General features: G+C 41.8%; 4 protein-coding genes across 14 annotated transcripts; 3 read left to right on the forward strand and 1 right to left on the reverse strand.

The window, feature by feature from the left end:
• The first annotated feature begins 8,964 nt into the window (after nucleotides 1-8,964).
• Nucleotides 8,965-21,919, forward strand: CIBAR1 (CBY1 interacting BAR domain containing 1). The gene is made up of 8 exons (XM_083623503.1): nucleotides 8,965-9,118; nucleotides 10,637-10,871; nucleotides 12,462-12,530; nucleotides 14,132-14,233; nucleotides 17,270-17,374; nucleotides 19,187-19,300; nucleotides 20,839-20,958; nucleotides 21,706-21,919. Exons 1-8 carry the CDS (start codon nucleotides 9,087-9,089, stop codon nucleotides 21,778-21,780), a joined length of 852 nt encoding a protein of 283 aa, XP_083479629.1. The 5' UTR covers nucleotides 8,965-9,086; the 3' UTR covers nucleotides 21,781-21,919.
• On the reverse strand, nucleotides 20,808-32,068 carry RBM12B (RNA binding motif protein 12B). 4 transcript variants are annotated; one of them, XM_083623278.1, is made up of 4 exons: nucleotides 31,657-32,068; nucleotides 28,948-28,997; nucleotides 27,479-28,429; nucleotides 25,794-27,439 (listed from the first exon to the last, which is right to left on the reverse strand). In XM_083623278.1, exons 3-4 carry the CDS (start codon nucleotides 28,399-28,401, stop codon nucleotides 26,113-26,115), a joined length of 2,250 nt encoding a protein of 749 aa, XP_083479404.1. In that variant the 5' UTR covers nucleotides 28,402-28,429; nucleotides 28,948-28,997; nucleotides 31,657-32,068; the 3' UTR covers nucleotides 25,794-26,112. The 4 variants fall into 4 exon arrangements, 3 of the variants coding, with proteins under 3 accessions (XP_083479404.1, XP_083479403.1, XP_083479402.1); XM_083623277.1 differs by having other exon boundaries at nucleotides 25,794-28,429; nucleotides 31,657-31,987; XR_014550390.1 differs by lacking the exons at nucleotides 25,794-27,439; nucleotides 27,479-28,429 and adding an exon at nucleotides 20,808-20,944 and having other exon boundaries at nucleotides 28,948-32,001.
• On the forward strand, nucleotides 31,950-64,027 carry TMEM67 (transmembrane protein 67; the record flags this gene model as incomplete). Of its 4 annotated transcripts, none has more annotated exons than XR_014550383.1 (28): nucleotides 31,950-32,169; nucleotides 34,284-34,372; nucleotides 34,489-34,582; nucleotides 35,711-35,810; nucleotides 37,693-37,762; nucleotides 38,461-38,535; nucleotides 39,634-39,696; nucleotides 40,006-40,160; nucleotides 40,278-40,386; nucleotides 41,773-41,859; nucleotides 42,659-42,724; nucleotides 43,872-44,031; nucleotides 45,009-45,132; nucleotides 45,609-45,714; nucleotides 47,626-47,682; nucleotides 47,792-47,890; nucleotides 49,932-50,030; nucleotides 50,415-50,501; nucleotides 52,132-52,231; nucleotides 53,288-53,427; nucleotides 54,471-54,611; nucleotides 55,712-55,792; nucleotides 56,409-56,525; nucleotides 57,131-57,247; nucleotides 58,900-59,004; nucleotides 59,538-59,640; nucleotides 61,179-61,340; nucleotides 63,793-64,027. XR_014550383.1 is itself a non-coding variant. In XM_083623242.1 (28 exons), the coding sequence occupies 28 exons, from the start codon at nucleotides 31,950-31,952 to the stop codon at nucleotides 63,871-63,873; spliced, it is 2,988 nt and encodes a 995-aa protein (XP_083479368.1). In that variant the 3' UTR covers nucleotides 63,874-64,027. The 4 variants fall into 4 exon arrangements, 2 of the variants coding, with proteins under 2 accessions (XP_083479368.1, XP_083479369.1); XM_083623242.1 differs by having other exon boundaries at nucleotides 61,198-61,340; XM_083623243.1 differs by lacking the exon at nucleotides 31,950-32,169 and adding an exon at nucleotides 33,004-33,224 and having other exon boundaries at nucleotides 61,198-61,340.
• Nucleotides 64,028-75,922: 11,895 nt separating this feature from the next.
• PDP1 (pyruvate dehydrogenase phosphatase catalytic subunit 1) lies at nucleotides 75,923-84,622 on the forward strand. 5 transcript variants are annotated; one of them, XM_083624208.1, is made up of 3 exons: nucleotides 75,959-76,117; nucleotides 79,105-79,139; nucleotides 80,690-84,622. In XM_083624208.1, exons 2-3 carry the CDS (start codon nucleotides 79,109-79,111, stop codon nucleotides 82,342-82,344), a joined length of 1,686 nt encoding a protein of 561 aa, XP_083480334.1. In that variant the 5' UTR covers nucleotides 75,959-76,117; nucleotides 79,105-79,108; the 3' UTR covers nucleotides 82,345-84,622. The 5 variants fall into 5 exon arrangements, with proteins under 5 accessions (XP_083480335.1, XP_083480334.1, XP_083480336.1 ...); XM_083624207.1 differs by lacking the exon at nucleotides 75,959-76,117 and adding an exon at nucleotides 76,336-76,627; XM_083624209.1 differs by lacking the exon at nucleotides 79,105-79,139 and having other exon boundaries at nucleotides 75,923-76,117.
• Nucleotides 84,623-124,788: the final 40,166 nt, after the last annotated feature.

Below are 124,788 nucleotides of genomic sequence, written 5' to 3' on the forward strand. Positions count from 1 at the left end.
GAAGGAAATGGTAGAGTTCCTTACATCATGCATTGATTTACTGTACTTGGGTGGATAGGATAGGAACCTCCACACTTACAGTTATGCATAGGCAGTGTTTATACTGCTGAAATGCAGTCTTCTGCTGCCCTCTAGAAGTTGATTGATGAACACATCCTACACCAACAGGACATCTTTAACAAGTTGGTCACGGAGGAAAAAGGCATGCTTAGGCCAAAAAAAAAATTGAATTAGGCTTCAGGGCATTTCAACACTGTGTTGAATTGTGATTATTGGGTTTAGGTGAAATTTGCAGTGCTGAGTTTAAGTGAGCTAAAGCACTGGTCTTCAAATGGTGGGTTAGGTTCCACTACCTGGCTGCATCGGATACAAGGTAGGTCGCAACATAAGCACTACTACCATGCAAATATATATATATGTATAGGGGTGCATGGAGTGTTAGGGGAGGGGGTAGTACCTCTGGTGGGGGGCACATCATGCTCCTTCTGGGATAGTTTGTCCACCTTTAGTCCCCACCCTGCACTCAGCTCTCACCTGTGGCTCCTAGAAGCTGCCAGCATGTGACAGCAGCCACATCCTGGGAACAGCTTTGGCTGGCCAGCTAAACCAGGTGAGGGTCACTGATGGGTCTCAAACCCTTGGTGAATTACAGACTTCTCCTGCATGCAATGACAGGCTCCAGTGGATTGAGTGGATGAGACCAATAGTGGGTCCAATGGTGAAGAAGGTGATCTCTACACATGCTGTAGATGGAAGTGAGGGGCAGATGGGGCTCGTCAATCTGGGAAGGTAGCCTATCTAGAAGATGGTAAACTCTGATCCTAAACCTCCACTACATTGCAGGACATCTTTGGGAGAAGACAATGCTAAGGAGTAAACTCTAAGGAGTACCTAAGATGGTTGGATGGTGCCTTGTGCGCCTCCTTCCAGCAACTCCTACAGCCAAGCTGGTGTCAAACATATTGCTGTTTTCCTTTGGACGACATCAGTCCAAGATGAGGTTCTTGACATCTGGACAGCCCAGGACCTCCATACACACTGCTCAGGCTTGTGTCCTGGAGAGGTCGTTTCAATGCTGCTAAAGCAGCGGTTTGACTTCATGCCCAGAGGCACGCTCCATTGTTATCTCAACATGCAACATTTATAAAAAATATTGATATGCCACTATTTCATTAAAAAAATCAAAGTAGCTTACAACAAAAATACATTCAACCATTTAGTAAAAAAATAATATTTTTAAACAGACATCAACTAACTATTGTAGAAAGATGTATTCTTAATTACCTGCATAGGCCTGGGTTTATAGAAAAGTTTTCAGTAGGTGTTTGAATAGTTGAAACAGAAGGTTGCTGTTGAATCTGTTGACTGAGTATTCCACAGGAATATTAGATGGTAAACTCTGATCCTAAACCTTCACTACCTTATGGGGCATCTTTAGGAGAAGACAAGGCTAAGGAGCAAACTCTAAGGAGTCCCTAAGATGGTAAAAGATTATTACTGTATTTTTCCATGTATAAGACTATATTTTCCCCCAGATTTTTAAAGTTTAAAATTGGGGGTTGTCTTATACACGGAATGTTGCAATGATTTATTTCTTAATTTTGGGCTCAAAAAATAGGGGTCATCTTATACATGGGGGTGTCTTATACACAGCAAAATACAGTATATGGGTCCCCAAATGTTTGGGTTAAGTGGGTCCTGAAAATTTTTAAGATACCTGTCCTAAAGGATGCAATTCTGTATATTGATAGACAATATCCACTGATTTCAAAGGGATGTGTGTGTATGTAACTGTTTCTAGGGCTGCAGCCTGGTTTCTGTGTTCTGAATATTTGTCCTGGCATATCTGCTTGTAATGCCAATAGCACAATAGCAAGGGTTTTGAAAGTGAACTAGCACAGCAGTATATTCACCCTTTGTAAATATGAATTGCGAGTCCGACTGGCCTCGTTGGCAGATCATAATGCTACCATTTATGCTAACCTTGCATTCATTTTGCACTGTTGCATTCAGTAAAAGAATGAAAGAAATGGGGGGGAAACAAGCATGTGGGCTAGAATCAAAGAATTGAAGAGCTGGATGTGTTTTGTCTGCATTGACTCACCTTTGCAGATGTTCCATACAGTTTGTTCCAGCTACACTGTGAATCAATATGCAAGGCCCTGTGTTCTATATATTCACAGAAGGGTGTTTCCATTAATGGTCTTACTGACTCAGGATCATTTTTCATATTGACATTTTATACTAACAGAAAATGAGGCAAAGGTCAGATAGAGGGGGACACCCAACATTACAGATATCACATCCAAGACCATGGGACTTCCATTTTATGTTCTGCACTAGTAGCAGGTGTTCTAGGTTAGGTTTATACTTGGTTTATTAAGTGTATATAACAGTTCACATTACAAAAACCTTGCAGTGATTTACAGAGAGAGTATGTACAAGAATAAAAATACATAGATATATTAAAAACATAGAATAAAATCATCCAGTCATTGGTGAAGCTCAAATACTCAGTGATGGGGATGAGGACATCTTTGCCCAGCACCAAATAGGTGACAGAGTTGAGACCAGGTGGACCTTCTGGTGAGAACACTCCATAGATGGAGACTACTGCCGGAAAGGCCTGTTCTTTCATCACCACCCTTCAGACCTTCCTGGAGATGGCACAAAGAGGAGGGCTTCAGACAATAATATTGCGGTCTGGCCAGGTTTATATGGGGAAAGATGGTACTTTCTAGGTCTTGGAGCTCTTCCACTTAACAGAAGATACCATTGTGGTGTTGAGAGTGGCATACATATTGCAGGTGTAACAGATACAGCTGGTTAGAGTGTTGGACTAGGACCCAGAAAACCAGGGTTCAAAGACTCACTCCACCATGGGGAGAAGATGAGCTAAATTTGCCAGCTTGAACTCCTTGGTGGAAAGTTGGGATATAAATGCAATCACAAATAAATGAAATAAAAGGACAAGAGTCACAACTCAGAAGAGTATAACAAAGAGCATTCAGGCAGTCTTCTTTCAGGAAACTCAGCTCGGCAGCAATACTTGTGTGCAAATGCTGCTCAAAGTTTACTCTGATCAGGAGCCAAGACAAGCTCTCAGACTTTTCCCAAGACCTCCCACCCAGCACTCTCTTCAACTTTGGACAAACAATGCTGGCTATTTGCTCAGCTAATAAGGAGCTGTTGGAAGACCTTATCCAACAGCACCATCTAGTGACACCTGCTATCAGTTAATTGAACAGAAAGTTGATGTTGAACAATTTCACCCCTTAAATTAACACACATTTTTAAGGAGTATAAATCGTGAGAGCATGCTAAGAATAGGAACTGTATTTTCAAAAGTTTCCATGTAAGCTAACATACTTCTATTGATGCATCTTGGATAAGAATTGGAAGCAGCAGGTCATCATTTTTCAGCATTGGCCCTGCTAGCTGGGGCAGATGTTGTTGTTGGAGACCAGTGTCTGGAGAGCCACAGATCCCTAACCTCCGATGCAGGAAGAATGTAAGAAATGCCTGGCTGAATCACCCAGAAAATTTGATGGGAATGCAGGATAACCATTTCTATACACTCACACACAAAGGATATTCACATGCATAAACCAAAAAAATACAGACAGATGAGCCTTCTTGAGCTTCTAAAACTTGATAAAACTGCAGTTTTCCTTACAAGTGAACAATAGATTGTGGGACAAGTTTCTACATACATGCATAGCTACACGACTCCTGCTGTTTCTAAAGGTTTTGTACATACTTTAAAAGTAGGCTGTGTACATACCATGCATTTAAAGCCCATTCTTTCTCTCAATCATTCTGGGCACTGTATTTACCCCTCAAAATACATGGCAAACCTTAACAAACTATGGTACCCATAATTATTTGGGGGAAAGAATGTGCTTTGAATGTGCTGGAAAGGTAAAATGTGTACACGGCCTCAGATTTGATCTGAGGGTTCAAAAAAACTCACAAAACTCACTACTTCTAGAAAAATTAAATAATGTTTCGTCATGGCCTGACAATAATCTATTCACCTAGATTTGAAATTGAACCTTAGTGATAAAGTTTGAGGTTCTAATATAAAAAAGCCAATTCCCAAAACATCATATCTGCCCAACATTGATGTAAAAGACTCGAGCAATACCAGACTGTGGAAAGATATATTATTTATTGACTGACCAGGGTAAATCCATCACCTTCAAGACAACTCTGTTTACTAGGACCAAAATGGTCCAATCAATAATATTTTCCTGTCATGGAGACCCATCAGATAGAACACTGTTAAACAAAATTGAAATTGTTATCTAATTGCTTATCTGGTGCTGTGTCAAATATTGTAGCATAATATACCCTAGCCTGGCAACTGTCTACATTTTGTGGAAATAAAAGCTTCTCCTGTTGCTCTTTGACTTTGGTACTGTTCCTGTGATTTAAAAAGTGATATGAAATTAAGAGCTAGCATTTGTGTAGCACATTTCAGATGTTCAAAACTGCTGCTCATATATTATGTCAGTAATCCTTAGGGCATCTTATAGTCAAGATAGACCAGAGTTACCATTCTCATTTTGCACATACAGGGGTAAGACTAAGATTAGTGGCCATCCTTGTGAATTTGTACATTTCAGAGTGGGTAAGTGAAAGGAAAACCTACACTGCCCAGAACGCTCATTTGAATTACAATGCCCACCCTCAAATTTTTTTCCAATTGTTCCAATTGCTCTTGGACTACACCTCCCATTATCCCTTACTACTGATCAGGCTGGTTGAGGCTGATGGGACTTACTGTCTAAGAACATCTAGAGGGTTCCCCATCCCATCTAGCGCAAGGGAAGTTTCAGTGTAATTTAAGTCTCATATATGAAAATGTGCAATGCTACCATGCAACATTACCACTGTCCTCCAGCATTCTTCCTCCAACTGTGGCAAGCCATATTTTAGGAAAGGGAGGCTTGAAACTTTTGGCCAATCACAATATTCCTTTGCAGTACAACTGCCAAAGAAGGCAAATGCCATTTTTGGATTCAGTAGGCATAGCTTTTCCAGGATGGGCAGGGGTGTACTGCGGTAATAGTGCAAACTCAAAAGTATTGTTAATAAACTATGGCTTGGTAGATCTCAACTCAGTGCATGCCAATTATTGCTACAGAGAATGACCAGTTTCAACCACCAAAATAAAACCATCAGGTTTTGTCCCTTGGCCTTACCAAGGGACAATAGTAGCAAGTTCATCTGCTGCTGCAAACCTCTCAAGTGTCCCAGATTTTATAGGATGCAATTATGCAGTGTCAAGGAGGATTTGGAGGAGCAATGGACAGAAGAGGCGGAACAGGGGCTCAGGGATGTTGAAGAGCCCCGCAACCACACAGAGACAGAGGAAGTGGAAGAGGGGGCAGAGAGTAGCCAGGGAGCATAGGGGCTCAGGGATGCTGAAGAGCCCTGAAGAACCACCCAGAGGCTCGGGAAGGAAGCTCGGACTGCAGCCTGTCATCTTAAGCAAGGACTCACTGATGAAACTCTTGCTGTGAAGCCTTGCCTTTTCAGAAGGCAGGTGAGATAACAGTAACCATGATTCAAGACATCAGCACTGCCAGAACCACATGGATGTATGATAGCAAAATGGAATTCCTGTACAGAATACCTGGAATACATACACACACACACCCTAAAATGTGAGTTATCATTTAATGGTTCCAATTTATTCACAACTTTCAAATTGAGTCACTTTCTAAAAGCTAACATTTTCATCTCTACAATTTTAGATACTGAAATGATATATTCTGATAATTAAGAATAAAATTAAGACTATATTTTTTTAGCTAATATGCATTTTGGAAAAAGAAAATGCTCGGGTCAGTAAATTAAAAGCAATATCTCAAGAATTTGTGAGCAAAGCACTTGCCATCTGGGCTTGGGACTAGGCACTGAAAACTCTTGGGTCTGATTCCCATTTGAGTTTAGAGCGGGCAGAAAGTGATGTAATTTCTCTTACCATGATTTCTGCTCATTTATTCCCCCGTGTAGATTTTATGCTCACTCAGCCCCAAGCAATCAAGATTATTAAAAACATCATAAAACAAATTAAAGTTATTGTAAAGAAAGCCATACTGTAAAAATGCAAATTCTACCAAATTAAAAACCACCTACTGTTTGCTTATCCATAGCAATAAGCAACTAATCCAAACAAAACTGCCTTCCAAGACTTCAAGAAAATGTTCAGGTTCAACTTTTGGCAGGTTTTTAGAGGAAGAGCGTTCTATTACTGTAGGGCCCACAGTAGCCCGATTCATACAAGCACTGGGAATCTGGAACAGCAGGAAAAGAGATTACAAATCCTGTGTATGGTGGCTCCCAACCCATGTGAGTTGGACATGCATGTTTGCCACCATTCAAGGTTTGACTGCTGCCACAAATGCTCAAAATGCAAGATTTGTAGTGCTTTGTTGCAAACTGCGTCCTGTGTCTGGTAACAGGTGTGCACTGTCCAAATTTCAGTTCAAGGACACTAAGAACCAAAGTACATATTCTTTGGGAGATCTGTGATGACTTCATCTCCCAATGTTTTCTGAAAAGCAGCTTTGGGGAGCAGACTGTTTCTTTGGAGCAGTGGTCCAGAAGGGTTATTCTCCCAATCAAGACCTCTGTTTGTCCCACGGGAAGGGAGACACAGAGCAAATAGGGAGAGGGCACTTTTTATCAGGAAAGGATTGTGAGGGGAAAGGTTAAATGTTCCCTCTTCCACTACTGCTCCAAAAAAAATGGCAGCCTCCATAGACTGAACTTCACTAACAAAAAAAAACATTAGTTTGCTTTGATATCCTTGTATCTGTCAATTCTCTTGTTGTTGTTGTTTAGTCATCTTAGTCGTGTTCGACTTTCCGTGACCCCATGAACCAGAGCATGCCTTGGAAACTCTCACTTTCTTCTCAAAGCTTCTCCCTTTTTTTATGTCCATGGAGTTTTCTTGGCAAAATACTGGAGTGGTTTGCCAGTTCCTTCTCCAGGTGGATCACATTTAGTCTAAACTCTCGGCTATGACTTGTCCGTCTTGGGTGGCCCTGCACAGCATAGCTCATAGCTTCTCTGAGTTATTCAAGCCCCTTCGCCACGACAAGGCAGTGATCCATGAAGGGGGTCAATTCTCTTACTGCCTCCCTAAGAAGCTTGTTGCCACAGACTAAAGGTCCATCTACTTCTGCATCCTGTTTCCTCACAGTGCCCAACCAAATGCTCTAAGAAAGTCCACAGTAAGGGATGAAGGCAATAGTCTTCTGCTGTTGCTCTCCAACAAATAGTATTCAGCAACACATCACCTCTGAATAGGGAGGTCCCACTCAGCTAATATGGGCAAATAACCATCTTCTTCATTGTCTTATCTCCTTTTAAAGCCTTTCTAGGGTCCCCCTGAAAGTCACTGCACATGAAAAACGATCAAAAGAGTGAGAAGGATTCAAGTGTTGGAAGTATTTTGCATGAAGGGGCTTTCTGCTTATGTGAAGACACACTTGAATTCTGAAGTTTCAGAGTACAATGAAGACTGCACCATGCACTTTTCTTGACGTTCAGATCAGATTTGTGCTGATTAACTTTGAGGTTTGACTGCATAGCTAAGCCGCTTAGAGATTTTTCTCACAATCAAGCAGTGTATATGAATTTTGTTAAAATAATAATAGGTAACAGAAATAAGATCACATTGGAAAATACAGTGGTTTCTGCTCTGTTTAACCCCCCCCCTTCTGTCTGTCATGCCATTAGGATGGGGAGGAGGGCAGGGTGAGCAAGTGAGAGGAATCAGTGGCTATAGCAGTAAAAAACCGTTCACACCACCACTAGTTGTCTTGCGCTGCTATCACTCTCTCTAGCCACCCAAAGACCATCTAAAGTTCCAGGCATCCCCAGACTTGGCCCTCCAGATGTTTTGGGGACTACAACTCCCATCATCCCTCGCTAACAGGACCAGTGATCAGGGATGATGGGAACTGTAGTCCCAAAATATCTGGAGGGCCAAGTTTGGGGTGCCTGAAACACTACACCAGGCATCCCCAGACTTGGCCCTCCAGATGTTTGGGGACTACAACTCCCATCATCCCTAGCTAACAGGACCAGTGATCAGGGATGATGGGAATTGTAGTCTCAAAACATCTGGAGGGCGAAGTTTGCCTATGCCTGCACTACACCAGCCCAGATGAAAAAATGAGAGCCACAACAACCTCCACTCCCTGGGTCACCTGCCTTCTCGCTCCAGGTGGCAAAATAATTGAGGATGGCTCTGCACTATCCAAAGACACAGCAGATGCTGCAGAGATTTCAAAGAGCCCCCTTCCCTCCTTCATCGTCCTCTTGTCTGTCTTGTGCGAGGTGAGGGGCTCATGTAGCTGGCTGTGGAGTGCTTGTGGGTCGCTTTGGATTGCCATGGGCGACATAAACAGTGACAAATAAACAACTGCGTTCAGGACAGCTCAGTTGGTTATGCAGCGCGCGGTGCTGACAATGCCAAGGTTGCAGGTTTGTTCCCTGCAGGGGCAGCTGCATATTCCTGCATTGCAGGGGGTTGGACTAAATGATCCTCAGGGTCCTTTTTAACTCTACAGTTCTATGATTCTATGACGGAAGAATGAGGGCTCACTGAGGTCTGTGGTACTCCAGGAGCTGTTGGGACTACAGCTCCCATCATTCCTCACATCTCGCCACCTTATTCGGGGCTGATGGGAGTTGGAGTCCAGCATCATCTTGGAAATGCTCTCCCCACAACCGCTGCTCTAAAAGTACTGCCGGAAAGGGCTCCCTTTTAAAATAACGGCGGTCATTTCCCCCCGAACTGACTCTGAAGGGAAGAGACGCGAGCCCTGCCCTCCCGAGGAGCGAAAGGGAGGCGAGCTCCTTGAGCCGCCTCTCTCCCCTCAGGCCGGCTTTTTCGGGTGGGCGAGGCTAGGCCGCGCAGCCGGCTGGGTGGGTGGGCGGTCCTCGGTTTCCAAGGGAACCGGCTGGAAGCCGCGAGCGAGCGCGCGCGCCCGGGGCTCCTTCCGCTAACTGCCGCTGTTGTCGTCGCTGCGGCTCCTGCCGCCGCCGCCGCCGCCGCCGCCGCCATGTTGATGCTGGGCCGCGGGCTGGACGCCAGGTAACGGGGTCGGGGGGAACAAGGATGCTCGCCTTGGGCTGGACGGGGGGACGCGCGATGGCCGCGCCCTCCCCCTAATTGGGGGTTTCGGGGAGGGGGTAGGTTTGACTGACGGGGGTCCCCCCCACCACACCCATCCAATGGGTCCCCGGGTTTGCATCCTAAGACGCAAGTAGCCCACCCCCTTCTCTTCATCGCCTGGCGTGGCTCGGCCGCGGGGGGGGGAGGCACTCTGCACGCGCTCAGGAACCCTACGCGTATTTTACAGCTCGGCACTGAAATCCTTGGGGGCGCGTATTTGCGAGGTCCCGCTGAGCCTAAGGGGCCGAGGAGCTAGATTCAAAGCTCCGCAGCAAGTTCTCCTTGCGCAAATCCGAGCGCAATGGAAAGCTTGGAGAGGAAACGAAGCCCGGCCCCAGTGTCAGGCGCCCGGTCGCTAGAAACACCCACCCCAACTTCGCTGTCGTTGCGCCCGCTTCGAAATCGCCCTCGGGAGATGTAATGAATGACTTATTCTTTTCTCCATTCCCCACACACGTTCTAGATACTATGGAATATGTAATCCTTCTGGGTTTTAGAAAATGAGCTATAATATTTTTGCAATGCAGCTCTAATATGTATTGGAAAGGTTTGTGCCTATAGCCAAGGGGGCGCAGGGGGGCAGCTCCCCCTCCCCATCAAGTAGAACAATAGATATACTGTACTTAACTAACTTGGTTCTGCCCCCTCCCCAAATCCTGGCTACGCCCATGGAAAGGTTTTTAACCCATCTTTCAGGGCACACAGCCCTCATATGGTACCACCTGAAGATACATTTGCAAAGTACACACACACACACCAGCAGCATGGTTTAGCAAATGTAGACTTGAATAAATGTGTTTTTATATATTAATAGCCAGCATTGAAAAGGGCATACACCACTTGGTGGGATGCGGGGAGGCAGTTCCAAAGGTGTGGGGCCACCACTGAGAAAACTGCCCCTAGTATTCACCAGCGTAACAGCTCTTGCTGGCATTTAGGTTTTTGAACCCTGTAATACTTGGGCATGTTCATACAGGTAACTGAAGACTTGCCCTAAATATATTGTTCATCACTGAGCTCCCAGGAACGTTTTTATTACTTCCAGCAGATAATCAGATGTGGCATTTGGGGGATCACAGGAGCTAGAGAACCTTGGAACACTTATATTCCTATATGCTGTTCAAACTTGATGGAGGGGGCAGTGTACTTGAGAAAGCTACAGAAGATTAGCAGCAGCAATAGCTCAGTTATGAGCCCCACGTTGGGGAAAAAGATTCCTTCATTGCAGGCGGCTGAACTAGATGACCCTTATGGTCACTTCCAACTCTAGAATTCTATGAATCAATGATATTCACCCTAAACACTTACCAATAGAGTGGATTGTTGTTTTCTTCTCTTCAAATGAACTGAGATCAAAATAATTGTTGTAGTATTACCAGAGTTGTTTAGGCTGTTGTTAATGTTGCCTGACCATAATGCTTTAACTTCTTTGTCTAGGGACAACCAGACTCGTCAAGTACGAGAATCTGTGTCAAAAGTGGAAAAACACTTTGGTGAATTGTGCCAAATATTTGCAGCATATGTACGAAAAACTGCCAGACTGCGAGACAAAGCAGATCTTCTAGTAAATGAGATTCATGCTTATGCAGCCACAGAAACACCAAGTTTAAGGAATGGATTGAAAAACTTTGCAAATGAGTTTTCCAAACTTCAAGATTATCGCCACGCAGAGGTATGCAATATACTTCATGGTGGAAAGTTTGTATTTTAAATTATAAGCTATTACTTTTATTTGCACATATGACTATGCACTTAAGAGGTTGGATCCGGAGCATGTTAGTTGTGCTAAGGTCCTATGAGACAAATTAGTCTTAACTTTTTCACATTGATTTCAGGGGGGGTTCAAGTGCATCTTTTCTTGCTCTGACGCAGCCCAAGGAAACCACAGAATCCACTGATCAGCTAACAATATAAATACTGCGGAATTAGCAGCAGTACTACCTCTTGCAATTGACCGTGGCTATTTTTGAAACTGTAGGTACAATGTACTCATTGACCACCTTGAATCAATTTTCATGAGTGCACATAAGTGTTTTAAATAAAATAAACTCCTGCCATGCTGGTAAAAAACTTTTGAAAAAAGGGCATTGTCAGGTGTAGGTTCAAAAACAGGTTCTGTATACTAAGCTGAAACTGCTCCTATTTTTCCGTTGCCACTTCCTCCCCGTTACACCACTGCTCTTCCATCTTGCCATTTTAAAATGATTATTCTGTTCTTATGTGCTCTTTTCTGAACTCTGACCTGTGTTCAACACTGTTGAGATGAGTGCACACCCTGCACATTTTCCCCTTAAAGAATGATACAGTTGCTAGTTGGGTTCTTAGGCTTGGAAAGGCAAAGACAGGTTGCAAAGCTGATATGACTTGGAAATGTTTCCAGTAATCAAAATAATAAATGTTAGTATCTTGCATAGATCTAATGCTACTCTCATGACAGCCGTTTCTTCCTGTTTTATTTTTGATCATTGTAATTTATAAGGTGCTTAAAATACTCCTAAGCAAAAGAGCAAAAAAAGCACCTGCCTTATTGACTTCAAATCTAATAAACACAAAAAGAAGAGACAAGCGTTCAGATAGCATGTGTCACATCATGATTTCACTTAATAGCCACTGTGGTACAAGATCCAAATTGCAGCTAGTCTATGAAGGTGCATGGAGACATCCTTGCTGTCTTGCATTTCTCAAAATGGTCATGTTTTATAGTTACACAAATTGCCATGCCATTTTCTGCTTTTCCCCCTCGTATCATCCAGCAAACTTTTCCTTGCAGAAATACCCCGTGTTTGAAAAAAACTCATTTAGAAACTTTAATCAAATTGAATAACTAAATCTTCAGATGATGAGGGCAAATTTTACCAGATGGTACTGAAAGTTAATGACACATTTATTTACCTGTGTTTACTTTGGTCCTGCTTTATTACTGTAAATGGGAATGAGGGGGACAGTATTAAATGTTTTCTTTCCTACTATGCTTATTTTCTTCAATATTTTGAAAAGACAACTGTAAGTGTTTTGAAAGATGTCATTTGTATTTCAATTTATTCTTTCAGCTAAAAGGCATATAATTAATCAACTGTATTTTAAAGTAAAAATGCAGGTGTAATTTGTGAGATACTAAAACCAAAACTGAATTTTCTTACTGCCGAACTGTAGTATGTTTTCCCTCTTCCTTAGTTGTGTGTTTGAATTTTCTCAAAACCAGTTTTAAGACTGATTGCCAAAATTTAAAGTTAAAATAATACTTCATTGCTCCTCTTTACAGGTAGAAAGACTTGAAGCAAAAGTTGTTGAACCTCTGAAATGTTATGGGACCATCATAAAACTTAAGAGAGTAGGTGATGGATTTTGTTTTCCATTGCATGTTTATTTTATTTTCGAGGAAGGTAAATAACTAAGCAAGTTCAACTGATGCTTCTGATCTCATAAATTAGTATTTCAGTAATCAATTGTTGGTAAATTCAGCAACAAAATGTCATATCAATAATTAAACTTTACATACCTGAACATAACACTAAAACCTAAGGTCATCCAATGAAGTAGAGTTAGACAGCTTCATGGAGGATATGGTTGTCAGTGGCTATGCTACCCAAATGATCAAACAAAGTATGCCTCTTAATATTGACTGGAAACCACAGCAGGAAAAGGCCGTTCTGTTGACATCGTGTCATGCTTTTAGGACAGCACAAGAATGATGTGAATCAGTTAGTAATCTAGCAACCACATTCTGAACTAATGCAGTTTCAGAATTCAGAATCCTATTCAAAATGCAGCACCAGAGGCAGCTCTTGCGTTTATGAGACTGAAATTCAGAATACACACAGGTCCCGCTATCTGCATGCTCTTTATACCAAAATTCACTTATCCACAATTAAAGAAATATGCCCAAACCTTGCTATATGCTTGGCAGATTCACGTATCTGAACAGCAGCTTACTTCCTTGTATTTGGGAGTTTGCTACTCAGCAGTTCCCATTTTCTGGCAGAAACCATGGAGAGAGGGAGGGGGAATGAGATCAGATGAATCAAAGAGCAAGAAAAAGCAGATAAATTAGGGAGCAAGAGAGATCATACAAATCAGTTTTTTGCTTTGTATCTCTTTTTCTAATTGGCTGCAGCAATTTCAGGAAGAAACCATGGAGACATGGGAAAGAGCACACAAATACCTCATTAGAAGTGTATCCATGGGAAATATTGAAAAGCTATAGGCCTGGAAGTAGGAAATTACCACCGATTTAGGATTGCCTCCCATGCATTTAAGATGATATTTTATGGAAAGATAGTGCAAATATTGCCATTAAGAATGGGGGGAAATGGGAGTTCTGTTTTCAACCTTTCATTGCCAGTTATAAGAAGAATCAAGTTTTTTTTCTTGTTTTCTTTTACTTTATTATCTTTTATTTGGCAATTGCATATATTCTGTGTATATTGAACTTTGTCATGTGATATCTGATTAAGATTGTCTTGTATTAATCCTAGTATTATATGGATACCCACAGCATTTCTTGAAGATTAGAGAACCTTTTCTTTAGAAAATCCCATCTCTGATTATTTTTATTATATATTCATTTGTATCCTGCTTTACTACCCAACAGTGGCACAAGACGGCTTATAGATAAAATAGGAATTTCTAAGGACAGAAAAAAATCATTTAAAAAACTAACATTAATAGAATCAAAACTATATCTGTAATCTAGTAGCATACAGATAATTTCAATAAAAGCACAGCACCAGCCCTGTCATTAAAAGCAGTTTCCAGTTCATAATCCCGTCTCAATTAGTAGTCTTAACTTCCAAGACCTGGTATTGCACAAAATGAATGGTTAGTGTAGTAAAACTGCTTTGCCTTGAAGGCTAGTTATTAGGAACTTAAATGAACAGAAATCTTTTCTGTAAAATATTTAGACTTTGAGTGTGTCCATATATATGATTTCAGGAGGATCTCAAAGCAACTTTATCAGCAAAGAATCGAGAAGCGAAACAGCTCTCTCAGCTTGAAAAGACGCGTCAACGAAATCCATCAGACCGGCACATTATTGTATCCTTTGCAAACAAGTGTTCAGCAGCTTTCAAATATGCGCTTTACTAGATGACTGTTGCAAAATTTGTATGTGTGAGATATGCCTCTCCAGTGCAATTTCTTCCACCTAGTGTGTCCCTAAAGCAGTGGTTTTCAACCAGTGTATCTTGAATGATGGTCAGGGGTGCGGCAGGCCACGCTGTCCTGTCCCTCTTTCCTTCCCTCCTTCTTCTGATGCCCTCTCACATCTCTGCTTCCTAAAGGCTTGCACAGCTGTTTGTTGCAGTGGCCCTGGCTACAAGCTCCCCAAGTGAATAGTGTATCTGGGGCTGGCCAGGGATGCTGGTTGCCAGGAGCTGAGGCAGCCTTGGAGTAAGCAAGGGAGCTGAGCCAGCCAGTCCGTCAGTCCTTGCTGTTGGGAATGGGCAGACAAGTGGAAGACTGGGCAGACTGGCACTGGCCTTTGTTATGCTTGCTGTGTGCATGGCCTGCCTGGGAGCTGAGTGACCGGTGCTGAAGGGGAGCCCTTCCGCCATGCAGGCCCAGCAGCGTCTACTTCTGCCTCCTAAGGTAATGTGCTGGCCTCATGTTCATCTTTGACCAGTCTCCGTTGGGCCACTAAGATTGGGGGCATCCTTTTCCCAGGCCCCTGTGAGGCAGTGTGAGGAAGCAGCTGTCTTTGGGGCAGGGGAGTACAGCTTAAGAGACCAGGGGTGGCAGCACTGACTGCCCAGAGGGCTTCCAATAAGAGAGGAGAGGAGGCAGAGGGAACACCCCGTAAGGGAGGGTGTTTGAAAAAGGGCGAGAGGCTGCCAGCTCTGCAGGCAAGGGGTAACATAACTGGGCTCCTGGGCCCCATAGGGGAGCCGCAGAAAGAATGTAGTTGGTCAAGGGAGCCATGGACTTAAAAAGGTTGAAATCCTCTGCCCTAAAGTATTCTAGCTGATTGATAGCAACATCAGCAGATAACATTATTAAAAAGGAATTGGCTACCAATGAAGCTCCTGAGAGGAAAATAATCTTCTTTCTTAGCTCCCTCTTTTGTTATAGGTTCTAGATTTTCTTTTTTAAAATCCATCAGAAATTCATTTGAATGCCTAAGAGACACTGGGAGCCAACTGAGTTATTTGTATATAAATATGCTTTTATGTCTGTAGAATACCAGTGTGTTAGCACTTTCCATAACTTAAAATATTTCATTTACTGCAAACTTCAGTCACAGGTAGGTCTTCTTTTTTGGATGAAATATCAAATTCTACTATTGTTAATTATGTTTCATCAGTTATTTGTATATCAGCATCCCAGCTGTACAAGTTACTGTATCTTTTTTACAATCATTATGGTGAAGCCAATAAACACCAGATGTCATCAGCTGCTCCAAGGCTCTCAGTTTAACAAATCATGTTCTTTTCTGGCAGCTTGGAAAAGTAGATGAAGAAGTATAATGTAATATTTCTTACATTATTCTGTTGCTTAAAAAAATACACACATGTGGTGGTCAGCTTGTTTTGGCTTCAAAAAAATTCTTAGGGAGAAAAGCAAAAATGCTAGAAATTCAATTATAAGAGACTTTAACTTCCTTTCTGGTGTAGGAGACAGTAGTGTAGCAAAGGTCTTTGAGACAGTACCAGGTTAAAGTGCCCTGAAATTTAGCTCTGACTTGGTTAGGTGCTTTTTAAAGTTGTTCATTCACTCAACAGAAACCTTTACCATTACTTTGATCGCTACAGCATTTCCCACACTATTGCCTTACATAGAGGGCGGACTTCAGTTGGTCTTATTCCACTGATGAAAGACATCCATCAGAAGGGGAGGAAATCAATTTCCGGAGATTCCTCCTCCCCCTTTTGTCCCACAAAATCTCCTTCAGACTCCTCTGGAGATTTGCAGGGGCTGTAAAGAAAAATTATTTCAAACTGCTTAACTCTTCCAATTGTTGGATGCCTTCCATCAGCACAGTAACCCCAAATTGCATTCCCCCCAGAGTTTATGATAATCTTAAAGCAATTTTTTAAAAAATCCTTTATAGGTATTAGCGGCATTTTTGCATGTGAGCCATTAGACCAGTTATTTTCCAAACCGTGGAAATGGTAGCTGTGATGCAGTGTAATGCATTATCTGCTTTGGAGGTCTGAACTGGCAGTTACTGACCAATAAAGAGATCTTCGATAACTCAGAACTGTGAAAAGGGCGAGTTTCCTGTTACGGATCATTAGGAAAGGGTTTGAAAATAAAACTGCTAATATCAGAATGACATTAAACAAATATCTGGTGCAACTTCACTTGGGGAACATGTATACAGTTCTGATCACCTCCTCTCAATTAGGGTATTTTAGAGCCTTAAAGGTTCAGAAAAGGTACGTCAAATAGACATTGGGCTGAAATAACTCCCTATGAGGAAAGGTTGCAAATGTGCGTCTTTAGAATGAAGAAAATTAAGGCAGTGAATTGGCATGACCAATGTCTATACAGTCATGCATGAGGTATATAAATAGAGATGATGATGATGATGATGTGGAAAAAGTAGATGGAGATGGTTTTCTCCTCTCAGTACTAGAACCCAGGGTCATCCAATAAAACTGAATGGAGGAAGATTGAAGACAAACAATGGGAAGTATTTCTTCATACAGCACATAATTAAACCATGGAATTTGCTATCACAAGCTGTTGCAACAGCCACCAACCCAGTTAGCTTTACAAGGGGTTTACACAAATTCATGGAGGATAAGGCTAGCTGTGATGTCCAGTATCAGAGGTAATGTTTCTCTGAATACCAGTTGCTAGGGAGCCCAAGTACAAAGAGTGCTGTCGTGCTCACATCCTCTTTGCAGGCTTTCAATGGGCAATTGATTGGTCACTGAGAGAACAGGAGACCGGACTAGATGGGCTTTGGTCTGATCCAAGGAGCTCTTCTTATGAAATACAATGGTGCAAAGATTAATAGCTTTGTTCTGAGAGCTACCACGACAGTGGTTCATATTTCCAGGGCATTCTAATTAATAGTGTCTGTTCAAAATTATAGGAATAACATCTATTTATCATTTATATTTAAAGGCTGAAAGTGAATTACAAAGAGCTTCATTGGATGCCACGCGGACAAGTCGGTACTTGGAAGAAACCATTGACAACTTTGAAAAACAAAAAATAAGAGATATAAAGGTGTGTGTGTAAGTGAGTGTGTATACTCTAATATAATAATCAACAACCTAAAAAATGACTCAGGGAAAGAGCCATTTAGATTGTCCATTTAATATTCCTTCACCATTTATTTTAACAAACATTAATCTGCTATTGGGGACCAACAGGTCCCCTTGTCCTAGCTAGAAATAAATACAATTATAATTTCAAAATGACTTCAGTTTCACATAATAAAATTTACTTTATATTTCCTTTTAAAGTTTTCACTGGTATATCAATAAAGCACAAAAACTATTGGGGTACATTGGACCCCATGTTGTTCCCTTAAAAAAATGTACAGAGAGGATTATTTCTTTTGTGACGCAACTGGAGCAAAGCTATAAACCACCAAGTAGACAATCCTCCTTGTGCTATCAGGAAGCACTAGAGAAGAAAGCAGTACAAAAAAGAAGCCCCAAAATGCCTAGATGAAATGTTTGGTCATAGTATATAACAGAAGGAATATAGCATATCCTCAGGAGCAGGTTTGGGGGCGGCGGGGGGGGGAGAGAGAAGGGTAAATCTCGTTCCACAAGTCTGCTTGCACAATGTTGAAGACAACCCATTACAAATAAGAAACTAGTGTTGCAAGTTTGCACTTATAAGAGTGTTTACTCCTGTGTCAAGATAATGCCAATCTGAAGCAGAATTAACTCCCTAGGGTAAAATTTACTCCAGGGTTCAATAGACTGCTCTGGTGCTTTTTAAGGGTTTTGTGTGTGCTTGCACACAGAGGAATGTACAGACAAAATAAACTAAACAGAAAATCCACTCCACTGCTCTTGAAGTGGTATACTTACAAAAAATGGAATTACAGTACAAGCAAAATGCTAACTTTTTCAACTACCCAATTTTGAGACATTGCTGAGGATAGAATGGACTCGTTTAGCTTAGGCCTTTGGCAGATTTACTTTCCCATTCATTTCAATACGGATAAATTGAGACCTCTGATTGTTTAGTTTCAGAAATGGAAATGATGATGAAGCATCACAGGATGACTGACCCCATAACTGTGGAGAACTATGAAGTAGCTCATATTGGCTAATTTTTAACTTAAGAAATATTTCAAGTAGCTGCTGGAATTCACAGGAACCCCAGTGGGGTACCAGTTTGCCCCAGTTTGTGGGTAAAATGAGGTGTCAGCTTGTACTAGAATGCTAAAGGAAAGTGTAAAAACTGTAATTGTATTTTTAGATAATACATGTTGCAATGTAGTATCACAGCCCACTCACAGCTAGTTTCTACTTGTTATAAAAATAGGTAAAGCTGTTCCAGTCTTGTGCAGAACTTAAAAAATCGAGGGGCCAGAGCCGTGGACTTCTTGTTTAGTTAAGAATTTGGTCAGGTTCCTAGCACTAACATGCTGCTTTTTAATTGTAAGGAACAAGTAACTTTGTAGGTGATTAAACAGGAAAGTAATTCTTACCATGCAGCAGCTCCCTGAACAACAGAAGGGAAAGTGCAGTTAGGTTCAGGTAGGAAATGCTAAAACAGTGGAAGGCTTCTAGCCAGAATGGCAAGGGGTGGGGTGAAGTAAAAGTATCTAGAGAAAGACCAAGTACTTGGCTGTATGCAGAAGTGAGCTGGGGCTTCATTGACCTCATATAGGCCAATACAAGAAAAGCCTCAGCCTATGAGAAACTGCCAGTAAGGGCTGCTATGTAATGATCTATATTCTTTTTATATAGAGTTTATCAAGCTACCAGTCTTCATACAGTGACAGCCCAGTTAGTCTGCCTTTATTATAAATACAGAGCAGTAACTGTAACACTTTCTCCCTTCATTTGTTTTTAGAATATCTTTTCAGAATTTGTAACAATTGAAATGCTATTCCATGGGAAAGCCTTAGAAATTTACACTGCTGCCTACCAAACTATACAAAATATTGATGAGAATGAAGACCTAGAGGTAAGAAACATGATGAACTTCTAATGTACTGCTGTGCAGGGTTGCTGGTTTTTGTTTTGCCTACACAATTTACACAATATTTAATGTTATTGAGGCATATCTTTGGACCACTTTAACTGAGCACCTTACCCAATATGCACCCGTTTGACCCCTTAGATCAGTAGAATTGGGACATCGTGTGGCAACACCCACACTTTGGAACTCCCTGTCTATTGAGATCAAGCAAGCGCCTTCACTGTACTCTTTTCGGCACCTGATAAAAACATTCCTGTTTATACAAGCTTGCCCAGAGGCTTAAATTTTTTTAATGTGCTTTAGTATTTTAACTTATGTTTTAAAGTAGGGTAATTTTTTCTTGATTTCATGATTTTATCTTTTGTAAATCGCTTGGAGGTTTTTTTCTAGTCAAGCAGTGTATAACTTTCATTAAAAAAATAAAATATCTAGTCCTTGTGCCATTGGCAACGCTTCAGTGAACTTCAGATAACTGAAAATCCTTAACAATGTGTTCAGCCATAATGAACAAAATGAAGCCTGTGCTAGTGACAAGATTTAAGAGCAATTTTAGATCTTAACTTATTAAGGTGGGATATTTCTAAAAATTTCTTAAGGGAAATCTCACATGCCAGCCCCTGTAGTGATCAGCTGCGAGGCTTGGTCTGTTCTCCCTTAGGCTACCTTTTCACTTCATGGTAAGGCATAGTTTTTTAAAAAAAGAAAATTAAGACAAGTTTGGAGCCGTAGAGGCAAACAACATTTAGCTGTATTTTTATCCCCGCAACCTCGCCTCAGACATCCACTCCAGCAAGTTAAGTAGAACCACTACAATTTATGCCAGTATTTGTTAGCCATAAGGCAGTAGCACACCTGTTTTCTAGTTTGAATGTATGCTAGAAAAATCCTGTGGGCTCTATGCAGCAGGGCAAGCTAACCATTTTTTTGCTCCAAGCTGCAGTCATCCTTCGCCAACCCTCTGGAAGCTGCATGTGAGTTTGGCCCCATCACACTCTTGCAGATACACACAGCCACTAATTCATGCAGATGAGGTGAGGAAAGGGCTTATTAGCCCCTTTGCTCGTCAAATGATAGATCAGATGACTGAGGAGTAATCTGCATCCCCATTAGGGCACTAGGCACCTTCCACCGCCTCCCACATGCTGAATCTTTTTCTTTTAAAAAAATAAATAAATAAAATTTGCTGCCGCCACAATCAGTATCTTGCGGAGGGCAGAAAAATTTTCTTGTCTGCCGGATCAGGCCTCTGCTCTAGGCACCCGTGCTGCACCTTACCTAGTTCTTGAGGAGCTTTATAATTGGACAAACTGTGAAGCTTAACAGGACTGGCCAGTGTCCCATATGAACAATGTACTCTCTTAGACAACACACTTCAGAATCATTTGCAAGGTGCTGAGGCTGTGGGGCAGACATGCACAGAGTGTTTCCTTGGGTAACAAACTGATATAGAAAAGGTTCACAGCAGGTAGATTTGAAAACCCCTGGTCTCCTGTGTATTCTGAACACCAACGTTTATTTAACAGATGTTTCGGAGTTCGCTTTATCAAACAGAACATCAGTCTCGTTTGGATATTGTCCGTGCAAATTCAGAGTCTCCCCTCCAGAGGACTGCTTCATCCAAATCTTGTCCTGGAATAGTTCAGGTTGGTTAGAAAGCTTGAATGCTTTCCTTAGCTACATTCCATGAAATATTATTAATGAATTAAATTTCCTCACTTTTTGATTTCCATCAACATCTTCTCTGACCCTTTCTCCTCAGAGTAGGCAGACCTACCTTCCTTCCTTCCTTCCTTCCTTCCTTCCTTCCTTCCCTCCCTCCTGAATTTTTGTCACTGCTACTTTTATTCACTATGCAAGCAATTCCTGGTGCTGACATTTGTTCAACCAAAGGTCTATGGTACTGCAAAAAGCAGGGCAGGCAAGGGAGGAGCAGCTGGTTAGACCAGCAACTTTTGACACCACCCACCCACCTCTCACACCACCTTCCCAAAGGCCAGTGTCTCACTTACCTGGCTTTGGGAAAGCAGCACGGAAGCTGGCAGGGGAGTCAAATATGAAGCTCGCTCCCACCCCGCACATGCGTGCCAAGGCAGTGTGCGGCCTGCAGGGTCTGTATCAAATTACTCTTGCTGTCCACTTGGTATGAAAGTTGGCCTGCCCTCAGTTAGACTTTTACAGGAAAGCTCACCTGCATGTTACTCCACACGTACTGGATCCTGTTTGAGCCTTATATGATCACCTGCCAACCATACACCCATACTGTATACAAAAATATTTTTTTAAAAAAACAAGATACTGAATATATTTTTAAATGCAGATTGACTTCATTCAAGGCTAATGCTTTTTTTGGTTGCAATTAAAAAAATTCTGATTTGTCATATTCTGTGTAGCAGATTTCCAGAAATCCATTGAAAAAGGAGGAGGAAGATGAAGAGTATGACAATGAGGATGAATATGAAGATTAGCATTAAAACCACCAAGGAAGAGAGCACCTTTGAGACTAGAAAGCGTTTCCCCTGCAAATTGTTATTTTTCATTGTGTTGATGCTCGGTGATGGACACAATTAAGACTTTAAACTACAGTAAAGAAAGAACTGAACACTGTTACCTGACAATTATTTTTTAATGGTATGAAATTTAATGGTCCACTAAAAGGAGATTCAGCAATATTAAAGTTGTGTCAGTGAGTTTAGTTGTGTTTCAAGGGATTCAGAGTTCCATAATTATGAAAGACCTGGATAGCTCAATTGGTTAGAGCATGGTGCTCATAACGCCGAAGTTGCAGGTTCTATCCCCATATGGGAAAGCTGCATATTCCTGTACTGCCGGGGGTTGGACTAGATGATCCTCAGGGTTCCTTTCAATTCTATGATTCTATTTCAGAATACATTTTGACTTTTCATAAACTACCTTCATAGACAAGATAGCCCCAATCCCTAGCAACCAAGTTACTCTTCCGTTTCCTGATGTATGCTAAAGCATGGAAGCAAATTAAGCAGCTGGTGAAAATAGACAGCACTGCTTTGTTCAGTTCACTTTATAATCTAGTGTTCTCATAAAGGTGTCACAAAACATTCCAAAATTTTCATTCTCTGACTTACCATATTCATGGAGTGTTAAATTGGGTGGCTAGCATACAGGTTTATGTGCCTATTCTTACTTGAGGTTTTTCCTAACATCCTGCCCCATAATCTTTAACTTAGTTATAGCTGCATCAATGCAGATGACGGCATAAAATCTGCATCAATGCAGCAGTTAAGCTGCTTCAGTATTCTTCGTGAAAGTGCCTTCAGTATTACAGAACTTCTAATTTACATTTAATTTTATTTTCCTTGTAATTCCTATAGGGATACAAAATGCAAGGCAGCTGATTATTTGGGGTGATTTATTTTCTTTTTATATCAGATGTGAGGAACCTTGGCCTTCCAAATGTTGCTTCTACTGGCTATGCTTGCTAGTGCTGGTGGGAACTGCAGTTCAGCAATGTCTCAAAGGCCAAAATTTCCCCACACCTGCCGATTTTTCTTCATACCAGCATTTCTACATTCATTTTTTATTATCAGTATTATAAAGTCTAGTCTTTCTGCATGAATTTCAGTTCTGTCATTGACTTTAAATACAACTATATTATGGCATTATCTAAGCCACTGGGAATAATTACAATAAATAAATACTTGTATTTTTCACAAAATAGCATTTTTCCTCTGTCAGTAATTCTTAACTGTGGCCCGCAGAACAGAGATGGACTTGGAATGATACAATTAAGAGGGTAAAGCTGGAAGACTTTTCTGAAGGTGCCAAATGTAAAACTCGCCTGTAAAGGAACCATAGTGAACATTACAACCATCTCAGTCATACACAGGACAACCAAGCAGCAATACTCACCTCTCACTCATTCGTAGCGTCCTATGGTTATGTAGTGTACTACAGTGGAGTGTAGGGACGATTGTTAACCCTCCAAAACCACTGGGGTTGCTGTACACCCTTAACAACCATTAGAAATATTTTTTGAACAAACGAAGCAATTTATACTCCATCCTCAACAATTAATGTGTTCACTAGTCTTGAAGTGATCCATCTTCCCCCTACCCCTTTCAATTTAAAAGAAAAACCCCACACTAAGTAAGTTATCAAGTCTATTTTGCACTTACTGAATGGATAAGTAAAAATAATTAGGTTCCATTCTTTTCCAACTTAATGAAACATAAGAGAGAAAAGTTCAACTTTTACTTATACACACACCTACAAAGCACTGCAGGGGTCAGTTGGACCCCAAGAGTAAGGCTTTTGCTCCAAATTGTCCTTGGCCTGATGGAAAGGCTAACACTCTCATAGTTCAAACTTCCAAACACTGCTTTCTTAGATGTAATGTAATCAATCCTAATAAATGCATGAAATCGGAATCTGCACATTAGAACTATGAGATTATAGATTATACCTGTTCCATTAGTAGCAGCCCAGTGTTACACCTAGGCATTTTGGGGGTACTGTTCCTGATAGCCCAAGGGGAATTTAGATTAACATAGCCAGAACCAATATACTTTAATAGTTTGTGTGTTAGACTAGTTTAAAAAAAATCTCTTACTAGGTAAAAATTTAAAGGTGTCCTCTGGCCCCCAAATGTTGAATACTGTCAAAATTTGTATGTGATGGGTAATTCAACAGCTTTTCAAGCATCCATTCCCATAGTGGCTTCAATGTGAAATAAGATGGGTTGTCTGAAGAAAATGGTTGTCAAAAGAAAAACAAACCAAAACAATGCCATGCAATATAAAAAAAGCAAAGAAGGGAAATCTGGCCTTCTAGATGATGTTGAACTACAACCAACCCTGAACTTTAGCCATACAGGCTGAGGCTGATAGGAGTTAAGAGTCCAACCGGTTTTACAAAGTACATGGGGATTTGCTACCGGCTAGTCAATACAACATCACAAATAGTGCTTAAATTGGCAAATATCCAAGGAGAGGAATAAACCATCACAATAGCAATTTGCCAGAAGTTTGCCAAGCTTTTCATACCAGTGAGCACATTTTGAATTTTGAGAGTGTGCTGTGGGAACCAGTCGCAAAACAGCTGCCATTGGGGACATGGCATAACACAAAATTAGCCTAGAAACCCCATCAACCTTAGGCTTACCACAAGAAGTCAGCTATGCCCTGCTGGTCCTGATTGTGAAGATCACCACAATACTGAATATACAGATGCTGTTGCTGTCTAGTAACAGGGAGCACAGCTCGATACCAAGAAAACTATACAAGGTGGCCACACCATGCTCACTCTCATCTCACAGAAATCACTTATTTATTTCATAAAATTTATACACTGCTTGATTAAAAAACAAATCTCAAAGTGGTTTACAAAAATATAAAATGAGGAAATCAAGGAAAATTCACAACCATACTTTAAAACATAAAAAGTTTAAATATTAAAACAGAGGTAAATTACCTTGAGGTAATACTAAAATTATCTCAAGGTAATTTAGAAGGTACTGTACATTCTGCCACATAACTTTCTTTCTGGGAGGGCTAGAGACCTGCTTTTTTTCTGAAAATGAAAGCTAAGACTCTGGGACACTTGCCTGGAGACACAAACAAAATCCTTTGCAAATGGCAGATTGATGAACCCTGCATTTTAATATTGAAAATGCATTATAACCTTGAAAAACTCCATCTAGTAGTGCTTCCTCAATTTTCATTGTAGGTGTGCAGTTGAAAGTAGTCTGCACTAAATATCAAAAAAGACTGCAGTTTGAAGAAGACCCAAACAAAAGTGTTGTGCAGGGAGATATGGAATAGAAAATGGCTACATTTCCTTTTTTCAAAAAGATCAATCAGGAAGCTCGCTGATACCAACATCATGGGAGTTGAAGTTTGGGGATAATACAACTTCCCTTTAAACTCTCGCTTTTACATATTCATCCAAGCAGCCTTTTCATTCAACGGACCGTTTCTTCTTCCCTGGATTTTCTTTTTTAAAAAACTCCGTAAATCAGTAGTATGAGGACACCCAATTACAGTGGTACCTCAGTTTAAGAACTTAATTCGTTCCGGAGGTCCGTTCTGAACCTGAAACTGTTCTTAACCTGAAGCACCACTTTAGCTAATGGGGCCTCCCGCTGCCACCGGAGCACGATTTCTGTTCTCATCCTGAAGCAAAGTTCTTAACCCGAGGTAATATTTCTGGGTTAGCGGAGTCTGCAACCTGAAGCGTATGTAACCCGAGGTACCACTGTACCATTATTCAAAAATTTGGGAAGCCAAGTGGACATGAAAATATGCATCTTGGGTTGCTTAACCAACAGCCCTAGAACTTCAAGAGATTCAACTATCTTCTAGTAGTACCAATATATTTCCTGTATAGCATGTAATTTGTACAATTTATAGAGGAAGACACTGCCAAACTACAAGACTGGTTCTTATTAGGGCTGTCATACGCTAATGGGTGTAAAAAAGCAATATACAAATTAACCATCCACATATTTCATTTAAGTACATTTATTTTAAAAGAAATGCTAAGCTGAAATTAATAAAAAAACATTCAATATGCCATTGAATGTTACAGACAAGAATCCAAAACTTGCATTCAACTTATTATTTATATTCAAAAGTAACTAACAACCTATGCTTTCTAACAGATGCAACTGCACTGCATCAAACAGCTTTCATTTTAAAGCATTTAACTATTTACAAATAGATGGATGTTTTGTCATCACTTTCCAAATAACAAAAAACACAAATCTAGTTTTATTCTATTAATACTGCAAACATCTTCACTTTGCCTCCTAGGCATTTTCACATCTACCCAAAAGTTAAACTAACTTTGCGGTTGCCAATTGGCCTGTCATTTAATTCATTAATAGCAGCCACTGCCTCATTATAATTCATCATGGCAAGAATAGCTTCACCAGAAGACATTCCATATTCATTGCGCAGAATAGAAAGAGATTCTGGTATGATTTTATAACCGTGGAAGAAATCCAGAATTTCATTAGGAGAAGCTTGAAACGGTAAATTCTTTAATTTAATCAATGTGACACGATCTGAGGCACCACTAGAATTATAGTCAGGCCTAAAGTTCCCTTCTTGAAAACTACCAGGAATGCCGTCACCAGGAGGCCCTCTAAAAAGATCAGATGAGCAGATAAAATCATCAGATGGGTGTCTATAATTAGACAGGTGCTTTAAGTTCCCATGCAAAGAGGATCCTTGTGAACCACTGGGGTAAAAATGTTCACTTCTTTCATATGCATGGAGATTACCCTGTATCTTTTCATTTGATGTTGATGGAATATTAATACCAAACTCTTGCATTTGTTCCTCAGAAATGCATCTTAGGAGTACCTCTGTTCCCAAAAACCGCCGGCGATTTAAGCTTTCAGCTTTGCGGGCTTGTTCTTCAGTTCTGAAGTTGACCAATGCTTCCCCAAGTCCAATTCCTTTGTCATCATAAAGCAAATAAATGTCACTGTTATCAATATTAAATCCTGCAAAGAACTTCTGTACTTCAACATTTGTCACATCAAATGGAAAGTTTCTCACATATACGCAGGTCTTTAAGCCAGAATATTCATCTCTATCACTTCTTTCATTTGCATGGTGCTGTCTTTCTGGTGGTATTTTTGCTTCAGAAGATCCAGTTAAGAACAACAGCTTTTCTTTTGAAATGGGAAAGATGAAAATCGGCTGGCCAAGCAGTTTATCCTTGTGAAAGGTCAATACAAACTCATACACCTTCAATGAGTCACACAGCAGAATTGCATCTTTCGTCTTTGCTTCACCTTCTGGCTTTAAAAATATAATAGGACTGGCAGTCACACCTGGATGCCCAAAGAACTTTATCAAATCTTTCTTCTCAACAGTAGGTTGTAGATTTTTAATGAGTATATAATATTCTCTTTGTTGAGAACGAGACTGTGTCGTAAACCTCTGTTGTGGAGACCTTGACTGGGTGCATGCCACAATCCTCCGTGGTGGTGACCTTGACCGGGTGCGTGCCATAACCCTCCGTGGTGGTGACCTTGACCGGGTGTGTGTCCTTACCCTCCGTGGTGACCTTGACCGGGTGCGTGTCCTTACCCTCCGTGGTGACCTTGACCGATGGTGTGCCTTAACCCTCCCTGGAGACCTTGAATGGGCACGTGACAAACCCCTCCCCACAGGAGACCTTGAATGGGCACGTGATGTAATCCTCCCTGCAGGAGACCTTGAACGAGTGCGTGCCATAACCCTCTCTGGAGACCTTGAACAGGTCCGTTTTCTTGGGGACAAATAGTCTGGCTCTCTTCGTGAATGCTCTCTGCTTGAAGAAAATGTTTCCTTATTCAAATGATGACTGAAATGTTTGGTATTGACAGGACTGCCAATCTTTCCACCAAACTTAATCCATGTTCCTTTACCAGAGGTTCGTACGATAATAAATCTTGAACCCATATACTCTCGATCACGTTGAAGCCCTTCCGTGGCATCGCTTAATGTTGCAAATTTTACCACGGCGTCTCCATTATTTTTACCATTAATTTTTCTCATGGCTATTCCCTCCACTTGCAATCCAGAGAAGAAATTGCGTACATCATCTTCTGTTGCAGAATAAGGCATACCACGTATAAATAGGTACACACTTGGAAATGGCTCTTTCTTAGGCTGATTATAGTATGGTTCCAACATATCTGTATCACTGTTTCGAGATCCATTTGAACAGAACTCATTCCCCAACGGATCCATGGAACTACAGCTAGATTGATGCATTCCTTTATTAATGGCTGCAACTAAATTTGAAAGATTGCCAATTCCAGATGCGCCTGAGTTAATGGAACCTGCCCGTCTTCTCCTACTAATTTCTATTATAGTCTGCATTTCTGTCTTGCTGCTAAGAAAGAACTCTATACGTGAATCCTTGATAAATCCTCCAGAATAGCTCATTGCTTGTCGTGCATCTTCATCTGTTGCAAATATAATGAAAGCTTCCCCCTTTTCTCCTCCAATGATATGTACACCTCCATCAGGAATATTCAATCCTGAGAAGAAGCGGCGAATATCTGCAGAACCCGCAACAACAGGAAGCCCCTGTAAACGGATGACTACCGCCATTCTGAGCTCAGCCCACAGCAATAATCACCTGTGGACAAAAAGGTATATGTGATAGCAAGCCTTTAGTACACTGGGGAAGTTAAGCGCTACAAAATAAAAAATAATTCCTTCATCTGGAATAACAAACCTATTTTAGTGTGAAAGTTTATACACTATTCAATCTGAAATTCCGCACTGTTCCAACAGCATTCCCCATTTTAAAAGCAACAATATCAAACTCTTCTTACAATCTATAATAAGACATAGCAAACCTTTCACAGAATATATTCTAGACAACTGTGGTCCCATGTTCTTGCCATCCAACAGCAAAAGCCAAGAAAGATCTGTGATCAAAAATGTCTCACAACTCTCTAGCAACTTACACAGAAATCTTAGATTTTCAGACATTTATGTTCTATCAGTAGAACTGCCCACCTCATAATGAATCAAATTTCAGTCATCCTTGCCCCATGATCAGGATATTGAATTGTACATCTTCTCCAGTCACAAGCCTGGGAGAAAAAACCATCATCTCAGACAAAGGAAGCATTAAGCTTTGAAGCTTACCTTTTTTTTTCCCTTTAGAAGACTTGATAAAGTCTGTGAAATCAATTTAACTGTGGAAAGAAAATGAAACATTATTAATGGTCAAGAAGCAGGTTTACATACTATGCTGTGTTACTGTGGTATATTCATAATCATGGTCAACATTAGTAAGAAATCAAGATTGGTATTCTTGTGTTAAAATTATTTCCCAGTCCAGAGAGGCACAAAAATCAAAAATAACCAATCTCAAGTGAACAATGTTTATGCCAGTGTATCCATTTAAAACAGATTGCAACAAGTGAAGAAAATAGTTTGAAATCAGTCTTCAAAAGATCCACGGACAGTTGGGTGGAAGAACCCAAACATTTCACTGCCTGTAGTTATAGAAAACTGAAGTCCCACACAAAAATAGGAGTCGGCAGGTGTTCTTAAATTCTTTTCAGAAGAGGGTGGCAAGATGTTCGCCTGTAGTTTAATTCGTTGTTGTAAAGATGACCATATTGGAAGAAAAATCCAAAAATCAAGTAAATTCAGGAAAATATACTGCTTATACCCATTCCAATTTCACCACGAATGCTTGTCATTCAACCACAAATCCAGAATACAATATATTCTATGATATCTCTTTAGAGCACTAAAACATCACAAAAGTTAAGGCACTCAAATATACTGACTACATTCATAAAACATTTTCATGGCGCTTTCCAAGCCAATATTTTCACAAATTCCATAAAATACATAAATATGAAGCAACAGAAACTGGGCAGCCCAAAACCGGAGGTTCAACTGAGTTCAATGAAACCTACTCAAAAATAAATGTCCGAATTATCTAGCATATATAGGAACGGTGCAAGAACCCAGTTCATCTATAACTGATCCACACGACCAAGAAAGCAAACTATGAAATCTTATTTACTTTAAACTTGATTTCAGTAAAGTACATAGAAAAGGCCTACTTTCTTTCACCCCCTCGGCAAAGATCATAGACCACCAATCTGGAAGTTTCTAACAAGGGCTTTTTGAGAAGTCTGAATAGTTCTCTAAAAGCACTATCAATATCATACTGAAATCAATGGCAGTATTCTAATCCATAGGGATTAGTAACATCTCGTTACTCAAAAGGCTAATATCAAACATTCTTCTTAAACGTTGTTATTGTTGGGAAGCAAGAACAAGAACATAAGAATAGCCTACTGAATCAGGCCAGTGGCCCATCTAGTCAAGCATCCTGTTCTCACAGTGGCCAACCAGATGTCCTTGCACGCAGGGCATCAGTGTAATAGCACTCTAACAATGCTAGAAAACCAGGTAAAACTGTTCTAAATACTCCTAGGTAACTCAAGATCTTACACTAACACCATGGATAAAATCCACCATGTTTTTATGGTTTTTTAAAAAAGACAACTATAAATTCTTTTTCAGTCCCAGCAGAGACCTCCAAAGCAAGTAGACAAGTCTTCACCGCAAGGCAAGCTTTTACTTCTAGAGCCCCATCCCCCAACAATAACAAAAAATGAAACAAATATTAACAATTTACTGTAGCAACTCTTGGTTATCAGGTGTGGACAAGGCATATAAAGATTTAGATGAGTAAATAGAATTTAGATCAAAAAACAACTAGGGAAAATGGAGAAGTTGCAAAGTGTTTTGTATATCCACAAAATAGTTATTCCCAATTAAAAAAACCCGTAAGTGTATTTTACTCCTATGCAGTCCTTGCTGAGAAAGAAGCTAACACAAAACAAGAATATAGATTCCTACTAAAACAGGCACTTCTAACTCCTATCCTTAACTGTTCATGATAATGATGTTACTGGAGTACTGTAGTGTCTACGCTATTTCTTCCCAGGGATTGGTGCATGATAGAACTCAGGGATATCCTGACAGAGCAAAAATATACTTTGTACAGAGTATGTGAAGTGCAGAGAAGGCACGTCATCCTGAGCAACTAGCATTCTTCCTTTTTCTCCACATAAATGCTGGCTAGGAGAAATCACACCACCACAGAACATTTCTTGGGCAGCCATCAAGAACCATTTGTTAAAACAAGCTGTGAATGCGGTCGGCATCTCCTTAGTCCTCCGTGGTTCTCCCATACCAATTCATGTACATTCCAATGCACTCCCAGGGATGCCAGCGGCAGAAAGGTCCAGTGGGTTCCAAGGGATTGCTATTAACCAACCATCCGAGTACGCGTGGGAGAACAATAAATTCTGTGGCTAGGAGGACAAAAAAGAAAAAGAAAAACCAAAAGCCATGATGACCGTCACCCGACATGAACTGGAATCACCAACCGGATCAGCCACTCCTAAGTCAGAACTGTAATTGGTCCCCACGCCGGAATGATTTCCGTCCACACAAAAGAACTGTGTTCGTTTGAAGGCAGCATTATTCTATCACCGCACCTACTACGCCGGAGTGGGGAAGACACAGGCGCGGCCTCCCCCTACAAGCAGCCACCAGGCTCGCCCCGTCACCGGCTGCCCGCGCACCACTGAATACCTTTAAGTTATCACCCACCGGGGTATCGCTCGGCCCCTTTTACCACAAGGGAGAGAAGTACAGTACGGGGCCGGAGGTGTTTCTGCAGCTTAAGAGACTCACTACCGAGAGCAGCCAGGCAGCTTACCCGCGTGCCAACAAACACGCGTGTACACATACACACGTGCACGCGCACGCGTGTATACACATATACACACACACACACGACCACCCTTTAGCGCTACTAACCAGGCCCGTGTGGGGCGAATGGACCCGGAGAGCGCCCAGGCTCCGCGACTTCCCTCAACGGACGGAAGGAAACAGCGCAACCGCTTTGCTTTTGCTACTGCGGGAAAACTCGCCAGACCCAACGGCGCGGCCTCTTCCGTACGGCCTCGCCACGTCCGCAAGCGCGCCTCGTCGCGGCCCGCCCGGCTACACCAGCTGAAACACGCGCGGTACTCGCTCGCCTCCAGTAGCAACAGCGCTACTCTCCCCTCGCTCTGCCTCACAGAGGGAGAGGCCCAACTGCAACGGACAAAATGGCAGCCGCCCTCGTCTCCGTCTCCCTCAGAGAACCGCCAGGACGTGCGCAGCGAGGGGACGGAAATGGTTCTGCTGCGCACGCGCACAAAGAGTCCCCCGGAAGCCGCCCGGCAACCAGTACGCATGCGTCTGCTGTTGTACGGGAAAGTCGAGGCTTCACCAATCATTTTGCCTTGTCGTATCTCTTCCTGTTAGTATGGCACATGCGCAGAAGAAGTAAGTGGGGAAATCCAAGTTCTTGCGCACAGTGTTGTTTCGATGAAAGGGAATTCGAGTGTGGAAATACAGCAGCTGATTTTTTACGTGTCTTCATTTCCACCTCTAGTTCAGAAATCAATCTGTGTGCCCTTTTTGTCTCCTGCCAATTTTCGTTTAACTGCAGCTAAGATATAAACTTTGCGCAGTTTTTTCCTGTCTGAAATCGAATGGAAAATAGGAGTTGGGGTTGGCTATTCCGGTTTCTTAGTGTTTGTCCAAAAAAAATTGGTGCTTGTCTAAATTTTTGGGGTTCTATCATCACCATTGGCAGTAGCTCCTAACAGCAGTCTTATAATTAATCTGTGCTTTATGTGGCACCTACACAGTAATCTCAAAGCAACTTCACTACCAAATAAATGCACTTATTCCCTAGTATGAACGAAACACCCATCTTCCTTGATCTGAAATTTGCAATCCTGCGCTTTAACTGAGAAAAAAACCCTACTCAATTTGGGGCGGATTTCTTCTGCGTAGACATGCTTAGTCTTTCCCCGTAGAAAAACCGTTTATTGACTTGATGTAAGGGTGACCGCAAAACAGGAAAAAACTGACTTGCGAAAGGCCAATTTCCCCCCTTTATATTTGTCGAGAAAATTTTAGACAGATCCGAGTATTCGGTCAACTAAGGCTGTAATCCTAATCCCAATTACTGTACCTTGGGAGCAAACCCCGTTGAATTCAATAGGGCACCTACTGGGGAATGGTTATGATTTGCGCACTCTGATATTTTTGGTCTGCCTGGCGTCCCGTAGCGGCCGCTCCAAGACGCGGGAGCCTATTGGCTGCGCCGCTGAGGCAGGCAGCCCCGGCCGAGGCCTCGGTAGCCATGGCGACGGCGAGGCGCTGGGTTTGCGCGGCCTTCTTCTTGCTCCCGTTCGGCGCGGGACTGTCGGGAGGCCAGGGCTTCTTCCTCCCGCTGCACCGGCCCCAGGGCTGCGGTGGGACGCAGTACTTTGACATCGCCAGCCTGAGTTGCGGGCAGTGCGGGGCCTCGCAGAGGAAAAGCTCTCGGGGTGAGGCGAGCTGGGCGAGCGCGGCTTACAGGCGAAATCCCTAGGAAGGGCCGCCTGGCGAGGAGCCAGCGCCTCGGGAGGGCTCCTTCCCCCGCTTGTATCAAAGCCTCATTTCTTCCCACTTCAGTCATACTCCCGAGTACATCAGCCGACCCATTGAAATCCATGGCGTTCCCATTGATTTGAATGGGCCTTCTGCGGGTATGGCTAACGTTGCGTATTGCCCTATGTCTCCCTCCCTCTAATGTTTCAGTTCAAATGCAGCTACAACGAAGAAATCGTTAAAGGCCAAGCGAAATAAACAGCTAGGGTCCAACCCCCAAAATATCCAAACATCTTATGTAGTTACAACAGAATGCAACTGTGTATGAAGTGGGTCTGTGGGGGTTTTCCTCGACGGGTGAAGTGATGGGATTTATTCCAGGGCAGTTGATAAAGCATTTTAGAGAAGTGATGCCTCTCTACAGAGAAGGCTTTTTCATGAATGCCTATTGGTCTTGGTTTTGAACATGTAAGGAGGGCCTTTCCTGCCATCTTCGCAAGAGCTAAAGAACTCTGAGCTCAAGAATTTGTTTTGAGAATCACGGCTGATTTTGCTATCCTTTGACAGAAAAATCCACGCATCATGACCCCAATCTTTATTCATTTCATCAGTCCCATTAGGATGGGGGGAGAAAAAGTTTGTTGTTGCCATTGTAAAACTGTTGGGAGTACAAAAAAACCCAAGTGATCTACTAGTAGACCCTGATATGACACCATGCTGTAAGGTGTGACTGCTTCTGTCACTCCCTGGTGTATTGTTATTTATATAGCATTGTCAGTGTGCATTATTAGGTTGAAAGAGTGACTGGTCCAGGGTCAGTCAGTAAGTTTCACAGCTGACAATAGGCTTTGAATGCAAGTTTCCCCAAGCATAGTCCATTACTAGCTATCAAACCACACAAAAGTGCCAATGGAGATGCGGGCTTTTAGGATATATTTCAGAGAGGTAACCTTGATAGAGCAAATTGGATTTCAGTTTGTAGCAACTGAAATAACAAGTTATTGTGTTTGTTTCAGGTACATCATGCGCTTGTCTACCAGGATTCAAGTTAGTTTCTGATAATGGTGGATCTTCTATAACTTGTGAAAAATGTCCAGAAAGCACGGTAAATGTTATACTTGCAATAAAATCTAAACAGTTTTTACTGCAAACAATGTATAGATGTACTATATAGTTATAATGCAGTGAGATTTAAAATATTTTAATATGTGTTTTTTTTAGAGTGGAGTTACTCAAGATGGATGGGACTGCATTACTTGTCCTAAAGGCTTAACTAGTGAAGGAAAATGTAAATGCCCTGTTAATGAGATATTGGGTAAGAATTCTATGAAGTTGTTCATTGTGTTAAAATATTTGATTTCTCCAGCAGAGGAAGCAGTACTGAATATTTTTGTGGGTTGGACCTAATATTTTAAGTCCATGAATGGAAAGAGCTTCAATACATGGAAAGAGAGTTGCACACCAAGGCTGTGTATACACCATACATTTAAAGTACATTATGTCCCCAAAAGAATCATGGGAACTGTAGTTTACCCATCACCAAGTTACAGTTCTCAGCACCCTTAACAAACTATAGTTCTCAAGATTCAGGATGCGGAAAGTCATATGCTTAAAATGTATGATTCATACACAGGCTCAGAAAGGGTCTTTCTATTCATGGGATGAAAAGATTGGATATAATACTATATGTTTGATTTCTGTCTTAAGAAAGTAATAAAAATATATTAGTCTTTTCACCCACCCAATATCAAATACTATGCTGCATTTGAGGAAGGTAGTTTTTGCAGCTATTCTACTATGGGCTTCTTAACTAACATCAAGAGGTCAATAAGACAGTAACAGAATGATAATAACAGAGACAAAAAATGAACATATAAACTTATTAACTTGCTTTATATTGTCAGATGATTTGTCTGTCTAACTTGGCATTGTCTCCTCTGACTAGCTTTACAAGACTTGAGTTGAGGTCTTTCCCTGCTACCTTAGATGCTTTAATTCAGGAGTGAGGAACAGGATCCAGTCAGTAGGCTAGATCCTGACCTCTCCCCCGCCCGTGGGTCATTTTGACAGGTTTCTATAGCATTAAGAGACCCATCCATGTGTAAAAAGCACTTCCAAGTAGCTGGTTTTCTAATTGCATCAATCCCTTATGTCACATGGAGTTTCACTCCAGAGAGTTCCAAAAGAGTTTGGAATGATTTTTCAGTATCCGCCAGAGCCTATGGAAGGAAGAGCAGTCCTAGAAGGCCCCAGCATATGTGCAGAACACTGCAAAGCCCTTTGGATCACAGTAAAGTTTTAAATTTGTGGCGTGTGCATTAGGCAACTGAATGTTCTAACTTTTTTCTGAAACATTGCATTTGTACACGGTTAAGCACATATAGATATTATATGAACCTATATGCCATGTTACTATATGTGTTCATATTCTCTTTTTATTTAGTGGAAAGAGACACCAATGGTGCATTGTTGGCAGATGCATTATGTGTTCAATGTGATGGGAAAGGGAAGTCATTTGCTACTTCAAATGCATTAAATAACATGTAAGTATTCTTTTTGTTGAAGACTTGCTTTGGAAGAAGGGGTTGTTGATTTATTCTTTTATTCATGCACAAATATACAAAACTGGAAATGCAATTGATACAAATTTGCAAAAAGTTGCAGGATTACGGTTGTATGCAGTGCTTTTTTTCTAAAAAAATGTTTAGGGGTACTCTCATTTTCCTACTCATATTGAAATACTGCCCCTCAATGATGCCAAACTTAGATTCACAAAATGTTTAGGGGAATGCATTCCCCCAGAAAAAAAAGGCTGGTTGTATGCAATATTACCTAAGTAACATTCCATGCGTGCAGTCTTACCCTCATCTCCCCATGCACCACAAAATCCATTTCACAGAGCCCACCAACCCTTTCGGAGCAGACTTTGAAGGGGGCTGCAGGGGAGAGGAGGAGGAAGTTCCGTTGTGCAAGTAGAACGCTGCTCTGTGAGCTGAACAGCATTGCATACAACCTATAATTTCAAACTTTCTGAAGCGGTCCCAGGTTTAAAAGAAAAATGGAATCAGATCAGATACATTTTCAGCTTTATAAGTCATAGTTTAACTAAATGTCAAGTCTGTGTGGTTTGTCCTTCTTCCTCCTTCTAACATATGTTAGCTTTGGTGCTCCAGTCTTTATCTCCTTATAGCAGTTTCCTGCAATATTTTTAGATTTAGGACCCGCCTTTAACACAAGCAGCTTCTTAGTTTTTTAACCATATATTTCCGTGCTAGTGTTACCCACTTTAGGCTGGGTTGCAATCCAGTAGTGGGTTCCTATTCATTGGTTGAAGACCAATGCTTTAAAGCACAGTTCCCCATTACAGCTGAAATGGGGAACCTCAGCTTTATGTCAGGTTTCTAAAAAGGATTTAAACTTGGTTAGTGAGCTGATAGAATTGAGTGCTGTGCTATGACAAATGTTCTAGCTGCACAAGCATTTTACCTGTACACTATTTCAGGGGTTCTCTTGAGGGACCCCCAACCAGCCAATTTCAGAGGGCACAGTGGGAGGAGAGGGGGGAAAGTCCCATAATGGGGAACTGGCTTGAAGATACCAGAACTGAAGCACTAGAGGAAACCAACGCAAAACTGAAGCAAGGAGGCTCAAACCCAACACTTGTTCTTAGCTTTCTATATTGTAGTTTAGGAAGCTGGCAGTGATATGTCCAAAAAGATCCATTTTCAAGAAATTACTGATAGCATGCAAAAGGAAGCTGATTCTGGAATATAAGGGCAGTAGTTTTTCTGTATAGGTGGAAGAGAAAGTTCAACTCAACGTCCTCCTAAACATGTACATCATTGAAAAAACCTCAGTATGTTTTTGCTACTTTTTCAGTGCTGAAAAATATGTGTAAACCTATAGCTGCCACTTGAAGATATTTCTATGAGGAGAACAAGACATTATAGAAAATGCTAGGTATCAGTCAAAAATAGCATTCCCACATCTATGCCACATCTCATCTGTAGCATCAGGTGAAACTCACTGAGGGAAATCAATACATCATTCTGCTAGTTTACCCAGCAGCAGCCTCCAATGCTTATGAAGCTAGCATGAGAAAATCTATAGTGTGATCACATTACATCACATAGTGAGTTTCATAAGATATAATGGGAGGAACAAGACACAGTGATATCATTTTTTGCAGCATTTTTGTCTTCCATAACTCTACTTATCTCTCACAAGCATATCTGAGTTGGATACTCTGAACTGTTAGATATGTGCACCTGATAGAACAAATGGTACAGTCTGCTTTTCACAAATGCGGCAAGTCTGTTCTCTGGTGTTGCCTGTGTGATGTTATTTCATTATAAAGGATTACTAAACTATAAGGTATGAAATGCCTTCAAGAAATGCCTTCACATTCTATTTTTATCTTTTTAGGTGTATAAGATGTGAACCAACATTCATCAGTGTAAACAAGTCATGTAGCTGTTCTGAGCCCAATATTTTAGTAAGTATAATAGGACATCTTTGGGAGAAGGAAAGGCTAAGGAAATAACCCCTACACAAATCTGGAGTGGAGTCCCTAAGACAGTTGGATGGTGTCTTGTATGCCTCCTTCCTGCAACTCCTGCAGCCAGGTTGGTGCCACATGCATTGCTCTGCTTTCCTTTGGACCACATAAACGAGGTCAAGCGGGGGTCTTGTTTTCTGGGCAGCCCAGGACCTCACTGCTCAGGCGTGCACCCCAGGTGAGGTCACTGGTGCTGCTAACACAGCAAAAACAATGCAAGAGGCAGCAGTTAAGAGTTACCAGTCTCTGCAGCTACAGTGGACAGTTTGATTCTGCAGTGATTTGACTTTGCTCTCAGAGGTGTGCTGCCTTGTTCCTTGAGACAGATGCCAACAAAATAATAGGACAGTATGTAGGAGAAGCAGTATGAGTTATATCCCACAGTGGAAGGTTTGCTCATGTAAGCTACCTTCCCTGTCATCACATCCCAGGTCCCCTGACCCTCAAAAGGTGCTATGTCACGGTACTGCAGTAAGGGAAGGACACAGAAAAGGCCCATTGTGCAAGTGGGATTCTGCTCGCCTAACTGGATTCATGCCTCTTTCCATTTGTGACAAAGCTATTCTAATTCTAAGCCTCTGTCTTTAAAAGTAGATATTTACATAATTTGATTTTTTTAAAAAATATCTTTTCAGACAGGAGGTTTATGCTTCAGGAGTACTGGGAATTACCCCCCAAAGGGAATTGCAACAGTACGCTTTGGAAAGCTAGTAAGTCAATAATAATAATCATTTTGTTTGCATGCTGCCACAGAGTGTTTGCAGACATTCAAGGTGACACATTTACACTTAAAACGAGCACACACACACGTCCAGCAACAATAGAAATAAATCAATCAATGCAAAAATATAAGTACATCATAGATATAAGAGCATAAGACTAAACCTTCATGGAGGAGTCGCGCACAAGAGCATTCTCCCTCCTGTGGTTTCCAGCAGCTGATTTTCAGAAGCATTACTGCATTCCAGATGTATCCACACTATGTTAGTATGAAGAACAATTCAATAAAACAATTTATATCAAAACAGCAATATGAAATGCAATAAATAAATAATCAAGTTTATATATTATTCCAAAAATTGGTTAATCTAACAATATAATTCATTGCATTAAGCAAACAATTGTTTTTTATTCATCATTTATCCCCCTTTTATTGTGCTCCTTATCTAATAGATACCTGTTTTGTGTTGTAAAACATATATGAGAGCCAGTGTGGTGTAGTGGTTAGAATGTCAGACTAGGACCGGCAAGACCAGGGTTTAAATGCACACATTATCTCTAAAGCTCACTGGGTGACATTGGGCCAGTCACTGCCTCTCAGCCTAACCTACCACACAGGGTTACTGTGGGATTAAGTGAGGAGGGGGAGAACCAGTGCTTTTTTTCAGGGGGTACTCAAGGGTACGCTGTACCAGCACCTGGTGGGTATGTTGGGGGAGTGTTAAAAATGTGGCACTTACTGTAACAACTTCATGGTGAGTACCGGCACTAGGGGAAAAGGCACTGGGGAGAAGCATGTACAACACTGAGCTCCTTTGATATAAATGCAATAAAATAAATTGGATATAAATGCAATAAAATAAATAATACAACTCCTAGAAATATTTACAGAAGTACCTACCACCCACTAGCAGCATATTACTCCAAAAGCAGAATAAAGTTTCTGGTATCTACAACAGTTCAATCCTCCCACAACAACAGTAGCATTAAAAAGAGAGCACAAGCCTCTATGAGGTGAGGGCCTGCTCTTCTACCTTGAACCAAAACAATTTGCTGTAACCAGTTTGACTTTCTGGTCTTATTTATAGGGCATCACCTTGATATCAGCATGGTTTTCAAAAAACCTACAAGCGTCAGCAGCGGCTTGCTGGGTAAGCTTTGAAGGTTTTTCCTCTTTCAACAGGATTATTGATAAGTATTACTAATACACATAGTTTATTATTTTGGGATTCCATGGATAATCTGTGTATTGAAACCTGGCTGCAGTTTTCCCTGGTGCTTTGAAACAGTGTAAAAGTGTAAAATGTGCTGCAGAATGCCTCTTTCCAGTGTTACTTAAAACTTCTCAAAGCATTAAAAAAAATACCTTAGAGCCAGAAATGGTATTCTAAGATGATATTTTCAGTGTTAAAATATCTTTACAATCTTGTAATCATTGTCATTGGCTTATCTCTTTGCAGCTGTACTCCAACCTTACATCTTGCCAAACACTTGGAAATATGTGTGTGATGAACATGAATAGTTTGAGCTCTGCCAGCACAGATGCATGTGGTCTTTTTCAGTATGTTTTTGCAAATACTGCTGGACTTGGTACTGTTCATTCCATATCATTTTGGTATGTGGCATTTGCTATTCATTTATAGATAGATAGATAGATAGATAGATAGATAGATAGATAGATAGATATTCTAGAAATTAATAGTTGTAACAAACATCATATAACTGTTTGCAGGAGACAGAACCTTCCATGGCTATACTATGGTGACCAGCCAGGATTAGCATCACAGGTTCTTGACACAACCCAGTTTCCTGCTAGTTTCACTTTTAAAGGAACAAACAAAGTAAGTTACCATTTCTTTTATAAAAATACTTTGAGTCAGGTTTATTCTTCGTGTGATTCAGTAATGATGGGATTGCACAGGTTGCCAGTTTTCCTCCGAATTTTAATGCGTTCCTTGTAATTGAGGCTGCAGCCCTCTACTCCAGGAGTAGGGAACGTGCAGACGAAACAGAGAAAGAAAGATCTGGGCCTCTGGCCAGAAAATATTCCCCACCTCTGCTCTACTCCAGGGGTGATTAACTACATTGGTCTAGATGACTGGATCATTCCTTAGCAAAAGGACTTGCATTTGGCACGATATACATTTGGTGCCAAATGCAAGCCCCACAGAGATTGGTTCTGCTCCACTGAGGCTAGCGTTCAGCACTAAATTTGAACAGTGGCAAATGCAAGTCCAGTTGCTAAGCAACAGTAAAAAGCACATGTGTATGCTTCTGATTGTTCCTTGGCAGCCACAACTTTACCTACTCGCACATGGCATCAGGTGAGCAATAGGTGGTCATGGATGGCTCCAAATGACTGGCCTAGTGGTCCCAATTTGGCTCATGGGTGAGACATTCCCCACCCGTGCTACACTCATCTGGCAGTAAGTACAATTTAGTTCAGTGAGGCTTAATTCTGAGCAGACATGTAAATGATTGCACTTTTGCAATATAAACTACTTTAAGTATCAGTCATAAAATCAGAAAGATGGTGGGGCAATATACATGAAGTGACCAAAATGTTTGTAATTTCAGCTCTAATGTTTTAGAGAGTTTGATTCTACGTTACACTGGCATACCTGCTAGGTTTGATTTCCTTGACTGTTTTCCCAGCCAAACCGATCTTTTACTTTAACCAAATAAGTTGAATTCTCTTCAAGCCCTTTATTACTGAGTTTATGCACAGCAGCTCAGCTGGTAGTTGACAGGAAGCAGGGCTTGCAGACAAGTTGATAACCAACTGATGGTTATATGTTGTATATAACTGTAATGTAACTCTGAAATGATGGTTAATTTCTAGACCAAACAAGTAGCATGTACTCCATATTATTTGTTTTGCTGAAGCAGTTTTATTATACACTTTAGGAACATCTTGGGGTCTGGTTTATTATACAAAATTCAGCTTTCATTTCATTGATAAGTTTTTGTTAAAATATGGACTTTGTTCCCCACAATAGTTTGAGAACAACAAACTAACTTTTCACACTTGCATGGTATTGTGCGTATTATATAATGCAGCTACCTGGTAAAGCAGGAGATTTAAATTTGATATCTAAATTTCTTTGGCAAAATTATAGAGGAAGAAGTGAAATGCTAATGATATTTTAGTTTTGTTTCATGTGTGCTGTAAGAAATGTCTAAAATATAAAACCTGTTTTTAAAGGCACTTTTATCTTCATTTACAGAATATAAAATTGCAGTTTATTGCTGCTTCATATGATGCAGGGGGAAATTTTCTTAAATGGCAGTATTTAGAAGGTGGTGTTTTGCAGGTAAGCTTGTGTTTGTTATTTATGATACATCATGGATTAAATTTAGAGCCGTGAACCAAATGAGGGAAAGAATGAACACATCAGTTTAGAGCATCTAGTATTTAGTATATCTCTTTTTTTCTATGGCCTCACAGTTTGTAAATATGTTGGTCAGCAAAGAGGGGGGAAATGGCTCAGTCCAATGTGTGCATGGTTCTAATGAACATGCAGAGATCCAACTAAGCTGGATCTGGCTTGTTACTTCAATGTCAGGAGAAACTTTGTGTACATAGACTCTGCTATTGAAGTGAATTTGACAGTTCATGCTCATACAGAGTTTTGAATATGCATTGGAGCCCCATGTGCTGCCCAGAGCCACTGAATAGAGGGCACTTTGATTATTAATCATCATTTTTTTCATTCTCTGCAAGTGTTCTGTTCACGTTTTACACATCCTGGTTGACTTTTATTCATCAGTTACATATTAAGTTAGCAGAGGGAGCTGAGGTGACTAAGGCTATTTCTTTTTTCCCATCCACATATGGCATAGTTCCACCTGCCTGTCCTGAGAGATTATTTCTGAAATGTTTGAAAGCTTAATTTGCTTTGGTGGAATGTGAAAGAAGCAAAGTTGGCTTTTAAAGGACCAGCTACTGTCACAATATTTATTATGTTACTTTTAAAGCTTATGTTTACCTTTTATTTAAAAGTGATAAATGCAGCAGTTTGTGTTTTGTGTTTTTTTGAGGGGGTAGTAGGTATGTGAAGAATGCACTAAAATATGCCAAATGTTTGATTATTATATTATTTTAAACTGCAGCTTTGCCCAGATACGCTAACTAAACTGAATGCTGCTTACATTTTTGGGACAACTTATCAACAAAAAGTAAGAGTAATTTAAAACAATATTAAATACAGTGGTACCTTGGGTTACATACGCTTCAGGTTACATATGCTTCAGGTTACATACGCTTCAGATTACACTCTGCTAACCCAGAAATAGTGCTTCAGGTTAAGAACTTTGCTTCAGGATAAGAACAGAAATCGGGCTCCGGCGGCGCGGCAGCAGCAGGAAGCCCCATTAGCTAAAGTGGTGCTTCAGGTTAAGAACAGTTTCAGGTTAAGAACGGACCTCCGGAACGAATTAAGTACTTAACCTGAGGTACCACTGTATGTTCATGCAAACTGGAGAAGGTGCAGAAAAGGACAACCAAAAAGATTGGGGGCGGGTGCCATTCCCCTGCAAGGAAAAGTTACAGTACTAGAGCTTTAAATGAAAAACAATGCAGGTAGGGGTAGGAGGAACATGATCAAGGCTCATGAAAGAATGCACTGTATCGAGAAAGTAGATAGAAGTTTTTTCTCTTTCTCTCATATACTAGAATCATGGGTCACCTAATGAAGTTGAATGTTGGGAAATTCCAGACAGGTAAAAAGAAAGTACTTCACAGAGCCCAGAGTGAAACTATTAAATGCGTTACTGCGAGATATAGTGATGGCTCCCAACCTGGAAAACTTTAAAAGGGGATTAGGCAAATTCATTGAGAAGGCGGCTTTTAGTGATTACTAGTTAGGATGGCTATATCATACCTCCAGGCTCAGAGGCAGTTTTTCTGTGAATACTGGTTGCTGGGGAATAAAAGCAACAGAGGGCTATTTACCCTCAAGCCCAGCTTGTGGGCACCTCATGGAAATCTGGTTGGCCACTGTGGGAAACAATATACTGCCCTAGTTAAATCATCGGTTTAACCCAGCAGCGCTGCTCTTGCATTCTCAAGAGGAGAAATGCAGCTACTTTTCAAGTCTGATACTCTGCTCTGCAACATAAATTTTGATGCAGATTGAATCGTTTCTCTGTACGGTCACTAGAAAGTAATTGCACGTCTATACTTTTCATTCTGTGAAAGGGTAGAATTTATTAAGAATTCCAGGGGACCAATTTGCAGCTTCTGAGTTTTTCAGGGATTTTATTGGAACAGTGAAGATACATATTTTATTCTAGTTCATTTTACCTTTGTGCTCTTTTTCTACAGTGTACAATATCGGTTTCCAAAATTTTAAAGGATTATTCTAATCCTATATTTTATGATGTGTTCCTTGAATATTATGATGAAGAAGATGGACAACAGTACCTTTGGGCAGTGCCAGTGTTAAACTTAAATCTTCAGTATAATGAAATGTTTGTGAACCGAGGTAAGAACATTCAGGCTCTAGTTTCAGTGAGTTTAGATTATATACATTCTGTTACATGCAATAATTCTAGTTTTTTGGCAACGTATTGTTTCACTGTGTCTATAATTATATTTGTGATGTAATATCACACAAGTCTTTTGTAAAGCGTCACCTTGTTTGAACATAATGTGGCAAAGTCACAAACTTTTTTTCTCCCGAGGACTGCTGTTCATTGTAATGCATGTTGACAATTGGTGGTACCAGAGCCAAGCGACATTCTTTGTTGCTCCCCATAATCTTACAAAAGGAAGTGTGGTGGTGGTGATCTAACGAGAGAGAGAGTGAGTGCTGGGTGGCAATAATCTTAACTTTAGTATTACATGAAGAAGCCTCAGGTTGCCCTCTCTTCCAGTGCAGCACTGAAAATAAGCTTTCACTTATGATTTCAGTTAATTGCAATTTACTGTTGCACGTGACTCTCAACTATTTTTTTAAAGAAGCCAGCTTCATGAACCACTGCTTTAGATTGATAGTTTCAGTAAAGCTTAGTTAAAACTAACCACAGTTTGTCCAATTTTCTCATGGCCTCAGCAGAAGAGGGATGGGGGGGAGGCACACAATTCTGAGGCTCATTCACGTAACACTACACCATAGTTTAGTGTTATGTCCAAACAAGTTCATTGACTTCAAGGAGAATTTGAAATGTAGTTTATATGAGGAGGCTGTTGATTTTGAAATGAGAGTCAGAATTTTGATAGATCATTCTTATTATAGCTTTCCCTGTTGAATTAGAAGCATGACATAGTAAACCTGCATCTGAAAACAAGGAAATGTTCATTTCTCTCTGAATATTTACTTGCCCTAGTTTATTTACTACTTATCATTTTCACATGTTAATTTTTTAAAAGCATATTTCATTATTTCTTCATTACACCGCTACTGTTCTATATTTAAGTTTTTTGCTTTGAAAATTAATTTTACATTTTTTTTAAAAAAAGGTAGCAATATGAACAATTGGCTTTTGACGCGTCGAATGTTTTTGGTGGATACTTTAAGTGGACAAGAAAATGACTTAGGAAACCAGCCAAGAATAATCAGAATTGCTAGTGAAATAACAATAAGGTGAGATCACATGACAAGATACTACCAGCTATAGCTTCCCAATTATAAATTTGACATTACCATGATTCACTTATAATTTACTTGTTATCATTATTTACCTTATTTGTTGTGAGAAAACATTTAATAAATTTTGCAAGGCACTTAGCATACTAACAGTACAATCCTGATTGTGTTGGCTCAGAACTAATGTGCTTTTAAAATTTAATGGGATCTTGCCTCTTTGGGAATGGAAGACAATTTAAAAGGAAAACCTATTCTGTATATATGGTTCGCTGCAGAAAATTAACAGTTCTTTTACTGTAAGGCAGACTAAAATTAATTTAATTTTTGACCTTGCGTATGCACATCGCAGTTGATTATTATAACCATTGTTAAAATAAAGTTTTATTGATCAGAGAGCTCGGTTTTTGTTTAGTGTCTAACTTCTTATCACCTTTTATTTCCTTGTTAACATTGTGTTGTGTATATTTCTGCAGTATTCGTCTTGTGCCTAACACTCAGAGAGGAGCCATTTATCCCCCTCTGATTACAATTGCGTACAGTGATGTTCTGGTTCAGAACCCCAGTGCTGAGAATGTGGTGGTGAGTTCCTATGTAGCTCCAGCAATTACTTGAATTTCCCTGACATCATTCAACAGTAACTCAGTCAATCAATGAAAAATGGTATAGGTGAGGTACGTAATGCCAAGGAATCGAATAATGAACACTATTTACAAATTAGCAAAAATAATAGGGCCTTAACGGTACAGATTTCACATTTTAAATTAACAGCAAAATCGGGCATGTTTTTAAAAGTGTCAGAATATACTGAATAAAAATAAGTCCTTCCTTCTTGTACCCTGCCTGCCTGATGACTGTCCAAAAGGCAGAAAATCCATCTATGAAGATTCTTCAGCTTTGTTCAGACTTATTGGGGAAGAAATGGTTCTGATGAACAAGTAATAGTTTCTGCTTTCCCCATGTGTGTAGCTGTGTTGGAGACAACATTTCTCTGAATACCACTTGCTGGGAACCACAGGTGAAGAGAGTGCTGTTATGCTCAGGTCCTGTATTTGGGCTTCCCATGAGCATCTGATTAGCCTGTGAGGACCAGTTGCATGACTACATTTGGCCTGATTCAGGAGGTTTTTCTTACATTCTCATGTGTATGGTCCTGGTCCTCTCCTCCTCTTACTTCTTGGTTCCTAAATAGGGCTGCATCTGGAATTTCCCGGACATAGCTGGGATTCATCCTTCAAAAATGGCGTCTGGGTGGAATTTTCAAAAATCGCTTGAAATGTCCAGGGAAACCCAGTTGTATGGCAGCCCATATTGTGTGTATTTTTGGTTTTTTTATTTCCCCCCAAATAGCTTAAAAACTTAACTTTGCCAAAAAAGTAATAAAAGCTCAGCCTTATAATTGCAACCAGCAGTTACTCATTGCAGGAGCAGTGGTTGCTAGATAGGCTTGAGCAGTGGTGTCGCATGTCTCCAGCTACACCCTGGTTCACTGCTACCTGTGGCTGCCTCTACCAAACAGCCCAAAGCTTTCCTGGGTCTTGACGACATCATCTTTAGGTATCGTGGCGTCATAAACACACAGAGACCACAAGGCTTTATGAACCAAATTTAAAAGCTTACTTAACAAGGAGGTTATTCTTAGGTAAAAGATTTATCTCCTGAATGGTTGCAAGCACACAAATCAATCCCGAAAGAGCAAAAGGATAATTAAAACAGGATGAACACATCTAGCTAATTTTATCTAAAAGGCTTCCTGCTGGCTAAAATTCTGATAGGGAGCTTGAAATTCTTCAGATCTTCCTGGGAGCCACCTCTCTATCTCTCCAGGCTACCCTGTTTCTTATATCCCAATCCACAAACAAACCAAACATCAAGAAAGTACACTTTAGTCTTAATTCCCTCTGCAAGTCAGACTGCCTGAAATCCATACTTTTAATGCCTCCTGAAGTGAATACCTGCCAGTCAATGTTGGCATTAGGAAGCAAATTAACTCCATAATTCCCAAACCAAACTATCTACAAGTTTTGCAAAGTTCACTTACTGAGTATTGGCATAAGTGATCTGTTGTAGTCTCTTCCAGATCCCAGATAAAATTCTGTATGTAGACCATAGATATTGGCAGGCATTTCCAACACTATATTCATTCCTTGGTTAAAAAGAATTTCATACAATTGCAGGCAATTTTCATGCAAAGCTAGTATTTCTATTGTCGATGACTGTGTTACTCATTTCTTTCAGCAAAATTCATGGTTTCTGCTGGAAAAGCTATGCAACCACAGCTTTTCTTAATGTAATTCTCCCTCTTTTCGTGCTTTCATGCCATCTTGTGCCAAAAGTTTTAAAAGTGCTCAGCACATTGAATTAGCAACCCTTAACTTAACATTCTGTTTTACTTATTTATTTTTTATGTATTGTAATTTAATGCAGCATGAAATGTGGCATTCAGGATAGAATGATTTATTGGAGTGTTAATGGAATTGTTTCACTGTTCAGGTTTCCTTCTCAGTCAACTATGAAATGAACCAGTCGGAGGCTCGCATTCAGACTGATGTAAGTTTTCTCTCCTCATCAAATGTTAATTCCTTTACTGTATGCTTGCTGATTTCTGTACAAAATGCAGCAGAAGCATAACTCTTGATTTATTTATCTTTTCCTGCAGATAGCTCTAGGTGTTTTGGGTGGCCTGGCAGTTCTATGGTCCCTTCTCAAGACAGCTGGCTGGAAGAGACGTATAGGGAGCCCCATGATTGACCTCCAGGTATGAACGATCAGGAATCCTAGCAGATAATACTTTTTACACATAATATTTACAGTTTTATATCAGTTTGAGGTATCCAAAGTTCTTCATGTACATAACCCCAGTAATCGTTACAATTTTTGTAAATTGGCCATTATTATTATTCCTATACAGTTGTACCTCTGGTTACGTACTTAATTCGTTCCGGAGGTCCGTTCTTAACCTGAAACTGTTCTTAACCTGAAGCACCACTTTAGCTAATGGGGCCGCCCGCTGCTGCCGTGCCACCGCCGCCGCACGATTTCTGTTCTCATCCTGAAGCAAAGTTCTTAACCCAAGGTACTATTTCTGGGTTAGCAGAGTCTGTAACCTGAAGCGTATGTAACCCGAGGTACCACTGTATAGTGGATGGGGAGGGCAAAGGTTAATTAAATCCTAGCATGTTAATGACTGAGGACTTAAGTAGTACACACGCTTAACCACTATACTACACCATACCAACTGTTGCTGGATATGTTTCCAATCGTAGGTCTTCTTCTGTGCCTTTCATGTCTCATGTTGAGGAAAGCATCAGAGTAGATACTGGGGTTTAACTTGGGTAAATAGATCTAGGGAGATGTTGGGAGAATATAGCTGTTGTACGGCCCAAGTATTTGGTTTGAACTTCTGAGAATCTTTACAGATCATGGAGGATTTCGGTGAAATGTGGAAGGAGACCCACTAGGAAACAGTTTATTGCCAGAAAAAGTCAGGATTGTGAACCAGAAAGATGGTTGCATCATAGTAAGTTGTATGAAGGAGAGCCAGAGATCAATGAAGCCAAAGTTGCAGATAGTCTAAGGCAGCAGAGACTGACAAGTGGGGAGTAATGGACCACAGAAATCTGGCTTTTGCCAAGTCAGTCCCTCTTGGTCAATATTGTTACTTTAAATGGCAGCAGCTTCCCAGGGTTTGAGACCAGAGTGTTTCCCAGTCTTATCCGGAGGTGCTGGGGCTTTCTGCATGCAGTTTGTTCTCTGCCTTCTCTGTTCTTCTGGCCCTCCCCCAGGCTAGATGTAGGCTAGGAGGAAAGAAAAGCTAAGAAGCACAAAATGGGAGCCTGAGCCAAAAACACTGAACCCGACCTTCAAGCTTTTATCTTCTAGTCTTTTTGTGATTATAAGCTGTTCTAAACTGTTTTAAATGTTGTATTTTAAATTGTTGTAATCTGCCCGGGATCTGTAGGGTGAAGTGCAGGCAATACATTAAAATAATAATAGTAATAGTAGAAGGGTTCAGTCAGGGATAACCAAGTAGGTCTGGTGGGTCAGGGAAGGCTGAGTCTACTGCTAATGAAGATCTGCTGTATTGGTGGCTTATGGAAATAAATAGTTGGGCACTGGATCCATAGTACTTGTTCATGATGCTTACACATATCAGGATGACAGGGAAAATCCTGATTTTCTTTGTCTTACTGTTATAACTATGAAGTGATGGCTGCCGATCATCCTTGGAATTCAAAACAAATGAAGAATAATTATATTATTCTTTAGCTGCTCTTTTTATTTGATAATGATTGCCTTTATAAAAAGAGACTACACAGAGTCTTTTCATTTCAGGAGGTGATTTATTTTTTTTACGGCTATAGCTAACAACATTTTCCAATTAAAGATTAATTATCAGCTGATAGAGTACAGCAACTTTAAGTTAGCTCTTCTGTTTGGACATCTTTTTTTGAAGTGTTTGGACATCTTTTTTTTAAGCAGCACCTCTGCCTATCCCTGCAAGTTGCCAGTGTGACTCAGTTCACTGAAGGATTACTGCAGGTGATGAAATCCACATGGCCAGTGTAGCAGTATATAACTGTGCATCACATTGGCTCATTTCACAAAAGCTCCAGTAAAAAGTATGGGTAACTGTTGTCTAAACACAGTTCCAAAATCAGGTACCTCCCCATTTTCTGAATCACTGCATAAAGTTACTAGATACGAGTGTAGAGACGCTGTGTAAGAATAGCATTTCTGTCTCTGTTGGGACACCTTTCTGTCATTTCACCTAACACATTTGTACTCTGATGTTGTAGACAGTTCTGAAGTTCTTGCTATTCTACTCTGGTGACCTTGCAAATGTTTTCTTCATCATCTCAGTGGGAACAGGGATATATTGGCTTATATTTTTCAAAGTAAGTTTCATCATATTGTGTTTCTTTAAAGATGAATAAACAATTGTGCACATATAAATGTTATATATGACATCTAAATGTTTGTGTGTTTTGTTTTCCCTATTTGCTTTTCTCACCAGACCATTGAGGCAAGTTGTACCTGTAAAATATTCTCTGTATTTGTCCTTTATACTTTACCTCTTCCTCTAACTTTAAATGTGCATGCAGTAGTAAATAGAGATAGTTTTTAAAAAAAAATGCTCCAAATCCTAATTTTCCTCAAGCTCTGGTAACTTCAGCAAAAGCAACCATTATTTTAAATTCAGTTGTAGAAATTGTATGATATGATTTGACATACATGTAGTTACAGCTTGTTTGATTTAATGAAGACCCTTCACTCCACAGGCACAGCAGTATGTCTCTGTTCTCTTACCATTACCAAGTCAAGAAGACAATTTTGTTTCTTACATTGGATGTGCTTTTGCTCTTAAGGTAAGCAGTAGGGCCATGCTCTGGATTTGTCTAAGCCCTGAGCAGAAACTGGCTTGTTCAGAGGGACTCAGGCATCAGATGAGTCGGATACAGAGAAGCCTCTTGCTGTTAAGCAGAGGCACCAATACTTCCTGACGCAGGGCACTCTTTTGCAAGTGAATTCTCTGCAGACCCCACCCCCAGTCAGTTGGGAGAGGAATGTTTTATTAGGTTTTTTTTTAACTAATTAAACATAAGCCTTGCCCCCCAAACTATGTTGGAACTGGACCCATGGTGGGGTGAGTGTCTCCCAGGTTAGCCCTGGGTGGGTCACTCAAATCTCAAGGGTAGGGTGGGCCTTGTGCAGAGCCCTAATAATTAAATATACTGTGGTTAATTGTGTCTTCTAAATGAAAAATCGTATCAGGGTTAGCATTTTTAGCGCAAGCTCCAGTTCTGCTGTTTTCTGGAAAAAGAAAAATGGTCTCAGTGGTAAGGTATCACTTCTTTCTTTGTCTTCCAATAGCAAAAGATTTAAAAAAGAGAGACCTAACAGCAGATACAGGCAAATTAAGTAGACTAGCCTTTGCTAGAACCTGAGAGGGGACTTGTATGCAGAATTTTGACTAGAAGTCCAAGCCAGACTCAGCCCCACCTCTAAACTGTAGTATTAACAATGGACTACATTGGAGGACTGTTGCAAGCCACACTCTCCCATTCATACCCCCACCCCAGCTGCTGCCTTGCAATATAGAAATAATGGGTTATTGACACTGCCAGGGCACATTTGTCTTTCAGTGTTTTAAAGCTAAACAAAAATATTTTTTTCAAATGAAATAAAACTTGAGTTGGAATACAATGTTTCGTATCCAACATTGCTGTTCCCACTAATGCAGCAGATTTCCACTTGGGCAACAAAGGGCTCCTTTCCTCTTCCCTTCAGCACCCCATGCTCTCTCAAAATTTGCTCCAGATGTTTTAAGGGCACAGGAAGAGTAGAGGAAGAGCATTGGATGCAACCCAATATCCAGTCTGTATTTGCAGAGGGAGAACTGCCACTGTCCAACCACAGCTATGCTACAAACTATGGGCATCAGGTTAGCCCCTTGGAGATCAGTATGTTGAACTAGAGAGGCCTTTGGTCTGATCCAGCAGTGGTCTTCTAATGTTCTTATCTCCCATTGAACTCAGTGGAACTTGCATCTCCATGTGAGGTGGATTTGCACAGTGACAGTCCCATAGATTTCGGTGGGACAGGTGTAAGCACATGTTCTTTCACAGCAATCTTTGGAAGTTAAACGTTCCTAATTTTTAACTGACCCTGTTTACAAATTTGTAATAGTTTCAGAGCAGGGATGAGTTAAATTGCCAAACTAGCAGCAGGTTTTTCAAGTGGAATTACACTTTAATATACTACCCATGATCTTGAGTTGCCCCCACCAACCCTAATACAGCCAGCTCCTGTTGATGGATATAAGAAGTGGAAATATTAATCAGGAATGAATTTTTATCCTATTTCTGCAGCCAGGTTTTCTGGATTGCAACAGAAATTGTACAATTCTGAATGATGACTTCCTGTTTTTAATTAGTTGTCTTCCTGTCCTAAATGCTAATTTAGGTTTATTTTTGTTTCATTAAATGGTTTCCTTAGGCACTGCAGTTTTTGCATCTGCTTGTTTCCCAACTTACAATAGATATCTTTTTCATCGACTGGGAGCGTCCTAAAGGAAAAGTTCTTAAAGCAGTTGAAGGTATGTGTTCCTACAACTTCTGTCAGCCCTAGCCAGCATTGTTAGTGGCCAGGGGTGATGGGAGTTGCAATATCCAGATAGCCACAGGCTTACCATCCCTTTTCTACGTGAATGTGTGGAATAGCCCCAAGAAATCAGGAATCTTTCCATGTCCCAGCTGTAGTCAGTTAAGATACTGTTTTACTTGAATGTTGGCAATATCTAACGAAGTAGCATTGTTGACGCAAGGATTTCCACCTGTGCAGCAGAACTCCCCCCCCCCCACCTCCTCTCCCAGTGTGCCCCTGGCATCCTCTGCAGAAGACATTTAGGGGGTGTATGGAGAGAATAGAGAGTTTCCTTGCAGAGTCTGAAGTCCTTGTGCTAGAAGAACTTTTGCATTGGATACCACCCCTTGTGCTGCCACTAATAACTGGCCATGTTCCTGTGCTTATGGCTCCCCTTTACAGCACTAAATGATTTGCGACCTAGATAAACTGGCTGGGGCCCTCAGATTGGCTCCAGAAGCCCTGCTCACAGACACACTCTTGTGTCCCCCTCCCATGGGATGTATGTTTGGCCTTCAATTTTTAATTAATTTCAAACAGGCATTAAATGCCTTTTTATTCCTATCTGCTTTTAATTACTGATAACGGTTTGAAGTTTTGTTTACAGTTTATTTCTTGGTCTTATTTGGATTGGGATATTTTTAATTCTTCTGTCTTAACTTTTCCTGTCTTAATGTATTTTATATTTTTTTATATTATAGCTTGTTTTTTGAGATTACTGTTTATTATATTGTGTTAAAATGTATTTTAATAGATGCAAGCTGCTTTGTGGAAGCAATTTAAGCTGGAAAAGCAGGATATAAAGAAATAACATCAGTATCAGGAGTATATATGATGATAATTATATTAACCTTCTTGTATCTTATAGTGTGGTGGTTTGTTTGATTTTTCTGTTGTTTGTTTGTTTGTTTACTTGTATGTACGTCTGTTTTCAAATAAATGTATTTATTTTAAATTAATAAAGATAAACATTTAAGAGCTTTACAGTTTGAACTATGTTTCTCCACAGGAGAAAATGGCGTAAGAAGTATTTCTGCACCTGTCAGCATATGGAGAACGTATTTCATAGCAAATGAGTGGAATGAAATTCAAACCATCAGGAAAATAAATCCTCTCTTCCAAGTGCTTGCTATTCTCTTCTTCTTAGAGGTGACTTTCAGATTTCATTATCATTCATTTGATTTTTGATCTTTCTAAAGCAGTTGGGTAAGCTGATGGGATGTAACCAATGAAGTCATCCCATTCGTGCAGGGACTTCTGTCTGCACAACAGGATTTCCCCTCTGCTCCTTCTGTACAATTCCCCAACTGTTCTGGGGGTTCCCCAACCTTTCCCAAGCAGATTTGTAGGAAGTATGTGCGTTAACAGGGCAACTTGGTTGGATACAACCCAATGGTTATATTATGTGCTGTTGTGCTGTTTCTTTTTTTATTATGAGCTCCCAGTTCAGTTTAATTCAGTTTTAGTTCAGAAGTTGTATCTTAAAAACAAATAGCATGACACAACTAGACATCAGTTTTAATCTATTTCTCCTGCACACATAATGAAAAGGCAAGTGAGGACTAATTGTCTTGTGAATATATTATTAGTGAACAGGACAAGAGCTCTGTTAATGCTGTTTCTGTGTGACCTGCAGAGCTATTACTAGTATTGCCTTCATTTTAGACTTGCTTTTCCATAACAATACTTTGCAGATTCGATTCTTGGCTGCCAAGTGATATTTATGGTGCAGGAAGTGAAGCAAGCTGCTCAGCTAAATACTTGACATCATAAAGCAGAATTACAATCAATGTTGATTCATCGGAATGGTCAAATCTTTAAGTTCCGGAGCTAAAATTATCCTGTTCTAGTGTTAATTTTTGCTAAGTCTTAACTAAAAATGGCTCAGCTGTCTTTGGAAGGGAGCTGAAAGTACAGCTCATGAAACTGTTATATTTTGATTTTATAGAATCCTCTTCTGGTTTTATCTAGCATAATCCACTACATCTGCATCATAATTGCAAGTCTTTCCATACCATGTGTAGAATTATTATTTTTATTTGAATAAAAGTAGAGATCAATAGAATATTACCTCATGGTCAAAGATAACCACTAAAATAACAGAACACAATAAGTCCAGCAATTTAGAAGATCTTTGTTAATTCAGATTACTAATGAGATACCTTTTGGTATTTTCAAAATTATGCTTTCAGGTTGTAGGGTTTTCAAATCTGGCCTTAATGGATTCTTCTTCCAGTCTTAAAAGGAGCCCAGAAAGTTACATAGCTCCCTGGAGTCGTATTCTGAGATTTGGCGTGTCTGCTGTCCTTTGGCTAGTGATTGCCATAATACAGGTAGACCTTTCCATTGCCACTATATATTTAACTGTCTTCACTTCAAGTTATACAGATTTGCCTTTGTTGATTTTGTTGTTGTTAAAAGATTATAATTCTGGTTGTACTGAATGTCCTTGGAAAGGCACAAACTAAGTATTTGTGTGTTTCTATATTTTTCTTTAGAGGTGATTATTTAGAGATCTATTTTCTTTGGGAAGAACGTAGAAGTTGACATCCATCAATTATTAGCATAAAAGGTCTCAATTGGTGTTAGTGATCTGCTCTAACAAAACTTGTTTGTACACGTGTGTGTACAAAGAGCATACATCCTGTGTGACATACCTATGAACATACAGTGGAAAATCAACTTTCCGCTGGAATTCTGTTGGTGGGTTTGAACTTTGGAAAATTCAAAAGGTACTTGAAAAAAGTGGTTTAAAATATCTAATTGCAATTTGAAATACATGTGCTATTGGAAATAGTTCATACAGAATCTGCAGATAAGGGAAGATTATTGAAGACAAAACAAAGAATGGGCCTCTCCTTGCAGTCTTCACACATAGTTGAAAGAGAATAAAAACAAAGGAGGCGAGGAGCAGCAGCAGGAATGCTCAACTGAGAGTGCAGTTTCCAGATTTCTCAAGAAAGGAAAAAACAGCAAAAAAACCACCAGAATTGCTAAGTCACCTCTAGGTCATTAGTCAACAACAGGCATAGGCAAACTCTGCCCTCCAAATGTTTTGAGACTACAATTCCCATCATCCCTGACCACTGACCCTGTTAGCTAGGGATGATGGGAGTTGTAGTCCCAAAACATCTGGAGGGCCGAGTTTGCCTATGCCTGGTCAACAACATAGGGGCAGACAAAACATATACAACTGCCCATCATCCCAGGCTGAAGTAATTTGAGATCAACACACTACATCCCAGCTTTTGCTTCTTTTCTAAATTACCGCCATCTTCTTTGGAGGAGGCAGAATGCCTTGGACTTTATAAAACAGTGGCATAACAGGCAGCTCGTGGCTTATACTCTTATGACTCTGTTTAAAACTGGCTCCTAAAGCAGAAAAATTGAAGTTGCATGTCCTTAACTCATTAGTAAATCTGATTTATTACAGGTGATATACTTTTCTGTCTTCTATGAAAGATTTATAGAAGATAAGATAAGGCAGTTTGTTGACTTGTGCTGTATGAGCAATGTAAGTATTCGATCATTTTATGCTTCCAATTAGTGCCTTTCTCTGTGAAGTATGTTAACGCTTTAGAATGCTATAAAGATGTAGTTAGTTTTGCTCTAACAGTTAGCATAGTATAGCAATAAATAAACCAGAGTTGCTGCTCTTTATTCCACCAGTTCTTTGCCGAAATCTCAACAGGGTTTGATGTTTTCCTCACTTGTATAACAAGGAGAAGACAATACTATATATAGTTTAGTAGACTCAGGGCCCTCAACAGATTCTCAACAGTTATTTGAGAATCAACCCAGACCTCTCATCCTCACTCCACCAGTCAAGTGGGGAAGGGGGGAGGTGAACGATCTACAAGCACATCCTCTTTCTCACAGATGTACACACACGGGTTTATAGATGCCTAGAAGAAAGATATGCCCAGTTTCAAAATATATTGTATCTCACTAACCGCATCATGGTGGAACGTAACTCATAAACAATAACTGCAAAATAGATTAGTTGTCCAGAATTTTGCTTTCTTGTGCAAAGAATCTTCATATCCATTGAAAGGAAACACTGTAAAGTTATATTACTATTTGAATCTGTATCTTTTAAGATGCTGAATTTTATTTTTCTTACCTTGTAGATTTCAGTCTTTCTGTTGTCACACAGATGCTTTGGGTATTATATTCACGGTCGGTCTGTGCATGGGCATTCAGATACCAATATGGAAGAGATGAATATGAACCTAAAGAGGGAAGCGGTATGTAAAACAGCTAGGAAGGGGAATCCCAAAACTCACTTATATATCAAGAATCCATGCACAAGAACTTTAGTTATTTTGTATTTCATTGTACAGTACTTCAATATGTGCTTAACTGTTGCCACTCTTGGGGGGCGGGGATGAGAGAGATTTAAAAGTAGGTCAAGCAATAAAATTGGTTGCATTTTCTAGAATCCTTTTTACACCCTCATATTTTTTCTTGCTTATAATTTTGAACTGACTCCCATGCTTTATCAACAACTGCATCTGAAACTCTTCTTCATTTTATAAACAATCTATCACACCAGAATGGGGTATTGATGTTTCAGAGAAACAAATAGAAACCACCCTTTTACACACCCAACTTATTTGTCCTTTGTATCCTTGCCCTAATTTTTTTGTCTTTTTTCACTTTTTTCTTCTCTTTTTTCTCTGGCTTGTAATTAGCATTTCTAGTGCAGAACAGCAGTAATAATTATTATTATAACTTAACTATCAGTACAAAAGGGTAAAAGCAGATGTTGCTCAGGTTCAGCGAGTTCATTCCTTGAGTTCATTCCTTGTTCAAGTTGTTCCAGCAATTCTGCTTTATGTCATCTCCTTAGGAAAATCTCTGTAGTCAAAGAGGCTTGTTACCAAACACAGATGGTCAGACTTTTCAGATTTCCATTTCAAGCAAGATGAGGCAGCAGTATGACAGGATCCACGAAACATTAACAAGGGTATGAATTGCTGTGCTGTCCTCTGTGTTTAAAATGTCCTTGTCCAGATGGATTCTAGTTCAAGAAGACATAGAATCTTCCACATCTATTTTTCTTAATCTTATATATCCTTTACAGCCAGTGCATCTTCATTCTTCTGACCATGCATTGTGCATATGGATCATTCACACACAGACAAAAATAGACGATATGAGTGAAGTTTACATTGTGCATCTGTGTGTGGAATGCTTGCATGTGAACTGTGGCCTCCCAGGACAGCAGAGCCTTTTATCTATGAGTATCGTTTTGTGTCTGGGTCCTTTAAGTATCCGTGTGGCAGAACCTTGATGTCCAAAAACTGAAATTGAAGATATGATACATGGTGTAGAATGCTGTTCTAGTGCTAGTACATACCTTTAAAGCCTTTCTTGACTTGTGCCCAAACTACCTTAGGGGTCATCTCTTCATATACCAGCCTGCCTATGTCTTAACATTTTTGGCTAAGTTCCTGGTCTTAAGTGTTGTCCTCCTCAGAACTACAGTTTATTTACCCATGAATTTTAATTTGTACAACCCCTTAGTCTGTATTATAATTGTATCTGCTGTCTTTTATTATAATTTCTAGTGTGAATGTTTTACTATATTGTATTAGGTTTTATAGGGACGCGGGTAGCACTGTGGGTTAAACCACAGAGCCTAGGGCTTGCCGATCAGAAGGTCGGCGGTTCGAATCCCCGCGACGGGGTGAGCTCCCATTGCTCGGTCCCTGCTCCTGCCAACCTAGCAGTTCGAAAGCATGTCAAAGTGCAAGTAGATAAATAGGTACCGCTCTGGTGGGAAGATAAACGGCGTTTCCCCACGCTGCTCTGGTTCACCAGAAGTGGCTTAGTCATGCTGGCCACATGACCCGGAAGCTGTATGCCGGCTCCCTCGGCCAATAAAGCGAGATGAGCGCCGCAACCCCAGAGTTGGCCACGACTGGTCCTAATGGTCAGGGGTCCCTTTACCTTTACCTTTTATTAGGTTTTATAAAAAATATTATCTATATTCCATCCTGGAATCAGTTTTGATGAAACGTTGTACAGAAATGTTTTAAATCAGTCAACAAGTATTCATACCACCAGTCATTAAAAAAATGAGATCACAACTGAACTTTGATAGTACTTCCTGTATTTTCAGCTGTGTGCTTCTGTGAATTTCTTCTACTAGGACCATCTTCTGGTGCAGTGGATTATTGGGTACAGTGCATGGTTTAGAATTTTGTACACTCTTATATGATGTTAAGGGCAATTTTCTGAAGCAGGGAGCCTCCTGTATTCACAGAGACCTCCTGTGAGTTTTCGAGCCTGGATTTTCTAGGATTCCAAAACACATGGGAAACCTCTAGAAGAACAGGAAGTTCACTGCTTCCAAAGATTGTCCTTAAACTTGTGCAGGCTGATCATGATGGCAACTGGAACTAGTATGTCTTGCATTTTAAATTAACACAAATATCAAGCACCTGAAGAGGGCTATAACCTTAAGGGTATCTTTCAATCAAGTATTTTGCTGCAAGCCATAAGTGTCTTTGAGCGTGAATGCAGTCGGATATTTCCAGCTATTTTACACATCCATTATGTCAAATGAGACCCTGTGTGCATTTTAAAATCATTTGTATTTCTTTTTCTCCCCAGAAACAGGGTCCTGTTAGACTTTTGAATTCATCTGCGACTACATTTGAGCAGAGTACCAAAGCATATCATACCATGAATAAATTTCTAGGCTCATTTATTGATCATGTAAGTATCACAATTAACATTTAACAAAAAGATTGAATAATGTTTTTGATATTAAGGGGTTGTGATTTAGCCTCTCTTTTCATGTGGTCCTGTAGAGTAGAGATTGTGCTGTGCAGATGCTGGTACACTGCCCTGCAGTCAACACCACAGAAGTTGATCACTTGTAAAACAAGTTGATACAAGATCACCTTACTTACTCTCTGTTGATTTTCCAGTGCCTTTTGATAAATTTTGTTTCTTTGCTTTTGGAAAGTCTTTTGCCTGATCCTTTTTATTTTCTTTTTTACTTCCTCCCTGAAATGTTTTTTCTTCTTGTAGTTTTCTATTCCGCTGCTTTCGATGTGTGTTGTATTTCTAAAGTTGCTATATTCTTGTTGTTTGCTTTAAATTTGTTACATTAGCCGTCTTTAGTTCTTCGTTCTGAAGTGCAAAGGTGAGTTATAAATCCCTAAATAAATAAAATAGTGCTTTTCTTCGTTTGTGTCTTAGAAGTGCTTTATAATGAAATGTTTGTTTTGTTTTTCCACTTATAGGTTCATAAGGAGATGGATTACATTGTAAAGGACAAATTGCTGCTGGAGAAAATCCTTGGAATGGAGTTCATGGAACCAATGGAAAAGAGCATCTTTTACAATGGTATTATCAATCTAGATGTTAAATTTTTATGTTAGGTGAGCAGATGAATCCTAATGGCTTGTGTCTACAAGAGTCCCAGCAATTTCTGTGGTTTATTTTTTGACCAAGCACTTGAATGCTACTGGAGAATGCCAGAAATGCAGCAAGCGATATGGAGTTTAAATTCTTCAGTACCTAGGAGAAATGAAATTTGCCCACAAATAAATGAACCACATAATAGTAGGAGAAGCGAAGGTATATCTGAAATAGGAAAAAACATCATTATTCATCCATGTAAGAAAAGCTTCACTAAGAATATATGAGTCTGCTGGATGAGGCCAGTGGCTCATCTAGTCCCAATTTGGTGTCCTCTGCAAATTTGATGCACATCCCCTCATTCCTTCATCCAAGTCATTTATAAAGACATTGAACAACAAGGAGCCCAGGACAGAATCCTGCAGCAGCCCACTTGTCACTTTTGAGGAACTATTAATAAGCACTCTTTGGGCTCAATCAGTCAACCAGCTACAAATCCACCTAACGGTAACCTCGCTCAGCCCACATTCTACTAGCTTTTCTGCAAGAATATAATGGAGGACTTTGTCAGAACCTTGGCTGAGATCAAGATCAAGATGGCTGAGATCAAAATACACTATGTCCACAGCATTCCCAGCCTTCTCTCTCAACTTGATGTCAGGACTTGAAACTTCCACTTAGATGTCAAAGGTGTCTTGTCCCACAGTGTTTGTTTAGACAGAACCTGTTTCATCTTGAACTTTGTAGTCCTTCCAGCACTGCACTTGACAGGCATAACAAAAGAAGTTTCACCTGTCATAGTGTTAGCCATTAGTTTAGGACTTGTTCTGCTGCAGCTAAAGCTGATGTCCAGAGTAGTTGGACTACTATACTTTCTTCCACAAAGTCTATCAAAACAATGGAAACCAGATGCTCCAACCTCTATTTTTATAGATACTGATTTTCAGAAAGGTCTTGAATCTCTGCAATGTTCTGGTAGAAGTTCCTGAGACAGTTACATTGGCCAGATAACTAAGGGTTACCAGATAACAGTAGTTGATAATGACACCATAAAGTTCAGATGGCATTTATTGGTTGCTAAATTCTTAGTCCTATAATTTTGAAATTTATGTGCATAGCTCATGTTTTAGTCATGCTGGATTTGGTATCTTTAAAACATATGATTTTGAGGTGGAGTTGTTTTTTTGTTGTTCTAAGTTATATAATAAAATATACTCAGAGAGATCAGTAAGAATGTTCAGAATGAGTCTTGGTAATCTGCTTCTGATTTTTAAACAGTAAGCACTTAACGGACCTCTGTGCACAACGGGATGTCATACAATACAAAGTCATTTTATAAAATTAAGTTGTTACAGCTGTCTCGGTAAAGGAATGAAATAACTGTATCTATTGCAGATTATTATGTTTCTAACTTTTTGTTTCAGTTTACTTGTTTTACTTTTGTTGTTTTTATCCATTCTCTAGAAGCTTTTCTCCCATTGTACCGCTTTTTTGATGCAGATATTATACATGTTTTTCAACAGGTTGTTTCCTTATTTGCAGATGAAGGACATTCTTTCAGTGATGTGCTGTATTATGGCAATGAAGCCACACTTCTCATCTTCGACATGCTGTTTTTCACCATCGTGGATATGGCCACCCAAAGTTTTGTTTTAGCAGCTGTCCTGACGTATTTGCAACAAGAGGTAAGCCTCTTTATTGGAATGGAGTAGAGAATGTTGGTTTTTTTTAAATGATAGCATATAGTAGTTTGTATTCTCAGTTATCTACAAAATGTATTATTAGGCATAACAGATAATTGTTTGTTTGTTTATTCCTAAGATTGCTAGGCACTGTTAAAAAAACAAAACAGGTGCTGCAGACTTGCAGTCCTAAGAGTAAACACTGCATGCTGGAACAAAACAGGACTCCAATGCTGTGGAAGTTTCTACTGGAGGCAGTGTAGGAGAGATGTTTTTTACTGTCCCCCCCCCCACACACACACACCAGCACCACCTCCCAAGCTGCTCCCAAATATCTCCCAACCCTCCAGAGCTGCTTTTCAGGGCATATAGGGTAAAGGAGAAATGAGCAAAAATCATCTCTCCCCCTCCCATCCTCCAGTGGAATTTCATGTAAACAGAACTCTACTCACTGCAAACCTGCATCCAACCCAAAATACATTGGAAAAGATAGGAAAAGGGTCTATGGTAAAATTTAATGACTTTTACCATTGAAGACTAATATATGCAAGATAGAACGTATGTGTGTATCAGGCCTATCATCCCAGCTAATTTATCTCTCCCAAGGAAGGATATTTTTAGAATCTCATCAGTCCACTTCTTGCTTCAAGTACTGTGCTAGCAGATATTGTAAGTTCAGTTAGGCTTTTGCAAACATCACCCTCTGCTCGTCAATTAGTGCAAACTGGCAATTAGTGCAGAACTGTCTAGTACCGCCCCACTTTCCAATGAAATCCGCATTGTTCAAACAACAAAGGTGCACGACTGCTGTAGCTCCTACCAACTCTTAAAATGCTTTACCACATGGCTTCTAGGATTTTCAAAACTTTGATTCCTAAACTTGTTAGTTTCCAAATTCCGAAAGGATATCAGGCCCATTAGCCTGACATAGACAAAACAGTTTATAAAACAGAGCCCGAATCTCAGTACGAGAACACAATTCAGTGCTGGCACTGCAACCAGTTCTAGCCTTGGCAGGCCTCTTGCATACTGCCTGCAGGCAGACTCAAATGAAAGGGAGCATTTGCTACGATTGGTGGCTGTTTCTCTTCATTTCTGGTGATGAGATCATGCTGAGACCCCCATCATCTACCACTGGGGCATACAGTACACACTGCACAATGGTCAGTCATAAAGCTGGGGTTTTTCCCCCTTCATTTATACTGTTTAGCTATGACAACCTCTAAATGGTGTGTATAAGCAATACAATACAGAAAATGTAAAAATCAATAAAACTATAAAATCAGGTTTCAATTAAAATGCCTACTGGAATTTAAAAACAAAAACCTTAAGAAGTTCAATTGGGGGGGGCCTGTCTGACCTCAACCAGAAGGGAGTTCCACAAAATTGGGCCACCAATACTGAACTCACCATTCCTCTTGAATACGAACCATGCATCTGAGCTGTGGAGGAACCACTAACAGTGACTCCCCTGAAGACCTCTGTGATTAAATATGGATATATGAGAACCTCTACTTTCAACCACCTCCACTTGCAGACGTTCCAAGTTGCGACCAGGGCAAACCCAGGAGTAACCGGCAGGTTTGCCACCATTCGCACATGAGCAGGAACGGGCAATCGCTGCCCGTGCATGCGCACATCGGCGCCTCTCCCAGCGACCCGTTTTGCCATAAGGTTGGGCCTCTGGAATGGATTGTGGTCGTGAGTAGAGGTTCCACTGTATAAGGGAGTAGGTATTCTGGACCCAAGTTGTTCAGGGCCTTGTGAATTAATGCACGAACTTTGAACTCAACCACTAGCTTATGGGCTACAAGTGCAAGCTTTTGAGCACTGGAATTATGCACTGACCATATTCTGTCCCCATCAACAGTCTAGTCGCAATGTTTTGCACCAGCTGGAGCCTCAGACCAGGCCAAAGAGTAGCCCCACTTTGATGCATATCTTCTAGGCTCCCTTGACAACGAACACCAAAGTAACAATAAAACCACAGAAACACTTGTTTATTGGTTGGTTTTTGTCGCACATCTCTATTGTAACATTAACTGGATGATCATTATGAAGATCTTCCCATAATAAAGATGTTTGAAGTTGACAGCACAGTTTTGAAATTGATAACAAGCTCTGTTATACTAAATTTGTGGTTTCTTTTTTAGAAGAGTGGTCTGGAAATAAATTGTAAACAGCCCCCTCACTATGAAAAGCAGCTTGCTTTCAGGTTACTGTTGGGGTGACCAAACAAGAAGTCTTATTTTCAGCCTTTTCCAGTTACTGTTTATTATGTGAGGTGCTTAACTTGGATTGATCATACTTGACAAATCTAAGACAGTAACCTTAGATGAGATTAAAGAGCATCTAGCATTAGCTTAACATCCTGTCAAATAAGGATTTGCTGCTACACATGGAGTATTTTGTACAATTTATGCCATAACATCTGAAGTTGGTTTTATCTTTGCAGATTTTTAGGTTCATTCGTAATACAGTTGGACAGAAGAATTTGGCATCTAAAACTTTGGTGGATGAAAGATTTCTTATATGAAAAGACTTTCTGGGAACTAATTACGGCTTTAAAATGACACACATACACAAAGGATTTGCTTGCAGTACTTTGTAAATATTCATGTGTAGAATCTTTCTTTCATATTGTGTACTTGAAAACTGCTGTTTTGGATTAAATAAATTTGTACTTGTAATGGATAGTGATTATTCACATGCCTTAAAAGGGATGCCAAGATACAGAAAGATGTCACTGTCAGTATTAAAGCTGAACCCATGCATTAGTTTTGCAGATATTTTATGTGTACAGTGGTACCTCGGGTTAAGAACTTAATTCGTTCTGGAGGTCCGTTCTGAACCTGAAACTGTTCTTAACCTGAAGCACCACTTTAGCTAATGGGGCCTCCTGCTGCCGCTGCACCGCCACTGCACGGTTTCTGTTCTCATCCTGAAGCAAAGTTCTTAACCCAAGGTAATATTTCTGGGTTAGCGGAGTCTGTAACCTGAAGCATATGTAACCCGAGGTACCACTGTATGTGTACATCTCTTGTGCAATGTTTTAAGATTTGTGGGTAGGAGCTGGATGTGTATGGAGAAAATGATCAAAAGGTAGAGGATTCAGGTTCTTGTGTACAATGAATTTGCTGGATTGAGTACAGGGGGCACTGAAGCAAACTGCATGTAGATACTCAGTTCCTGTGCTTTCAGAGTTTCAGAGGTAGGTGTGATTTCATAAAGTTCAAGAGAAGCCTTGCTCTTGCCCAGTTTGTAAGAGGAGCATTTGAAGCACTTCCTGATCTCAGGTTTTAATGAGAGAAGAAATTAATCCTGTGTGGGACAGCCCTCATCACTCTCTCTCTCTTATTGTTATTGCTGTATGGGCTTGAACCACAGATGGAATAAATCAGGAGGTCTCTTAAAAACAGCTTTGAAGTGGAAAAACACAGTTCATATATCCATGACTGACTAGCTACTGTTCCTGTATTTCGTATAAACAAGAATGTTGTGTGTATTTTCCCAATTGGCTTCATGTACTGTCAACAAAAGGATTCTGGAATTTTGGCTTTTTAGCTGACAGTTTTGCTGATCCATTAGGTGAAGGAGTACAGGGTTTCACCTTCCACAGAAGAAAAAATGCTGACAAGTATAAAAATGTGCTGATCTAATTAAACAATAGATGTGGCTTGGGCAACAAAACAGGCCTCCACTGCAGGAGTCAAGGGCTAGAAACAGGGCATGCCTGACCTAACAGAAAGAGAATATTACAACCAGTGACTCTCAGAACTTTCTGCAGACTTTCTGCAGCAATGCACACAAAAATGCAAACTCATTGAAATCTGGTGAACTGAATTTATGACAATATTTACACGTGCACCATTAACAGTGTGTTCAGATTACAGAATTGGGTTTCCAAAGAGTTCGGCCCATTTTAATTTTAGTCATGTAGGAGAGCATGCATTAGTCTATACAAGCTGTATATTAAAAAAAGATTATTCAGGGTTGTTTTTTATTTGCTAGCAGTTGTGAAGATGGCCACTTGAATTTCTCCCCTGCCTTGAAGCCGTTGCAAGAGCAAGGTGAGAATTTTAGAAAGCACACCAAGAGGCACTTCATGCAAGCAGCCTCCATCAGACTGCATTTCAATCAATTCCTCACACTGCTTCTGTGTGCATGCTTACTATAACAACTGGCTCTTTCCTTTTTCCCATTCAGTATAAAACGTTCAGTGCCTCTTTAAAATAATTCTGGCAGAGTAAACTTCACATTCCTAATACATTTACTAGGCTGTGCTCGCAACATATTTTACTTATGAGTAATTGAGGAAATGAGCATTTCCACTGCAGCAGAGTTCCTGCCTGTGCCTTGTACTTTCAATGAGTCATCAAGCAGATTAAATTCAGAATGCCATGCATACTAGGCTTGGGGCCCTTGGAAAACGACATCTCTCTGGCAAATGCCACTACAACATATGCTTAAAAGTTCATATAAAGAACACTTAGTTGTAAATTGTTTAGAAAATATTGGATACTTTTTCACCATTATTTAAAAAGAAGAAATGGATGGTATATTTATGCCTTGGGATCAGCGTGTTGAAAATGACCTGTAAGTGATCTTGTCTGTGCCAATCCACTATAGCAAGATCCTCTGAAAACAAAACAAAAAAACACTGCTCCTTTCTCCCCCACACCCCGCTTGCCCTTTTTAAAATCAGTTGAGCTTATAATTACATAAAATTAAAAATGCAACAAAGTGAGGAAGACTTCAATACCATGAAATAATAATAGGGGGAAACCATCAAATCAGGTCGCTAAATGCCTGTCTTGAAATGTTCACTCGTTAAAATCTCAAGACTGACAATTTTCAGAGATGTGAGATGGTGCAAACATGAACCCAAAGCAAAGCTTCCTCAGTGAATTTAAATTGGTTTCAGGACAGTTTGCATAGGAAGAGAAATTCCCTACAATTTACATGTCCCAGAACATTATAGGTCAAAGCCAGCCCCTTGAAGAGTGTCCAGAAGTGAAATAATGCAGTTTAAAAATAAATCTTAAATAAGTCTGGCAGCCCATGCCCATCTAGCAGTGAGCTGCCAAATCCTGCAGCAGCTGGTACTTTCAAGCACTCTTCAAGGTCAACCCCAATCGGAGTACATTGCAATAGTCTGGTTTACAAGAGCACAGGGCACAGCGGTTAAATCCTTGTTCTGGTGGGGGGAACAAGTGCAATGGATAAGGGCGATTTTGAGATACCATCATCACCTCTTTATGTCTAATTTTGAGGCTGAACCAACAAAAATGGTTTGCAAGCCTTTTAGTTCTCTTCTATGGCGACTGGTTTAGGATGAACCTACTGGACTCGAAGTGACTGAAACCAATGCAAATGTCAGATGGTCTCCATGGTTTTAAAACAATATAATCAAAAAGGGTGATAGATGATGGGAACATAGGAAACTCTGTACTGATTCAGACCATTGGTGTACCTAACTCAGTATTGTACACACTCACTGGCAGCAGCTCTCCAGGATTTCAAGCACGAATTTCCTCCAAGCCCTACCCAGCCATCTACTGTGTAGCACTGCTAGTTGCTGTTCTCCTTGCTGCTGTTCTCCTTGCATGTTTATACCTCACTCCCCCTTTCCTGTGCCATTGCCCGGGGGGGGGGTGAGCGACCTTCCATTGTTGCAGTAGGTGTGTGCGTATGTGTGCAAGGTGTCCTCAACATTTTCTCTGGTTTGGAAATTACCCCATGGGCCCCAAGGGGTTTTTGACCCTTGGTTTTATGCCTTGTCCTTGATTTCAACCAGGTCACCCTGTTCCAGGTATGGGGAAATCTACGCCCCTCCAGATGTTCCTGGACTACAACTCCCATCATCCCTAACCACTGGCCATTGAGGCTGATGGGAGTTGGAGTCCAACAACACATGTAGGGCCACTGGCTCCCCAATCGCTGCCCTATTTAGACAAAAGGCATTAAGCCCAACAGTCCCTAACTCCTGGTTTAACCACTGGTCTTTTGGAGATGTCTGTATTTTGTTAGCGTGAGGTGCTGGCATTCTCCTTCTTCAGCATTCAGCTCTCTTTCTAGAAGTTAAATCTCTGGATGCAAATAAATTGTCTCTAGTACACAAACAGAAGAGCACATGGCATGAACACTTAATGGCACCACACAGTGTAGAAACCACCATTAACAATCTTCACCTGCTGAGATACATTTTCAAACAGCACTGTATTGCAAAACAATTGTTTCCCTAATATATATCTTTAACAGAAAGAACAAACATCCCATTGGCTTTGAAATCAGTGGAGAGGCTGTTTGCTGAGTAAATAAATACAGCAAGTGCTGAACTGTCTTCAAGGACATGTAATGGATTAAGACTTTCTGGGGCTTGGGCAGTGATGCTTTCTAAGCATCAGGCAATGTGAGAAAGCTGCATCAAGCAGCAAATCTGGGAGGCAGTTTTGAACCTGCTTCTTGTTGCTGTGCCTTTAGGGGACTACTTCTATGCTTGCATCTATGTTCTGGCTCAGACTACATCTGTAAGTAAGCAGATATTTATAAAGGAAGAGCCCATCCGTGCCCTCTTCTCTCAAGGAAATTTATCTAAAACTCAAAATGTGTTTATTTTCCCATGTGTTGGAGAACCACCTACCAAGGAGAAGCAAAATTGTGCACACAATAAGCCTAATGGTAGCTTCATATCCTCTTTTAATACTGTCCAGTCAATGTATCAAGAGCATTGTGAGTTACTTTGAAACCAAACAATGACAGCAAGAATGTTGACAATTAAAAAAATTATGTCATCCTACTACTCTTTCCTTTAAAAGGTGGCTGAGATCTGAGCTGAGAATGTGTTCGATTACAATGTTTACAAGGCAGACAATGCTCCAAGACTTGGACCAAATGTCCCCTTTTGTGGGATTTTGGAAGAGAATGTATAATTTGAAGTTTTATTATTATTACTAATTGAATTTATATACAGCCCTATATCTGCAGGTCTCAGGTGCCTCACAGAATAAAATCAGAATATGAAACCACAAAGTACATAATCAAAATAAAACAACAACAACAACCAAATAACCTCTATTTATATAGAGGTTTTCCTGTCTTGGAAATACTTTTTGTATATTTTCTATATTATTTGATGGAAAATATAAAATATGTTTAAGAAGGAAAAGGTTCAGAGCATTCATTCTGCTGTTCAGAGGAAGAACACTAACATTTCAACGGTACTAAAATAAAGGCCTCATATCTTGTCTAATGACATAAATGAGTAGCTTCGCTGCTTGCTATCTTTTTTGTATTCAGGACAGAGTCACAATGACCCAGTTTCTTCTTATCTTCTCGCAGTTCCTTCCTTCTAAGATTTCTGCCCTGGAGCCAAGAATATAGTTAGGAACATTAAGCAACCTTTGCTCGTAGCTCTATCTCAAATCCTGCGTGCAATATCCTGCTAACCCAAGCATGGGTTGTCTGGACACAGGAATGTAAATAAGATAACATGAAATAGGCTTAGGATATTGTTTACAGATGCCAGGCATACAGAATTTTAAGTATATTGTCTTCCCTGTGGTGGGTTATCATCAAATATGTAAAAAGATAGGGGGCTGACTGGTTTCATTTTTAAGAAAGAAACTTGATACAGCTCAACAAAATGAGAGAGTCTGTTTGACCCTTCCCATGCTGGTTGTGGCTAATAATAATAATAAATTTTAATTATATCCCGCCCTCCTCAGCCGAAGCCGGGCTCAGGGCGGCTAACAACAATAAAATAGTACAACATTTTGTAAAGGGATTAGAGTCCAACAATATATGGAGACGGGTGTAGGAAGGGGGGGCGGTGAGGGCGGTCCGCCCCGGGTGTCATCCCTGAGGGGGGTGACAAAAAGGCACACCGTGGGGGGCTCGCCCTGGCCCCCCCCCCGGGTGCACAGCATAGCCGCCTCTGTGTGGAGAGCCACAGGGTCCCCACTGCTGATCTGCAGAAACTTCCTTCTCTAACCATTGCTTGATTATGTTTTTGTTATTACATCTTATATTGGTAAAATAGGGCTGTGGTTGATCTGAAGCTAAATATTCGTCAGCAGTGTGTTGCAGCGTCAGAAAAGGCTGGCGTGGTTTTAGGCTGCGTTAATACAATCATGGTTTCCCAAGTCACAAGGACGAAGGATGAGGAAGAAATTAAACTCAGTTCACTTTTAAAGGAGAACATGCCACGTTTGTATTTTCCAAAACAATATGTGAACTGAAACACAGTCATATTTAAATAAATAAATAAAAATTAAAAAACCTACTTCAAACTGATGTGGAAATGTGTAGAACTGAACTTAAAATGGGGGGGGGGAGACTAGGAGAAACCAAAATTGACAGATTCTCCAATGCCTACTTTGTTCTGGGTAAACTGACATGCGATTGTTCAAGTTGCCATTATTATTATTATTATTATTATTATTATTATTATTATTATTATTTATATACCGCCCTATACTCAGAGGTCTCAGGGCGGTTCACATAAAAAGATCACAGTATATAAAATAAAAACAAAAGCAATAACTCAATAATACCCCCCCCAAAAAAACCCCACATTTTAAAAGAGTATGGGATGTTGATTGGGTCAACCAAAGGCCTGGTTAAAAAGGAACGTTTTTGCCTGGTGCCTAAAGGTGTATAATGAAGGTGCCAGGCGAACTTCCCAGGGGAGAGCTTTCCACAGACTAAACTATATCTACAGTGAATTATTTCGGCTTATCAGTTCTATGTAAATCACTTGGTTTTTTGTTTTTTCCTTTAATGAGGTACTTGCTGCTGGGTGCTGTAGGTCAGTAGGAATTCCTTGGTCTGTGCCAACCCATCTGACACTTAAACACAAATATATTTTGCTGCTAGTCTCATATATCCTAACCTGGCAGGCACCCAGAACAGGCCACGTTTTGAAAATAACACATTTTCATGACCTCTGCAGCACACAAGCTTGGGTGGCTTTTCTTATAAGAGTTTCAGGTGGGCTCTTGTGGGCACTGAAAGGTGAGGCAGGCTATGCAAACAGAAAAAGAGAAAAAGGATGAATGCAAAGGCAGGAGAAAGGGCTGCTTATATGGCTTCCAACCCATGTGTGATTGAAACTGAGTAACGTAGATGGCTCTGGCGCCTGGAGAATGACAAACAGCAGCTGTGATCGACCTGTTGCTCAGTCGGTTCTCAGAGCACACAGAACAGGTGGCCTCAACTGAGCTCCGGGCATCTCGGGAGAGAAAGCTTTAAAATAATTCTGATTATATAATATCAACTCAAACCGAAGAAAATGAGGCCAAGTAAAATTAGTATGTCCCTGCAAAACTCCCACGAACCACCCTATGACTGCCCGAACTAGTAATTCACAAAACAGAAAATAGAAATTGTCTATTAGGACCTATGGGTTGTTTCACTTAATTTAATTTCAGCTGGCAGCCTTTAACTCGGGAGAGAGGAGCCTGTGTGGTCCTCTGGATGTTGTTGGACTTCAACTCCCATCAGCCCCTGCCAGCTCCACTGATCTATCTGTGGTATAGCTGGTGGCTGTTTATACCACACAAACAATTATTAAGAAGCCCCAAAGACTCAGCGAGGCAACTATGGAGAGTGCATTGAGTTCTAGGGACACCAAGCAGCATTGCCAGTTTAAATCCCTCAAACGCAAATTCAGTTCCACATAATCTAGGACAGGGGTGAGGAACCTGTTGCTGGAGCCCACCTTGCAGAAGACCCAGCCTGACAGCCAATGGTCAGGGTTCAGGGATGATGGCAGTTGAAGTAAAACACCTGGGAGAGCCATGGGTCCCCAATCCCTGCACACAGGTTTCTCCTACTTACTAAAACCACAGGTTGCTTTGTGTTGCTGTTGTTCAGTGGTTTTTTTGTTTAAGATAATGAATCTGTAGGTAGGGGGTTTATTATCTAATTACCGGCTGCTATTACTAATATTAAGGGACGCGGGTGGTGCTGTTGGTTAAACCACAGAGCCTAGGACTTGCCGATCAGAATGTCGGCGGTTCAGATCCCCGCAACGGGGTGAGCTCCCTTTGCTCGGTCCCTGCTCCTGCCAACCTAGCAGTTCGAAAGCACGTCAAAGTGCAAGTAGATAAAAAGGTACTGCTCCGGGAAGGTAAACAGCGTTTCTGTGCGCTGCTCTGGTTTGCCAGAAGCGGCTCAGTCATGTTGGCCACATGACCCGGAAGCTGTACGCCGGCTCCTTCGGCCAATAAAGCGAGATGAGCGCCGCAACCCCAGAGTCGGCCACGACTGGACCTAATGGTCAGGGGTCTCTTTACCTTTACCTTTACTACTAAAATTGAATTTAGGATATATTAATAACTATGAAAGTAAGTTTATGAGGCAGGAGTGAGGAACTAGTTGTTTTCCAAACATTGTGGGACTCTACCTCCCAGTAGCCCCAGCCAGCATAAATGATAATAGAATAATAGAGTTGGAAGGAACCATGAGGATCATCTAGTCCACCCCCGTGCAATGCAGGAATCTTTGCCCAGTGTGGGGTTTGAATCCATGAACCTGAGATTAAAAATCCCATGCTCTACTGACTGAGCTGTCCCAGGTCCCAGGGATGTTAGGGATGTTAGGAGTCACAGTCCAGCATCTGGAGGGGACAAGCTTGCTGAGTGACCTTGGGCCACTCACTCACTCACTCTCAGCCTAACCTACCTCACAGGGCTGTTGTAAGAATAAAATAGTGAGAGGGAGAACCCAGTACATTAACTTAAGCCCCTTGAATTTTCTGGTATTAATTAAAGACACATTTCTTCACCCAGGTCTTTGGGATATCTTAATGTTTGTGCCATGCCATCTATATTGATTTACCAGGTACAGTACTGTGTTGCTGCTATGAAGTGTGAAATGTTGGGTTTAATGTTTTGCTGTTTTATTGGATATAATGATATTGTTGTATTTTTATTGCCTTGCTTTTTGTAAACTATCCTAGGGTCTTTTGAAAAAGGGTGGTCTATATAGAGCATTGTGCCAATGTTAAGTGACTTACTCCAAAGTAGTCACATTAGATGGGTTAATTATTCCAGATGAGGTTAGCAGCTTGAAGATCAAAGCCACAAATTGCAGCACTTGTTATTTATGTAACAGTGGTATTAAACAGGGATCTGTCCTTGAAGGTGTGAAAGAGAAATGAATGAATGAATTCACCCAATGCTGGGCATGCAGGAAAAGGCAAAGTCTGCCATCTTTGCCAGGAAATAATGATTGTTTCTTGTTTGTGCATGTTTCAACCTGCCTCCAAGAAAGCCTTTAGATGTCATATAAGGGGGGGTTGGGGTGGCGGCTTCTGCTCCCATTATATCAGTGTGGTAAGGATTCTATAGCAATGCTTCACTGCAGCACAAACAGGGACCAGTTACAACCACGGGGAAAGTAAATTTTGCAAAATAAATTCAGGAGCAGCAGTACTACTTTATATTGCTGAAAGCAGCAGCCTAAATATGCCACAACCACCAAAAATATTTTGCTGACTCCCCAGTGGACTAAACTGAAGGCCTACGCAGCTTTTTTTTCCACAGGCATTCTGCCATTCTAAACATAGTACAAGCAGACTAAACGCAAACCAACTGACCATCAGGTCACATCAAGGTAAACTACACTCAGTTAAGACACTTGTAAACTTTCAGGGATGACAGAAAAATGGTGAATCAATGAGGCAACATTAAGCAGAGGGCTGCTATCTCAGGTGAACAATACTTTGTTTTTAAAAAGTCTCCCCCTCACCTCATTTTACCAAGTTATTTGCAGACCAAGCAGCACAAGTCAGTAGCTAATGCTATTAATAGTTCTGCCCTCTGAACATTGTTCTGCCCTCTGAAATTGGAGATTACAAACAGCACCAGCCACTGTTCTAAAGCAGCAGCATTCAACAGTTTGAGATATAGGGTCCACTTTTAACTACAACCTGCAACATGAGACCCACTTTGTTGGTTTTTTCTTAATCATATACATCTACCTTCCTTCTTTTTCTACAGGCAAGAGCAGGGCTTCTGTACCTTTCAGAGTTGCATTGTAGGCGGAATGTTGCTAGATGCAGTGAAATGGTGAGAAGCTGCAAGCGCTGAAATTTCCCTTTTATACACAACTATCAAAGATACAAGTGATCTATCCTCCTTTACATCTCGTCACACACACCCCGCCCCTCTTAAACAAACATAATAAATTGGTGGGAATGCCACTGTGGTTACTGACCTCAGACTGTCATGCCAACCAAGTATGAGTCTTGACACCCCCCCCCCCCCAGTTGAAGATCAATGGTCTAGAGCAGGGGTCGAGAATTTCCAATCCTAATTAGGCTCAGCAGGAGTCCTGATTGGACTTCTAAATGACTGCTAACTAAAACATGCTCATTGCAGTTGCAAAACACATTTTAAAACTTTCATAAAGGCTGTTGTATGATGTAACTTGAAAAGTTATCTTCACTGATATCAATGTGATTTTAGAATCCAAGTGTTACAGCCTTATCTTAATTATACTTTCATAACCACACATTTGTTTCTTTGCTCCACATGTTGCCACCCCCCCCTTTCTCTGTTGTTTCTGCATCTATTTTGATTAAGTCCAGTGGGGTAGGAACATGTTCCTTGCAAAACGCCACAGGTGCACAGATGGTCATCAGGGATCGCTCCCAAGGCATGCAAATTTAATTTGTTGGAGTAAATTTAATTGAAGGGAGTCTGCTTCTGAGCAGCAGTGTCTGGACAGGCGACCAAAGTTACCCTGACTGAGCTGCTTGAAAGAGTGGATAATAAATAGAACTATCAATCATATTGCATCTTCACCTCACCCTCTGTTTCTCTAATTTGGTGTCGCTTTGATTCTGCATGGAGACCAGACTGACGTTTAAAAAAATGTAATGCTACTCTAACAACCATGTAACAGGCAGAAATCAAACAAGGGGAACTTTTTGCAGCATAGAGATGCAGCAATGGGAGAAGTCTGAGCTATCAATCCTCATGTCTTGATTTTATGATGCAGTTATTAAAAGGTGCAAAGCCTCTTGCCTGATAAGTGGATAGGTAGGTCGAGGGAAAATGAGGTAATCCTCAAGGGAAAACGAGGTCAAGGCAGGATCACATTACTTTGAATTCTGGAACAGCATCACCAAGTGCACTTGTCTATTCATTGTGTGTGTGATTATTATTTAATTGTTTTTAATAAAGGTTTTATTGGGTTACAGAAGTACATACATCGTCTCCATGTTCAGATTATAAAGTCCTTTTTACACATCAGCTACATTCGTTTTAAATGGAAAACAGTACACACAAGTGGGGACCTGCAACAAATAAAACTTGTGAAGAGTGCTCCTATCAAGAGGTCCAGCCTGCTAGCGCTAGCCAAGCCTGCTTTCAGGAGACTCCCATTTCATTTCCTCAAAGCATTTTGTGACCAAGGAGCACACTCAGCCCTCCTTATTTTGTTCTGGGGTCCATCCCTTAGGGTGTTCCTCCAGCTTTTACGGACTCCTGCAAACCTGTCTGTTGACACCTTTCTGCTGGACAGTGCCTTTTTTTTATGTTCATGGGGTTGAGTTAGCTAACGGTAGAGAGGATAGTTGCATTCACCTCTTACTTCTTCCCCTCTTCAATTATTCTAGAATGTAAGCTCTTTGCGGTCCAAGACCTGTCTCTGTTTGCCTAGTGCTGGGCTAGGACAAGGGGGCAGCAGAGCTTTTTCCCTCCCCACCTATCCAAGAAGAGGAGGGGAGGGTCCTCCCCTTTTTAAAAGCCTTTTATGACCTGGAAAGCTAAGGGGGAAAGATTGCAATTCCCAATTTTAAACTCTTCCCGTGGCTGATTCTCCCGCAAATCATTGCTTAGCAGGCCACATCGCCCAACCCCATCCCCACCCATCAGTGGCGGCCAGCCATAACCCATTTTTTACACTCTCTCAGCCTAACCTACCTCACAGGGTTGTTGTAAAGATAAAAGTGGGGAGGAGGGACGTGTTCCCTCACTCAGCCCCCTCCTTTCCCTGGAGATGAGCATACAAACCAAAACACAGGAGTCAATTCCTAGGGGCCGAGGTCCCTTCGCTCCCCCCAATAAAATATTTGAGGGGGTCAGGACCCTCCCCCCCCAAAAAAGTTGATGGGCACTGTCATTCCAATGGTGCGCATGTGCTATGTCTTGTGATCGATTATGCGGGACAGGGCTTACCTGAGCCCCCCCCGAATATTTTATTCCAAGTTAGCACCCCTAAAACTAAAATAAATGAGGATTTGTACCCGCAGTCGGTGATGATTTCTTCCAAGGAAAGGCACTTTAGGATACGGGCACTGTTGGCACTTATCTTTATGACCACCCTTTTCTAATGTATGTATACAGAACGGGGAACAAAAGGTTTGAAAGTGACCTTGCTTGGCGCTAGGAAACAGGCGGCGGAAGAAGGAAATGCGACCGTTTATTTCGCCCATGCGAGGTTTTTTAACAGCCCCCTCCCGCGCCCTTTCTCAGGAGGAATGCGGGCCACGCCCTTCCTCCGCCAAGAGCCCCGATAGGCCAGGAGGAAGGAAAGGCGGGCCCGGCTCGGAGAAACTCCCCCCCCTCCTCCTCCGGCAAAGCGCAGCCTCTTCTGGCGAGCCCGCCCTTTTTCTCTCCTCACAGCCTCTTTGCGTCTAACAGAGCCAGGAGAAATGCGCTAAGAAGAACGAGGAGGAACACATCCGCGGAGGCGGCTTCGGCAAGATCTTTACCCACCAATGGAACAAAGCAGGCCGAAGAAGACGAGAATGTGAAATCCTTCCGCCGGTAAGGAAACCGTTGATATAAGAAAAAAGGAGAGAGAGAGGAAAAAAAAGGGGGGGTTGTAAGAAAGTGGAGGGGGCGGGGCGGGGGAAGCTGAACGGGAGAGGCTCACGTGAGAGTCGCCCTTCAGCCAATAGGAGCTTCGGAGCCCGGCCGAACGGAGGCTTTTATAAGCCGCGGCTCGTCACAAAAAAGGAGAAAGGGGAGAAAAAAACCCGCCCACGACACAAGGGAAGCTGTCACGCGGCGGGCTGGGCGTTCGGCGCTGCTGCCGTTGCTGCTGCTGAGGGAACGCGGCGGGCGCGCGCACACGGGGGCGCGCTCTCGCTTGCCGGCGGCGGGATAAAGGGAAAAAGGGGGTGGGTGAGGAAGGGCGGGGCGGCGGCGAGTTCCACCTGGCGCGCGGCCGTCGCTGAGGGGGCCTGACAGACAAGAGGCGGGGTGGGTGTCAAACTTCCCCGCTCTCTCCATTTCCCGCTGCCCGAGCGGGGCCCCGACCCTAAAGCTGACCAGGTCAGTCTCTCTGAGGAGGGTGTGTTGCGTGTGTGTGTGTGTGTGTCTGTGTCTGTCTTGAGTGTGGTCTTGACACAGGCCCTGGGGCGGAGCGGAGCGTTTGTCTGCCGGTGTGTGTGTGTGAGAGAATGAAGAAAAGACCCGGGGAGGGTTAGGTGTCAGCTCTTGCCTGAGGCGATGCCTGGGGCCGCCGAGCAGGTGGAGGTGAGGAGGAGGTGGTTGTGGTGGCTGTGAGGCTGCTCTTGTGGCAGGTGCCGCCCAGCTACTGAAAAGGATGCCCGGGAGGGAGGCCGAGATTCCTTGCTGGTGCTGAGGTTTATTTTGATTTTTTGGGGGGCGGGGAGAGACAGCCCAATTTCCACCAATATGTAATCAAACTCTAGGTTTTTAAAAAACAACCCGAAGTTAACCCGTTATCTCCCTTCCCACGTGTATAATCCAGGCTGCACTTCCCAGCTGGCCAGAAAGGCGCAATGGGCAGACGAGGCAAGCTATACCCTTTTCAGCTAAGGCAGGGGAATTGCGGCCCTCGGGATACTTGCAAGGCTGAAATCCCTGTCTGCCTTGTTCCCATGGCCTTGGTTGGCCGGGAGTGGGAATTCCTGGCAACATCCAGAGAGCTGCATGTTCCCCAACCAGTGTGTCCCTTTCAAATTGCTAAAGAAGAAAGAAGCTGCACTGGGGTCGTCTTGTTGATGGAAGCATCTGTGGTCTCTTAAATCGTGATCTGCGCACAAGACACAAGGGAGGGAGGTTTAGCAATGGAGCACATTCTTTACATGTGGAAGGCTTAGTCTGCAGGTAGGGTTGGGGAAGGCTTCTTTTTTTCTGAAACCTTGGAGGACTGCTGCCGTTCTTTCGCTGTATTGAGGAAGATAGGCAAAGGGTCTCACTTGATGTGCTTCTAGATGTCACAACTAGAGCCATTGCTAAATCCTGGCTGATGGCCCATATGCAAATTTAATTGAGATGTAAAGAATTATAGTTCGGAAGTAAGAAGCAGACATTGTTTATCTTTAGATTGGTATCAGAGCAGGCATGGGCTTGTGCCCCAGAGTAGTTCTTAAGTCTCTTGTTCTGTTAGGAGAAATATTTACCATTGCACCTTTCCTTCCCCTTGTGCGCCCTCTAAATCTGTTCTGAGGGTTCCCACAACCCTCCAGAGCAGACTTTGGGATTGCTAGAGGAAAGTTCCACTGCACAAGTATAAATCCTTGGGCCAGTGGAACAAGGGCATTGCATACTTCCCATTATCTTCTAAGGCATTCCCACATTTTGGAGAGTACAGTACTGCTTAAGTACTATTTAAAATATGCATGTATTTATATTTTAAAAGAAGCTGTCCAGGGACATTTCTATTACATTAACTGATTTAAAAAAATCAGTCCAACCAATTGATCACCGCAATTTTGATAATCATATTTCCTCCTGCCTTGAAACCTAAGCAGTGAATAAGACCTCATCAGCACAACAATTGTTCCCAGGCCTTGTGGTGTATGATTGGATGCACAGGCTTCCTGGGAATGAGAAGCTCTTTTAATTTGTTGTCAAGATACCACCATACTGAGTAAGAAGTTATCCTTGCAGATAGAATAGCTGATGAGATACTAGTGGTCTTGCAGTTGTGCCTGTCTTCCACTTGAATTGGCTATGGACCAGTTTGATTCTTTGTAGCTGAGTTGAATATTCATTATAATGAACCCCTCTGTATGTATGGGTTGAAGACATCATCTGTGCATAGTTTTAGCACCGCCAATATCCCAGATAAGCTTTCCCTAATAAATATGTGCATGTATATAAAACCCTCAACAAGTTAGGGGTATAGGAGAAAAAAAGGAAGGCACTATTGGATACTTCGCTTTGTAGAGGGAGGCTCCATCCCTCTCTCTGTTAATGATGTGCACCTTTTTCAGATTATCCATGAGCATATTTAATGTGGCATATATGTGTGGTTTTAAATCCCACAGAGCAGGAATCTAATATGTTTACTAATGTTTGTTAGGCCAATAGAGCAGAGCTGGAATAATATTGAGCACCTTAGTTTGTAGCAACTAAGGTGGAATTTTACATTGTCCCATGCAGAGCTGGTACCTATAATTTTGATGGTGGCTCTAATCAACTAAAGTTGGTGCTTAGCTTTTTTTAAAAAAAAAAGTTCTCCAGCCCTGCTTTAAAAGGATGAGTGTGCTTGTTGCTCTTTAGGTTGGGCTGACAGATGAATCATGCGTGAACTGAGTGCTATGTTGTTCAGCAAGAGGGATGACGAGCAGTGAGTTGGGGCTGCAGTAGGATTAGACAATGCTGCTGAGAGATGGCTGTGCTGCAGTTGCTGCTTCTTAATGCTTGTCACTACAAACTGTTTGTCTTTCTGTCCCCCTTCAATGTTGGAGACCTCTTCCTCCTTCTTTAATAAACTCTCTGCCTTGCTTTTCCTGGGCTACTGCTTTGTGGATGTTGGCGGCTTCTTGTTGTGACAGGAGAATGTGTGTGTGTCCTGGGCCCAGGCGGATTGGTATGTATTTTTTGTGCTCCTATTTTCTGAGTACTGTAATAGGAATGTGGAGGGATGGTAGTGGGGTTAGAAGACTATATAATGAATATGTTATTGCAGGTTATAGTACTCTGAAGGTTACTTTAAATTTGTGTTGCCTCCTAAGCTGAGTAGTTCATGTTCCTAGGATTTGAATCTTTACAAATAAGGGTTGTGAATGTGAAGCAGTACAGAGAGAAAAAATAGTGTCGTCTTCACAAAAGTATCACATTTGTGCATAATGTTGATTTGTTCAAATGTGAAAAATTAGCAGGATGTTATGCATAATAACCTATAATGAGTCTCTGACTGGGGGGAAAGAAGGTATATGAATAAATATTATAATAATATTAGTAATATTGTGCACCATAGTTTTCTTAAACCAGCTTTCAGAAACTTCTATTGGAAGGCTGGATCTAAACTTTATACAAAACAAATAAACTCACTTGAATTAATGAGTCTTTAAACAAAGTTTTTTTTAAAAAACAACAACCAGTAGGTCCTATAGTAAACTATGCACAATTGAGCAAATATCTTCTGGGTGAAAAGGGAAACTATTAAGCTTGATTATACTTAGTAGATAATATGTGGTTTATTTCAGTGGCAGCCGTTGGTAGCTTCACCTCCTCCTCATTGAACGCCTTCAGTTGTGGTTCATAAATTTGGGCTAGCCTTAGATTGGTAGTGGTAGGTAGGGTGTCATTTGAAGATGTGTTCTATATGAATGCATAGCTTAGAAGAAAAGATGGTATTGCATGCAATCCACAGCAATCACTGACTGAGGTCAGAGTAAAGATTTATTATTATTTATCAAATTTGTTAAAGCAACAAACAAACAAGGGTTTAGAAGCCTTGAATGAAGTTTTGTAGCTCCTAAATATCTAGTAGTTATAAAACTTCAAAAAGACAGGTGATGGGGTGCAGCAAATTTATTATAGGATATTAAGACTGTAATCCTATGCTTGTTTGGAACTAAGTCCCATTAAACTGAGTATGACTTACCTTTTGATTAAACAAATGCACATATGTATTGGTTGTACACACTTGACCTTAAATTTGTAAAAACTGAGGGAGGTGTTGGAAAAATTAACATAAGTAACAATATAAATAAATAAAATCTTGGGCTGGATAAACTTTACTTCTCCTCACTGCCAGTTCAGAAATGGAGACTGTCTTCAAGAAGAAGTATTGGATCTCAATCTATGACTCTGTTCTTCATACTTTAACCTTTAGTTGACTTTTCACACTCCCAATATAAGGTTCTGGTTAAGTTAGCACAGCTGTAAAAATAGGTCACTCTGTTTATAGTTCTACACAAGTATAACAGTATGAACTGAGATGTGTTCTCCTTGAGGAAATTTAGCCTTAGATTAGTCTATTAAACTTTGATTAAATGTGTTGCTGTTTTTGTCAGTTAATTGCTGTTAATTAATTGTGCATATTAAATTGCCATTTAGAATAAAGTAGTTGATATGTATTGTTTCCTTTAAAATTATTTCTAAGCTTACATATTGCTTGTGTTTCCCCCCCAGCAATTCCAGTCAGAAACCCCAGGTTGCCATTGTTCTCTGATGCCATGCCAGCACCAACTCAGCTATTGCTCCCATTAATTCGCAGTTGTGAGATTGGCAAGATATACAACACCGCATGCTACTGTCATCATAAACATCTGTGTTGCTTGTCACCTCACTTAACTCACAATCATTTGAGGTATGTTCCTCCGAAGAAGTTTGCAACACTCAGTAGGCCGAAGGAGAATTTCAGTCAGTTTATTCATGCAAGAAACTATGTATCCACACCGCAGAGGTTTTACCTCACACCTCCGCAAGTCAACAGCATCCTGAAGGCAAATGAATACAGTTTCAAAGTGCCAGAGTTTGATGGCAAAAACTTAAGTTCTGTCCTTGGCTTTGATAGCAACCAGCTTCCTGCCAATGCACCAATAGAAGACAGAAGAAGTGCAGCCACTTGCTTGCAAACAAGAGGAATGCTTCTTGGTGTGTTTGATGGCCATGCAGGATGTGCCTGTGCACAAGCTGTCAGTGAAAGACTGTTTTATTACATAGCTGTTTCTCTGTTACCCCATGAGACTTTACTTGAAATAGAAAATGCTGTTGAGAGTGGTAGGGCCCTGTTGCCCATCTTACAGTGGCACAAGCACCCCAATGATTATTTCAGTAAAGAAGCCTCCAAATTGTATTTTAACAGCTTACGAACTTACTGGCAGGAACTCATAGACCTTAACACTGGGGAGACAACTGATGTAAAAGAGGCTTTAATTAATGCCTTTAAAAGGCTTGACAATGACATTTCTTTAGAAGCTCAAGTAGGCGATCCAAATTCTTTTCTCAATTATTTGGTACTACGTGTAGCCTTCTCTGGTGCAACTGCTTGTGTGGCACATGTTGATGGAGTTGATTTACATGTTGCTAATACTGGTGACAGCAGGGCCATGCTTGGTGTCCAAGAAGAGGATGGATCTTGGTCTGCTGTTGCTCTGTCTTATGATCATAATGCACAGAACGAAAGTGAGATTGCACGACTCAAAATGGAGCACCCAAAGTCTGAAGAAAAGAGTGTTGTGAAACAAGATAGACTGTTGGGCCTACTGATGCCTTTCAGAGCTTTTGGAGATGTCAAATTTAAATGGAGCATTGACCTTCAGAAGAGAGTGATAGAGACGGGCCCAGATCAGCTCAATGATAACGAATATACAAAGTTCATCCCACCAAACTACCATACTCCTCCATACCTCACAGCTGAGCCAGAGATAATACATCACAAATTAAGACCTCAGGACAAATTCCTGATATTGGCAACAGATGGCTTGTGGGAAACCATGCATAGGCAGGATGTGGTTAGAATTGTAGGTGAGTATCTAACAGGTGTTCATCATGAAGAACCAATAGCTGTTGGAGGTTACAAGGTAACTCTGGGACAGATGCATGGTCTTCTAACAGAAAGGAGAGCGCGGGTCTCTTCAGCCTTTGAGGACCAGAATGCAGCAACTCACTTGATACGCCATGCGGTTGGAAATAATGAGTTTGGTACCGTTGATCATGAACGGCTGTCAAAGATGCTCAGTCTTCCAGAAGAGTTGGCTCGGATGTACCGGGATGATATCACAATTATAGTGGTGCAATTTAATTCCCATGTTATAGGTGCATGTCAAAATGAAGAGTTTTAAATTTTAAACTGAAACGTGTGAACCAAAGTTTTCACAGAACAAAATGGCCAGTACTGACTGCATGACATGATAGTGAAACTTATTTGATTAATCTCTGGCCGTCAGAATTACAGTTGAAGCAAGTATAATTTGCACAAATCGAGCAATGGTCAAAGGGTTTTCAAATTAAGCTACCAGGAGAGCAGAACAACTTGGGACAACTTTGCACTATTAAACCTATCTGCTTGAACAGTGGCTTGTAATTTGGGATTTCTTGGTGGAGAAGTAAAGGCTTTGTATGCATCAGTGCAATGTCTTGCAAGGCAAAAAAAAAAAATTGTGTGTTTTGTCACATGTAAATATCTGTATAGGTAGGTATCTCCAGTAACTATACAGTACATTGGAGGGTAACTTGGTTGTAAATTTGAATTTAAATAGGGCTGATGACTTTTTTATTTACAAAGTAGCTATGGTGTCTTCCCTTTAGGAAAGGAAGAGAACTTTTTAACTGGTTGGCAAATGTCTTGATAGAAGCTATCCTCTTGGTCTTGAGTAATGATATATCATTTGAAACACATGCCTAGAATACCACTGTTAAAAAGAGTAAGTCTAAGCCATAAATACCTTAAGCCTGTCCAAACATAGTAGTGGAATAAAATTTTGCACCAGATGACTTACTTTGAGAAGATTATATTTTGCACAGTTCAATGGGCAATAAATGATGATGAGAAAATGGGTTAACTATGGGGGACATGCAAAACAACTTTGACTTGCATTATGAAACTATGATTCTACGTTTTCTGAAACTTGAGCTAATTTTCAATAGGGCTGCCTTGCAAAACATGGCAAGCAGCAGTCTTGACTTGTACCAAACCTATTTCCAGTCATAAGTCCCTGGTCTTGTGTTTGAACCTAGGCAATCAGTAGTGACTTTGTAAACTAGTGTAGTCACATATGTTGTAGTTTGAGTGACAGTTTGGTTGGTGTTTTGGATATTTTAAGTATCACGACGCAAAAGCATATCCATATAACATGGTTCTCACGTCAGCTTTTGAAGAAAGCATTGTGATAAGATTTGTAAATAGGTCAAGTAATGGGGAAACAGCTGCATGCTCCTCCTACTGGCATTCCCACATTAATTGTAACACCTTTCAAAATATCATTGTTAGTTGTGCACATTTGATTGCATCCAAAAAACTCCTAAAAGTGCATGTTTCATCACAAAGCTTTGTGCCACTGTCGCATAGAATGCTTATGAATTGTCAGAAAAAAAGCATTTTTGGCAACCACAAGTTTTATGTTCTGAAGCACAGTGTAATATTTAAGACTTCTCCCAATATAAAAACAAAATAAATTGCTTTTTTTGCTAGTATTAAACTGTAGTATAGCTATGATAGAAAGCATTATGCAAACATTACTTTGACTAGCTATTGTCTAAATATGAAGCACTTGTAGATAAAATTACCATTCTTTGTGCTTCTCTAAATAGCTAATAAGCATTCTACTTTAAATCTTCCTCTTCACATAGCTATTGAGCTGACACATTCTGAAGAATGTTGGTGTTCTTGACCATGTGGATGCTTAAAAAGAGAGTCAAGGAATAGTGCTTCCAGAGTATTCCTGTTACAAAATACTTTATTGCAGCACTTAAGTTCCTTAGCAGTAATGTTCCCTTTTCTTTTTTCTGTGCACTGAAGGACATACTTGCTTATAAAGTAACAGCTTTGAAAATGCAAGTGTCAGAAGATATTCTTACTTCATATGCTTATGAAGTAACCTACACATTCGAAGTCCTGTCCATAGCTTTGACAATTTGTTGTTCTCCCTTTGTGTGCAAGAAAAATAATTAAGTTATCCTATTTTTCCAGACCCTAACCTGAATGTTTTTATTGTGCTAATGACAAAACCAAGCAGCTTATAATCTTCATTGCCTTTGTACATGCAATATGACTAAATATCATTGGCTAGGTCAATTTCTTTTATTTTATGTGTTGACTACAAAATAATTCTAAACTGTTACATTATCCAGACTTCCTTATGTTACTTGTGAAATGTACAGTACGTGTAAATGTCTTATTTTGGTTTGGTACTAGTCTTAACAAATTGAACCCTCATCCTGTATGTTTAGCACTTGGTGTGGGGGCAACTTTGTAAAATGCAAGGTGAACAAGATTTAACTGAAGACTCCCAAAATATGTATGCAATGAACTGAAACAGCATTGTGGCTTTCTGAACATCACGTGATAAGATCTTAAGAACAAATATCTTTTAGTAAACTTCAATAAAATTATTATATGAATATCAATGCATTAGAGTTGTTATTAGGATTCATTGAACTATTGGTTTGCCTTTCTGAGATGGTGTAAAGTGTCAGATTTGATCAGTGGATTTATATCCAAAATAGCAGAATTAATGTGTGGTATTATGAAGATGCACACAGTAAAGCTGTCCTGTCTCAAGACAACCTGCAATTGGAATAAATAGCTGGGTATATGAGTTAGAACAGAACTAGTTTTGCTTTTTTCCTTTGCCTTGTGCACTGATTTAGTTTCCTTCATTTTATTTTGTTGCCCCAAATTCACAGTAGGTGGAGTATGTGGCTTTGGGCTGCATTTTGGGAAACAGCTGAGGCAATGGGGGCACAATGTTGTTCAGATACTGGCTTTAAGGAAAAGCAAACTTAAAAATATATAGTAGTGAATAAGGAAATTGGACTTCAGTAGTTTCACAATAAAACTCAAGCAAGGGGGAGCTTTGTGAAACAAGAGCCCTGCTATTCCCTCCCATGTGATTGTTTTCTGGTCATTCCCTTCAGTAGGAAAACAAGTCTCATTTCAGTTATGCTCTGATAGCATATCTCAGGCTTCCTCAACCTCAGCCCTCCAGATGTTTTTGGCCTACAACTCCCATGATCCCTAGTTAGCAGGACCAGAGGTCAGGGATGATGGGAATTGTAGTCTCAAAACATCTGGAGGGCCGAGGTTGAGGAAGCCTGGCATATCTTATGTTCGGGAGGGCATTCTGTGTGTAAATGGTGCCTTCCCTTGAGCTAAATGATTCTAATGTAGGGTACATGTTAAGTAACCCTGTTTAAAACCCGTTTAACTTCCCCATTGACTTTCCAAAGGGGAAATGGGAATAGTGAAATTAGCCATTCATTGGTGAATTTGCTGGAAAGCTGCTGGGTACCCATATAAATGCCAGAAGTCATTATTTTACTGAAGTCTCCATTTCATGGCTTTTTCTATGTCTGCTAAACTTGCCCTACTTCATCAAACAAATTTCCAAATAGTTCCTTAGATATTTCCAATAAAAAAGTACACATATGCTGTAAGGTGCGTTGATAATAAGCATGGTTACTTAGTAAATGTTCTTAGGACTGCATCCTTAATTGGTAAAATATTTTGGGTATATTTTTCAATTATGCTCTTAGGATTTCTAACAGGAATTTAAGACCATACATTGTGTTTATGCCTGAAGTAAAATAGTAAATGCTAAAGATGTTTTGCTAAATGCATTTTGCCTTGCTTCCTGGCTTCCCATTATTCTTCAAGAGATACTTTTAAAGGTTGCTTGCCTTCTGAAAACTGGCTTTTACATTAGGGCTGTTTTAGTCAGGATTTTTTCCTTCCTCCACCCAGGAGTACTCCACATGACGTATGCACGGCTGCTATAGCTTGGTCTGTCAGGATTCCTTGGATAATCCACTTCAGTTATATATCTCAACTAAATATAACTTATGCAGAGGTTTCTCCCCTTTTCTCCTAACCTTCAGCAAGTGCATTTGATGGCACGAAGGCTTAGTGTAGCATTATTGACTAACTGCAATCTGTTATGACATCCAGTAATTTAATTACTGTTTTACATAAGCTAAACTTTACTAGAGGCTAGTTCTTTCTAAGCAGTGCTAAAAAAATAAAGTTATGGAGAAAATGGTTTAACACCTTTGGGTGTATTTCTGTCTGAATGTACCATATTGATGGGAAGAACATTATGTTCAGAACAAAATAACTGTTGGCCAGAAAACACTTTCCTGTGCACGGCTCTATGTATTAAGAAGAACTAGCTTACATAAAATTATTTTACTCTTTTTACATATTAAAACATGGGGGGAGGTTTGCTTTTTATTTACCCACAGTAGATCCCTAGAGATACCCACCATCCTTTGATCTAGTATAATTTCAGAAATGTGGGGAAAATTCTGAATTAAATTTCTAACGACTTATGATCATATTTATAGAATGGAATTCTAATATCTGTATGCGAGGAGGCCTGCGCTGCAAGATTGTTCTAGCTCCTCAGAAATGTTTCAGCTGCTTACCACAGTCTTAATTCCCATGTTCCACTCGAAACAGACATGGCTCACACATCAATTGGTATCTTGGATCAGACCAAGGGCCTATTTAGTCCAGCATCCTGTTTCTGAAGGTCTTAACTAGATATCTACGAGAAGTCAAAAAGCAGCAGAGCAATAGCCCTCTCCCACTGCTCTTCTCCAGCAAATGGCATTCAGGACATGATGCTTCTCCAGAAGGCATATTTAGCCATCCTGACTAGCAGGCATTGAAAGCCTTACCCTCCATCACAAATTCATTTAATCCCCTTTTAGAGCAATCTAAGTTGGTGACTGTCACCACACCTGGAGAGAAATTGCTCAGCTATGTCCTGGGTGAAAAGGTACTTATGTCTACCCAGGATATCCCATGCAGATTTACTGAATGACCTCATAAAGCTAGATAAAGATCAACTTTCTCCACACTATGCGATCATTTTATATTTCTCTTACCATGTTCCCCTTACTTGCTGCTTTCCTAAACTTAAAAGAACCCCAAATCTTCCCCTTGGGAGAATTGCTTCAGCTCCCAAACAGCAGCTTAACTAGAGGGTGTGAAGAATTAATCATAGAACTGTAGAGTTGGAAGCGGGGTCATCTAGTCCAACCTCCTGCAATGCAGGAATACATTAAGAAGGCAAGCGATACTCTTCTGCCCATCTGTGTGTCTATAAAATACATAACACTCACTTACATTGTTATGCTTTTTCTTTCTGAGTGGCCAGCTCCCTGGCAAATTCCCTATCTGGCAGAAGCAAAACTGTTGATTCCAGAATCTCAGAGATACTCCATCTTCCTACTTTCTCAATAAACAACCTTTGCTTCTCAAAGGCTATTCAGGAAGTCTACGCAAAAATGGATTTGCCCACACTTCTCAGGTTTAGATGGCCGGAGTTCTTGTCCTTTCCACAGCATGTTTCAGTTGCAGTTAAAAGAAGCAGAGCTACACTTCCTAGCACTGACAATGTATTTGGCATTTTGCAATTTAAGTAACACACTAAATTTGGTTTTGCTCTGTTTATTGTCATGTGACATGCTGGCTCACTGAATGCCAAGAATGAGAGGATGATGGGCACACTGGTAACTCGCCAACGAAGTGCTTCTAAGTTTGGTGTTGGTGCCAAACTCTCTCAATAGCTCTATTTATGCCTTGGATGGGGATCTGGTATTGGCATCCCTGTGTTACTTCTGTATGTTTTGAGATCCACTCAAGTGATGGATTAGTTGCTGCCAGTTCTTTTGTCTGAATTCAGCTGAACTCTCACATTTCTAGGCATGTTAATGATCCCTTGGGAACCCCCCCCCCCCGCATCAGTTATTGCGCATAACTGCAGTTTACAACTGTTTACAAAAAACCTAGTACAGTGGTACCTCGGGTTAAGTACTTAATTCGTTCCGGAGGTCCGTTTTTAACCTGAAACTGTTCTTAACCTGAAGTACCACTTTAGCTAATGGGGCCTCCCACTGCTGCCGCGCCACCGGAGCCCGATTTCTGTTCTTATCCTGAAGCAAAGTTCTTAACCTGAAGCACTGTTTCTGGGTTAGCGGAGTCTGTAACCTGAAGCATATGTAACCTGAAGCAAATGTAACCCAAGGTAGCACTGTACATAAAAAAAAGTCACCATATCCCCTCCAGCTAATGCAGAAGAAGCACTTGCTTATCTGGTGCTGGTTCATACTGTCCTGTGGTTTATGGTGGGTACAAACCCATAATCTGATAGTTTGTGACAAGTTGTACAGCTCACCTTTCTGCATTTCCTGACTGCGTTCTCCAGTGCTGTTTCTTTCAAAGCGCCCTCTCCGCAATTTGACAGAATGGAACCCTGCAGCTCGAAGTAGATTTTCCACATGGTGGACCCGTAAACCTTCAGCCTAAGCTAGGTGGGCTTCACACAGTGGTAAGGGATGATAGGTTCTGACACTTGATGGATGGTACGTGCTAACCACTTTTTCAGATGCTGGGACTGGGCCCTCCATTCCCCCAGGCAGCAGGGATGAGGAACCATATTGCTGGATCACAACTCTCATCTTCCCTGGCCATTGGCCATGCTGGCTGGGATTGATAGGAGTTGGCTTGCCATTGTCTGCATAGCCTCATCTCTTTAATAATTGAGATCTGGACCCACATCCCACTGACAAACGCCCCCTGTACCTGCCCCTTCGCCTTACCATCACAACCTGCTTGGTTGCCTGGAAAGCAACTACAAACAGTGGTATGACAAAATTGGAGCAACGGGTGAAGCTGGCAGTAAAGGAGCTAGGCTTGCTGAAGGATGCCTTGTCCAAGGGCCCTGGAGCAGGCACTGTGAGTGACACACAGTTGACAGATGTTTTGAGGTTCTTCCCCCATCCCATCAGGGGCTCTTTTTCATGGATCCTGGCAGGGAGTTGACTGACACTTTCCTTTTTTTGTAGTTCCCTCACTCTTAACATCTCAGAATTGTCAGAGCCCCATCCCAGTCAATTCATAAAATGGCTCTGGCGGTTGTTTGTCTTTGGTCTTTTGTGGTCTGTGCCTTCGTATTTATTTTTTCCTGCACGTCTACAGCATTCATGATTTAATTCAAACCCTGAATTAAATTTGCATCAGTCTTAAAATCGTGTCCATGCACAACCTTGCCAGTTCAGATGTAGGCAGTTACTGCCAATTATTCAACTGCTCTTCTTCTTTTTTTAAAAAAATATATATCGTGTGCTGTTTCTGGAAACAAGGATTTGGGACACAAATAAACTAACCACCCCCAGCTTGGTAACTCTGTTGCCTTAGAAAATAAAAGGCTCCTTTGATCTACAATGATATGATGATCCTGGTGGAACAGATCACCAGTAACAAGCAATCTGCCTACAGTTTTCCAGTGAAGAACAGAGTTATTAATGAGCAGATGAAACCCAGAGATTAAAGCTGACACTTTGTATTTCCAGAAGAAGGGCTTTTATAGCAAATACAGCAGAGTCTTGTGACACTGTAAAAACCAGCAAATTTATGGTGGCATAAACGTTTATGGGCTGCAGTCCACTTCAGCTGATGCACTAAGTGTTATCTTCAGTTGCACATAGGCATACGGCTTGGGAGATTGTAAAAAGTGAGTGAAATGAAATGCTGAAGGGTTTTGTGAGTTACCATTGTTAAGTACATAATTATCACTGTTTTTCTGTATTTTGTTTCCCTATGACCTCTTTTTCTTTTTACAATTCCCCCCCATCCAACCATGTGTATACCTTTCTGCAACTCAGGATAACGCTTTGTGTGCCTGATGAAGTAGGATATAGTCCCTGAAATCTTAAGGTAAAGGGACCCCTGACCATTAGGTCCAATTGTGGCCAACTGGGGTTGTGGCGCTCATCTCGCTTTATTGGCCGAGGGAGCTGGCGTACAGCTTCTGGGTCATGTGGCCAGCATGACTAAGCTGCTTCTGGCGAACCAGAGCAGCGCGCGGAAACGCCGTTTACCTTCGTGCCGGAGCAGTACCTATATATCTACTTGCACTTTGACGTGCTTTCGAACAGCTAGGTTGGCAGGAACAGGGACCGAGCAACGGGAGCTCACCCCGTCGCGGGGATTCGAACCGCTGACCTTCTGATCGGCAAGTCCTAGGCTCTGTGGTTTAACCCACAGCGCCACCTGCGTCCCTTTCCCATGAAATCTTAGACTTACCATAAAAAATGTGTTAGTCTTAAGGTGGTTTTTTAAAAAAGATATTGACATAAACCTAGATTCAGGGCCGGGCCATCCATGAGGCAAGCTGAGGTGACCACAGGATCTGCAAATCCAGCCTCCAAGGAATGCATCACCTGCTGCTGCTGCTGCTGCTGTCATGGTGGCAGAAACATCTGTGTTGTGCTCCTTAGAGGCTGGATCTGCCATCTTCTCAGCAGCCCCCTCCCCTGTGTCGCCTCTAAAGCAGCCTATTGGCAAAAAACAAGGTGCTGCTGGTCTCCTCCCACCCTTGTTTGTGATGTAGACCTTCACTCACCCCTTCTTTCCTAGCCCAGAGGTAGCAGAGCCATTTCATGGTTCACCTCAGGTGCCAGAATGTATTGGGCCGGCCCTGCCCAGGTTCAAAGAAAGGCTATGCACATTTGGGACAAAAACACTTTGCAAAGTTCCTGCTGCTGAAGAAACAGTCTGCTTGTTAAACTGGGTGGTGGCTTCCCAGAAGTGGCATCTTTCAGGATGTAAACAGCATGCTAATCTGCAGCTCTAAGCATGGCACTTCTACGGCATACCTTCTATGGATGCTCTGTAGATATGTGAAAGGGGGACATTAAGGGTAAGAGCCATAGCTCAAGGGTAGAACATCTGCTTTGTATGCAAAGGTCCCTGGTTCAGTTCCTGGCATGTCCAAGTAGGGTTGCTAGAGTATCCTGCCTTACGCTCTGGAGGAATTAATGCACAAGGTAGACGAATGGTCTACCTCAGTCAGTATAAGGCAGATTTCGATGTTCTTAAAAGGGAAGACTGTATGTAGATCAGTGATAGACCAGATGCAAAAGCTCCTGAATTCAATCCCTGACATCTCTCCAGGCAGAGTGAAGAAAGACTCCTGCCTGAAATCCTGGAGGAGAACTGGGCCAGCTTTCCCCAATCTGGTGTCCTCCATATATGTTGGACAGCAGCTTTCATCAGCCTCAGGCAACATGGCCAATGGTCAAGGATGATAGTCCAAAACATGTGAAGGGCACCAGGTTAGGAAAGGTTGGTATGCTCCATCTCAGTGCAAGGTAGGTCCCAGCATTCCTGTATAACCTCAAAGGCCAGGTACAGAAAAGGTGATAGATATTTTACAGATTGATTTCACACACATACAAAGTCTAAGGGTATTAATTGTGGGATGGATGCTCTACATGCATGCAGGTTTTCCCCCACAGTATCCACACAATATTGTGGGCACCAACACCATTTGATCTTGATTTACCTTTTCTGGGGGAAATCTGAGAAGTTTTTTTGTTTTACCAAAGACCCATCTGACAGTGTTAAGCCACCATCTGGAGGCTCCATATTTCAGCCTTAAAAGCATAACCTTTTCACCTGGTGGAGGCTTGATATTCAAGATGGCTATCTTTCAGCAAACAACAAAATCAGAATAGCAAGCAAGCACCATGTCCTAGTAATTTTCCTGGGCAGTAAGTTTCCAGAATCTGGCAGAATGGACAACAGGTGTAGAATTTAGGGTATCTCAGCTTTACTAAAAGCAAGTTTTTATAAATGCAGGTAACTTCTATAGTGTGTTTCAGCATTTGAGGAATGGAGTGTGTATATTTTCTGTGTCTACAGCCCAGCTGCATCAACAATGCCTTTCAGTCATTTCCCCCTTACACATAAAAGCTTTTTTTGCTTGAAAGTTGTTCTTCCTATTCCTCCTGCAGTAACTTCAGTTTAAGACATCTGAGATTTATGCACAGGACCAGGACAAAAGGGTTAGAGCTAGTGTTCTTCAGTCAGTAGCAATTTGGTGTAATTAAGGTTTCCCCTCTAAATCAGTTTTGATTTAAGTTTTAGTCATTAGATTAAAAGGTGACCTCTCTTTCCCGGCACAGAGGCACAAACAAATATTTAATCCTGGCACTTATCTGACATAGGCAAGTTTTCATTATGTGAGAGAGTCTCCTTTTGGATCTGTGTGGCATATTAATATATATGTTTGTTCATCAGAGACACAGAGCACGGAGCCTCTGCTTGCGCTGATGATGTCATTGGAGGCCAAGGTTTGTGATGAACATGGCGTAGATTAACAGTGCAAGTGAACCAGATGGTCCTGGTTAACAGGTCTTGTTGCTCCCAGTTAGGCAAGGCTATTGTGTAAGTATCTGGAGACCTCATGTACCCAAAGCAGCTGTCCTTGAAATAGCATAAATAAGGAATTTATGCAAAAACTGGTGGCGTATCTAGTGCATATAAATTTTTCTATAAGTTTTGTAGGCCTTTAAAATGGCTGAGGAGACATAAATCACAAAACAACTGTCATTTTACCATTTTGCCAAGATTCAGCCCAAATCCTGCCTGTGATCCAGTAGTGGCACCAGAATAAATATTTGGGGTGGGAGTTGGGAGCCAAGAAGGGCCATGATTCATATTTTTTTTTTTTTTTTGCATGGGGAGGAGGTAAATTTTGCTCCACATGTTAGTGCTCTAAAAGTGAAATAACAAAATATGTCACATTTCACATCCCCATCCCTAAATATTTTATCCATATTTATTTAAAAGTATTTCTAAACTGCTCAGTATTTTAAGCATTACTAAGTGGTGTACAACAGTATAAAACATAAAAAAAAACACACTACAGTATAACAAACAGAGATAAAATGTTGGCTTTGACGTCATTAGCTAAGTAAGTGTGCTGGGAAACACACCAAACTGCCTTATATACTGAGCCTGACCATTGGTCTATCTAACTTAGTCATGTCTGCACTGATTGGCTAGCCAGGATTTCAGGAAGTGTGATGCTGTGAATTGAACCCGGAAGCTAATTTTGCCTGCAAAACAGATTCTCTCCCATTCAGCCATCCAAGTTCCCTGGCATCTCCAAGTGGGGCTGAAAATGTCCCCTGCCTGAAACCCTGGAGAGCTGCTGCCAGTCAGTGTAGGCAGTCTTGAGCTAGACAGCCATATTTTTGTTTCCAGTTTTGTTTCAGTTTTAATTTCCTGCTGCTGGAAAAATTCCCCTTCCCTCCTGATTAACAAATAAAAAAAACCTATTTCATTTGCCCTGCAGTAGCAGGCATGTAAACAGGCTTGTTGCTTCTCATTTCCTGTTGTCTTTGGCGGTTGTTTGACATTGTCAGTTGCTTGGAAGGGAGCCCATCTGCTTCCTTCCAGCTCCAAAGTTATCTCCCCCCCCCCCCAGCTCTGTTACCAACAAAGAGAAGTGAGCCCTTGGGAAGCTCATGTATTTTGACTGATGATAATAGAAAAAGGCACTCCAAGGATGTGAAAACTGCCTGTCAGTCAACTCGCCACAGGGGTCTAGCAATGGCAGAACTGCTGCCGGGGTTCTTGTCCCCGGACCCCCTGGCGTTGAATAGGCTGTGCTCAAGTCCAAAAAATATTTGATGTAATTACTGTATTTTTTGCTCCATAAGACGCACTTTTTCCCTCTTAAAAAGTAAGGGGGAATGTGTGTGCTTCTTATGGAGCGAATGCAGGGGGGAGGCAGGCAGGAAAAGCCCCCAAGAGCCACACACAAGCTCCGTGCGGCTCTTGCGGGCTTTTCCCCAGGAGGGAGAAGGGACTGACGCGGCCAGGCAGTCCCTTCTCCCTCCTCGTAGAAAAGCCCACAGGAGTCGTGCGCTCCTTAAAGGGTGCGCGGCTCCTGTGGGCTTTTGCGGGAGGTGGGGGAATTGCCATAGCCGCACGCAGCCTCTCCCTGCCGGAGAGGTTGCGCATGGCTAAAGAGGAAGCCGAGACAGCCAGCGGGATGGATCCCGCTCGCTGTCTTGGCTTCTTTGCTCTTTGGGGCTGGGAGGGGGGAAACCTGGGCTTCCCCCGGCAGCCCCGAGAAGCTCTGGGAGAAGCAGACAGGCTTTCCCCACCTTGATTTCCCCCTCTAAAAACTAGGTACGCCTTATGGTCCGGTGCGACTTGTGGAGCGAAAAATACGGTATAAAGAAGGGCTCCCCTGAGCATGTACAATGCGCTCTTCCATCAATGAACTCAACCATTTCACAATCTGGGATTAGATGATATGTGTTCATTAAGGCTAGAACCAGATTCACATTTAAAGCCCTACTAAGCCATGATGCTCACTGAGCAATTTGGGCTAATTACTATCTCTCAGGCCTACCTTTTCTCACAGGGTTCTTGTAAAGGTAAAATGGATATCCGTGCACACTGCCCAGAGCTCCTTGGAGGAATTCAGAGTATAAAAATAATACATGCATAAATCAGTTGGGGTTGGCTTCCATGGCACAGGAAATGAAGGTGGTGAGCTGTTGTAGCCTTGACTGGCTCTTCACAGCCCTCATCGAGATGCATAAAAGGAAAGGGGGATGCCAACCAATGGTGTCAGGACCAATGGGTCCTCTTGGCCTTGGCATTTGTACAGCCCTGTTGGCAGGGCGTTGATACTGGGCCTGCTGGCAAGCTCAAAGGACAGAACCTCTCCTTGACGTTCATAATTCGAATACAGCACTTCACTGGGTGTGGTGTTCAGATGCAAAGGACTGCAAGGCTCCTTCACCTTTAATGGAGAACCAGTGTGGTATAGTAGTTAGATCAATGGTTCTGAAACTTGTTTTCTCTGGGTCACACTTTCAGAATAAAAATTTGCTCACGCCACATGAAATGTTTTATTGATAAGAAATACATTGGAAAGAAAAAATCAATAGCTCCTAGCATTGCTTGATTTAGAACACAGAACACAACTGCTTTGTAATATAATCATGGGACCCCCAGAAAGTATAAAACAATGCAGCTACATACGAACATGAATCATAATGTAATGATAAACAAGCCTCTTCCATATACTCACACCTTGGAAGTCAAACGCCTTGCGAGTCAAACATTTTGGCTCCCAAACGCCGCAAACTCGGAAGTGAGTGTTCTGGTTTGCAAATATTCTTTGGAACCCGAATGTCTGACGCAGCTTCCTATTAGCTGCAGGAACTTCCTGCAGCGAATTGGAAGCCGTGCCTTGGTTTTCAAATATTTTCAGAAATCGAACAGATTTTTGGAATGGATTACGTTCAACTTCCAACATACAACTGTATAGCTTAAAGTATGTATACAAACTCAATGAGAGGGCCTCACTTGCTTTTGTCAAGTACAGTGGTACCTTGGGTTACATACGCTTCAGGTTACAAACTCCGCTAACCCAGAAATAGTACCTCAGGTTAAGAACTTTGCTTCAGGATGAGAACAGAAATCGTGCAGCGGCAGCGGGAGGCCCCATTAGCTAAAGTGGTGCTTCCGGTTAAGAACAGTTTCAGGTTAAGAACAGACTTCCGGAACGATTTAAGTTCTTAACCCAAGGTACCACTGTAATCTCATTTATTTTAGGTCTGAGTCAAACTCTCATCTCCTCATCAACACAAAGAAGCCTTTCTCTTTTCTGACCTTTCATATTTGTCAGAGGTGAAAATCCCTGTTCACAACAATAAGTTGTGGAGAGCTGTAGAATACTGTAATAGCCAATGCTCTTGAAGAGAGGTGTGGGTACTGTTTCTGGTTGTATATCCAAAATAAATTATTTTCATACTATACTATGCTGTGCTGAAAGGTTTAAATGTTGCTTTGATTGTCCTTGAATATTCTCACCTTATTTGTGATCCTCTCCTTCCACACCAGTATGACATGCCCACACCCTTTAAGAACCACTGGGTTAGAGTGGTGGACTAAGACCTGGGAGGCCATGGGTTCAAATCCCCACTCAGCCATGAAGCTCACCGGTTGACCTTGGGCCAGCCACTGTCTCTCAACCTAACCTACCTCACAGGAATGATGTGGGGTGGTGGTGGTGAATGAGGTGGGGGGCAACCATGTGCCCCCACTTCCAGCTCTTCATAGAAAAACGTATTCTAGAAATGCAATAAAAAAAGCTAAAACTTAACAAGCTCTGAAAATAGCAGGGATTGGGAGAAATTGCTTCTCTCCCTCTGAGGGGAAAATAATTGTACATTGCAGTACATACGAGAGAGGGCAAGTGGGTTCAGTGGCAGAAAACAAACCCCTCAGAGGAAGCAAAACCCGTTTTGTGACCAGAGCGGAGCAAATGTGAGCCCTCAAGGTGACAACAGTATAGGGAGCAAAACAAAAAGAGGCCAAACTTCTCATAGCTGGCTGGCACGTTTGCAGGGCTCATTACGAAATGTCCACTATGTTGGTGGGGAAAACAATCTTTGCTACACAGTGTTATTGGGAAAACACCAGTAATAATTACTTCCTGGGGAAATATTTCCTTCATTTTTACAATGCAAATCAATCTAGACTGGTGAATGTAGTCATCTACTGCTGATATATCTATCCAGGTTACCTTGAAGCAAACCCCTCTGGCAGACGTTTTGCTCTGAGGAAGTAACCTAGCTTGATAGAGTCCTGTTCCATAAGGAACTATCAGCACTTTCGCACAAACTCTTCCAAATAAATAATGTCAACAGTTTATTCAGCATTCCTCCTGCTTTCCTCCTACAAAGCCTACAGAACTATGGGTCCCTCCTGACGATATCGCTTGCAATACGTTTTGCACCTGCAAATGTTTTAGGGAGGATGTACTGCTTTGTTTTCAATATGTGCACTTCCTGTGGAATTTTCACTCTGCTTTTATGATGATGATGATGAGCATTCATCCCAATTTGCTTGCAGGGCGTTTGCTAAGGGTTCTGAGAGTTGTTAAAGAGACTCCTTCTCCCCTCACAGAGCTACAGTCTCCAGAGTTCCCTGAGAAGAGGGACTGATTTTTAAACTACTCTGGAAATTGTAGCTCTGTGAGGGGATAAGGGGTCTCTTTAACAACTCTCAGTGCCCTGAAGGAACTACAGTTCCCAGGATTCTCTGCGGGGAAGCCACAACTATTTAAAGTGGTTTCATGCTGCTTTAAATGCATAGTGCAGATGGGGCCTTATGCACATTTACTCAGAAGCAAATCCTGCTAAATTCAATGGGGTTTACTCCTGAGGGAGCATGCCTAAGAGTGCAGTTGTGCAGTGCAGTGCAATGCTATGTATGTTTATTGGGAAGTACAGTGGTACCTCGGGTTAAGTACTTAATTCGTTCCGGAGGTCCGTTCTTAACCTGAAACTGTTCTTAACCTGAAGCACCACTTTAGCTAATGGGGCCTCCTGCTGTCGCCACGCCGCTGGAGCCCGATTTCTGTTCTTATCCTGAAGCAAAGTTCTTAACCTGAAGCACTATTTCTGGGTTAGCGGAGTCCATAACCTGAAGCATCTGTAACCTGAAGCGTATGTAACCCGAGGTACCACTGTAAATCCCACTTTGCTTAACAGGACTTAATTCCAGGTAAGTGCATGTGAAGGGCTGCAAAACATGTCTTGAAATTTGGAGGGAGAGGTATTATGATGTATTTATACTAGGGCCTACTGCACAGAGGAAAGGGCGGTTAGACTTTTAAGGTTTTCTAACTGATCTCTACTGGTCTCCTTCAGTGTTTATGCTGCAGCAACAAGAAGAGCCAAACACAGCTAATTTCATCTTGATTTCTGGCCAATGTCAGCAAATGTGATAGGCAAAACAGTTAATTGAGTTGAAGAGGAAGACCAGGCAGGCAATATTATAATAATTGCCTTGCTCAATTTGCTGGTTTCTTCATTTCATTTTGATTCTTGATCAAAGCTGGGTTGTCTTTGATGTCCCCTTCTCCAGTGTGCTTATTTCTGCTCATAAAACATCTGTTCTCTACATAATTAGAAAATTGAGATAATGTAAGGAAGAAACACATCTTTAGAAAACAAAGGATTTAGCTGGTTTAAAAATAACAACAACTCAGGCAGAACAATGGCAATTTATTCATGTGCATTCTGATAAATACGAGTGGGATCTGCAACAGACTGTCACAGTGTTCATAGTTTGAGCCAACCAGCCAGCCAAACCTTTTTCCAGGATACGCCATTACATTACATTACATTACATTACATTACATTCCACTCCCCCTGCCCGCTTTTCCATGCTTCCTTGCCTCAAAAAAGTCCACATTCCAGGACGACTGAGCAGTTCTCACTGAATTGTTGTGAGTTTTTTGGGGGGACAGGGCTCCTCCCTCCTTTGAATGGATAGCAGCATTCTGGCTATGTAAGGATCCACGCTTAGAGAATGTGTGTTTGCTGTAATTAAGAGCACTTCCAAACTGTCACTATTTTCAGGTGGAGTTCAGGCAGGTATGGGCAAATTCAGGCTGCGCGATTACGTGTGATTGGGAGGCCTTGCACAACAAACCTGCTTCCCTGAAAGGCTGCTAAGGAAAGTGATGGGGAGATGCAGTGGGAAAGGTGGGATGGTGCTTCCTTTGATGCAACATTATTTAGCATTCTAACCTCTCCGAAAACAAATCAGACTGGATGCTCATTAAATAGTCCACCTCATCTAATCTCCTTGCAAACAAATCAGGATGCAGGCTCAGTGCACAGATCATCCTAAATAGGATGGTACCATTGAAAACAATACTGATTTCTTTATTCATTTTGCATATATGGCTCCCTCTGGTGGAAAAAAGTGGTTAGAGAAAGAGTATCAAGGGGGAAATGAGAGCATAATGTTGAGGGCCAGTTTAAACACGGATACTGACCACCACTTTGTGGTCTCTCGTCTCCACTATTCCTCCCAGAATTGTGTGGAGGAAGCACTGAGAGAGCCAGTTTGTTCGCCATGTTTGCTGCAACTATGCAAGTGGCTTAAGCCTGTATTTCCTGCCAGAGGTTTCCACTCCAGCATAACATTCCTGCTGCTTCCCTGTTCATGGGGCACACAGAGCTCATCCCCCAGCCTGCAGCAGAGCCGCCATTTATCCCCTTTGTGCCATGATGTTTCATATTTCTTTGGGGATGACTTCTTAAACTTCTTGCCTTTCACTTTCATGACTCGGTGCTAAAGCACCTGCTTTGCAGGCAAAAGGCATCAGGTTCTATCCTGCAGCGTCTCCGGGTACGACTGGGAGAGACGCTTGTCTGAAATCCTGGATGGCAGAGCTGGAAATACTGTTATGAAGGTTGCACGCCAATCTCTACCAAGCGATGCACGAACTTCCAGCGAGTTCCAAGCATTTTCCAGGGTTGTATTTCCATTGGGGGAAGGGACGCGGGTGGCGCTGTGGGTTAAACCACAGAGCCTAGGGCTTGCCGATCAGAAGGTCGGCTGTTCAAATCCCCGCAATGGGGTGAGCTCCCGTTGCTCAGTCCCTGCTCCTGCCAACCTAGCAGTTTGAAAGCACATCAAAGTGCAAGTAGATAAATAGGTACTGCTCTGGCAGGAAGGTAAACGGTGTTTCCGTGCACTGCTCTGGTTCGCCAGAAGCGGCTTAGTCATGCTGGCCACATGACCCAGAAGCTGTACGCCGGCTCCCTCGGCCAATAAAGCGAGATGAGCACCGCAACCCCAGAGTCGGTCACGACTGGACCTAATGGTCGGGGGCCCCTTTATCTTTACCTTATTTCTATTGGGAAGATCAAGTCACAGCAGGGGCTAGTGTCTTTAAGAAATATGGTTTATTAATGCATATTTACACCTGGAAGTCTGTAATGGAGGGGGTGCAGAACATTATACCCCTATAGTGTCTCTCATTGCCCCTCCCATAGCTCCAGCAAACTTGGGGCCAAAGCAGCAGTCAGTCATGGCTCCCGATCTCTCAGGGCAGCCTCCTCCAGCCAGTGCCAAAATGATGTTATGCCCACCCTTTCCAAACTGTGTTTTTAAAATGCCACAATTTTTCCTTCAGACCATGTCATCACCCACTGCCCATTGGGAACTCCCCTTCTCAGCTTACATCATAAACTGAACACTGAAATCCTAAACCTGGCATTATACAAATCATCACAACTGAGTGCACACTCATGATGGAAGAGACCAATGCCAGATTTACGTATAAGCTAAACAAACTATAGCTTAGGGCCCCACTCTCCCCCCCAAAAAAAATTTTTAAAGGGGAAAAAAACCTAATGTACATTTCCAAAATATAAGATAAAAAACAAATAAAATAAAACCTGCATACAGCAACAGTATTTTGTGTTGTGTAGGCTCCTATGATGTAAGGAATGTAGCCTGCTAGCCTGCTCCCTAAAATATCACTAGTTTGCTCCTTTCTATATCTAGGGTGCCTACATTCTGCATGGACTGGCTGCATGGCGACATGTGCAAATGGCTTTAGATACCTATTAGGCCCATAAATTACCACATAGCATATATTCAACACAAAAAACAGTGACAATTTGTTGTTGACAAAGGACAGTTGGACATACAAAGGGCCCCATTACCTTCAGTAGCTTAGGGCCTCATCAAACCTAAATCTGGTCCTGGAAGAGACCCAATGTTAGAAGAAGCTGCATTTGCTGAAGCAAAGGGATTTCTGCAGCAGATGCTCAATGAAAAAAATTAAAAAGGAATCTGGTGATAAGACTGCAACGTTTTATATTCTTCCAGATAAATTGGTACCATCGGCGTAGGTGGTACCTGCCATTTGACAGCAGTTGAAAAGAGTAGGCGAGGGCAGCAAATTTCAAAGAGAGGCAATATGGGGACATCGTCACACTTGTGTGTTTGATCTGTTGCTTTGTTTCGTTGATGTCGTGCTTTCCCCTATACTGGAGGTATGGAATGAAGCACATCTTGCTTTTGTGAACGGGTGTCTGGATACCATGTCACTAAAAAGCGCACTTGTGGGTTCTTACTGAAGCAAAGAGTGAAAACAAGCCCCCTAACTGCATGTATGAACCACCTTCTTCCCCAGCAAGCCAGGAACATGAGTGAGGTGTCTCAATGCTGCCTAGCAACATCACCATAGAAACAGACATGAGCAAATAAAACTGCCGGCTTTTTGGATTATTGCTCTCCTTGCATTGGTATCAATGATATAAGTCATTAATGATACAAGTGCCTAAAATAGTCATTCCAAATATTCTCAGTCTATGGAGGAATGTGTTAATGCATCAAACAAACACCCTTTGTGTCAGATTATGTATTGACAATGTTTAAAGAGCGGAGGAGAAAGAGGTGCTCTTGGCGGTTCCTCGCACAGCTCTAGAATTCGCTTGAGCATTTGGAGACTCCGTGGAAACAACCCAGCCCTTAAATTTAGTGTTTTTAGGAGATAACAGAAATCACAGGGTTAAAGCTGACCAAAAGTCCAGAGGTAGCATTATTATCAATTTACGACGGGGTGGAAGGTTCACAGGCTATGAAGGACTTGCTCACAAATTTATTGACAGCTGCACGAATTATTATAGCTAGGAAGTGGAAGGGGCAAGTAGAATATAAAATGGAAGGATGGTATAAAGAGGTGTGAGGTATAGCAATTAATGATAAATTAACATGTGCCATTAAAGTAAGATGGAATATGCAGACGAAATGATTTTGAGGAGATATGGAGGGTGTTTGTAGAATTTGTACTGTTAAAACGGAAAAGGGTCAAACCATCGCAAGAAGTGTTGGAATTTTGGGAGGTTGGATAGTTACAATGGAATGGTCTCGGTAGTGGGGTGCACATTTTTATTCTTATTTATTTATGATAATTACTTTGTGGGATTTTTTAAAAAAAGAATGTATAAACTGTAAATAAATGTATAAGATATAAATAAAAGAATGAATAAAAAAGGGGGAAATATTGTATTTATTTATAACATTATTTTATATTAGGATGGTGAACTTGTGGCCTTCCAGATTCTTCTGAATTGTAACTCCCATCACTCCTGATTTACTGTAGAAGGCAGAAAGCTAGGAATCACAAGTAGGCAGAGGCCTGTTGAGCTCAGGTCTCACTTGCCGACTTCCCGTTGGCATCTGATTGACCAATGTGAGACTAGGATGCTGGACTAGATGGGCCTTTGGCCTGATCCACTGGAAGGCTCTTCAGGGCAGGACTTTGGGGCAGAGGTCCTTAAACCTACTTATCAAAATGAGCAAATGCAGCAGTACCAGCTTAGCCACATCTTGTTTGTTAGTGTTCTTTCTAACGTTTCAGTTCATCAACTGGTCCCAGGGTGGTAATCCAAAAGAAGCTGACTGAAAACTACATCTTATAGATCACAAAGCATTCTTAAAATACCTAAGGTCAACCAGCAACAGGAGACAGATTTTGAACTGAGGTAATTATTACAGTTCTCAAACATACAAATCCATATACACACACCCCATGGCCTTGGGCAAAGAGATGCAAGTGACAAGAAGTCAACAAGGTTGGTATTAGATGCCTCTCCATCTAGTTGGGTCGGTTTAGCCTGGAAAAGAGGAGACTGAGAAGCGATATGATAGCCATCTGCAAATATCTGAAGGGCTGCCACATGGAAGATGCAGCAAGCTTGTTTTCTCCTGCTCCGGAGGCTAGGACCCGAATAATAATAATAATAATAATAATAATAATTTATTTATACCCTGCCCATCTGGCTGCGTTTCCCCCAGCCACTCTGGGCGGCTCCCAACACAATATTATGCATCAAACATTAAAAGCTTCCCTAAACTAATGGCTTCAAGCTACGCGAAAGTGAATTCCAATCAAACTTCAGGAAGAACTTTCTGACAGTAAGTGCTCTTCAACAGTGGAACGGGACTCCCTCTGAATGTGGTGGACTCGCCTTCCTTGGATGCATCACAGGGGGTTGGACTAGATTACCCTTGGGGTCCCTTCCAACTCTACAATTCTATGATTCTATTTATTATTCCCTTGTTAGGCATATTAATGTAAAGGTAGATTATTTGCAACTCCAAAATGTTTGTAGACCTTAAAGTTCATTTTCTTTCCAAATCCTCCTGTTTCTCACTCATCCAGTTTTCCATTTCCACCCTTCTGGATGTTCATAGCTTGTGACTCTCTGGATCGATTGATTTCTAGGACTGTATCATTGGAATAGCAGATTACAGTGGTACCTCGGGTTACATACGCTTCAGGTGACAGACCCCGCTAACCCAGAAATATTACCTCGGGTGAAGAACTTTGCTTCAGGATGAGAACAGAAATCGTGCAGCGGCAGCGGGAGGCCCCATTAGCTAAAGTGGTGCTTCCGGTTAAGAACAGTTTCAGGTTAAGAACAGACCTCCGGAACGATTTAAGTTCTTAACCCGAGGTACCCCTGTACTGTATAAACAACTGTTTGTCATTTATTCAATAAGCCAGCAGGTGGAGCTGAACTTCCAGGTACCTAAGCTCAATAGACCAAGCCATCGCTTGCTTTGAAATGAGCTCTTGCACAAAGTAAAGAAATGCGCAGGGATGCCAACGTCATTGGCAAAGAACAGTGAACGCTGATGTAAGGGCATTGGGTGACAGCACAAAGGGTAACTGTGGGATAGAGTGACTTTTTAATGTCTCAGGGTTTTACGTGCTGGGGTGGGAGTCATAACTGTTCATTAAAAAATAATAATTGTGGGAGGACAAAACCTATTTTAAAAACAACTAAACAGCCATGAATTACCAAGTGTTTGAGCCCCCAAAACTCATTTTAACATTTAGCTTGAAGAAGAGTTTGGGTGAACACAAAAGCTTGCTCACTACTTGTGATTTAGCACTGATCACAATAAAGCTACTTCCTGCTTTTTTGTATTAAAAACAGATCAGCTAACTGCATTCTTCTGTGTAATTCAGGCACAGGAAAACTCGGCTCTCCAGAAGTTTTGGGACTACAACTCCCATCATCCCTGACAACTGGTCCTGTTAGCTAGGGATGATGGGAGTTGCAGTCCCAAAACATCTGGAGGGCCAAGTTTGCCTATGCCTGGTGTAATTAGTTGCATATTGCAGCAAAATGCCTTTCCAAGGAACTCAATGGTGTTAAACCAACAGACATTGTAGGTTGTTGGTTCATTTCCAGAATTCTGTCTTTGGGAGAAATGGCTGAATTATTCACAGACTGGTAGAAGAGGCAACATTTTCATCAAACCGCCAGCTTTTGGCTTTTTGGTCTAAAATAAGGGCCACACTTTAGCTGTTCCATTTTAGCAGGAGGCATGAAATAATCAAACATGTGTATGTGTGTGTTTAAATGCATATATTATGCGTTTACACAGGCTGGGAGACCATGAGGAGAGGTTTCCCCTATGTGTACACTACATCTGTTGTGAAATAATCCTACAAACAGCAACAACAAAAGCACCTTGAATCAGGAGCGGAAAAACAGGTAGAGGGCAGCATGTGACCAGCCAGAGAGAAGAAACTCAGCAGCTTTGCTGTTGAGAAGATCCAGGCGAGAGGCATAATCTGATCAGCAAACAATTTCATTTGAAGTGCAGCACAATTAATAATGAGTTTGTCGGTGGCAGGACGTTTATTTATACCAGATAGGATGGCCCATTGAGCTCTGTAAACATGATTAGTTCCTTTCAGCTTGCTATGTCGAGCAATTAATGACCTACCAAGCTGCATGCAGCCCAACAAGCATGTTTGGTGGCCTCCTAGAAGACCAGTCAACCAGTTTTTGCTTCCTGGAACTGTAAAGATGAGGGGGGCTCATCAAGCTACTGGCAGGCCACCCTCCCTGGCTGCCGGGCTACGTTTATCTTGGGGATCACAAGCGGCGTAGGCCTGTCACAAAGGAAAATAAAATATCACATAAGCCGGCAGAGGGCAAAAGCCAAACAAACGCATAAGCAGTATGACTAGTTCCACAGCGGTGGTTACAACTTCAGATGCTCTGTAATCAATCATGTTCTAAGGCCCGGAGACAGTTGTTTCGGAGAGCTGATGATGGTATAAAGCAGGCTTCCTCCACAGTGTATACACCCACAGTGTATACACACTCATCCCACGGTCATCAGGGTTTCACAGACGAAAACAAGGCCCTCCGTTTTCATGCCACAGCTCACTGCCAGCTCACACGAACACACAACTGTCCCACTATTATGCATTAATTAACACTTTTCTCTGCCCGCTGTTCACTCTATTTAGTCCACACTTGTGTTACCTACCCTTATTTACCGTAAATGCAAAGAAGGTGCCTGGGTTAGAGACACACTAGAAAAACAGCATCGTCCTATAAACCGTTAACCAGCTCAAAATAGGAACACTGGAAGCTGCCTTAAACTACGTCGGACCAGACACTGACTGGCAGCAGCTCTCCCCTGTGAAGAGATGGATCTTTCCCAGCCCTTACTGGAGACCTTCTTTGTGCATAGCATGAGATCTGCTGCTCAGCTATAGCTCCTCCATATTAAAACTCACCGCAGTATATGAAAGGACTGCCTGGCTACTAAATGGCATATACTGTAAATGTTTATACGCATGCGCTGACGTATGTGTGTACTAGAGGCAAGATGTACCCACTTCTTCCTCCATCCAGATATTACTTCACGAGTCCCTTGTTTCAAAACACCTAGAAGCCCCTGGAAAGCGGCTCACAGTTAAAGAATGACAACCCCAGCAACACACAACGGCAGTATTTTAAAAGGAGTCTTCTTCTCCATCTAGAGATTTTAGGCCCAAGGTGGTTCACCTTACCAAATAATTTGAGTGCTGATCTGGTGCGATTGCTTTAAAACATAGCATGTTGTATTGCCTGCTTTGTCTCAATCACAATTTTTCTTTCTTCCTGGTTTTACTGTCCCTGCCGCTAGAAATTTGCTACTCTTCTTTTATATGGACCTTAACCCTGAATCTAATCAGAATTAAGTCCCTGAGTCTAACTTCAGTGAGACTCCCAGTAGAATGGTTGTTTGCCTGCAGGAGATACACATACTCATACCAGCTCTTTCTGGATGGCTTGTTCAAAGTGTTGCTTAGTTGCTGGCCTGGAATGTAGCCAATCTAAGCATTTTTCTGCAGTGTAAGAAAAATCAAAGAACTGCCTCTGCCCCAGAGATTAATTTGTTCCATTTTATCCTGGCCTGCCATCTGTCTGGAGCTGTTACCCTGCTTATGTTTGCCAAGCCTTCTTCCTGAATCTTTCCAAAATAATGATGGGGGGTTAGGGGGTCTTCTCTCTTTGTTCATTGATTAAGTCCATAGCAATAAGTTATGAACAGAGAGTTGGATATATGGACTGGGGAAATGCTTGGTTCAAATCCAAACTTGGCCATAAAGCTCATTAGATAGCTTTGGAAAGTCACCAGGGTTGCTTCCATGGCAGCCCTTTTCTCTGGAATGGATATAGTTTGCTCACTTTTCAAGGCATGTGCAGAAGATATTGTCCCATCATTGCAATTCGCCACTTTTTGGTTGGCCTGGACTGAGATGGAGACTATGAGGATATGATACACAAGACCCCCATTGAAGGAATGGCAAAAATGGACAGTCAACAAGCACAATTAATGATTGTACAATAGAATATGAACTAGAATATCTACTTGGCTTCTGCTGAGTGGACAAGGGAGGGGTGTTTACATTTCCTCTTTGTATGTTCTTGTTTTGTGTTCACTTAATGTATATTATTGCAAAATCAATAAAAATATTACAGTGGTACCTCGGGTTGCAAACATCTGGGGTTACAAACACTTCGGGCAGATCCCACTAACCCGGAAGTTGTACCTTGGGTTAAAAACTTTACCTCAGGATGAGAACAGAAATCGTGTGGTGGCGGAAGGCCCCATTAGTTAAAGTGGTTAAGAACAGTTTCAGGTTAAGAACGGACCTCCAGAATGAATTAAGTTCATAACCAGAGGTACCACTGTATATTAAAAGAAAGAAAGAAAGAAAGATCAGATTCCTCTGGCCATGTGAACCCTGCAATCTAGGCTGAGAACAAAACGAAAACCAGCTGTGTGCTGAGTGGCGATGAGACTCAGCCCTAAGACAGGGGAAAGGACTGCTTTGAAAGTAAACCCTCTTCTTCAAAGAATTTGTTGGCATCCACCATCGCACCCAGAGTGTTTGCGAAGTCCTGTCACAACATGTGTTTGGAGTTTTTCCCACTGCTTTTCTCCTTGGGGTCTAGCTTTGATTGGTGTATGCTTTATGTTTATAGCAGGGAAACTACCCTGGGTTAAAATAATAATAAATAATGATAACATTTTAAAAACCAGGAGAAAAGCGACTGGCTAAGGATTGCTAACTGGGGAACATGTCATCTCTTAGCAATGCAGCTTGGCTGAATGCATACTTGAGGGCTGTGGTGGTCCTTGCTGGTCTGTAATATATAGGTTTCGGTTTTTTATTGCAATGAGATCACTGCCTCCTAATACTTGAAACGTAAACTTCAGAATAATGAATAATGGCTGGCTTTTGTGTACTAAAGAAACACATGACAGGAACGCCACTGTCTTGGGGTGAAGTTTAAGAATGGAGCTCTGCAGAAACCCAACCCCAAGTGTTGAAAGAACATTTGGGGGCACACAGACTATCCCTGCCCCCCTCCCTCATTACTGACATAGGCCAAGACCACTTCACGCTACCACCAGTGCCCACAACAGAAATGTTTATTTACTATCTGTGCATTTGCCCTGTTGTAAGTGAGGGTGTAAGTGAGGGCAGACTCTGTAAGAGGAAATCAACCAAACCTGTTGCTTTGTTAAGATAATATTTTGTAAGGTAGAAGAACAATAGCCAGAGCTGTGTGTGCAAGTTTGGCTGATGCTGGAAGCTGGAGACACAGAGGCTTATCTTGTTCTGTGCTGAACCCAAATCACTGGCTTTAATAATAATAATAATAATAATAATAATAATAATAATAATAATAATTTATTATTTATACCCTGCCCATCTGGCTGAGTTTCCCCAGCCACTCTGGGCGGCTTCCAACAAAATATTAAAATACAATGGTCTCTAAAGCTTCTCTAAACAGGGCTGCCTTCAGATGCCTTCCATGGACACCTAATGGAGAAGCAAGATCTATTGGAGTGTTGATGGTGTGAGGCTCTCCATCTTATGCTCAGGGTGTATATCCTCCATATATTCTGAAGACACCACAGTCTCCACTGACCTTAATTCCAAGGAAACTGAACCCTAGATATGTGCTGGAACACACACACACACACACACACACACACACGTCTCTTGCCACTCAGAGATTGGGGTACATGCAAAAATACTGATGTACACATGTAGAGCTCTTTTACACCCGTAAATCCCTTTCTCACATCAGGTGAGGAAGTGGTTGGTGAGGAAGTGTTTCCATTGTGGGCTCTGGCGGCAGGGCAATGTGGTCTGAGAGTGCATTTCTGTTTGCATTTATTTACAGATATATAGGTTGATCATAGATGGAGGTGCATGGCTTAAACCAGGCATAGGCAACCTAAGGCCCATGGGCCGGATGCAGCCCAATCGCCTTCTCAATCTGGCCCGCAGACGGTCCAGGAATCAGTGTGTTTTACATGAGTAGAAGGTGTCCTTTTATTTAAAATGCATCTCTGGGTTATTTGTGGGGCATAGGAATTCGTTCTTTTTTCCCTTCAAAATATAGTCCAGTCCACCACATGGTCTGAGGGACGGTGGACCGGCCCACGGCTGAAAAAGGTTGCTGACTCCTGTCTTAAACACTCCCAACAGACAATCAACAAGGCACTGCTCCTAGATCTCTAGGGAAATAGCCAGTACTTTAAAATACTGCCCGATTGCAGAGTACAAAACCTCAGTTCTCTGTGTCTCTTCATCTCTCTCATGACTTTCTGTTGCTTTACACACAGACATTTGGATGGGCTTTTTGGGGGGGGTGAAGGCCTGCCTCAAACTCAGTGGGTGGCTCTTCCTGTTCAGAATATTTATCCATAAAGGAACCTGTCTCCAGAAGCAACATGCTCCCTACAGTGGTACCTCGGGTTAAGTACTTAATTCGTTCCGGAGGTCTGTTCTTAACCTGAAACTGTTCTTAACCTGAAGCACCACTTTAGCTAATGGGGTCTCCTGCTGCTGCCGTGCTGCCGGAGCACAATTTCTGTTCTCATCCTGAAGCAAAGTTCTTAACCCGAGGTAATATTTCTGGGTTAGCGGAGTGTGTAACCTGAAGTGTATGTAACCTGAAGCGTATGTAACCCAAGGTACCACTGTATTTGGTTCTCACAGCAACATACAATACTTCCTAAAATTTGCTTTAAAAATGGGTGTGCCAGACCAGATTTGTCCAAGCTTACAATGATTTTTATTATTATTATTTACTTATAATAAGTACTAGCAGGCAGCATCTGGGAGGCTGGCAACATCAGAGATCCCTACTCTTCCACAGAGCTATCCAACCAGGTCAGGATCCTTATCTTTTGTTCTTATTTATTAAATTTATACCCTGCCCTTCCTCTTGAAGGACCCATGTGGATCTCCCATTCCTCTCCACCTGCCATATATACATATCAGGGGCCATAGCTAGGGTTGCCATATTGTTGAGCTTTTTGGGGGAAACCTCCCCCAGAATAGTGGAGCTGTTTCCATTCAGTGGATAACAAATGCTTTACACCCACAAGGCTGAGTTTCAACCCCTGTGACATTCAGTTAAAGAACAGTAGGGCTCAGAATTGTGCTGTTGACTGTGTGTTCCTGGTAACACCAACATCACTTGATGGAATAATGGTTTTTCATCTCTAACAGCTTTTAGAATGTTTTCAACCATCATTGTTTTCAGAAGGTTTTAACTCTTACTGAATGCTCTTGTCTTATTTTTAAATTGCTGGAGTCCTCCAAGTGGTGCAGTGGTGATAAAACTACAAACACATTTATGGTTTCATAATTAGATGGGGGACTGGTGTTGAGATCTGAAGCTGTTAAGTTGTGGGTGAACATACCAGACGACACAGCGATTCTTCAAACAGCTCTTGTTTATTCATAGGCCAGGACAGAACTGAACTGAAGGGTTCAGTCAGCCTGCTTATATAGAGCTCCAATACAGGAGATGTTTGTTTGTTAAATTTGGGTACCAGCCTACACCCATAGATCTCACGGCAGTTCACAACATAAAATTATAAAATATAAAAAAACACAAAACACAAAATAAAAATAAAAATAAGAACAAAAACAAACCAATAATCCTCCCTTCTGTAACACGTTTGAAAGATAGATAAATAGATGATAGATAGATTATAGATAAATAATGATGATGATGAAGATAATAATAATAATTTTATTGTTTATACCCTGCCCATCTGGCTGGGTTTCCCCAGCCACTATGGGCGGGTCACAGCATATATCAGAACATACAAAAACATCAAACATTTAAAAATAGAGATAGAGATAGATGATAGATAGACAAACATATAGACAGACAGACAGAAAGACAGACAAATAGCTTACCTCGCATGGTTGCTGTGAAGATGAAAATGGGGGAGAAGCATGCATGCCACCTTCAGCTCCTTGGAAGAAAGGTGGAATGCAAATGTAATAATTAATCAAATAAATTGCCTCTCTTCTTATGTAGTCCCACCTGATCAGCATTCATGGAAACAGCACAAGATGCTTCTCAGAGTCATGTGTGAAAACTTCATTAATTTTTATTGCACCCTTATATAAAAACCACATCTGTATTTTAAAGCAATAAAACCCATCACCATCAACAATCATTTTTCTTTCTAAAACAACTTGCACATCTTGTGATCTACTAAGCCAATTGCCTTCCAGCAACCACAGTTTATAGCCTGTGAAGCATTTGACAACCCTCCTGTTTTTTTGGCCATCGCAGGCAATCAGAAAACCCCAAAAAATTATTTATTGCCTGACAGGCCACCATCTTGGTGGGAGAGCTCCACTTGGCTGGATGGGTTACAAGGCTGGAATTGACACAAGTCGTCTTTGAAATGTGTCATTTGCACACCAAAAGGTGGTGTGGGTTTTGATCAACCAATTGCAAAACTGCTTGGCAGCCTGGTGAGCAAACTCAAATTGCTCCTTGACTGCCTCCCCTCAGCAGCTAAAGCAGATTTTTGTGCCTAGGCTGATAATTTTTTATAACAGGTTGCCTATTACTGGCTAGTGTTACCTCTAACCTATCATTTGTTCTCGCGGAGGGTGTTAGTAAATATTTTCAGCTTGCAGATAGCGATACACAGCTTGTTCTACTTCCCCACCAACTAAGAGGCTTTTAGAATTCAGGTTTCTTGGAACAACCAAAAGAAAAGGTCTAATTCAGGGGTCAGCAAACTTTTTCAGCAGGGGGCCAGTCCACTGTCCCTCAGACCCTGTGGGTGGCTGGACTATATTGGGGGGGGGGGGAATGAACGAATTCCTATGCCCCACAAATTACCCAGAGATGCATTTTAAATAAAAAGACATACAGTGGTGCCTCGCAAGACGAAATTAATTCGTTCTGCGAGTTTTTTCGTCTAGCGAATTTTTCGTCTTGCAAAGCACGAAATCCCATAGGAATGCATTGAAAATCAATTAATGCGTTCCTATGGTCAAAAAAAGTCCAAACAAAGCCAAATTTGGTACAACAAGAGTTTATTAACTGCTCTTTAAAGTCACACATACTGTAAAGAGCATTTCAAAAACTGAAGGAACAATAAATTAAGTTTCTAAACATGACAGAAAAAACATTTAAAAATCAACAAAGTGAACAGTACATTTTCTAAGACTCTGGGGGACAACTCGAAGAAGGTTCCTCTTCCACTCTTTGCTTCTTGCTGAAGAACCTGTCCATGGTCTGCTGCTTCATCCGCCTTTTCAGCACCTCCCTGAAAGGCGACATGACCCTCGTATCAAAAGAGTTCGCGAGGTCATGTACCACGTGCTTGTCAGGGTGGTGCCCCTGTGCAAAAGCCTGCACATCCTTCCACTTCATGCAAATGTCCCTCAGTTCTTTGGAGGACAGCTGTTCCTCAGTTGCTTCCTCCTCTTCCAGCGAGGCCTGCTCCTGAGCAGCCTCTGCCTGCAGTTCGACCAGCTCCTGGGTGGTCAGCTCGTGGTCGTGCTCCTCCACCAGCTCGCTGACGTCCTCCTCTGTGACCTCCAGGCCCATGGTCCTCCCCAAGGCAACAATGTCCTGCACCACTGTTGACTCTGGTGCATCAGAGTCACTTGGTGCCACACAGTCCGGCCACAGGCTGCGCCAAGCGCAATTCAGATTTCTCTGGCTGATCCCGTTCCAGGCCGTGGTGATCATCTTCAAGCAGATGACGATGTCGAAGTGGTCCTTCCAGAATTCCCGCAGGGTGATGGTGGTGTAATCAGTCACCTCGAAGCATCGCCTGAAAAGCTCCTTGGTGTAGAGTTTTTTGAAATTGGCGATGACCTGCTGATCCATCGGCTGGAGCAGTGTCGTGGTGTTAGGCGGCAGGAACATGATGCTGATGAAGCTGAACTACTCCAATAAGTCCTCCTCAAGGCCTTTAGGATGAGCAGGAGCATTGTCCATCAGAAGCAAAGCCTTCAGCAGCAGATCATTGTCCAGCAGGTACTGTTTGACAGCAGGGCCAAAAGCAAGATTGACCCAGTCCACAAACAGTACACGTGTGACCCAAGCCTTGCTGTTGGATTGCCACATGACACTCAGCTGCTCCTTGTCGACCTTGTGTTTCTTGAAGGCCCATGGGATCTCCGAGTGGTACACCAGCAGGGGCTTGATCTTCAGGTCGCCGCTTGCGTTGGCACAGAAGAGCAGGGTCAGACGGTCCTTCATGGGCTTGTGGCCAGGCAACTTGGCCTCCTCCTGTGTGATGAAAGTCCTTTTGGGCATCCTCTTCCAAAACAGCCCGGTCTTGTTGCAGTTGAAGACCTGCTGTGGAACGTAGCCCTCCGTCTTCACAGCCTCCAGGAACTCCGCTGCAAAGTCTTCAGCCGCAGGAACATCAGAACTGGCAGCCTCTCCATGCCTGACCACACTGTGGATTCCAGATCTTGCCTTGAACTGGTCAAACCAACCTCTGCTTGCCTTGAAGACTTCTGGCTCGCCTGAGGTTCCTGGCTGTTCCTGGACGAGGTCTGCGTGCAAGGGCTTGGCCTTCTCACAAATGACGGCCTCAGTCACTGTGTCCCCTGCACGCTGCTTCTCTTCTAACCAGATGAGCAGCAACTTCTCGACCTCCTCCAGAACAGCTGGGCGGTTCTTCACGATCCTGGTGACTCCCTTGGCTGCATCAGTCGCAAGGATCTTCTCCCTCATCTTCAGGATGGTCCCGATGGTCGATGGATTCCTCCCGTACTCCCTGGCGAGGTCTGTCACACGCATTCCACCGTCGTGCTTCCGGATGATCTCCTTCTTCATTTCCAGCGTCACCTTCTCCTTCTTCCTCTCGCCGGCCTCTGCAGCAGCAGTCTTCTTGGGTCCCATGGCAGCACAGCTCCTACCTTCGCAAACTCAGGGGGGAAAAAAGAATCAGTGCTTCACATCCAAAAAATTCAAAAGCACCCAGCCACCCACCACACAGAAATTCAAACACAGAACCAAGTCCTTGAATTCCAAACACCCCAACCCAAAATCCAAAAACCCCCAAAAAAGTTTTAAAAGTTTAACTTACCAAATGGCTGCAGAAGAAGTTTTGGAAAATCTTCAAAAATCAGCAGTCTTCTAAAACCTCAAATGGCTGCAAAAGAAGTTCTGGAAAAGCTTCAAAAATCACCAAAGTCTTCAAAAACCTCAACTGTTCCCCCAGCACCCACCCACCACACAGAAATTGCAAACCCCTCCCCAACTGTTGCAAACCCCTCCCCAACTGTTGCAAACCCCTCCCCAACTGTTCCCCCAGCCAGCCACCGCACAGAAATTCAAATCCAGAATTTTTTTTTAAAAAAAACAACATGGCCCAATGGTCACAGAAAATCATAAAAATTCAAAAAAAACCCTCACAAGCTCCCAGATTCTTGCAAACCCCTCCTCAACTGTTCCCCCAGCCAGCCAACACACAGAAATTCAAATCCAGAATTTTTTTTTAAAAAAACAACATGGCCCAATGGTCACAGAAAATCATAAAAATAAAAAAAAAAAACACACAAGCTCCCAGATTCTTGCAAACCCCTCCTCAACTGTTCCCCCAGCCAGCCACCACACAGAAATTCAAACCCAGAATTTTTTTTTAAAAAAACAGCAGAGTGGCCCAATGGTCACAAAAAATCATAAAAATGCAGAAAAAAACCACACAAGCTTCCAGATTCTTGCAAACCCCTTCCCAACACCAAGTCCTTGAATTCCAAACACCCCAGCCCAAAATCCAAAAACCCCCCAAAAAGTTTTAAAAGTTTAACTTACCAAATGGCTGCAAAAGAAGTTTTGGAAAATCTTCAAAAATCAGCAAAGTGTTCAAGAACCTCAAAAAAGGCTACCACACCGCGTGCTATGTGTTGCTCCTCGAAGTCAAGTCGCAACTGCACCTCTTCAAGCAATGCACCCTGGGTATGAACGGTTTTACGAAAAAGGAAACAAACTTGCAAGACATTTTCGTCTTGCGAAGCAAGCCCATAGGGAAATTCGTCTTGCGAAGCACATCGAAAAACGAAAAACTCTTTCGTCTAGCGAGTTTTTCGTCTTACGAGGCATTCGTCTTGCGGGGCATCACTGTATTCTACTCATGTAAAAACACGCTGGTTCCTGGACCGTCCGCAGGCAGGATTTAGAAGGCAGTAGGGCCGGATCCGGCCCCCGGGCCTTAGTTTGCCTACCCATGGTCTAACCCCCGCCCCCACTGTGTCAACAAAACTGTTACCAAGTTGATGTTGTGTTTCCAGAACATGGAAGAAATATACTTGGTGAGCCTTTGTGAATAAACAGGAAGACTGTGAGGGCTTTGGTTGTTTTGCTTTGGGTTCAAGCAGGGAGAGAGGTCTATGCGCTTAAAGCTGTACTAGGGCGTGCAGATGTGTGTGTGCAAATTTAGAAAATATTTCTATAATTTAAATAGAAATAAAACACGTATCACCATATTGGGGAAGACTGGGGCTGTCAGGAAGGAAAGCCTTACATCTCACAAGTAACCACAGTCTATGAAAGGCCATCAGAAAACTCTCTGTTACTAGTAAGAAACGCTTCTCTTGTAATCTCTTCAGAAGAATCCTGAATATCAGTGCTTTCCTAACAAGACTTCTGTGTGCCAGACAGATTCTAGGAATTTTACTATCATTAAAAGAATGAGAATCCCCCCAGATACTGACTTCTCCAAGCAATAACATATTTATCTTCAAAAAGATAATGTGATTTAAACACTAAATTTAGCCCATTACCCATAAAGGTGATATATTGCTGTCACAAAAGTTAATAATATTCCAACAAGTTTTCCTGTTGTAATAGAATGGGGAAGTGTTAGGGATGGAGTGGGGAGCAGTTATCTTCCTCAATCTAAAATTGACCATAAATCTGTTGTCAAAAATATCATGGGGGGAAATGTATTTTTTTTACCATTACAGGTAAAAGCCTAGCAACTTGTGATTTTAACTATTCTAATCTTCTTAGAGTAATCCCCAAAGTGTTCTGTTCATTGCATCCTTATCTGAAACATATTGCTCTGAGGTCAATGACGGAATTACAACTGCATTCCAATGGTTCAAATTTTCCATGGCAAGTTATTGCCTTCTGAGGCGAAATTGAAAGCCAGTGCAAGATTACAGAAATCATGCCGTCTTGCTTTTATGTATCAAGAGGTAGTTGGGTTTGGGTTTTGCATTTTTATTTTAGCTATCTTGTTTTGTTTGTACAGCATTAATTAAATTTCCCTATATAATTCCATTTTTGAGAGTGGCAAATTCTAACCATTTTGGCATAAAGGGAACATTAATTTATATGCATGAGTTGGATTCGAATAACTAGCTGTGATTAAGGCCTTGGGAGCATAGTAAAAGGGTATTTTGATCTCCTCCCCATACCTTTTCTCTTAACACAAACTGCTTTTATTTATGTGTATTATTTTTGTGTTTATTTATTACATTGCATATCGGAGCCGGTTCTTGTGTCCACAAACTGTTAGCTTATTACATATGACTGAGATGAAGAGATGCTATCTAATTAAATATGTCAGTGGAACATTGCAGTGGACCAGGCCACATATTTGGCGAGCCCATGTGCTATCCCCTGGCCCGGGAGCCAGCCCATAAATAACATGACAACAATGTATGGCATTAAAATAGGCCACAACTTTATTGATTTCAGATGTAGGAAACCTTGGCTTAGCCACTGGACGGCATTCCTCTCAGCCCTATTTTGGTCTGAGGATACGCAGGGCAGACAGGTGTTGTGAGGAGACTGCAAAATGTGAATTTACACAGCGGGCCCCCCACTTCACCAATGTTGGGAGTTTGACCTTACGCCGCCGCTCAGGGCCAGTGACTCCCGCAATAGACCCTTTATTGGGCCCTGCAAACACCGCCGCATAGGGGTGCATAATAATGCTACCCCTCCCCATTCAGAAGAAACTATAGGATACCGTCCAAGGCCTAAAACCCCCAAAGTTGTGACAATTGCTATGGGGAAGGCAAAACCTGCAGAGCAGGGGAAACTCCTTCCCAGTTCTGGGAAACATCAACCATTGTGTGACCGTAGCAACACCTACAGACCTAGGAAGGAAAGGTTAGCCTGCAAGAAAACCACATTAAAATTAGAGGGAGGGATGGTTGGTGACACTCCAGAGAGAGGTCAGCTGGAGCCTGCCCTACCTGGCCCTCGCTCCGCCCCCCAGCCAGCAGCTGATTGGCTAGCATGGGAGGGGGTGGGGCGATGGCCAGCAAGCCAAAGGGGGTGTCATCCAGGCTCAGGAAGCCCACACCGGGGCAAACCCTGCCCACCACTTTGATGGGTGAGTGGTAATTGGTAGCTGTCATGTCTGCTGTGCACTAGCTGCCTGCAGGGGCAACATGGAAACAGAGAATAAATGTTAATTTAGTGCCAAGCCAAAACAAACCAACAAACCCTCAAGAGATTATTTCTGCTTTGGAAGGAGTTGGGTGATTGGAGAACTAAAGAAACCCAACAGAAAGAAGATAAAAGTATATTAAAAAGTAGTAGTATAAGCTGAAAGGTCTAATGCTAAAAAGAAGAAAGAATGAGGTGAACAAAGACTGGCTCAAAGCTGCTTTTCAAAATGTCTCCAGTAATGAATCGTAGTCAGTTCTGGCGGAAAAATAAGCCAACATATATTCACTGTTTTTGCTCATGTGAATATGAAATACAGTGTTTGCAGAGTGAAGCGAGAAGCTGCAAAGTAACACATATTCAAAATATGATTGCAGTTGGATTTAGAATAATAAATATAATTAGTCTTGAAGGGGAACAAAGGAAATGGATCTGTGCGAGACAGCAAATGGGTGTCTCTCCCTCAACTCGCAGGTAGTTAGAAATACAAAAGGCCAGAATAAATAGTTATGTGAGCTAGATGCTGGAAGCAAAAGCTACAGGCTGGAAAGACAGGCAGAGAGAGAGAGAGAGAGAGAGAGAGAGAGAGCGCCATGCCTAATTTCTGCTGGCATCAAGGGTTGTGGCTATGGGAGAAGCAAGACCGTCTAGTTAATGCTGTGACCCCCTCCATCGCTGGCTCAGGTTGTCTATGTTTGTGTAAATAAGCCATATATCATAAAGACACCACAGTTGCCACTGTGTCTCATTCCAGAAGAAAACACGAACCCTGGGTGAGCGCCTGGAACCCCTGGAATCTTGCACCGGTCAGAGATTGGGGTGGCATGCAACAGAATTTTGGCAGCAGCTGCTGATTTAGTAGATCAGTAGTAATGCGGAAATGAGCACACACATTTCAAAGCCCATTCAAAGTCCATTTCAATTTCAGAATATACTTCTGTTGTAGGTCTTTGTTTCGGATTAAACTGAAAAAAATACTTTGTAGCCTGATCACCAGCTGCTCTGCTTTGCACGTAACAGAATCTCCTTGCATAAGCAGCACACCCAATTATGCTTTATAGGATGGGAATAAGTCTGTCCGAGAGGGCAAGTTATCATCCACCCATCATATTGTTCATTGCCTTTGTCATGTCCCTAGATCCCTCCGGCTGTGGGGAGATCTCTAGTTCTGACTGCACATGGCGACTTGCAAATGTATTTGTACATATAAAGCATCAACACTTGCTTTTAATGATGCTTGGGTCTTTGCCAGTGTGCAATAAAAAAGTGGTTAGGGAGGACAACATGCCAAAGTGTTTGTGCCTTCAGCCTCAATTTAATGCCGCTGTCTACCAATGCTATGGTTTCCATCTAGGAATCCTGTCTCAACACTGGCGTGCATCTGGTGTTTTTAAGGTTTAATGTCAAATTAACTGGCCTGGTTGAAGCCAGACCCTTGCGGTTTCCAGGCAACAGTTCCAAAACAATGGTTAACAAGAGATTTCAGTGTGTGAAATTGTGTGCAGCAGAAGGCAAGATGCAACCAAAGACATGCTTTTATCTTCCCAGACCTGCCTCAGCAAGGTCATGCGTTCTTGTGCACCTTGAGAAACTTGTCTGCTCATCTTTTGAACTGCAGCTCATCGTACCACTCTGTGCTTTCTGTCTGCTGATTTATGCACAACCAGGCAGCTCTTGAGGGGCCTGACTTAGCATACATCAAGGCCAGAATCAGAAGCCAAGATGTTGTTGTCTTCTACTCTTCTCCCTACCCAGCACATGTTGTTTCCAAAGGGCCCAACAGCTTTCATCCAAAATAGTTCACAGGTGAGCACATAGGTGCCAACTCTATGGGTCCCTTCAGCTCCCAATAAAATATTTAGGGGGGCCAGGCCCCCAATACTTTCTGTAAGTTGGGGCCTCCCTCCCTCCTTCTCTTGGGCAGCTACCTCCCTACCAACCATGCACAGCCCTCTGTTTCCCAGCTTTCAGTGCCATTTCTGAGCGCTCCTGAGCCAGGGCAGCTGGGGAGAGGGAAGTGGGCAGACGGGCAGGCGGGTAGGAGAGGCGAATACGCAAGCAGGCGGGTAGGGGCAGGAGGTGGGTGAGCGGGCAGAAACTTCTTGCAGGCGGGCAGGTGGCGAGAGGCGAGTGGGTGGGGGGAAGGGGAGGCCTGTGTCCAGTTGCACACAGCAGAGGAAGGTGTGCTCTGCAGAAGTGTGTGGAGGGGGGAGAAGGGGGGAGGGGGCAATATGTTGTTCCAAGTTGGCACCTATGGGTGAACAGCCTGTTCTGCTGCAGATTAGGGTTGCCATATTTCAAAAAGTGAAAATCTGGACAGAAAAGCTTTTCTTTTGACAAAGTGGTTGAGCTTTTCTTAGTTTCAGTGGTTTCCACTGTTTCCAGTGGCCGAGACTGCTGGCTATGTCCAGGAAAATTGAGGGGAAACTGGGAGCTGTGCAGAAGCATCTGCTGACAGAAAAGCCAACAGTGAACACGGACAAAAAAATAAGGGGGTCATTGATATCACCTGTTGTAGGGAGAGTGACCCAGTGAGCTACCTTCTCCCAAGTCAGATTGTTTCCCCATCTAGCTCAATATCACCATCTCTGAATGGGAGCAGGATATAAGAAGAGCCTGGTGGATCAGGCCAATGGCCCACCTAGTCCAACATCCTGTTCTCACATTGGCTTGTGGGATGCCTGCAAACAGGGCCTGAGCACAAAAGCACTCTTCCCTTGTGCCTTCCAGCAACTGATATTCAGAATTATTATTGCCCTACAAAAATGGAGGCAGAGCATAGCCATCATGGGCAGCAGTGCCTGATACCGCTAACCTCCATGAATCTGCCAGTTCTTAAAACCATCCAAGTTGATGGCCATCACCGCTTCCTGTGGGAACAAATTCCATAGTTGAACTAAGCAATGCCCCCCCCCCTCAGGATCTCAGGCAGAGGGGTGTATCCAGTGCTAGCCCTACTCAGAGTAGACCCATTGTAATGACCAGACCTGGCAACCTTGGGCCGTTTTACACATTGTGGTGCTTACTCCAGAGCATTCCCACCACTGGTGTTTGAGGCCTAGAACCCATGACATTAGTCACGATCCATAGATATCCAACAATACCTAGAGGGCCTCAAGCTTCCTATCCCTGTCCTAAGACTATATACATACTGTGATTTGATACACATTCACAGCACGTTCTTTCCCTCAAAGAATTCTGGGCACTGCGGTTTATTAAGTGTTGCTGGGAATTGTAACTCAGTGAGGGGTAAACTACTATGCCCAGAATTCTTTGAGGGAACGAATCTGCTTTGAGTGTGCTTTAAAGGTATATAAACACAGCAAGTCTATGCTGCTGGAGAATGGATTCAGATTTTGCCTACACAGCTTGCGAAAACCAGGTACAGGAACACATTACAGAAGAGCGGTAATGATATTAAACAGTGTAATAGAAAACTGGCTCCAAAGGTTTGAGTGCCAGGACTTTTGTTTGTGTTCTGGAGAGAGAGTTGTCTTTGAGCCTGGCTGTGGAACTCAGACAACTGTTCGCTCAGAAGGCACCAGTCCTCCACAACAGTGCCAAAAGTGCTCCAAATCCAGCACTCCTTGCTCTCCTGAACTCTCAATTGTGCTTCTTAATTCCCTTTTATAGGGCCTGGCTGTCACAAGCCACTTGGCTCCCTTTTCTTCATCCTACGTCCGTTTCCTCCACTGACCAACCTTATTTTGGTAGGCAAGCAAGAGGAAGAGTTTGTATGGGAGCATCCCCAGGTTCACTGGCAAAACCATTGCCCAGACTCTTCTAGCTGCAGACAACCGAGAGCAAATGGGAAATTTGATATGAACGTCCTTTAGAAATGCTGGCATTTATTCTAGTTTACGGCCTGGTTATCGTTCCCAGCTGTGACTTCTACGCCAGAAGTCGGGTTTCCAAAACAAGCAGCTCTGTCATTCGCACTTCATTAACAACCCACAGGACTGAATTTGCCTTCTGATAACTGTTTTTGTTGACGCAGGATGCTTCTCTTTCTCCCTCATCCCTGCTTCCTCTCGTAAAAGTTATTGGCTAATAATTGACGGAGGTAGCAAAATGTTGCATCATACAACTTCAGGCTGAAACTCGGGTGTCCTGTTTTTGAAGATGTTTGCCATGTAAAAAGCTCCCTTTATGGACTACGCTAGTTTATCAGGGAGATGGCTTTGCTAAATCTTTTCCCCAAAGTGCTAATTTACTAGCTGCAGGGAACTATCAATAATGACTATCATTATATTAACATGAGGAGCATTCAGGTGCATAGCACCGCTCCCACAGTCTGAAGTGCAGGAAAGTATTATTTTTATTTATGTTCTCTTCTTCTTCTCTTTGGGAATCACTCATAGCTGAGTAAGATTGTCTTCCATAAACACAGTTTTAACAATGAGTCCGTAAGTGACTGTGGAGGCCAATTCTGGATCCACATGTCCTTCCACAGTGGGGATAAGAAGCAAAGATCACCAGTGTTGAAGCAATGATTCTTCAACATCAACTTCGTTGGACTGGTCATGTTGTGTGGATGCCTGATTATCGTCTTCCAAAGCAACTACTCTATTTCAAACTTAAAAATGGAAAGTGTAATGCCGGTGGTCAACAAAAGAGGTTTAAAGACTGTCTCAAGGCAAATTTTTAAAAAATGTAGTATAAACACCAACAATTGCCTGCAAGTGCTCCAATTGTGAGGAGTGTTCAAATACATGACACCTTTTCAGCTTAGAGTCTGAAGTGCTAGTTTACTAGATGCAGGGAATGGGGTTTTTTTTAATTAATTAAGAGGAGGAGAATTCAAATATATGGCACCTCCCCCACATACAGCCTGGAGTGGTGAAATCCAGCACTCAGCCACCTCAGGGCATGGCATTACTTCACTGGTATAGAGATTACTCCTAAATTAGGAATTGCCAAGCACAAAAAGTGGTAGAAAGTCTTCACTGAAGTCAGATGAGTATCTCGTTTACACTTCTCACCATTTCACAGTGAAATCTTACAAGGACTTGGTGGGAAAGTCATCTGTTAATGGTGGCAATATTGAAGCACTTCCCTGTATCCCCACCCAAATACCATTCTGACATCGTTTGTAGCCGGGGATTGAAGGAGCAGAGTCAATGATGCAGTTGCTTATCACCTGAGGGTCACCCAGTCAGGGTAAAGGACAACATTTAGGGGGTAAAGTGCTGCATTATTCTCCGCCTTGCAATCTTTCTAATTCTGGAAAGAGCCCCTACTTTCCTCCAAGAAGCCCCCAGTTTGTATCCCGTTTTGAATACCAGTTGGTGGAAACCACAGGAAGGCAGAGTGCTCCTGTCCTTGGGTCCTGCTTCTGCGCAAGCCAGGACAGGACGCTCTGTGGGGCCTCCGAGGAGTCTGCCTCCTTCCTCCCACTCAGCTGCCCTACAGCTGAGGGGGAGGTGGCGGGTGAACCATTTGGGGCAACGCAGAGCCTGCGGGCGCCCAAGCTACCACGTCACTCCCAGGAGAGATGCGTGGCTCTGGCGTGCTGCAGGCCCCATGGTAAGTGCTGCCCAGCATTTTGTCACCCCCCTCAGTGGTGACACCCGGGGCACCCCACCCCCACCGCACCCTCCTTCCTCCGCCCCTGCACCTAATGACCCCCTTCCATTGGGACATCGGCACACAACCCATATGTATAATGGTGCTCAACAGCAGATGCCTCCACAAGACTGTCCCATGAGCCACTGCTGCCAGAGTGGCAGGGGAAGAAGTCACTATTAGTGAAAGATGAGCAGCTTCTTTCATGTGATTCACATTACACCCGTTCTTGGGGTGCATTGAGGCAAGCAGCTCAAAGCATTCCCCAGCCGCTTTGTTGAGATAGTCCTTAAAGGTGACAGCATGATATCAAGAACACATGTGACAGATGGAGACAGAATGTTGCTGCATCTACCCTGGAATCCCCTTTTATGTATCCCACAAAACATTATTAATTGCATGGGAGGAGGACAGATGATGTCCTGCGTTTTTATTGCCCGCTGCTAGATTCAGACTGAAAACTTTACTGCTGACTCTTAATTATTTTGGTCTGGTTTGTTTTTTCCATTGGTTGGTTTGGGATGAATGCTTTATTATGTTGGTCATTAAGCTGTTTTTTTATTATGGCTTTGTGAGCAGCACGTGAACCCTCCTGTGAGCTAAAAGATAGATCTAAAAATGGAATAAATGAGCAGAATTTGTTCACATGAGGTCAGTGCAGCAATTCACACACCTCTGTGTAAGATCCAGAAATCTCTGGGGATGAGCTGTGACAGACACTCGGAGCCAGCCCAAGACATTATGTGGCCTGTGTTGAAGGGCAAAATGACTCCTCTCTCCAGTGCATCTTTAAAAGCCAGCCAGACCGAAAGCTGAACCTTACTTGTACACTGGGGGGCCATGTATAAGTGTCCTCCACCCCACCTGAAGGCAACAGGCTAGCTTAGGGACCAGAGGACGAGTCATATGGTTCACACACCAACCCCTCAGCGCCTGTGGCAGATGCCACACTGTGCCCCTTGGTAGGGTCAACACACATCGCTACTTAAAAATCTAAAACCACATTAAGGTGCCTGCTGTTGGGACCGGATAGACAGGTGTCAATGAAGGGTAAGTGAAGTGGTTCCTTCCAGATGTTGCTGGACTACAACTCTCTTTGTCCTTGACCACTGGCCATGCTGGGGCAGATGGAAGTTGGAGTCCAACAGCATATGGAGGGCACCATGGACCACTTGAGGAGCATCCCTGCCCTCTTTAGCGCCACTGCCATTCTTCCACTGAAATCCACTCTGCTTCCTTCCACCAACAGATCACCTGGAATATGTCTCTGCTTATCTGAGCAGTTGCCTGGTCTGCCAAAGTGAGGCAAGGTTATGTTTTTGTGGCCTCTTATTCATTATTATTATTTATTAAAGTTGTGTGTCCCCTTCATCCACAGACCTCATGACGGTTCACAACATAAAATTACAATATAAAAACCACAAAACGAATAGTAAAAATAAGAACAACAAACCAATAATTCCCCCCCAAAACACATTTTAATTTTTTTTAAATAAATGTTTATTAAAATTTTCCATCTTAGTAAAAAAATCAAAAAAAAGAAAGAAAGAAAATTTTTTTAAAAAAACCACACATAAAGTTTACAATCCGTATTTTCAATGACATATTTCCCTGACTTCCCCACACCTCCCCTTCTTATATTCCAATTCAAATTGTTAGTTCAACAAGTTCTTATCCCCAATTTTTAACCTTTTTATATTTAGTTCATTTTAAAGAAAAAACCAATTTTAACTTATAAACATCCATATTTATACATCAGTACTCATTCTTAAAACCTTTTTCTAAAGTCGACCCAAATTCCCTTCCACGAATTCCCCAATTTTCTTACTAATAACAAAACAAAATGGAAAAAAAAACAGATTATAGTTATACACCCTTTGGATTCCCAAACCCCACCACCCCCTTTCCCGGTTTCGGTCCCCAACAGATGTCCATCAGTCTTAATCTACTATCAGCCTAGAGACCTCACATCCGAGGCTCTTAATTCTCTCTCAATTCCTCTCTGCCGGTTTTTTTGATAGTCTTTAGTATTAAACACCAGATCTCGGAGAAGCTCTGTCCCCATAAAATCCATGTTTCTTCCAGCCAGACCTCCATACTTAAAGGTGGAGCCCAAATCTTGTTTCTTACTCCTTTTAAGTCCAATTGTCCCGAAAGCTCCAACTTCCACCTTGATCAAATTTGTAATCCATAGGTCTTCAGATTTCCGCATAAGGAGATCTCTCCATTCTTCAATCTCCAGTTCAAACCAGATTTTCATCCTCCAGTACTTATTTTCCTTTGTAACCATCATGTCAGGC

The sequence above is a fragment of the Podarcis filfolensis genome (assembly GCF_964270895.1).
Source record: "Podarcis filfolensis genome assembly, chromosome: 7".
Classification (NCBI taxonomy): domain Eukaryota; kingdom Metazoa; phylum Chordata; class Lepidosauria; order Squamata; family Lacertidae; genus Podarcis; species Podarcis filfolensis.

Coding starts and splice junctions, on each gene's coding strand:
- CIBAR1 (XM_083623503.1), top strand. CDS start 9,087: ATGTTGATGCTGGGCCGCGGGCTGGACGCCAG. Junction 14,234..17,269: donor CATCAGACCGGCACATTATT/GTATCCTTTGCA, acceptor TTATATTTAAAG/GCTGAAAGTGAATTACAAAG. Junction 17,375..19,186: donor AAAAAATAAGAGATATAAAG/GTGTGTGTGTAA, acceptor ATTTGTTTTTAG/AATATCTTTTCAGAATTTGT.
- RBM12B (XM_083623277.1), bottom strand. CDS start 28,401: ATGGCGGTAGTCATCCGTTTACAGGGGCTTCCTGTTGTTGCGGGTTCT.
- PDP1 (XM_083624206.1), top strand. CDS start 79,079: ATGTTGGCGGCTTCTTGTTGTGACAGGAGAATGTGTGTGTGTCCTGGG. Junction 79,140..80,689: donor TCCTGGGCCCAGGCGGATTG/GTATGTATTTTT, acceptor TTTCCCCCCCAG/CAATTCCAGTCAGAAACCCC.